The sequence below is a fragment of the Chlamydotis macqueenii genome, chromosome Z (assembly GCF_036417535.1).
Source record: "Chlamydotis macqueenii isolate bChlMac1 chromosome Z, bChlMac1.mat, whole genome shotgun sequence".
NCBI lineage: Eukaryota > Metazoa > Chordata > Aves > Otidiformes > Otididae > Chlamydotis > Chlamydotis macqueenii.
Window position 1 is genome coordinate 17,610,398 of NC_141593.1, and position 144,179 is coordinate 17,754,576.

A 144,179-nucleotide genomic window follows, 5' to 3' on the forward strand; every position below is an offset into this window, starting at 1 on the left:
ATTATTTATGGACAATTTAGCAAATTAGGCTAACGATTCAGATGAATTCGCTCACAGTGGTTGGTGCAGCGGGAGGGCCGAGACCGGGCTTTCCCCGCTGGAGCGGGGAGCCCACGCCAGCAGCCGGTTAAGCAGGATGGTTCCTCGCAAGGGGCTCCACTCACCTAAGAGCGCTCACAGGGGGAAGCAGAAATACCTGAACACCCAGGTTTGGCAGGATTAGCACCCATGATGATGATAGTCTTTGCTAATAGAGTGTTGACAACTTTCCATTCGCCACTTTGCTTGCATTCGCAGGTATTTCCTCATACACACCTTTGAGATTTGGCTTGTGTTGATGGAAGAGTAGGAAAAGATTAATCCCTTAAAGTGTTTCAAAATAATAAAACATATGTCCATAAAACTGAAACAGGAATATGTAATTTCTATTTAAACTGTGCATTGCCTTTAGATGGGGAGTGCTCTAAATGTCTAAAGCACGTGTGTCCAGTGCCACGTCCCAGTGCCTGGGCAGCAGCAGGGATGCTTGCCGGCTCCCGACAGCGTGGCTGGCTGAGGCGAGAGTGGCTGACTGCTGGATGCAAACCCTTTGTTCCCCATGCATTTCACTACATTACAATGGTAAGCATGTAATCTACTTAGAGATTTCAGTGATCTCATACAGAATTTTAAATGGGCTGGGCTGTAGAAAGACTATGATCAAATGAAGTGTTTACTTTAGCCCGTCTGATGGATTGTATGTTCCTGTGAGGTAATCCAGTTTGAGTGAAATCCAGCTGGCTCAAATCTCTGTTCCACTAATGAATTCAGTTAATATGTAAAATGAGTAAGGTGAGAGAGAGTAATGCTGAAAAAAAAAAAGAAAAAGAGGTTCAACACCAGTGGTAACAGAATTAGCTAAACATTGACTCAGTGACAGGTTTTATTATGTTTGTAGAACTCATTAAATAAAGCATTTGTTTTCATGACTTCCTTTTACAAAATAGCCTAAGTGGTTAATAAATATTTTTCCCAAGGACTTGGGCTTTGGCAGGAAAAGACATTGTCTTGTCACTGGTCACAGTCTCCTCCCCATAGTCTGGGAAATGGATTAAAATGAGGCAGTTTGTAGCATTCATTCCCCAGAGAGCAGCCGGGCTGGCGGTACTGAGAGTGCACGGAAGGAAGCCCATGTGCCAGTCGCGGCTTTGCTCTGCACACTCATGTTTGCCCACCTGTCCTAGCAAGGCACGAAGGAGCATTACACTGTGTTCCATACCATCATGCTGCTGTTTCACCCAGAATAATTTGGTATTTCCTACATCAGTCTGCTAAACAAATATAAGAACCTGTTCGCATTGTTATGTGTCCTGAAGAAAGAACGATGCTGAGAACAAATTAATTTTTAAAAATATAAGGTCTAGAGTTTCGATTTGCCAACCCCTCCCTTTTCAAACCTAGGTTCACTGCCTCAGACAATTCCACAATACGGCATACTGAACTGGGAGCTGCCAGAAACTGCTGAACTGAAATCGCTGAGGATAACAGTGTGTCTGAACTGCCATCTCCTTCCAGCATTTAGGTGTTTGCTTCAGGATTCATTTTTAATGCTGCTACCTCTAAAGAAAGCAGATATCTTCTGAGGTAAGGCATCTAATGCAGAGCTGATTTTTCAGTTGGGGAGACTTGCGCCTAAGCAGTGTATGGGCTGAAAACCAGTTTGCACTTCTGACAAGGAATCCAGTGGGAAATAAGAAAAAGTGCTTCAATATTCTTTTCCTTGAGGTTATTTAATATTTTCCCCTTTGAAAAGAAGCAATACAGAGGAGCAGATTAAATATATACGAATGTGTATACACATGTTGTACTGAATGAGAAACAGCGACAATGTGATCAGCTATTGACAGCTGATGTTTATCTACAACCAAGTTGCCACAGTCCTTGTTCAGTCGGTTCTCCTACCGACTTCCACAATGCAAATCCTACGGCTCCTCCCCTTCTAGTACTGCAAGCACCGTGGTCAGAAGTGAAGGATAAGGGGACACGCCAGGTTCCTGATGCTGTTATGCAGGTGTCCAGCTGGGCCCGCTGACAGTTCTCAAGGCCTTCAGCAGGAGACCTGACTGAATCAGGCTGGCCAGAAGCAGAGACAGGCAGCCACCTGGGACTGGCACATCCTTACACACAGCTTGTGGGATCCAAAAGAAAGTGGAGGCTTCCAGGAAAAAGGAGCTTTATCATCCAGTAAAAGTTACAGGATCTGGTCAATGTGTAAGTGAGAAAGGGTGTACTCTGCTACTAATTGGCTTTTGAGAGGTTTACTTACCAAATTTAATTCTTAATTATGTGAGTCAGTTGTCAAATTATGGGTTTTTGTTATTATTTCAGTCAGCAGAAATGATAGAAACATCTAAGCTTAGTCTGACTGCCAAGAAAGATTGTCTTAGGTTACAGATTACAAAATGATGCAGCAGAACTACATGGGTTAACACATGATTTCATTAGCCTGAATCTCATATATGCTTTCAGGGTAATAATTGCCAAGACAGCATTTGCTGAAGGTAAGACAACCCAAGCCACATAGTTTCTTTTGTATAGACTCCATACTCATTGTCATTCCAGAAAAATCCACAAGCAAACAAAACCTTATTCTATTTCACAAAAATATTTGACTTGAAATAAGAAGAGCTGGGCACGAGTTATGCCTTGCAAAGCACCTTTTTCAACTAATCCCAAATATTCTCAGATTTAGAAAACACATTATTAAAAAATCTCAATATTCAATAAAATATGGGGTTTACTAAAAAAGAACATGGTAAAAAAAAGAACGTTTCTGTAGTCTGATTATTTTAATTAAGGAAGAATCTCTAACAATTTCCTTCCTATTAATCTGTGCAAAACAAATGTTTTATTTTTTTAAGCATTTTGTGTGTTATTAAAAATTTTCTTTTTTGCTTTAAATGATAGAAAGCACCTTTCAACACCAAAGCAGTAAGTAAGTCAAAATCTTATTGTAAATCAAGTTATTGCAAGAGGAGAAGAAGATCCCTATAGAGAGGGGTCTAGCAACACAGGTCAGAGGTCTGATCCAGTTAATATCTTTAATAGTTCTTGGACAACTTATTTTGCACTTGTAAATGAAGGTCTGCTGCTTTCTGCAGCACGAATTCGCCGAGGATTGAGATTACTGATTCCTGCTCGTTAGACTACCTAATCCTGCTGTTACTGGTCTGGCTCCTCTCTGAATCTGCCTTCCCTTCATCACATCTCCTGGCTCTGTCCTGCTGCTCTGTGCAGAACAAACTATACAGCTGCAACAGCATCACCGGCTCAACACCCCAGCTTCAGCCTGCCAAACCCACCTGGCAGTGGAGGAAAAACAGCTGTGATTAAAATCAAGTCATCATTCTCCTCATCCTGCCTCACTTTCCTCTTCAAATTGTCTCTGCACCAAAGCTGACAAAATGTTGACTGGCATTAGGCCGCTGGCATGCAGAGTCCTGACGGTTTATTGTGCAGTTTCATATATGATTCTACACGTCTGCGAGACAAAAATGAAGATATAGCCATGATATATGCTAAAATTGTGCTGTCTCTACCCCTTCCCTGAGGTTGAAGGGGTATTTTTGCTTTGGGCACTGGCATATGTTGAAATGTGTCACCACGTCTCCACTGCCTTAGTTACCCACAAGAATGGGCTCAGACTTGAACAGGCCATAATCACATCTATTGCCTACTATGCCTTGTACCTCTTCCAACTGTGGGAGCTATTCAGTTTGTATAATTTGAGAGGAGGAAATATATCTTCAGCCCTTTATTATGGGTTTGTTCAATGCCGTGTATGAGGCTGGAGCATCTCGGCACTGCTGCAGTATGAGCAAAGAGGGATTAATTAAAAGGCTCAGAACATGCTCATGAACAAAACAGCAGCATGGGCCTGGAAACACTGTCAATAAGCAAAACACAAACAACCAAACAAAATCTTTTCCTGCTGTGAGGCATCTATTGTGTTTTATTTACATCTCTCAAATATACCAGGGTCTTGTATTTGCCATACAGGACACGTCCCCTTGACAGCCAATCTGAGAACGCTGTGCTTTCTATTTGATGACCGTGGGAGCGAGAGTAGTAGAGGTTTCTGTCCACTCACTCTTCTTTATGGTTTTTATTTGAAGGAGAGATGGATGGAGATCAAAATACAACTGAGGGGATTGTCCCAAGCTCTGGGAGAGAGAGCAGAGAGCCAAGGTAAGAAAGACTGTAACAGCACAGCCACCACGCATACTGTGAGAGTCTACGTATCACCACTTTTTTTTCTGCTTTCTGAATTCCCTTGTTGTACTGTAAGTTCCACACTCAGAATTTTTGGTAAGGGGATATAGGATGTCCTAACTGTAGAAAATAAATACATAAGATTAATGTGAATGCAACCCAAAATACAGATCATAATGTTACAACAATACAGATAAAATAGGTTTGAAGTTCAAATTTTACAGCCCTCAAGGCTAGTTTTTTGTACTAGGAGAACAGAAATAGGAACCTGTGAAGACTCTGATCTGGAAAGAGTCCTCAAAACAATTTCTTGTAATGGAACATAAGGTTGCTAGTAATAGGATGAGATGCCAAAAAGAGTGATGAGCAGGGACCTAAGAAGCCTGAAATGAACAAACCTCTGCTACATAGTAACTAAATCCATGAGGTATCTTTGCCAAGATGTAGTCTATTGTAAAATTCTACTGCTTTGTCCAGAAATAAGTTTTTAATGCCTTAAGAGTGAGAATCACGCTACTTACGGACAGGGTTATTAATTATACAGCATAATAATCCTTAGTGTTATGGAAAACATTTATGTGTATCTGGTAAGGCTTTCATTTATTGCAATACTTTATAAAACTTTTCAAGATACAAGTAACAGCTACTTCAACATGAATATAAGAAGAAGTTCTTTATAGAGCTTCACAGATTTGAAAAACTTCAGAAGAAAGCTCGGAGTTTGAAGAAGTTAACATAAAGAAAAGAAAAAATATCAGAAGTAGTGTATGTCAGTAACTGTAAGAATTCTGTCATTTAACAAAATAACATTACAAAAAAAAATTAAAAATTGATCTGAAATATGATAAAACTAATAGCAAAGTCATATCACTAGTTCATTATTATGAAAATGACTAGCATCCTCAGTAGTTTCACGTTCAGCCAGGCCATACCAGCATGCTGGGTCATGTCCCTTTAGTAACAGGCTCGCTACACTCTTCACCAGCTACTTACACAGAGAAATCCTCAGCTTCACCAAACAAACCCCTCCCATCTTCTCTAATGTTTCTGCAGAAGCCAAGTCTTTCATATCTAAAGATAGGCATTCTGTTTGTAAAAGCACTGTTTATTTTGTGTCCTAGTTCTGGGTAAGGTTCGACATATCACATCCAATATACGATCATTTTTATTATAGAAAGAAGTATTAACTCCTTGTTTATCTCCTCAACCATATGTATTAAACTTTCACAAATAACAGATTGTTTAGTTAAAAATTTGTCTTCATGTGTGTGACTAACTTGGCTGAAAGCATAAATATAATATTCTTACTAAAAATACTGAAAGGTTTAGCTAATTGTAGAGTTGGCTTGAAATCCAGAACTCAAAAATTAGTCATAGGTTTATGAAAATACTCCACCACCCTTGGGGGAAACACAGAAAAAGCACATGATCATCATTAAAAACATTTTTTATCCCTGCCCTTTTCCTACACAAGACTACATTGTTTTAAGTGTCTGGACTAGTCTTCCTAGTTCCTACACCTTTTATTTTTTTCCTGAATATCATTCATTATTTTCCTTGTGACCATTGCTCTGGGTCTGACAGCTCCTGTTCTTGTTCCTGTGCACATTATACCCACAGCAGTTCTTTGGTTTATGATGTTCAGTTACGACCTTACAGGCAGCCTCAAGTCAGCTTCAGTTCCCAAGCTGCTAACTTTTAAAAATATGTGCTCACATGTTAAGTCCTTCAAAACTTTCTGGATATTTGACTAGTGAAAATTCAGAGAAGAGTAGTAGCAGTACCTCAATCTGCTTCCAGCTACAAGGGCTGCCCCTTGCAAAAGTTGCCCCTTCATGTATGAGTGCAACTTTTTGCTGCTGGCCACAGAACCAGAGCCAAAGCTGGGGTGAGGAAGCTGGGTAGAGCTGTTTGCACTGCCTAGCACATCAGGGAAGACGTGGCTTTTCTTCGTTCCCCCTTAAAGTACCTTGTATTTACAACAATGACTTCCTCCATGTTACAAGGTTGAAAATGGTGGCTGTGGTGAGTCATTCTGTCACGAGGAGAGAAAGGGGTTAAAAAATCTGCAGAACTTACAGCTAACACTGATTTAAAAAAAATAATATGCATACAGTATTTGTATGTACCTAATTTTCATAAGCACAAACAAATTGGGTGTTTCTCCACTTAAGCATCTACCAGGTTTATGCATAAGAAAGCAGTACCTCCATATGGATCAAATAGGTTAAAACAATTGTAGACTTACTTTCTTGAGAATGTTACATGTAACAAGTAATAATAAGTACCCCTTTTTACATCCTTCCCTATTCAGAGCATTGCAGAGCAGCTGAGACTAGCAGGCCCTTCTGGCAATTGTCTAGCCCAACCCCTTGCTCAAAGCAGGGTCATGTAGAGCAGGCTGTCCAGGGCTGTGTCCAGCCAGGCTTTAAATATCTCCAGACTTGGAGACTCCACAACCTCTCTGGGCAACCTGTTACTGTGTTTGACCACTTTCAGGTTAAAAGAGCTATTTTCCTATGGAGTTTCTTGTGTTTCAGTTCACGCCTATTGCCTCTTGTCCTTTCACTGGATGCCTCTGAGAAGAACCTGGCTCCAATTTCTTAGTCCTCCATCAGATTTTTATATACATTGATGAAATCTCTCTTGAGTCTTCTCTTCTCCAGGCTGAATAGCCCCAGATCTACCAGCCTTTCATGGTAGATACCCTAATGCCTTCATGATGTTTATGGCCCTTCACTGGACACACTCCAGTAGGTGCATGCCATTCTTGTGCTTAGGAGCCCCAAGCTGAATGCTGCACTTCAGATGTTACCTCTTACCACATTCTGGCCTACAACTTTTTGTATACAATTCCAGGGCTCATGAAGAGGTCAGTCTGAATGGAAGGATACAGATTTTTGTTACTAAACTGATTTTAAGTATCAGAGCTGCAGAAACAAACCAGATAAGCCCTAGGGCATCATTAGAAAACAAGTCAAGGGCTATGCCTATCTGCCAAATACAAGAGGGCCAGGAGTGAGTCTGAGCACAGGCGACACTATTGTCTATGCAGATTAGCTGCTGGCTCACATGCTGGCTTTGCTCAGGGCTCCTCCAGCCAGCTCCCTCCAAAGCAGTGCTTGGACATGAGTAGGGAGATGGCTGACTCCAAGCACCACTCCCAAAAGACAAGTCAAATAAAATGGTACTTGAGAGACACCAAACGATTGTGTTAGCTCTTCAGCAGGAGATTCTCTGGTTCAAGTACCATTGGCAGCACAATTCATAGTGCTGCTGGGATATTTATTCATATCCAGTCTTTGCCAGTTTCAACTTGGAAGCGGAAGGGAAACTCAAAATCAGACAAAATGATGCTGCAAAATCTGATATAGGCTGTCAAACATACCTGACAGGGAAGGAGAAAAGAAGCTTGTTCTTCTGAGTTTAGCCTAGACGTGATTAGCATGACTCACTCATGCTATTTTCTTACCACCTACTCAAGGAGATTACATTTTAATTAATTACTGATTACTAATTCATGTTTTATAACTGATCGTATTTGTTCTCAAAGGAAATCAGAAATGGCCAGACTCATCATTCTTCATTTTTATATGCCTGTGCATTTACCCAGATGTTCAGGGTAAAATTATTTTGACACAAACCACTAGGTATTTTTAGAAAAATGTGTCTTAAGAGTGTAAGACAGGCATGACATATAGTTTTAAGAAGGTCCTTCACCCAGCACTTCATTTTCAAGAGGTTTAACACTGAGAGGCTAGAATCAAAATAATGCTGCTGTAACTCCAGCCACAAGAGACAATATTTACAAATTCCATTTTCTAAATATGTTTTCAGATAGTAGCTCAGTTCTGGTTATCGCATCACAAACTTCAGAGAAAACTATTGCTTTCTACCATTTAGAAGGGTTAGAAAAAATATTAACAGCATCAAGACTCTGCAAAAGCAGCAGTTGTGAACTAAATTAAACAAGAAGTATTCTGGTGAACATGAATTTTGATGGGGAAGGTAAGAGCGAAAGGAAGAGAAAAAATGTTTTCCTGATCCCTGAGGGAAGGAGGTGACATTTTCGTAACACACATTCACAGCACTGCCATTTCTTTTAAGCCGACTGCGATACAAGTCAGCAATTGAAGGCTCAAATTTCAAATACAACCAGTGTCAGCAAGCTTGTCATTCAAATAAGCAGTGATTGTGAATCCTCAGAGAGTCAGAATACAGATACTATACAGACATACTTTTTGGTGGCATTTCAAAGAAAGTTCGGGGTCTCACTGTGGTGTAAATGCATCTTCCCTGTAGTGAAAACAGGAGGAGTAGTGCTGCAGATTCACAACATGATCTCAAAATAACAAGTATGTTCTAAGTAGACATCTTTGTTAATAAACACCATTTCTACATCTATAGAAGCAACTATTTACCACCTCAGCAGCCAGTTGATTGAGTCAATCTTTCTTTCTGTATTTTACCTCCCTTTCACAGGAGACAGCAGGCCACCATGCAAGCTTGAAGTATTCCTTTTTTTTTTTTTCCCTTGTTTGCATTCCTGAACACAACTGCAAGCTCCTGCTTTAAATAAATTCAATCCAAGAGCAATCACTAAGGACATGTTGTTATCTTTCTGTGGAGCAGCAGTCAAAACAATTCACACATCAAATGACCCTCTGAGAACCAAGCTGCTTTAATCATCTCCAGTCAAAAAGCCATGAAGTGGAGGAGGCTTGGGCATCCTTTCAGCGAAGTGAAAGGTCACTCTTTGAGACTGTGCCTGTTGCACTACTTGGGCATCAAGGACTAAAACTGTGCATGGGTCAGGATATTAAAAGTTCAGTTTGCATTCAGGAGGCAAACGCCCTGAATTGTTTGCATTCGTAAGCAGTAGTATTTTAGAAATGGCCTAAAACCCAAGAAAACTATCAGGCCAGGATATGAAGATGGGCACTGCATGGTGCTCTAAATGAACAGTCAGCTGGCTCTGGGGCTGAGCAAAGGTTCACTTTTGCAGTGAGACTTTGTACTAAATGTACCCAGCCAGTAAAAAGGCTCTTATTATTTTACTTGAGACAGGACATAGACAGCCCCCACCAGCACACTTGCGAAACTTAAGAAAAGAAGTGAAGCCTCTGAAAAGCAGCAAATGCCAAGGAAATTGAGAACTTAAGGCTAATTTCTATGAACCCCCAAGGAAGAACAAGATTTAGGAAACAGCAATAGGAAATTAAAAATAAAAATGAAGGGGTACAGTGAAGATGAAGAAAGTTTGCAAGAAAGAGAGCTCAAATCCTGCCTTTCCTGAAGGCCAGAGGACTTAGGTCATTGGCTTCAGCTGAGCCAAGGAGTTCACTGAAGGAACACTGGAGCTGTGAGGAGTCCAGGCAACGTTACTTGGTGGAGGAAAAGATTTGAGGTAAAACTGAAAGGCTTAGTGTGTTAAAAGCCCCAGGGAGAGTAAAAGCATTTTGAGCCAGAGCAAAATTTAGCTGTGCTGAGGTTTTTAACACTAGGAATACAGAAAACTATTACTGGCTTCATCTCTATAATCTGCTGTCCTGCTGACATACTAGAGGGAGCTGAGGAAGATCACTGCAGACTTTTGTTTTCCTGGGAGCTACATGCAACCAGTGTATGCTAACGTATTTCTACCTAGAATAATGCCTGGGAAAGGCTGTGATTTGAGAATATTTCTGAAGAGGAGGTTAGCATTGCATCAGTGAGAAACAGCTTGGGAAATACCATAACTCTGTGAAACTGAGCCATTCCTGATGCCTCAGTGGTGGCTGGCTATGCACTGCTTTGGCCTGTTTGGACAAGTGGTTATGCAGAAGTGAACTGGGGATTAGGATACGGGGAAGGCTGATGTATGTCATCATGAGAATCACCACTGGCACTGCTGAAGGGCCTGAGCATCACGAACAGGAGTGGCTCGTGCATTTGATTCCTGCACGATGAAGAGCACTGGCACAGTTTTGAACAGCCACCAATCTGCAGAGGAAAGAGAGAAATTTCAGAATAATTTTATACCAAGTTATAAATGTGTTTCATAGATTTATAAACAACAACAACAAAAAGAAACAAAATCATTGTAAAGCCTGGGTCACTTGGCAGCTTGAAAAGTTTCTCATGTGAGCATTTTAGACCTTTTCTTTCAGCATGAAACATGATTTCTGCCGCATCCTTGCCCATTTGTTTTCTAAGCTAATTTCCCTAGAAAAGTGTAGAGGATTTAGCTCTATCCTGCAAATCAATCATCACGGATTTTTAAAATAGTTTGAAAATATTTTTTCCTTTTCTTTTCTTTTGTCGCTCTATTAGAGAGGAGGAAATGCAAATGTAACAATCTGCTTGGTCTATGTGGAGTGACTAGGATAACATCAGAAGAAAAACTTCATCATTCATCATATTTCTACACTCCTAAAAGAACTTAAAACAAGCAAAAAGGTCAATAACTTACAACAAGATGCTAGTAACAAATGTAAGCTTCAGCTGAGCAATAGGAAGATCTGACCAGAAAAAGATGGATGTCTAAAGCATTACATTGATGTAAGAAGAACAAAGAAAAAAAAAACACAACAAAAATAATCATAATAACAACAACAGAAAAAACTCCCTATGATAACATAAATGCTTTACCAGATATGCATTATATTTTTTATTAGATTCAGATACCATTTGTTGTACAGATGATCTCAGTTTCTGCTTCAGAGATTTTATGGCATAGTGTAAGTATGTACTAAATCTTGTGTTAATTATCAGATATAGATGATACTCATTCTTATTCTTTTTGCTATTCTCATGTCAGAAATTCACAACAGATTATTTTCCACTCTACTTTATTGATCACAGTATCTCTGATGCATTATGAAAAACTAATTCATTTTGTGAAGTTACTGTGGTTTGGCTAAGAGAGAGAAAGTGTTTTTTATGGCATCTCTCCATTTTAATGGAGAGACATTTTTCTCTCCATTTAACAAGATTCACTGGAATTTGCACTGAAGGAAAAATGTGCCAAGCTGGAAGGTAGATGGTTGGCATGGTGCTTTATACGTCCGTTGATGCAGGAAAGTTGTTCCTTTTGTGAAGAATGAAGTTCAAATAACTGAAAAAATAAAGGCAAAAAGTATTCTTTGAGGAAATCTCTCTCTTTAACTTTAAAAAGTCTACTACATACCTTTCCATGTTTGACATGACTAAAACCAGCGTTTTGCTTTTTATCTGCCTGCACTCTACCTTTTTTTCCCAGAGTCTCCTCTGGGCAGACTTTGCCAGAGCAGCCAGTATAGCAGTACCCACAAGCGGTACCTTGCTAGGCAGCAGTGGCACAGCCCGAGAGCTGCCGCCGGGCTGGGAGTCAGGACAGATTTAACTGGGACAGGGTTCGGAAGGAGGCTTTGGGGAGAAAGGGAGCTGAGCAGTGCAGCTTTACTTCTGGGGTGCGACAGGTTGCAAAATGGGAATCTGGAGTATGTGGGGACTAAGGGTCTGGGTCAAGCAAAAGAGTTAATCAAACAATCTGAATTACGCACACTGGACCAAATCTGGGGTAGGGAGAGGCATACTGTCCAATGCTCTTCTGTCTCTCTTTACCGTATTCTTTCTGGTTCTTGGAAGTGTACCAGCCTCAAAAAAAGAGAATGTCTTGTTTCTCTCCGGCTTGCGAGTGCTACTAGTTAAAATAAAGCCATTGTAAGATTCGGAGTTTTATAGCAAGTTATTGCAAACCCCATGCCTAAATGCCTAAATATAATTACAGTAATGCCACCAATGTAGAGACAGTTTGGCTCCAACAGCACTCAAAACTGCCTATTAAAATTAGACAGGCTTTTAAAACCAGGATGTGTTGCCAAAACCAAGTATCCTCACCGCCATCACCCTTTTTCCCACTCGTGGTGACCTTGCCATGTCCATCCTTTTTTTTTTTCTGCTCTTGTTCTAACAACTTCCAGCAACTTGCTGGCTTTCCAATAGTTGTACAGTTGTACAACAAAACAGTTGTACAGAGTCTCTCCTAGGTGTTAAGGAGGGCTGCTTCTTCTGTAGGCATCTCTGAGGCTTAGCTCTGGCCTTCCCCCTCACCTGACCATGCTCAGGTCTCAGCATAGGCACCGTGTCCTCCCCGTGGTTTTATCATGAAATGGAGCCAAAACAGGGCAAATGCAGCAGCCTGCTGGCCTGCTGCTCAGCCGCACCCTTTTTCTGAGAGCTACCACACATTACACACACAATAAGCTGCAAACACACAAAAGCCGTTACGATATTTAATTTGTGTTAACGGTGTTTACCCTGAAGTGTGGTCTATTTCCAGTATACCAAAGACCCAAGGAAGTTATATGGCTGAAACTAAGCAACCACTACAGCAACTTAAAATAAGCCAAAAAAATACCAGAGACACCCACTTACAGCTCAGAGAATATTTCTTCAAAAAATGGCCATGACATATCTGATTTCTTGGTCATAATCCTCAAAGAAGGATGCTCATACAAGCATCCCAGGAACTAAAACCCTTACTGAAAACTAAGGACTTAAGAGAAACATGAGACCCGCTAGGACCTTCCTGATGTTCCTTCCCCACTGTACACGGGTTAACAGCTCTTCCTCCCTGTGTGTCCTAGGATGCAACTACACATTGATCTACTCATCAAATGTAATAAAATGTAAGTAAAAGCCTCCATTTAGCCTAGATTTATACATAGTTCAAAAGCCTTTCCTTGTCCCTCTCGGCTGTTTAAGACCATGGTTCTGAGAGCAGCAGAGCCGATCTAACAGGTTGATGATGTAAGGGAAGAGCTCGTGTAACCCTCCCTGCTCCTAGTCTGGGGTTCTGGCACTCCTCAGACTCTTCCATAAGCAGATTAAACCAAGCTGAGGGTTTGGGGTTTGTTTTTTTTTAATTGTTGAATTGCCGGGAGCTGGCACAGGGTAGCAGGAGAGGCAGCAGGGCTTTTTGGGCCAGTGAGCTGTTGTTGGCTACAATTAGCCTCCCAGTGAGATGAAGGACATTGTCTCTCCACTTAGACTTCAGAGGAGAGGTGAGCGTGATCAACATGCTGTGTAAGACACTGTCAAGGTACCCAGAAGATGCTCCTCAAACATGTCCTTAACAAGCAAAAATTTTGTGGTATGCAAGAGGTCAAATTATGTGAGTTCATGGTCTCTTCTAGCCCTTTAATGGTCCCTTCTGGCCTTTTAAAAATGTAAGAAAACAGGATAAATAAGTAAATAACTTGAAAACATCCCATAGCTAAGATTCTGGATTTTGGTTTGGACTTAAATCTTATTTTAAAGTGTCTCTTCTCTCCCTGCCAGGTCTTTTAGACCTGGAAGCACCAAAAAATTGATCCAGAAGTATGGGCTTCTAGAAAAATAAGCCTTTACCTACCGACTTAGATGATGTGTTTCACTCAGAAGTTGCTGTTCTAGCACTTTTTTTCCCCCCTCCATCTTAAACAGCTATTGGAAACCTTTTGAGTTTAGACATTGCATCAACAGTGGGTAAATAGAACAGCTCTTGGTCCTGGCATGGGACCAGGATGAGGTCAGATTTGCTACAATAACAAAAACTGACAGAATTCAGAAAATGATTTAACAGTGGCAACTGTATAACTGCTGACATTGGCTGACTGCGTGCAAAGGCAGCTGTACCGTAAGAGTCAGGGCATTTATTTTCTTGCTCTTTGGCATTCTCTTTCTTCAACTCTTTACATGCCACAATTTCTATGGGAGATTATTTCAGAACAAACACTCTAGACTGGAACTAACCACGTGACTGAAGTTGGTTCATTCAGGACTTAACTGAAAAATACTTTCTACTGTAAGAGATTATGTGAAATCAGACTTTAAATTGTCTTCTATCCAGATACACACTGTAAAAATAATTATTCAGTGTTAAGTTCTCGCCTTCATTTCTCTCTGGATGGTACTGCTTTAGCAGTAGATCAGGTCCAGATCTAAATACGCAAATTGATGGTTTCAGTAAAAACTCCCACTGTGCCTAGAAAAGGAGCCACCTGCACCCCCCTGCCTCTGCTGGCCCAGCAGGCAAGCACAGTGCTGACATTGCACTTCACACTTCCTAGCAGCCTTGTGATCTCAGTTATTTTTTTTTCTTTTTCTGTTTATGCTTTTAATTATTTGGATGCTTCAATCCCTCCCAGCCCTCAATTTCTGCAGAAGCCAAGATGAACGTGCTGTCAGTAGGTATGTACAGCCCTCCAGATGTTTTCAATCGATGTCCTAGGACAGATCTGAGCCTTGAAGCTGAGAGCAGGCAGAACAGCGTGAGTCACTGTGAAAGGACAGGAGCACGAGGGCAGTTTGAAATAGTTTCTTTCTCCCAAGAGTGGTTCTTTTCTGAGGCCAGTCACTGCTTCAACCTGAAAAAGGCTGCAGGCAGTTGTCTTTTGATTTGGGCTCTGTGCCTTCATACTCAGTATTTATTCGCTGCTCCTCTCTGCCCTCGACTCTACATTTTGCTACGCTTTTCCTGGATTCCTCTTCCTCCATTCTTTATTTCCTTACAGGCCTATGCTGTGGCAATGAGAGTGCTTATATGCCTGGAGATGTGTTCCAGCTGCATCCCCAGCCTGTATCTGGGTGAGATGCAGTGTGCTCCCCACCTTCCCCCAGAAGGAACCTACACAGTGCTCTCTCAGGTGAACTGACATGGACTCCAGCAAGGACAAGGTGTGTGGACATAAGGTCCGTGCTGGCCGAAATATTTGCTGATTGCCGAAGGAAACAGCTTCCACATGAATCATCGTGACTCCTAGTTCTGAAGTAGTTTTCCACAGAGGCAATGGTTTGTAGTCTGGCTGTGCTCGGGTTAAACGTTATATTTACTTGTTTAATTAATTGGACATAATTGAAAAAAATTCAACTGTAAACAAAGTTGAGAAACAGCACCTTAAAGTTTGTTACTGTATTTATGGAGGTCAGTCACGCATAATAATAGCTAAGTTTGCTTGGTACATAATTTCCTTATTCTGGATTACATCAGCTCTTGCCCGCATACAATTAACAAACCTGACACACGACAGGTAATGTTCTGCCAAATGCTGAACCCACCCAGACTCAGCTATGTGTGCTATACCCAGGCCACTCCCAACTTTTGTTTACATGGCTTTCCATGATGGTTAGCTTCAAAACATTCAAACTGCAGTGCGATCAGCATGAGTGCTTCCTGTGAGGTAAAACCAGCCTAGTCTGCAATACCCCTGGCTCAAACCCAGAAGGCGGGGGGGGCGTGTAATTGCACTGTAAACCATGACATACAGGCTAGCTTTCAGCAAAGCTACAGCAAGGTCTTTGGAGAAGCAGGTGCTGTTAGTCCACAGGTAGCTCCTTGCCACTGGAGGCAGACTCCGTCTGGTAACCAGATGAAACTTAGGCAGAGCTAAGACTGGAGGCGGAGAGAGGAGATAGTGCCTGGAGTTTTAAATCATGATTACAAGGAGGCACCAAAAACAGCGCCGTGCTCTCTCCACAGGGCTGGTGAGGTGCAACATCTGCCTGGGTGCCTTGCTGTCTTTTGGCCAAGTGTGCAGAGGCTGGACAGGCTCCTTTTCTGTCTGCCTGCCCCGCTGCCTGGAGCATGGTCCTGACAGGACAGGGCAGACAGCAGGGCCTTGGACTTTCCTGAAAACCAAGAATGCGAACAGGGGGGAAATGGGAGACATCTTTTCCCATGTGCCATCTGTTTCTCAGCATCAAGCACCCCTGCAATTGTCTGTAGGTCGAGCAACTGGTTCATGACTCTTGATGATGCTTTGCAGAGTAGCAGTGCTCTGTTCATCCTTCCCAGGGTTTGACCTTAATGTCTGACACCCTAACGACTTCTTGCTGCTCCCTCCCCACAGGAAGGTGAAGGCACATAAGCCTGGGTATGGTAGAGCCTGGGGATCTCTAGGGGAGACTGTGGTCTGTGATACAGACCATGTGGGACTTCAGTACAGGGAATGAAAGGATGGGGTATAGGGTGTGCCCTGATGTGGGACAAATGTGCTATGGAGGATCTGGGGACCCTCCTACCAGCAAGGACAGAGGAGGCACAAGGAAAGAGGAGGGCTGTACCCAGGAGAGGGGAGCAAGAGGGACTATAGGCCCATGAGGGTGGCAGCATATGTACCCAGCTCTGCTTTATAAGGGGGTGCAGAGGTGTGAGTGCCCATGCAGGGCATATGTAAGTGAGGTGTATTTAGAGATGCTAGGGCTCGAAGTTTACCTGGACATGTCTCAGAAATGGAAGGACTGACTGGGGCTCGCACAACCCCACTGTGAGAGCATAGCCTGGGATAGAATCATAGAATCATAGAATGGTTAGGGTTGGAAGGGACCTTCAAAGGTCATCTACTCCAACCCCCCTGCAAGGAGCAGGGACATCCCTGACTAGGTCAGGTTGCTCAGAGCCTCATCCAGCCTGGCCTTGAACGCTTCCAGAGATGGGGCCTCCACCACCTTTCTGGGCAACCTGTTCCAGTGTTCTATAACTCGCATCGTAAAAAATTTTTTCCTAATTTCTAATCCAAATATACCCCCCTCTATTTTAAAACCATTACCTCTCGTCCTATCGCAACAGGCCCTACTGAACAGCCTTTCCACATCTTTCTTGTAGGCCCCCTTGAGGTACTGGAAGACCGTTATCAGGTCTCCCCAGAGCCTCCTCTTCTCCAGGCTGAACAGCCCCAACTCTCTCAGCCTGTCCTCATAAGAGAGGTGCTCCAGCCCTTTTATCATCTTCGTGGCCCTCCTCTGGACCTTGTCCAACTGGTCCATGTCCTTCTTGTGCTGGGGGCTCCAGAACTGGACACAGTACTCCAGGTGGGGTCTCACCAGGGCAGAGTAGAGGGGGAGAATCACCTCCCTCGACCTGCTGGCCACGCTTCTCTTGATGCAGCCCAGGATGTGGTTGGCCTTATGGGCCGCAAGGGCGCATTGCCTGCTCATGTTAAGCTTCTCATCCACCAGCACTCCCAAGTCCTTCTCCTCAGGGCTGCTCTCAATCCATTCCCCGCCCAGCCTACATTTGTGTCTGGGATTGCCATGACCCAGGTGCAGGACCTTGCACTTGGCCTGGTTGAACTTCATGAGGTTGGCACGGGCCCACCTCTCCAGCCTGTCAAGGTCCCTCTGGATGGCATCCCTCCCTTCCAGCGTGTCGACGGCACCACACAACTTGGTGTCGTCGGCAAACTTGCTGAGGGTGCACTCTATCCCACTGTCCATGTCGCCGACAAAGATGTTGAACAGGGCCGGGCCCAGCACGGACCCCTGAGGGACGCCACTCATGACCGGTCTCCACATGGACATTGAGCCGTTGACCACCACTCTCTGAGTGCGGCCATCCAGCCAACTCCTTATCCACCGAGTGGTCCGTCCATCAAACCCATGTCTCTCTAGTTTAGAGAGAAGGATGTCGTGCGGGACAGTGTCAAAAGCTTTGCACAAGTCCAGGTAGATGATGTCAGTTGCTCGTCCCTTGTCCACCGATGCCGTCACCCCGTCATAGAAGGCCACCAAATTGGTCAGGCACGATCTGCCCTTGGTGAAGCCATGTTGGCTGTCACCAACCACCTCCTTGCTCTCCATGTGCCTTAGCATGGTTTCCAGGAGAATCTGCTCCATGACCTTGCCAGGCACAGAGGTGAGGCTGACCGGCCTGTAGTTACCTGGGTCTTCCTTATTCCCCTTTTTAAAAATTGGGGTTATGTTCCCTCTCTTCCAGTCATCGGGGACCTCACCAGACCGCCACGACTTCTCAAATATGATAGCCAGTGGCTTGGCAACTTCATCCACAAGTTCCCTCAGGACCCGCCGTTGGATCTCATCAGGACCCATGGACTTGTGCACCTTCAGGTTCCTTAGATGATCCCGAACCTGCTCTTCCAGTACAATGGGCGGTTCTTCATTCTCGCAGTCCCTGCTTGCACCTTCTACAGCTTGGGCGGTGGGACAGGAACTCTTGTCGGTGAAGACTGAGGCAAAAAAGTCATTGAGAACCTCAGCCTTCTCCATGTCCTGGGTAACCAGGACACCAGTTCCCTTCTGGAGGGGGCCTACATTTACCCTGGACTTTCTTTTGTCCCCTACGTACCTATAGAAGCTCTTCCTGTTACATTTTATATCCCTGGCCAGATTCAGTTCTGCCAGGGCTTTGGCCTTCCTTACCTTATCCCTGGCCACTCGCGCAGCCTCTTTGTAGTCCTCCCAGGCTACCTGTCCCCACTTCCACCCTCTATAGGCTTCCTTTTTCACTTTTCAGTTGGATATCACACCAGGACTTCTTGTGTTATGGGAGAGCCCGGCAAGGTGGAGAGATTCCCCACTGGCACTTTTCCAAGCAGGACCCTTTAGAGCTGGCTGGGGCCCAGGTCCCCAGTGCCTGTTTTTCCTCCTGCAGCTGTGTGGCCATTCAAACGTTGGCCAAGCTTGGGGACATCTGCCTCCAGTGGGGAATCTCTCCAGCTTGCCATGCTCTCCCGTAACTTTATGAGGGGCTGCAGAGATGGGACTGCTTAACTTCTAGTATACAGGAGATCCTCTTCCTGTCCAACAGGCAGTGCCAAAGCAGCAGCAAAATGCTCTGCCTCTCCCTAATTAAATCTCAAATGCCGATGTGAGACTTCTCCCCATGCTAGGCTAAGGCAGTGGTTCAGTTGCTCTCTGCTTATTCAGCCAGATATTCAAGCATGTGGTTAACTTTTGGGCACATGATTCAGTCCCTGGGACTCTGGTGGGACTAAATCATGTGCTGAGCTTTTAATTTGTGCTGAAGCACTTTTTTTTGAACAGGAAGGGGATCTCCTGTATACTGGAAGTTAAGCACTGGGGAGCTTGGCTGACTCAGGGCTACCTCCAGAGTTAGTTCAGTGAAATCAGTACCTCCAGAGTAACTAAAAGCAGAGAGAAGGGGGAAAGGAACCAAGTCCACTCTTTTTATGGGTGTTTTCCTTTTAACTGATTCTGTTAATGCCAGCAAAAGTTGGGATACTTAAAAAAAAAAAAAAAAAAAAAGCCACACTTCCTTCAGCATAATTTATGGTATAACAGAAACCAGGATAGGAGACCACCATTAAGCAACTTCCTGTCTTAAAAGACACTGCATAAAAATGCAAACTATGATATTGACCTTGGTTTTCTTCTCCTGTCACTTCAAAATGGTTATAAATGCTGAGGTGCTGCTCCATGATGCCAGGGAAAGGAGCATTAGGACTGATCTTTGCAATCATCTGGTTCAAGCAATTCATGTTGTTGATCACATGAGCATCCAAACATTTATGTTTTATTTATAAATAAGCCAACGCTTTTCCAACTCACTTCCTGGTAAAAAGGCAGCATTCAAGCCACAGAAATCATTTGTGTCATGTGTGGTGCTCATTATTCTGGGAAACTTTGACTGATGCCTATTGTATGCTGAATGCTTTGTTTCAAGCTTGCAGAGGTTGTTCTGGGATGTTTCCCCACAATGTTACTGCGGCTGTGTTTGACAAGCACTTAAAACCCAGAGCATGTATTTGTAGCAAAAATAAGAATATGTGGCTGTATGTCAAGTGCTATTGAAAATTGTAGCCTGCCCTAGTGCTGGGGGGAGGGAAATTCTGCAATTATCAGCAGGAAACTTCTGGAAGCCTGAAATAATAAAAAGAATAATAGAAATCTAAGTATGATTTAGGAATGTAAATACTTTTCCATTCCAGTATTGGATACATGCAAATAGTTTCATTCCAGAGGTTTTTTACAAGTTCCAGAAATATGACTGTATGTATTTCAGAGTTGCTGGCAAGCAGTAGTCAAATACTGCTTGCTCTGGTGTGATGCAAAATTCTGCCTGTTTACATAAATTGCAAGGTTTTTATTGTGAAAGCCAAGCCAGTCAGCTTGAGAAAATCCCAGTTACCAGCCCATGTGACCGTAATTTTATGCCCCGTAAGAACAACGGAAAGACAATGGTGTTTTCTAGAGGCTGAGTTTTATACAGTCCCAGTTTGTGCATCACCCACAGCAGCACAGCTCGTGAAAATTTGTGATCTGCATTCTAACATTCACTCAGCAATCAGCTTGGAAATCATTGAGCCCTGGGTTGTTGGATACCTGGAGTACCAGGGGCACTTAGTGAACAATCCAGACCGAATGGAATTGTTATGTTTGTGAGCAGCAGGCCTCAAGGACATCACTGAAGCTGCCTGTAAGAAAGTACTGAAGCCACCTGTGAGAAAATAATGAGGCCGCCTGTGAGAAAGTAATGAAGCTTCCTGTGAGAAAGTAAACGAAGCAACCTTGACAAGAAGGAAAACAGCTGGCATATGTGACTGGGGGCTGAACGTGAAGCAGGGTGCAGGTGGAGAGAGCCGTGCGCGTGAACATAGAGACTTAACGAATCATATTTTAGCTAGGAGCGCTTGCATGATATAGTTAACCAATTAGTAGAGAGCTTGCGCATGATACGGAATTAGAAGGGCTATATTAACCGGGATGTATCAACAATAAATTGGCATTTGCTTGATCATATTGGTCGTCAGCAGTGTCCGTTACTTCCGCGTCAACACTGGGTATGTCCTTTTACTCTGTCCTCAGACTATATGCTTACTGTGATGCACTCTAAGCAAAAATTTCAGTATCTCTTCACCTCTTTTGTGAGTGTCTGTGAATCTCACTGTATAATTTGCTGGCATATCCTCTTATCAGGTTCAGAAGTAAACAGCAGATGACTCTCTGTGGTATGTACTGTACCTGCTGCCTTTTATTGACTTATTTTAACAGCAGGAATTGCATCATTTGTAAAAACAAGTCACTTTCCCTCCACTACCCCTGAGAATTCCCATTAGAAGTTCAATGATTCAGAAACCACCACCGTCACTTTCATAATTTCTACAAATGCATTAACACTGAATTTTGTAGTGTGTTGTACTGGGAAGTTATAGGCCTATTTCTAGACTGGCAATAGAAACATTCAGTTGTCATAAAACAGCAGTGTGATGCTGACATTAATTTCCAATAGCCTAAGTTGTGCCTTTCTTGAGATGAAATGGAAAGATGCTTGCAACTCCAACCCCAGAAACTTCAGCTGTGAGGGATGCAGCATTAGACTATCCTGATTCTGACCTCAATTACTTGAATAAAATAATGGCTGGGTTAAATAATTTTGTATCATCTGGTTCCTGGAGATTTCACATAATGGAAAAACTGTCAGCAGACTAATTTCTGCAAATACTTTTTTTTTCCCTAATCAAGTGGCCTTATATACAGTAAGCTACAGAGCTAACATGCAATGAAGAGTGCTCTTTGCCTACTAGGTACATTCAAGACTGTCAATGACTGGATTCAGACTCCACCATCCCTGCCTCTCATGCCTGTTGCACATACTAGACCTAGAGGTAGACAGGATCTTTTAGGGAAAAACAGCAGGAAGAATAGTCGAATAATGCAAACTTTATCAAATCCTATCAGGTACGATAAGGATCCGTGGAAGGTGACACAATCTGCTTCATTAAGGTTATTCAGTTAAGGACATTTTCATGTAAACTTGATAATATATAAAGCAGGGAGTGATAAACAAAGACAGAGATACAAACCTGATAGTTGAGGCACAATGGAGATAATGTCAAAGACCAAAAGTCTCCAGTCACTAACTGAATGGCCATTGAGAAACTCTGGGCACAGCTTTGGAGAGGACCAACCTGGAGTTTGTAATGGATAGGAAGAGGAAGACAGGAGGAACATGAGGATTTGGGATATTTGAGACAGTTCTGTGGGACTGTGGGAAAATAATAGAAGATTGGCGAGGAGGATTGCAAGCACGCTCAAGTGACTTGCAGCTAGGGTGTCGAAAAACACATATATCATACCAGTTGTTGTTTGGCCTTGTGTGTTGGACAAGTGCAACATCTGTGTTTAGGTAACATAGGCCTGTGACTGACTTAAAGGCACCCTATTGAACATGTTTGAGAGTCCTGCCCTGCTGTGGGAAAGATCAGAGTGGTAAATTATGCCGGTGCTAATCCCTGAAACACAGGCGAAAACAGCACTTTTGGTGATCCTCTAGCATGGACCAAGATCCATGGTACCTATGTCTCTGCTTGTGTGCCTCTGCCTGGGTGCTGCTTTGGGGACCCCATGGTTGGTGAGGTAATGAAAATAAATTTACTCTTTGCACTTCATCCATGGTTTTGTGGTTGTTCCTGTGTCCTCCTTGTGCCAGCTTTCACAGGGATTATGCAAAATTTATTAAGGAAAGTTTAGGGGAAGGGAATGGGGGAAGAAGTCAGTGGGGACTGGACAGAAAAGGGTACTAAGGGGCTTGTCACGTGTAAAATGGTAGTGTGCATGCACTTGTGAACACAGACAGTGTCGTGTGTCTGTGTCTATGTGTAGTTGAATTTTCACTGCGGATACCTGGCCCTGTGCTGGAGACCACAGCTGGGGTGTCACTGTTAGGTGTAAGGCCTGACTGAGGTCCTTATCCTCTCTGTTTGGGGACCGAAATGGAATGCCCAGTCACACCAGCTTTGGCAAACCATCCACCTCAACATCTTGCCAACATGTCCAAGCTCCTCAAGCCAGATTTCATTCTGTCTTGCCCTGCTTCATCGTTATGGCCTTTGCTTTTCCAGTGAGGTTCACGCACTGATCGTACCATTCTGCAGCGCAACAAGCAAATGCTCACATTTCTTCTTCTCTTGGTGGCATGGCTACATGAAGCAAAAAGCACTGAGTGTTTTATAAGAGATTTCTTTGGGATGTAAATTCCACCACTGCAGAAATTAATATAAGACATTGCTACAATGTCTTATGCGTTCCAGAAAACCATTCTGCAAGGACAGAGTATTGGGTAACAAGCCGCAGTAAACTTACATGAAAGGTGTTCACTTCCCGCCTGGATGAACTTTACAGTTGCTGTGTATTTTGGAGCATTATTGAAACATAAAGAGAGACTGATGGAATGTAATTTGATTTATTGTATTTAGTTGCATATTTTTTGCCTGCAGAACAGGGTTGTCTGTTACTTCATAAAAAACATCTTTTGCTCTGCAAGATCTATGCTTACACTTTGTACCATCACATATTGACCATCTTTCTACTAAAACTTTGATTTTTACACTGACACAGTGATAATGAAGTAATGAGTTGGTTTAACTGTTACAGCTATTACCAGCATGAAATCAATGGTGCAGAAGCAGTAGTTACTAACATAATGCATAGCCTGTGCTTGCATCGTATCTTTCCATTTAACGGCATCCAGGAATATGGCTTCAAGTTTGGATGCACTTCGGTTATGGAATTAGTATTTTTATTCTGTCTGAAGAACTACAGGCCTGGCCCTCCAAGAAAATGCTGAAGATCTCAGAGGAAAAGCTTTAAGATTACAATGGAGAGAAGGACTCATTTCTAAAGGATTTTGTACAGAGGAAGGAAATAAACATTACCTGTCCTCTTCAAAATTCTGTATATGCTTAGTGCTAACTGTAAAAATGTTTTACTGCAGTTTGAAGATTAATATAATTTCCAGTGAAGTCAGTCAATAAGCACCAGAGTGTCAAATCCAAAGAAGTGAAAGTAAATATTATTTCTTCCTGTTCAGGTCAGAGTATTTTTCTTTTAAGATAAGCTGCTTAGGGCCTTCATTTTTATTTATTAAATTCCCCAAGGAAAACCCTTCCAAGCGTGCTTTCAACTATGTAATTCAGAGGGGAACGTCATGCATAGCTTAGAGTTGAGGCACATTTCCCTTGCTGGTTTCCTGCAAGCCTCAGTTCCTTCAGGAATCATTCATGTTACAGCATATTCTATCCCTGGTTCATTAATCACAGACATAATAAGGAAGTATATTCTGTCTGAGTGTGTCTATATTTATCTGAATGTGAATCTATCTGAAATATCTATCTGAAATGTGAATATTTTATCACAAATTCCACACACTCATTGAAGTGTTAGCTACCTAGCAAGGTGCTCAAGTATACACTCAGTGGAAAAATTTTGCTGAACTGCAGTTAACAGCTCAAGTAAGGCCAGAACATCCTTCCCTGAAAAGGTTGTGGTGCCAGTGAGTTTGGGTGTCAGATCTGGCCGCCTCGAAACAACTGCCTGTCATCACTTCCAGATTTTCTGGCTTTTAAACAAAATTCTCAGAGCGCTACCAGTGCACTGCAGCATGTCGTGGTTGGAAGGAGTCCAGCAGCAATTTTGCTTTAAGCATAACAAAGGCAGGAAGCAGGGAACATAGGCACTATATATTTCTGAACCTACCAAAACATGCTTCCATAGATGTGCTGGTGAACGGTAGGGGAGTGTTGCCAAAAACATTGGTAAGTGACCAGGAGCTAAACCTCTTCCTTTTAAAATATAAATCATTACCATGAATTGACCAGTTACTTTTGTAGGTGTGTTTCAAGGCTGGATTTGTGTTTTACATCCCATGGCTGAATTAGTCCCTCTTTGCATTTCTGGTATGTAAATGGAATCTGTTTCACTGCTTTTGCTGATTAGATAACAAAAGAGACTGTAATGAAAATTATAAAGCTAAAGGTTATTTGTAAGAGGTGGTTGAAATCTTTCCAATGAATATTTCAACAGGATTTCATCTAAAATCCACTTTCATAAAATATTCACAAGCAATGTAATTCTTCAAAAGAATCTATCTTGTAAATATCCTAGGGAAAAAAAGATCATTACAGATTAGAAAAAAAGTCTATTCTCTTCTTTTTTTTCCTCTTTCCAACTCAATTACCTTTCTATTCCTGCTAGAAAAAGTGTTTAAAATGTGCAACAACATAACTGTTTATTATTAAAGATAAAAAAGCACACAAAACAGTCTTTGAATTGCAGTTGACAAAAAAGATTGAAAACTGTTCTGCCGCATAGTTTGCCTTCTTTTCTCACTTCTTTGTCTCTTATAAGAAAGAAATTGTTTAAAATCAAAGTTAGTTTTTCTCCTCAAAACAGTAACACTAAGATAGTGTAAAAATAATTAATTTTCTCATCAAGCATTGCGATATTCACAGGGTTTTGAAGAAAAATTCTATCTTCCTGTTTAACAAGACATTCACACACAGAAGAAGACATCCCTGGTATTGTCCACCTCTGCTGTTCACTGCAACTCACAAGCTCCCTACAGTATAGAGATGGCTTTACATGTGGGCAACCTGTACTTTTCAAAGAAGACACGGATCCAGTAACCACAAGGTTTTACCCACGCCTCTGCCTAGATCCTTATCTCAATCTGTTGCCTCATATTGCGAAAAAAAATAGAAGTCACATTTAGGTCTATATAAGCCAAAATGTGCTAGCTAAACCTAATGCAGGTGCAAGGAAATTTCTGAAAGTGTATACTCTTGATTACTCCTACGAGTTTTCTCAATCTGGAGAGATGTTTTACGCAAGATGTTGCGGTTTGTACTTTAAGGATGGATTGCACTAAGTTCAGTTGCCGTTGAAATCGTGGCACTCATTGGCAACTGTGCTTTCTTATGCCAGTGCCCTCAAGAAAAACTGAAAAAAGAGACCACTTTTTACTGTTTGAAAAGCATCTGTCAGGTAGGTCTGTGCCCTGCTCATTAGATATAGATGACTGCAATAATTTATTGAAGATCCTCAATTTCCAGAATTATAGAAAATGTTATACACGTAACTTGGCAACTAAATAAGGGGCAATTTAGAGGTTAGTGAAACAACAGGTTTTTTGCTTATACTGCTTTGAAGGATACTTAACAGAAAATATTCTGCAAAATATAAGTTTATTGTCACTATTAGATCACAGATCCGTGATCCTCCCTGTCACCACTCAATGCTGAAATAAATGGTGTCACTGTGAAATCATGGTGCAGGGTTGGTGTGAAACAGGCTACTTTTGGCCAAATGAAATGTGTGATCCTACATTAGTGCATAGCTGAGATGTTTGGGAACTTTCCATAGTAAAATCACTTTTGTGTGTGACTAATGGTTTCTCTAATCATTTCACCAAGTTGTTCTCTATGTTGCTGATAAATTACATGATAGAAATTGCAAAAAGAATCATTATGTTTTGTGTGATCAACAACCACCAACTTCTCTTTCTAGGACCATGTTTCCTGCTTGTCAAAATCACTACAGGAAACTTCTCTGCAGAGGCTGAAAGAACCTCAAACTATAAATGTTTGAAATGCTATCAACAAAGCTTTGCCACAGCAGGGACATCTGTCTTCTGTCAAGGCTGTGACAGTTTGCGGGAGGAGTCCAGCAGTGCCACGCTGGTAGCACCCATCCTGCGGGCTGCTGCTGGGCACTGACCTGCTGTGGCGGAGGTGCTGGGGCAGCGCCTGGTCACTGCTGTGTGTCACCCAGGACGAGGAACTCCTCTTTTAACATGCTTGCGTTACTTGGCCCAGATTTTAAGGAGAAACAAGTCTTTCTTCAAATGGAAGATGTATGCATTTAGAAAGACCAGAAGTATTTGGATGTCTTTGAATTTAACTGAACCATGAAGCTGAACTGTCTAATAAGAAAAAGTTTTGTCATTCAAACCACTTGTCCAAAAATATATCTCAAAGCATCAACAGTACAGGTCAGAATAATTAGCTGAAGTCTTTTTCACAGAAGGTTGCATTAAGGCATTTCATTTCTCTTTTGCCATATAATTCCACAGATACTGAATGAGTTGGGTATACTGCAATGACATAGTGGACACATACTCATATATTACCCCACCACTGGCTTTTCAAGTGTTTGAACCCTAGTTTCTGTATTAGAGATTTACCAAAGTTTAGCCTGTGCTGGACTATTACAGAATTTGACAGCAGAAAACATTGAGTACTGCAGGTTGGAAGGGACCTCTGGAGCTCATTTAGTCCATTCCTCAACTCAGTGCAGGGTCAGCTTTGAAGTTAAGGCATATGTCTTGGGGGTTTTATCATTGGGTTTTAGTAGTCTCCAAGGAGAGAAATTCCATGGGCTTTTTGGGAACATGTACCAGTGCTTAATCACTCTCATCTTGGGGCTTTTCTTCTTTAAATCCAATTGCAATTCGCATATGTGCCTTTTGTCTCTTGTCCTCTGGCTGTGCACTTCTGAGAAGGGCCTTGCTCTGCCTTTTGTATAACTTCCCTTTTTGTAGGATTATAATGATGCTTTGTTTTCTTCAGGATGAGTGTTGAAAAAAATTCTCTTCAATACATACATTTTAGTATACTAATATTCCTGAAATATTTAAGAATACACTTTCATGCATTTCATAAGTAATGTCATTTTTAAATTCTGTGAGAAGTTTCTTCTATAGTTTATAGTTTTCTTGAGTCTTCTTCTGAACACAAATACTTTCTGGGGGCTGTTTTTAATTCCATTTCCCTTTCCCTTGCCATCTGCATTTACCTGAAAAGGATAGGATGAATTGAAATATTTTTGTAGTACTGAAGATTGCTCTGTTCTATTTACAGCTTTTAAAACTCTTGCTTTTTAATTTTAACTAGCTGTAGAGAGTTTTTCTTCTTTGTCGTCCTGGCTCTTTTTTTTTTTTTTTTTTTTTTTTTTTTTGCTGAGGAATGTGGTTTTTTTTTCAAGGCCTCTTGTACATTTGGTACTTGAAGTAGGGAAAAAATGACATGGCTTAAGCACTAAGCAGAGACTGCTCTCCACAGCCTCTCTGTACCTTTGTGATCAGTTAAGAAGGCAGCATTACTGAAGAACGACAAATCTGTCCTGGGCTGCTAGAATAAAAGTTATATGAAAAAAAGCTGTATGTTAGTATAAGTTATTCCTGAAGACAAAGTTTGAGTTCCAAACTCCTAAACAAACTTTCTGCCTATTATTCTGTCTGTTTCGGTGAAGTTCTATGCCTTAGACTGCACCTATAAAATGAAAATTTTCACACTTCCATACCACACACAGCTATAGCATGGAAGAATTCATTATCTTTCTGGAAACCTCAGATATTGCAATAATGTTGGAAAAGAAAAACAAGAGAAAGGAAAATATTACCTTTCTATGCCAGAAACAGCAGGAGCAATCCTACTTCATTCTAAGGCAGCTGAATTTCCGAATTTCCGAATTTTCTGTTTCACACTTGCATTTTGATGGCCACCGGATTATGTGCTAAAACTAGGAAACAGCCAGTGATGCCTGTATGCTGCCTTCACTTAGTCAAAGATTGATTTTCATCTGTGAATATTGTTGAACAAGACTTGTCTGAGCTTTCTGAGCTGTACACAAATGTAGATCCCGTGTCAGTCTTTAAATTTGTGGCTAATCCTGATCTTTGAGAACTGAAAACCTAAGTTAATGTTTCAACCGTTATAAACACACAACACGCAGCAGGGGGGAAGCCAAATTATTTCTAATGCTCAGGATTGATAATAGAATAGTTGAAACAGATTTAAAGTGCTGTGGTTGAGAACTCCTAAGGTATTAAGATAAATTGATACATTATGTGCATTATTGAAAAGATTATTTCACATCTCAAATGTAAATGCATTTTTTGAAGATCTGTTCATTAATGCTCCTGAAACTTTCTCTGCTAATGACTCATCAGGATACACAGTCAGGGAAGAGGGATGCTGTGGCTGGAAAGGTGAAGGCAAGTTACAGACAGAGATGCAGGCAATGAGGAGAGCAAATCCATCAGCTGGTGATAGAGTGCGCTTTATGTAGGATATGCAGAGTGTGCAGGAAAGGATGTGATGCCTCTTATCCACCAGAGCATCTTAGAAATGCACTGGGCAATATGGGCAACCAGCCAAATAGTGGAGTGTTTTTCTTCCTTGTTAGGATGATCTTTTGTGTAAGTAAATCCATAATCACAGGCCGATCAGTCTCACCTCTGTGCCTGGCAAGGTCATGGAGCAGATTCTCCTGGAAACCATACTAAGGGCATATGGAAAATAAGGAGGTGATTGGTGACAGCCAACACGCCCTCACTAAGGACAAATTGTGCCTGACTGGTTTGGTGGCCTTCTGGGATGGGGTTACAGCATCAGTGGACAAGGGACAAGCCACTGACATCGTCTACCTGGACTTGTGCAAAGCATTTGACACTGTCCTTGTCTCTAAACTGGAGACACATGGATTTGATGGATGGACCACTCAGTGGATAAGGAATTGGCTGGATGGCCGCACTCAAAGATTTGTGGTCAATGGCTCAGTGTTCAAGTGGAGATCGGTGATGAGTGACGTTCCTCAGGGGTTGGTATTGGGACTGACTCTGTTTAACATCTTTGTCGGCGACATGGACAGTGGGATAAAGTGCACCAATGACAAATTCACTGACAACACCGAGCTGTGTGGTGCAATCAACACACTGGAGGGAAGGGATGCCATCCAGAGGGACCTTGACAGGCTGGAGAGGTGGGCACATGGATGAAGTTCAGCAAGGCCAAGTGCAAGGTCCTGCACATGGGTTAGGGCAATCCCAGACACAAATGTAGGCTGGGCAGAGAATGAGTCAAGAGCAGCCTGAGAAGAAGGACTTGGGAGTGCTGGTGGACGAGCAGCTCAACATGAGACACCAATGTGCGCTTGCAGCCCAGAAAGCCAACTGTATCCTGGGCTGCATCAAGAGAAGCGTGGCCAGCAGGTGGAGGGAAGTGATTCTGCCCCTCTGCTCTGCCCTGGTGAGACCCCACCTGGAGGACTGCGTCCAGTTCTGGAGCCTCCAACGTAAGAAGGATATGGATCTGTTGGAGCAAGTCCAGAGGAATGCCACGAAGATGATCAGAGGGCTGCAGCACCTCTGTTGTGAAGACAGGCTGAGAGAGTAGAAGTTGTCCAGCCTGGAGAGGAGAAGGCTCTGGGGCAGATCTTATAGTGGCCTTCCAGTACCTCAAGGGGGCTTATAGAAAGATGGAGAGAAACTCTTTAGCGGGGCCTGTTGTGATAGGACAAGGGGTAATGTTTTTAAAATAGAAGGAAGTAGATTCAGACTGGACGTAAGGAACAAATTTTTTACGATGAGAGTGGTGAAACACTGGAAGAGGTCTCACAGAGAGGTGGTAGATGCCCTATCCCTGGAAACATTCCAGGCCAGGTTGAACAGGGCTCTGAGCAAAGGGGTTGGACTGGATGACCCCTGGATGACCCCTCCCTGCTCCTTGCAAAGGGGTTGGACTGGATGATCTTTAAGGGTCCATTCCAACCCAAAATATTCTGTGATTCTATGATAATTCTTATGACACGTGCAGTTTTAGACTGCTGCTAGGCAAGACTCAACTCTGACTGCTGAGCTGCAGCTCAATTTTGTATGCCTTTTCCTAGCTGTGCAAGCTGAATTATCTGCCTGGGAGATCAGGTGAGTGCCAGAATTAGAACAAGGGAAGGGACAGAAGCAGCCACTCTAGCTATGCCAGAGATGGAGGAGAGGAGCGGACTTTCCCCTTTGACAGGGATGAGATATTAGATCTGCTCGCACCGTTTCATAAAACCACACCCTCTATCCTCTGCTCCTCAGCAAACCACCTATGTCTGTGCTTCAGTGCTTAACCAAAACTCGTGACACCTTGAGCATGAGGGGAAAGATCTGGTGTCTGTGGTTACTATTTTCAAAATGGCACATTTCTAAAAGAACTAGCCTCTTTGTCACAAAGTGCTGACAATATTTTGTCACTTTTTAAAAAGACTTTGCTCCCATATGGGAGCTCTGACTGAGAACATATGTTGGAGTCGAGCGGCTGGATTTAGTCGGCCTGCTGATAGGAATGCTGTGACATTTAAAAGGGTTGGATCTAGGTTGTTACTCAAGAGAAAGAATGTGTGAATTTTAGGCGTTGTGATACCAGTAGTTAGCTTAGCTCTGTGCTCACCACTGGCCATATGTTATCTGCTCCCCAGTGTCATCAACAATCCCACGGACATTGCAGGAAAATGAACATTGTTTTTTTTACACCAGATGTTCCTGATCCTAAACTTCAGCTAACCCTTCTGCTGGACACCCCAGGAATGAGAACCTGCCTCAGAATTAGATGTAGCCTATCAGCCCTTTTTTGGTACTAAACCTCCAGGCTTCCCGGACATTGCAGCCAAGTATAGAAAGCCTTAGTATCCAGAAACATAATCCTCGTTCCCAAACTTATGCTAGCTATGAATGGTCCTCATCTATCAGATGGCAAAACTCTGAAAACAGAGCTGTCACTCTGTGGCAGAAGCAGCCATACACTTGTTAATACGTTATTTTCCTAGTTATAACCAATAAACAAGTCAAAGAGTGTTTAAAGTTAAACATTTTCCATTTGTTTTTTTTATTGAATCCTGAAGCTGGCAGCAAAATATTTTAAGTACATATTTAGTTAAAAAAGAAAAACAAACAACAAAAAAAAAGTAACAAAGGACAACGTATTCAAGTAAAGTATTTTTTGTATGCAATCTTTGCTGTCCCTCCCTGAGCAATAGCTTATCTCTTGTGATTCCCCAGCTTTTCACAGGGTGAACAGAGTGCATGAAGGCAGTATTAGCTGAATGACCAGGAGCTGTATGGTAGCTCTCCATGTGTCTTCACTGGCGTAATACATTCAGAAGATCTAAACACTAGATCTAAGCAGTAATCTTTAGAAATCTACACTGCATTTAATTCATCCCTTATTTCATTCTATGGGCTTCAGTGGAGTTACAGCAAAGAGGAACCTGGTCCATCATCTTCTAAAAGAGATTATATCATCTACCTTTGTAATAGCTTTAAAGAAGTTTCCGTTCCTTACAGGTAGTGTTATAACATGACTCCGGTTCTGTAATTTATCAGAATACACTGCAAGCGTCATTCAAAGCATGTTATTTATGTTCTTTAATTTACCAAAGTTAATGGGTAGTGATTGATGCCAGGAGTGTGAATGCATGCTGGAGAGCTGTGGGAGCTCTTGCTGATCTGGAAGCCTCTCCTTTGTGTGTTTTCTTGGTGACTCACTTGCAGGCAGGGCTCATGTATAGGTGTTGGACCTAATGATACCAGCAGGCAGTGGAGTGGAGCATCTGATTTAGTTGCCTTTGAAGGAAATCTGATAAACACATAAACTACTTGAAGAACGAAACTAGCACATGGTAAACAGACAAAAAAATATCTTCAAATCAAAATGCTAATGCAGATACCGCCTGGAAGACATGCAAAGCTGCAGAAGTTTTATGAGCAGATACTTTCCTTGGAAATTACTACAGTTACATTTCTAAAAGGAATACTGTGCAGCTTTCAAAACTCCAGTAGGAGAGTGCTATGCTTTAGATAAAGACTTGCAGAAGCTTGAACATAAGAGGTCTTGGAGCACTACAACTTCAGCCCTGCCCTCCTTGGTCACAGAAATCGGTGCTGTGGCATTCTTGTGAACATAAAGCATGGAATAACCAACCCATTAATGTGCAAGGCTTAGGTCAGATTTAATTAAAACTTGCTTATCAAGCACCAGCCTATTGTGCCACTGTGTAAGCAGTGGCTCAGGTGGTGCAGAAGGAGATAAAGAGAGGTTCTCTGGGACAGCTCTAACTGTTGTTGTGTATATTTTGGGCAACGGTGGACTAACGGCTGTTACTAAGATAATTCCTTACAAACACATATGAAAAAATATAACCCTCGTCTTACAAGAAGAAACAAGTCATCATTTCTTATGGAAGCTTTGCAGACACACCTATTCATAGCTGCTGCATGCATCCCAGACATGTAAGATGTCATAAAATTTAAAGTTACCCCAGCACTTTGCAGACACTTTTGGAAGATGACAAGAAATCAATGCATTCAGATGTAAATGCAAACTAACTGTACGGAGTGGTTGCTGGATGCTGCCAGCTGGTAAACTGCCAAGTTTGACATATCTCATACCTGGGAGACACCTACCTCAAACGCAGTCCTACAGACGGCTCTGTTAATTGTGTGAAACAATTAAATACCCAACTGCTTCACAAGATGGGAGTTTTCAAAGAGCATTAGATTATATCCATTCCTCTCTCTAGGATTATCTTTGTTATTATATTGTAAATGTATTCTGGCTATGATTAGCATGAACGTCTCTTGATGTGGCCCCTTGTTATGAACAAGATGTTTCTCTGTGCATCATCTAAAGCACAGAATATAGGTCAAGTGTTTGAGAAGCACATTCATTACTTCACACTGGGAATTGCCACAATAAAATATTAAATACAGTCAGACCAAAATAATAGCTACTTTAAGGGCTCCATTGTGTCATCAATCAAATGCAGATGGCCCAATTAATACTGTGCAAACTCAGTATTTTGCCTGGAGAATTTCTAGCAGCTAGGGTCACAACAGAAAATTTCTCCCAGGAAATAAAGGATAATCAGGCTAAAAAGGCTCAAAATCTCCCAAGGAAAAATTATAAATGTCAATTTAAAATATAGTATCACAGTAATCTCTAAAAGACTCTTTTACTAAAAAATATTTGGGACTCCAAAAGAACTTGGCAAAGGCAGATCAGTTTGTATGATGTGCAAAATAAAAATGAAGTCCAACACATTCATACAACTAAATCAGAATTGGTATATATTTTCCAGAGTCTAATAAAAACATAAAATGTGGCCTCCATTATCATCTCTTCCTTGGTTGTTACCAAGTTCTGTACGTGCTATGTAATAAGCTTAACTAAAAGCATGGCATGAAAAGCAATATTCTTCCTCCAGGCTGGCCGAACAATATAGGATCATCTTGTCCAACTTCGGTGCCTACAATGAATATATCTTCAGGTGAGCAAATAACCCTGGCCTCCCTTCTAGCACTAGTGAAAAGAAACACATTTTAGATGCAATTAATCTCGCCACCTTAGGAAATAGATAAATTGAATCCTAAACTTGCCTCTTTCTGTTCTGTAATCTGCTGCTACAGTGACAGATAGAGTCACTAGCTCAAACCATGCATAAGGTGAGATAATTTCCATGAACTATGAATATAGTGTTGTCACCAGATTTTCAAAAGGATTATGTCAAGCCTTGAAAAATCAGGTCTTATAATACAAAGCATTAAGTTCCTAGTAATGGATTTGCCTTCTCTTCCTTTTACCTAGAAAATCTTCCTTAGACCTCTTGACCTGATTTCAGCAGGTACTTGTCAGCTGTGCTAGCTCTGAGATGTAGGAATGGTAGCCACTGAATGATATGAGGAACTCTCAAATCCATCTTCCTTTGGGAACAAGAAGAACACACTGAAACCATCCACCTGGACTTTCTGTTATGGCTAATGGTACCAGGACCCTCAATATTATTCTTGAGAAAACTGCATTTTCCATATCTTTTATAAAAAAGAGACAAGTTGCCAATTTATTTTGCACCTCTCTTTTTTTAAAGGCCATTAAATCAGATACTTCGCTTTGTGTTGGAATAGTGTATTAATTCACAGAAGTACAGAATCACAGAATGGTTTAGGTTGGAAGGGACCTTAAAGATCACCTAGTTCCAACCCCCTTGCCCTGGGCAGGGATATCTTCCACTGGACCAGGTCACTCAAAGCCCCATCCAACCTGGCCTTGAACACTTCCAAGGATGGGGCATCCACAACTTCTCTGGGCAACCTCTTTCAGTGACTCACCACCCTCACAGCAAAGAATTTCTTCCTACTGTCTAAACTAAATCTATCCTCTTTCAGTTTAAAACTGTTACCCCGCATCCTGTCAATTGCCTGGTATCAGTATATATCAATAATCTCTCCCTGAAGCAAAAATTAGAAGCAATCTACCTTCCTGAGTACAGCATTATAAATATGAACCAGATCTGGTAATATCAAGTGAAAGCCTTAGCATATGCTCCAGTAACTAGAGGGAGAAACTTGTCCCAGCGTGCTCCCAGGCCACTTGACCTACTCACCAGCGAGTCCTGCTTGGTACTCACTAGTGATCCCACACTCACTTGCATATGTTCATGTGCCCCAGTTTCTGGCCCCATGGACACTCACGCCCAGTGTTAAGCTGTCTGACTCCAGTCGCTGGCACTCAGACATACGTGCATAGAGTAAAGCGAAATGATGCCATGCAGTATTGATGGTGTCAAAAGCAATCATAAATAGCAAAATTTTACATAGACTACTCAAAACTAGACACTAAAATGTCTATACACTATTAGTGAAAAAACTGCAAGTGAGGAAGAGGTAACTGAAATCACCCTTTCTATGCATTTTATTCCCAGGCAGATGGAGTTTTAGATGCATAATAAGGTGAATTACTTAAAATGAATAATTATTTCACTACGTCTAATCACAGCCTACTGAATTTAACACATCTTATGATTATCTTTACAACTGGGCAATACCATACACTACTCTACCAAATGAATTAGCTCCTCCAGCCTGCCACAAGAGATGCAAGAACTGGGGCTATGCTATCAGTTAACGGCGGCACCACGGAGCTGGCTGGCTGCCCGTTCCCCGCCTTCGCTATAAATCCACATTCCTCTTCTGCTGCTCAGCATAACAATAAAGCCAATCTATTTACAAACTGTAACAACCTCTTTTGAGATTTGCATGCACAGAGGTGATAAAATTACTTCAGAGAAAAGGGTAAGATTGGCTCAGAAATCCCCTGCTTGCCTTATTTTTTTCAGCAGAGCCAATTTCTTTAGTGTGTGTAGAGGAAATAGAAATCTTATCCCCTATGAAAACACCTCAACAAAACAGCCTGTTTGTTGTGCCTACATCTCACCCTGCAGCACTCGAAAGGAAAAACATATGGATGTGCAGACCTCAGTATCCCAAACGGACAAGCAAAGAGCCTCTCAAAATGTGATGGCCTTGCCCTTCACTTCCCTCTTCTGCAGCAAACATTCCCATAATAACAGGACAAAACTGTTGTAAGATGTGCTCAGCTGCAAGACCAAGTGGCCTTCCTGGCAACAACAATGAAAGCACCCAGCAATGCGTACTGCAGAAACTAAACCCAAGACAGTTACAGCTGTAAGGTCATGCTGATGCCTATGTATTGGGCTGGGCTGTGTCTTTCCTTTGGGGATCCACCATTTAGATTCCACAGTCCAGCAGAAGAAATTCTAATAAAACACTTTAGTCTCTTTTTCATTCACTTTTATAAACTACTTCCTTAAAGGATTTTAAGGTTTATATGCTCATCTTGGCTACATGCCACAGTGGGTGGATTCCCGGCTAAACTCTTCAGGGCTATATTGATTCCAGCTATTCCAAATAACCATAATATTGCTCTTGAATTTTCATCTGTTGTCACAGACTTGCTCTTTCTTTGTCAAGGCTTATACTCCCCTAATACCACGGTCAATATCCTCTTAGTGCTTTGTTCTTCTAATACGAATAATCCTCTTCCATTGTCACTTCTAATACTTTTTTCTGGCATTAGTAATATGCAAATACTGAGCTGAAGATTGTTATACTCTATTTTTGCTGGCTGTTTCTCTGAGAAATGTATTCTATTTATGGCACGTGTTGACACAGCTGGTTTCAATTTTCCTTCTCATGCATAGCAATTTGGGGAAGCCTGCCATACTGCTGTATGTAAAAGCAATCATGCCAGGCTTTTGTTTCAGAGAGGACCCCAGCCTATGGGTCCTTTCTGCTGCCTGGGGAGATGATCCTTATGTTCACTTGCCAGATTGTCTTCAGCTTCCTCAGCAGATGTGTAGACCCATCACTGGGGTCATGGCCAAGAGTAATACTGAGAGGAAGACAATGCTTCTCCAGCCTAAGGCCTTGTTCTCCACCCACTATTCTGGAATAAGAGTGTCCACACATGGAGTTAATCAGGGGTAAGTCCCTATGCAGACAAGCCCTCATACTAAATACACCACTCTGAAGGATGCTGAGGCCTCTAACCACGTCCTGGGTACTAGACGCCTAGATTCCCTTAGCGCTGTGCCTTTATGCTGCAGTCTAAGCCTTAGCCTTCAATCACAGCAAAGATCAAAGTGCATGTGCCTGGAGCTCTGCTATTAACTTAAAAACCTTTAATGACGATTATTAATGTGATAACTGTCATACTTCACCTGCATATTTAAAAAGGCTTTGAAAATAACTAATCCGTCTTCACAATGCTACTGTGAAGAAGGTTATCAAATGTTTCACATTGCAAATGTTTCACACCTATTGGTTTAATCTCTGTATGTGTAAGAACCATGCTTCATTTTTCTTTTTCTAGCTGAGCTGACAAAACACTCAGGGTTTTGTGAGTTGCTTTTTTTTTTTTTTTTTTTTTTTGTGGGAAGGCATGGGGAGTGATTGGGAAAATGAATCAATGTGATGACCCTCTGAATTCCTGTGGGACTCCATGTTGAAAGCATACTTTTTTCTACTTTCACATTTTTGGACAAAATTAGAGGCAAAGTTCCAAGCTCAATTCCCAGTTACTGCTGTGTAGAACTGGAATAGCTCCACCAAAACCATGGGTATTACACTAGATTTATGCTGCTCTGAGATCAGAATTTGGACAGCAGGCTTTGTGGTCAGTGCTTGACTATAAAGCTTTTCGACTTGAGGGTTTTGTAATCATCTCTCTCAGAATTCTTTTCAGATGAACTTCAGAAGTCACTTCAGACAATGCTGCATTTTTCTCTTAAAAATCTGTATTTTTGTTAATGAGCAAATGTAAATGTGACCTTACAAGTACAAAGTAGAATAAAATTAGGGAAAAGAAACAGCAAGTCCCAGTTACTTTCACTTGCCCTTTTGCCGATACCCATATCTGGATCTGCTTGGCAAATGCTAGAAATGGAATTAACCCCCAAAATTTTAATGAACTGCTCAAATTAAGTTCTGTTCAAATATGGCTGAAGTGACTTCTTATGCTTGCTTGGCAGGGAGAAGCACTGGATAAGCATTGGGTGGGACCCAAAATTTGAGGGCCCTTGAGTTACATCATCCCTCAGGGCTTGGTCATGCCCCACAGGCTTCTTCTGCCTAGTCCTCCTCCTCCTTCCAGATGCAGGGTCGCCTCTTGTGGTGTCCTTAACCTGGCTGTGCAGGTGATAGCCCTGCCATGGACATCTTTCCAGCACTAACATGGTCTCGGTGTCCAGCTCAGTCAGAGGCATTCCTCCCACAGCAGGTGAAGAGCTGACTCAGCACTCATAGTGGCAATTTATACTTCATTTAATTTACTGCCTGTTAACACCAACTTCTAAGTATTGATTTGCGTTCTGAGAAACAAAATGGAGACCGTAAACAAAGACTCGAGAAAATGTCTCTCCTCACCCTTTGCTAGTTTCAGCTTTCATTATGTTTGGCTAGGGTTGCAATCAAAAAGGCTCAATTTCTTCAGTGAGGCTAAGGGTGACACAAAACATGAGTATAAGCAGGGATATAGTGGCTTGTCCTGGACTGGCCAGAGGCCTGTCACCTGCTTAAAGTGACCAGAATTGGGAACACCATGTACATCATCATTAACTCCATTTATGGCCCTGGTACTAACTGTAGGAAAAGCAACAATTACTGTTTTGTCAGGGGTAATAAAACATCTAGCCATTCCAGTGTGCATTAATCATCCATCCACTAGCCATAGGAATGTGGAAGCAATGTCTGTTTGTCTGCTCTTAAGAATTTGTCCTAGTAAGAGTTGTAATCAGCAGCATCCTGCTCCTCTCCTGGGTGCTGGGAGAGGCAATACTGTACTGCCTGAAAAAAGCGTCCCGAAGACCACAGCCCCGCTGCTGATGCTCCATGCACAGAGTCATCGCCAGGTGCTCCCTGGTTGTAGTGTTTGCAGCAGGAGGAGCACTGTACAACTGACACACTGGAAAGAAGTGGATGTGTTGTTATTATTTCACTTTTTGTGATGTTCAGATAGGACAGGATAACTATGAGTTCCATTTATTTTAAAAACCTCACAAATAGGAAGTTGCCTGTAGCTTAATTTCTGCTGCTGCGAGAAAGTCTGCATTTGGTTCTTCTAAATTTTTGAGACTTCAACAGCAGTCCAGAGTTTATTTATAAATTTCTCTCACTCTTGCCCTCTCTCTCACACATATGCACTCCACCCAGATCCTATGAGGCTATCTTTAGACTTCAGTTTAAACTTCAGTTTGTATAGTTACTGGAAATCACCAGCTACTTCCATTTTAATGTCACTGTAAACTGAACTTTAGTTTATCATAGTCTATTAAAAATCTGCAGATGTCAGTGCAGTCTGAGTCTTGTGAATTTTCATAAAATCTTGAGCTATTTAACACCTAAGCTTTTTCTGTAAGTTTCACTGCTGCCGTAGTCAGTCTCCTTTAGTATCCCGCTATGCAATAACACATTGACAATGGATATGAGAGAAGCTGAATAAATCATGGGAAAGATTGGAGAACATTGCTAAAATGTGATAGCTCTATTGGGCACACACCACCAGGTCTGCACTGACTCCGGTATTTAGGAATGAAGGAGTGCAGGGAGAGGAGCAGGGGTGTAATGCCTGTTGTGAAATATCCTGTCTCCATTCAGCAATCACTTCTACTGTTGGGTAACAAACATGTTATCAAAAGCTCAGAGCAAAGCAGACAGGGAGCTTTGCAACTAGTCACAGCTTGAGTAAACTTTTGCATGTTCATATGATTTAGGTTCATTTGGATTAGTCTTTTATTCTTCATGTTTTCTAGCATGGATACTATATTTGAGCCCCGACATAGGTCCTTCTCTCCACACCTTCAAGTATTAACATATAAAAGGTGTATTTTCAGGGTGACAAATGACTAAGTTGTTACGTTTTAGGTGGCTGTGTAGAAAATTTACCTTTTAAAGACCACAGATCATCTTGTCATGTGGTGCAAGCTAAGCCTCACTGGTGTCTTACCTAAGGTGTTGATGTTGTCTAAGATTCTGGCTCCATCCAGCTTTCATCTCCCCATAGAAATAGCTAGTTTCTGCATGCATTTTAATTTGAGGTGTTGCCATTGTGGCCCCATAGCTTTAATTACTTTTCTGTGAGCTCTATTTCCTTCAGCATTTATTTTTTTTTTCCCACTGGGAAATCTACATTAATATCCAAAACCTGTCCCCCATCTCATTCTTGGGAACAAAGGCTGATGTCATTACAGTTTCCAGCCACATGTCAAGCTGTCAGTCAACCTTTTCGCATCTCTTTCCCACACCTTATTTTTTCCCTCGATGAGAGTGATCTGTTCTGCAGGCAGTGGGGTAAATCCTTTGCCTACACCTAGCATGGCTCATGCACTTCTTTCACAGGGGTGTGCTGTCAGGGCAGCTCCACAGAGAAGACCATGGTCCCAACAAGTATGAAGCAGTCTGTGCCTTCAGGCAAGGTGCATATGAAGCATCCTACCTTGGCTAGTTTATGCTTATTGCTGATAGCAGACCTGCAGGAAACTGGCTGGATGGTAAAGCTTGAATAAAAAAAAAAAAAAAAAAAGAAAGAAAATTGCTAAGTTCATCAGTCACTTCAGTTTTGCTTGCAAGGGGGAAGAAGCACTTCAAACCCTCATTAAGACACAGTTTAAGTGTTTGCGCTTGTAAAGAAGCAGATCTGTGTGCTGCAAGGCATGCCCACTCAATTGAGCCAGCTCAATGCCACAAACTTCTTTTCACAAGTTCTTGGATTTCCTTCATGCTTTCTTACTCCTCTCAGGGGAAGTACACCTGCCTCTTAAATGTCAGCATTTAGAGACAATAATGATAAATGCTATAGAAAAGACGAAGGCATACAGAGTATATATGGTGGGAAAAAAACCCAGTCTCTTGCCACCTACAGTGATTAAAAGTTTTGTAGCAGTTTTTCAAATCATAGATGTTCACTCTCCTTTCCTGGCCAAATTTCAAGTTAGACAGCATGCTGTCAGCTCTACTTTATGTAAAGCTTTCTATAGGCTGGAAATTTTTCCCTTCACTTCCTCTTTTCCCAAGCTGAGCACTTCCAGTACTTGCTCAGTCCTATCCCAGAGGAACGATGGTAACTACTCACATAGAGGTATAACTTGCCCCTGAGTTATTAATCCTGCCAATGGTAATAGGACTTCAACACAAAACGTATTTTCTGACATATTAGCCCCTTATGTACCTTCACAATTCATGTTCATCTCTTACAAATCTTTCTGCCCCAGTGGTTATTAGAACATTTTATTGCGTTTGTCCTCACCATATCCCAGATTCAAAGGCAGGGTAGCATAGTCACAAATAAAGGAAATGGTGATGTTGGACAGGTCAGTACAGGGTTCACAAAGCCGCTTGCCAGGGCTGGGCTGGAAATGCCCCTGGTGAGGCAGAGTAAGATGGCCTGGGAGAAAATAAGAACATTCTCTCTCACGCTCCTGGGGTCTGATGTTCCTGCTTCCCTCTCCCATATGGTTTCCTCAGTATGTAGACATTTGGATGTGAAGTTTATAGCACTGAGTGCCTATCCTACTCCTTAATTACCCCAAGACGCAAGACAGCAGCTTAACCTTCTAGCACTTCATAAATGGGGCTCATATTCCCAGGAATGTCCCAAGGTCTCATCAGCAAGGCCCGAAGCTTGTAGACTTTGTGACTGTTTGAATACTCATTGAGGAGGGGATTGCGAAGTGGTTTTGTTGCTCACATAATGTTGCAGTCTGAGAGATGCTGACCTTGTCAAAAGCTAATTATAGTTCTCTGAGGTAAGCAAAGGAAATAGTTAAAAGAAAAAAATGATGGTATGTAGATGCTACTGGTGGAACAGTATTCATTTCCCTCTATTGTGATAACATGAATACAAAAAAAAATTGCCATTGGACAGACATCAGCTTCCACAACTATCTCCAGTTTTCGTGTTTGTGTACTTTTGCTTACAGACTCAGAAATTCCTCAACACTGATGTTTTTCCATTGCTTTTTCTGCATTTGCCATTTTTCACGCCGTTTTTCTGCTGGCATTATTCTTCCTGTTTTCTCTCTGTTATCTTCTCACAGCTTCGTATTATTTCCTCCTTGTTCACTACATGCTTATTTTAGCTGCTTTTTCCTTCATCTTACTTACTTTTTCTATCAATTTCCTATGTACTCCTATGTCTTCCTTACTTTCCTCCAACAGTCAGTTATCTACTCAGAAACCTCTAATATTTGGACATTGTGATGTGAATGTGATTCATCAAAACCATCTATAAACCAGAACAATTTCAGCCTCATAAACTGCCCTCATCTGATTAGGACAACAACAACATTCACTACTACTTTCTACTATATTTTTCCCCTAAAATAGAAAATCGGTTCCCTGACTGGCACCCAGTCAGGGAAAACCTCCACATCAGCACATGGGTAGAAGTCAGGCATAAGGAAGGAAAAGCCACTGGGAGGTGCGGCAGTGCCTCTCCAACTAGCTCTGAGCCTGCAGGGGTGACTTATGCCAGCCTAAGCTAACAATGAAACCAAGTCTCTGCTCCAGGTGACCTCTTTGTACCTTGTCATCCTCAGTAGATACGTGAGGAAACTGAGCTCAGGCCCAGAATTCTAGTTTCTCAACTACAAGTTATGAGTACTCAATACACTATTTCCACTTTCGTCCAAGCTCAAGTCAAGGCTTTCTCCTGCCTGGAGACAGAGAAATTAGCTTCTCCTCCCCTAGTAACAAACCACGTAAAACTCACAGCAACTTTTCTTTAGGCAGGCTAACAGCAGAATGCATGTGTTACTCAATCCATGGTTTACGCTTTTCTTTCTCATCTACACCTGTGCATTATCTTCTGCCTATTTTCTGTATTTGCCTGTTTCCTGACTCTAAATATCAAAAGTGTAGAGGGATCAGAATGAAATAAATAGAAGAATGTAGAGTGCAAATAAAGCGAATCAGAACGTTAGTAACTACTCTAGCAAGCTCTCGCATTCTGTACGGTTACTGCAGGTTAAATCACACTCACATGAAAAAGGCCCACCTGAATTTAAGATAAACTGATCTTTTTCCTGTAGTTTGATTTCACATTGCAGTATTTCAGTGTTTTATCTCTGCTGTTTCATCCCCCGTTTATTGGGACTGCAAAAAAGAGCAACCTCTGCTAAGTCCCACAGATTTTACAAAAGACTCTATACAGGATCACTGTTTGCCTTTGAAATAGGGTGTGCAAAACTTTTTAAAAGTGTATGGCTAATAATATTTCTCCTGGATACCGTGGTACTGTAACAGAGAAAACACATGTTGTTCATTTTGCACAGCAAGCAACAGTGTACTTTTTATCTCAGGTATGTCCGACGGGATTCAGCACTTAGCAGCAGTCTGTGGAGCTTCCTGTAGAATCCAATGGAATTTTGTAGAAGGGATATAAAATTTTGTCAAGATTGTCAAAATAGCCTAGTCACAAGGATATTACTGTCTATAAAAATTGATGAGAAACTGCAGGTGTCCCCTCCATTTTGCTTTTTAATCTCTTGCAGCTCTGCACCTTGCAACCACACGGAAGTAGAAGAAACAGAGGAAAACAACGGGGAAGTATAAAATATATTCATATCAGCCAAAATTGTAACATTCTCCATCTATGGCAGATATTTATAATACAAATTTAGCAAGCTTTTTTTTTTTTTAATTGTTGCTACTGAAAATCCAGGGTCTGATCCAATCCTGTTCTGCCATCAGCTGGATTCCCGGGGAGTTCAGTAGGGTTCAGAGTCCTTACTAAGGACAGATACACAAACAATGGCCAGCCACAAGCGATTAAGAATTCAACTGGTAGATCTGCTGAGGGTACCTACAAGACACAACCCATCCCAAAGTGTCAGTATCCTGAAGCGTGAAAGTGTTATATTATTACATCCACAGCCTAGTGTCTAAGATATCTTTGCAGCTGCTGTATGCTGTACAGTAGTCTGTGTATAAATAATAATAAAATAATAAATATAAAAAATAAATAAATAAATAGAAACCAATAATACCTAAACTGCAGCTGCATCTCAGTAGCTCATATGACACCCAAAGGAGCTTTAGACCACCCAAGATGCCAGCAAGATTGTTTGCTCCTTTCAGAAAGGAAAGCAAACCAGAATTATTCTCAAATATCCTCAGCATTCAGCAATCAACAATCCAAAGCAAGATAAGCCTGAAAAGATGGATCTTCCTTAATCCACTGCTTTACAAATTCATATTGCTAGAGAGACAGAAGAGTTCTTTATCTTAGAAAAAAGGACACATGCTTTTCAACCAGTGATCTGTGGAGCGTACACATGTGTGTGAATGTATGTGTGCTTCTCAAGGGTACTGAAATGATGACTGAGATAGCAAACTCGTATGTGTTATATATCTCTTTACATATATATAACATTTCAAAGAGGTCTGTAGTCATTCAGAAAAGAGAATGTAAAGGTCTGTGCATTGAAACAGACTGGCTGACTTCCCATTAGGGGAAGGGTCATGAGCTGTACAGGATTTCAGGTTCCATCCAGCATTCACGGCTTTTCAGTGATGCAGCACTGCTGGTCTGTAATTGGGCTTGCAACTGGAAAACTTCTGTTCCTGATGGTTTAATTCTATCGCAGGAAAATTCTGAGTGTGAGAAAGTGCCATTGAGTGAAAGTGGATGTCTTTTTGCTTTCCTGTGTTTTATGGCTTGAACCCAAATCCCCATTGGGAATTAAGTTATCCTGCTACAACCACTCTGAGAGCCATCGCCTTTTGACTCAGCTCAACAGTGAACAGGTACAAAGAGCAGTGTGTGAAATGATTGCACCAGATTAAGACTCTACTATGTTGTTAAAAATATTCAAAACACCTCCTTGCTAAGGACAATTCTTTATTTCTTCTTTGGTATGTGTGAAACTTGGAACTCCAGAGGTGGCCTGTCACAAGCACTGCGTCTAATGGAGAAGGCATGGCTGGGTTGTATTGTTTTAATGAATGAGTTTAAAGGCAGAGTTCAAGTGTTTAATTTTCTGGTCTTTACATGTTTAAGTTGAACCTTCTGTAGTATTTTAATTGACATGGCATGTTGTCATATCATGCAGGTAGATTGAAAAAGCATTGGCATGTTTTCAGACACAACACTGTGAAATAACCCCTTCTCAGATGTTATCCAGTGCTTTTTTCAAACTCATTCATTCCCTTTGCTCAAAGCTTTGATCTGAAGAAGCATCTATACAATTGGATGAATCTTTAGAGAATGTGTTTGATATGTACGCCAAGACTCTTCTTTACAGAAACCTTGCTTCAGAGATCGTGGCAGTGATATGAACATGTGTGAAGCATTTTAAATGTTGATGTGATATTTAGCCAATGTTTAAGTGGCTCGCAATAAGCTCAGCATAACCAAGAGAAGCATATTTTTCAAAGGAAAATAAAACAGCCTGTATAGAGTATTCAATGTGTCCACTTTCAGCTGGTACCTGCATGCAACACGGGTGTTTTCTAATATATAGCATTTCATTTCTTAAAAACAAAAGCCATCCAAAACCACAGCGCTCTGATTTATTTATTTTTTTTTAAATGGGAAAAGGGAGTTTTTACCTTTTCCTACCATTCTGGAAAAACACTGGGCTCTTAAATGAACTATCAGCTTCCAAAGACTTTTTGAGTCACCAGCTAGAGGGCAGGGTGACTTTCGTCAAGGAATTATCTTTTCCACTTCAGACCTTCTGCAGGCCTACTTTGCAGTGGCTAGTTATAAATGCAAGAGTATTCCTGTCCTATCTCACTACTGTCTGATACATTTTTTGAGTTGTGTGGGTTTTGTTTCAACCTGAGTAGTTCTGATGTTCGACATAACACTGTTATAAATTTGCTTCACTTTACTTTTTATTTGTAAGGGTTACTGTTTTCATGCCGTTATTGGTGTCATTGCAACAGAATGATGCATACATGGCAAGCAATATTAACCAAAACAACTATGCAGAAAGTTTGGATAATGTTATTACCTAAGCAAATTCAAATAGTAAAAGTTTCTGTGGCGGGAAGCTGGAACTAAACAAATCATAGAATCATAGAATCATGAAATAGTTTGGGTTGGAAGGGACCTTTGAAGATCATCTAGTCCAGTCGCCCTGCAAGGAGCAGGCACATCTTCAGCTGTGCTTGATAAATGAGGAACCTTTTTTTTTTAGCATTCCAGACAGTAAACGTCTGTAGGAAATTGTCAGGAATGGTGATATAATAAAATGAAATTATGTGCCCTGTCAGTACCCTGACTCAGTTTCCTCACAGTAAGACAGGAATACACATTGTCTACTTTCACATCCTACAGGATCTACTAGATCTTCCTAGTTTCTGGTTGTGATGGCACACAGGCAGCCTCTGCCCTTCTGGCAAGATACAGCCATAAGGGTCATCCAGTGTTGATTTCTTCATAGGACAGGGCCACAATATTTGCAAAGCATTCAGAGCCATCCTGACCCTACAAAATTTCTCATGTGAGTGAGAGCCACAGAAACAGAGGTACAAGATGACAAGTGGCCATACCAGAGGAGAAGGATATCCTAGAAGGGTTCTCAAGCAGAAGCCACAGGTAAGGACCACAGCTGCTGAGGGGCCTGGCTTGCAGCCTAGAACAGACCCAGGTTGTGCTGCACTGCACAGGGTGTGCTGGACCAAGCAGTGCTGGCCTCACCACATCCCCAGCCTCACAGCATCCCCAGGCTCACTTCCTCGCATTGCTGAGGACAGGAGCACAGCCTCATAGCCAGGCATTCAACAGAGCCTTGGGTGGGAATCCCACCTGAACTGCTTGAAAGCTGCTTAGGAGACAGCTGTAGGCCTTCCTTGTTCCAGCAGAACAGTTCCTATATTAGCTGCTCAATACCAGAAATAGAAATAAATTTTTATCTTAGACATTAAAAGTAGCCGATGCTGGGTTCATTGCGTCATAAATAGAGGAAAATCCAGGAAGATACACAGGCTTATGTGCAATGTGAACCAGGTTTCCTTTCAGATTATATCTTCTCTGCATGGTCTGGGCTTTTAAGGTCATCTCCATCTGGGACACTGGATAATTCAATTGGAAGATTCACTTAGACTCAAGACCTCATTTGTCTTTTGAAGGTAGAACAATAAATCACAGCATTGTGAGCCACAGTACAAGACAGTTGGTCTACCCTCCACCTTGCTCGTTGATCAGACTGACAAGAGCACATCTGTCTCCAAGATCTGGTGTTAGTCTGTCTTTGGCAGTCTGGCTCCAGGACTGTGAGCAAGAGCCAAGCAACTGAAGCAGAAATAACACCAAGTAGGATAGAAGTAATTTCCATGCCATTGGAAATGCATGTGCAGAGAGCAACCATGAGTAGCCTGAAAGTGTGTTTGTGAATTAATATTTCAGTTACTGTGCTTAGTCTGAGTTTATTGCTGGCAGTGGTCCTGTGTTGAACAGTGGTGTCATTGAAGCTGGGCTTAGTATTCAAGCTCAGCTGAAAAATGTCAGCAATGCATGTTTTCTGCCAATTTTAATACAAGCTTAGCAGTTGAGCGTGGCATTCTCTACACATGCCACATTTTGGGGGTTGGAGGGATTGTTTAGCAGAGCAAGTCAGGCAAGTGGGATTAGCCAGCAAGGCGTTTCTATCAGCAAACACATTTTCTCTTACAGGGGCTCCCCAAGGGATAACCTACTTGAATGTACGGGTTTGTGAATTGCTGTGTCTCCATTTTCTTGCCATGGCCAGGACTACCTGCTTTGAGGGTGGCACAGAACTCAAAATGCATTTAGACAGATATAGTGCTATCCAATAATAAGACCCTGAATGGGCCCAGATGACTGAAAATTTAGAAGAACTATATAGTCTGGGACAGGAAACAGGCAAATCAGAAGCGATGTTATAGGCATTGATAAGCTGATGAATACCATGAAGAGATTTGGGATTAGACTGCTTTCTTTTCTAATGTCTGAACAAAGTACTTTTAAGTTATTAAGTCTCACACCATAAGAACTTATGTATGCAAAAAAAAATTGCATATGTGTAAGAAGTAACTAAACAAAATCATAGCAGAAAAAGCCACCATGGGCATTGAATAAAAAACCACTCTTGTGATTCTGGAAATCTGCAGATTGATGGATATTAGGAGCATACAAACTAACATTATGTATGTATCCTCTCTTGATTTACATTTTTGGTAAGTGTCCAATATTGGCCACTGGTGGACACAGGATAATGGAGTAGATGGACTTTTGTACCAGTACAGTGCTTGTTACACATGTACCTTCTCAAACTGCTGCTGGAGCAGCTCATAGCATATAGGTATATATATCATATGTGCACCCAGTGTGAACAGGATATCTTAATAAATTGGAATGGAATTCCAACATGGAATAAATTGCAGTATTTTTTATGCTGTGAGTGGGAACTACACACTCAAATGTCTTAAAACTGTCACCCAAGTGAGAATTCTTTGAAACATGCTATGTCTCTGCCATGTATGACACGTTTTTCTATAAATGAGCCTGCCTACTCAGAAGGAAATAGGTCTAGACTAAGAAAGGCTTTGTGAGTATTACAAATAGTGTGACTTCAGGGGAATACTAACATTCAAATGGCACACTCTGCTTTGTCAATTTCTGTAATGCTTGAAAATCGATATGTCACTTTGTCTTGATAAAGGCTAAGTGCAGATAATGGGCTAAGTGGATTATTGGGCTATAATGAAAATGGTCCCAGGAGAGCACAGATGCACAAAGACGCATGCAAGACTTGGGACTGCCCAGCAACAACTGAAAACACTTTTACTTTTGACATGCAGATCATGGTCTGACTTTTTAACATAGTGATCCAGTATATGGTTTACAGTGGAGTTTTGGAGGGATAATCACTATTGGTTGGTTGTTTTCTTGAATATCAAAGAAGATACATAACTTCTCCCAGTATCATTCGATGTATTATTTTAGCCTTCCTGGATTAGCACCTCATCTTTACAGGTGACAGGTATGACACAGTAAGCACTCTTTTGCTCATTTAAAGTAATTCAGACATTGTATCCTGCAGATGAAATGACAGAAGTAATTTAAAAGCATTTTCTGATGCTATTTCCTGGTTCACTGTTTTTAATTTATGATCTGTGGACTAGTTCTATGAGATTCACAAGCAGCAACAGAAAAGCAAGCCAACTGTCAGCAGGCTTAGATTCCCTCTAAATGAGCTGCATTGCTCATGAGCTGCACTGGAAAAGACCGGGCAGATCTGCAAATCAAAAAATCAAATAGGATCCATTTCTGCCATGTCATAGATGGCAGATAGAACTCTTTAAACACTTCTGAAGTGTTTATTTAGTGTCTAATAGTGTTTAGTCTAATTTAGTCTAATAGTGTTTATCTATTCTAAAGATAGAACTCTTTAAACACTTCATTTTCTCCAAAAGCAGCCCCTGTGTTATAAAAGGGGCCAAGGAAATTATTTGCCAATTAATTCAATACTGCTGTAACTTTAGAGAAGCAGGAAAGGGTGCGCTGTGCTTTTGTTAAACATTTCTCAATATAAGCAACTGCATACGGAAATTGATGCCTTCCTTATGTTTTAGCTGTTAATGCATAAAACAGCACAAATGTTCATGACCTAACGTCTGGATGAGGAACTTTCATGCTCTCTCACTTCTTTCTTTCAGTTTGGAACTCATGGGGGTTTTTTTGTTCGTACTATCTCAAAACAACATAACAAAGAGAAGGAAGAAAAATAAATTTAGGCAGCCAATGTAATCTAAAAGATCTTTTTTTTTCACACCTTTTCACATACCAAAAGGATGCAGGGTCAAATTCTAAGCCTTGTTAAATGTGAAGGCAGGCTGAATAAAAATTTTACTTTTTCAAAAACAATGGATTATTTATATGCAGAGAAATTTCCACATTGGTGAGATGAATTACTCAAAGTGAATAATTCATCCAGCTCCATTAAATAATTTTAAATCATGGAAACCTCTATGCCAGGCTACCCTGATATCTCTTCTAAGATCCTGATCACTCTAAAATTATGTGATCATCTGTAATACTAGCTCTAAATACTTAAAACACACTTTTAAAGTTCTGTCCCTACTTAAGGACAGAAGGCCAGTATGGAATCAGGAACTGCATGTGTATAAATCAGGCTCTTTCCACTGAGGTGAAATAATCTGAATTCCCCAGGAAGAACTGTCTTAGGTTCTTCATTTTTAAATGTCGGTCCTCATTTGTGTCACCAGAACTGCTAGATCATAGGGCGGACGTACTTGGTCATTCACTTCAGTTTTGTGCAGCTAAAAGATCAACCTTTCCTTGATCACCCTATCTATTCTCTTCTACCTGAGCAAAATAACCCTTGGAAAATTTAATACTTGGTCTGGCAGGTTAAGGGGCACCTTGCTGAGCAGCTGAATTTAGTGCAGACAGCCTCAGCAGCACTTATGGTGTGTGGCAACCGGTGGGATCAGGCCTTTCTTTTTTTTTGTCAGGAGACCAGCTAACCCCAAGAATAATGACGTTTCATTTAAAAATATATCACAGCTAAGCCATTAGATTAGTAAACAATTCCTGTTTGCTGGCAAATGAGTCTTTTCAAACTTACTCAGCATTTTCTGTCAGATGCTGAATGCCTGTGGTCATAATCTCAAATTCCTGTTTATTTTCAGTGAGTCAGCTGTTTTTTCTTTGGGTTTTTTTTTTTTTTTTTTTTCATAAAATCAAGTAGTTTCACAGGACTCTGTTTCCCCAGACATTGTACTTCTCATAAGCAATGGAGCATAAGTCACTTCTTGTCTTCCTCAGTGCTGAGATCATGAAAACCACTCTAATCTCTTGTTTCTCCCCCGTTTCCTTCACATTGAATGTCCTTTAGACCACACTCGACTATTAATGGCTTACTTCTCATCATAAAAAGCCATTCCCTTCTTGTGTTGCAGAAGAATTCAGTGTGAAGGAAATCATGAAGCCGAACAGTATGTGGGAACACATGTATTTTTGAAAGGTTGGCTAGCACAACTCACTGAAGTAAGCTCAATATGACTGTGAAGCCTCTGGGATTGTATCTTCTTCTATCATCCTCTATCAGTTTAAGCTTTTTGTCTCTAAATTTTGTTGGTCTGAACAGTCTTTTCTCTTTTTTGACAATGAACAGAGTCCTGGCTTGATTTTATGTGGGGAAATCTCCCTGGGGACTTCGCAGACCCGCAGAAGATGGAGCTATTGTTTGCTAGGACAGGAAAATACCAGACCCATGGAATACACAGCTGCGAGCCACAGGGCACTGCTCGTCCTGTGTTGTAATCTCCTGCAGTGGAGTCTTCCAGTGCACAGGGGAAAAATCTCACTTTTCAAAGAGACTTAAGAATTTGGAGCTTATGTACTTACTTAAACATAGGTTCCAAGGACTCAAACAGTGCCAAAAAAGTTAGGTGAAGTGGTCCTGCCTCATGCTGTACCAGCTGTGTACTGAGGGTTAGCATTGCACTGAAGTATGAGGAATAAGAGGCATGCCAGGTAGACCAGTGCTAATGAATTAAATAGTGCTGTGGGATGTGCCTAGGCAGAGGCACCGAGGCTGTTAGATCATTAGAATCGTTCTCAGCAAGGTTTTGATCGAAGACAACAAATAAACTTCCAAAATGGTAATTTCCAGTTGTGGCTATCATGTTTGGGAAGGCAAGTGGGATTAATAGGCTTTAGGGTCTCCTAAAAGAATTGGCCTCTGTGCCAGAAAAATATCTCTGTTATGCTCAATTTACTAGCAGAGCTGTAATCTCCAAGTTGGGCTTTTCTGCAATTGTGATATTCAGATTTTATGATTATAATCACTCTATCTACAAATGATACCATGGCCCCTAAATCTGCTCCAGAGGATGCACAGCACACCAGGTTAGAACACATCACTGTAATGCCCTGCTGTCTGCCAGTTTCCTGACTTAACATTGGGTTAAATCCAACTTTTCCATCTTCCTTCTGAGGCTGACGCAAATGATGTGAGACCTTTCTCCACCAGCACCTTCCAGTGGAACATCAGAACAGATAACTGCACAGGCAGGACTTGGGAGCCCCAGCACATAGCTTTCTGGAGTGCTAATACAGGAAAATGGAACTTGAGTTTGGAAAAAAAATAGAGGCACTGACAAGTTCTTTTGCTTTTGGAATGAAATTTAAAACTCATTTTTCCTGGATGGGAACAAAGAACAAATACAGTCAACAGCAGCTCAATCCGAATAAGCCAATAGGAGTTTCATTGTTGATATTTTTATGAGCAGACTGTGTGTATGAAATGAATACTCTTACAAAAATTGGCTGGATGGTTGCGTGTTTTTCAAATTTTGCTCTTCAGATACAATTGTAGCAAACATTCTTTTAACAACCTGTTTTATGTCAGAACACAGTAAATGGGCGCAAGTTTCAGAAAAAGTTAATAGCATGTAAGTAGTTATCTTTAGTTATTGCATCATTCACCTAAATCAATGAGGATCCTGTAGAAATAAATAACTTTTAAAAAATAAAAGGCACTTTGAGAGTGCCTTGTTATTTAAGCACTTGGGCAATGATCTTTTCCTGATGTTTTCCACTCTCGGTTTTTCTTCCCTGTGTTTCCATTCCATTCTTTAACCCTACATCAGACCACGGAAAAGTAAAATTGAAAAGGAGAAGTGCCCATGGAACAAAAGGGAAAACAAAACCACCGTGGGTGTGGAGGATGGAGGGAATCTGGAGCCGTGGATTCAGCTGTAATTTAGTGCAGTTTGTAGCCTCTTCTTTCCAGACTGCCCAGCAAGAGGCCACATTGCCCCACTCATGTTTCAATGAAAGAGAAACCCATGACTGTTGCAACCAGGAAATGTTGACATAACGGAGTCACTAAGAAAACATGAATGTTAGTCATTCTCCTTGTTAGACATATTGCAGGCAAGGTCGCACAAGCTTTACTCACATTAATGCCACTGCTTTTTTGTCTTGACGGTGTCTATGACAGTCAGGTAAAATGCCTTTTTTTTTTGTTAGCGTGCAAAATGAAAGAGCATTTTCCACAAATACATTGAAAAAAACCATGTTGAGCCTGTAGCATGGTTGTACCCTGTGAACAGAGAATGGATTCATTTCAAGGAAGGGGGCATTGCAGAGAACTGCCAGAAGGACAGATTTGGACACGTGTGGGTATCTTCCTCCTGCAGTTGCTATTGTTATTATGCTTCTAATGCCCATGAAGAGACATGAATCCTGTATTCAAGAATTCTCTCTTAATATTGAAAACTCTGGACAATGAACCATCTATGAGACTACATCAAAATTTCACCACACTTTGAAAATGTCATTACTGGAAGTAGGAGTAGCAGAATACACGGAAGATCGAACCAGCTAATTTCAACTAAAGAGAGTTACTATTGTAGGCGAGGGCTCTGTAGCACCAACCAAGGAGGAGAAAGGCTAAGCCAACTGTACCATTTAAGCAGGATGAACAAGGCAAGGAGAAGGATGGAAAAAGGCACGAGCAGGTGTGAGGCCTCATACGGTTGCGCTGGTACGGGTGAGTTCTTCACCCTGCGGTGGGAAAGGAGAGGGTGGGTGCTGCTCCTGCCCACGGGACCATCTGCCTGCTGCACCATGGGGAGGTTTCCACGAGGTGCAATGAGAACGTGATTTGCAAAGGCTGTGCAGCTGAGCCTGTGCACCGCCTCTGCACTCCAGCCTGCTACATCCCTTGCAGGGACCTTTGCTCTCAGACCAGTTTTCATTCTCACTCTTACCTTCCCCTATTAGCATCAATTAACTTGCCATGATTTCTCACTTTCCCAAGAATGGAATATGGCTGAATTCCATTGCTTTATTCAAAATAAAGAATTCTAAAATCCTTTTAAAAACATATACAAATCCGTGTGTCAGTTCAGTGAAATTATTGCCCAGAGTTAAGAAATTTGGGGCAAACAGAAGATAAGGTGTAGGTGTTTCTTCAGCCACTGGTTTTTGACACCTTCATTTCTAGGCCCTGAAGGTGTGTGCAAATGGTCCTCCCCACTAAAGCACTTCACCTACAGACATTGACTAAATCAGTGCCAGTTAGGATTAAAAGCCAGAATTTCTAAAGACTTGATCTTCATATTTAGCTACCTCTGCTTTTCAGAGCAAGTGATCACAGAGGAGCCATAGACCTACACATTTTGCAAATGAGGTAAAAATTGTTAAAACATTTGGGTTTATATTGTACTGATATGTGAGGAGTGTATGGACAAAATTTGAGTTGCTTCCCTTAATGTTCCTGCACACTGCTAAACTTGGATCCTTGAATCCTTTGCTCTCTTAATTGATACTAGAGTATAAAAAAAAATTCCTTTTAGTTTAAAAAGTCATTAGTACATCAACTTCAAGTGAAGTAAGCATGAGTGAAACAGAAGCTTATATTTTCCTGTGAAAGCAAGTGACCATCAGTAATGTCTGCGTAATGAAAGGGGTGGGTTTCACGATGGAGAGATGTCAGGCAGAACTAACCACAAGTATGTGTCATTCATTATTCACCATGAAGATGAGAGAGGAAAGCTTGTCTGCCTTTCAAATTTGAGAGCTAAAGGTCACATTCAAAATGTGTTCAAGTTATTAGGAAAATTAAGGTTCTTACATCTGCTGTCATCCCCTAAATACAGAAATACTCTGAATATGAACATCAAAATATACCGCTCTTGCCATTACCAACATAATTCGAGTATTTCAGGCTGTTGAAAAACACTCCATTTGAAGTCACTTATCTTTTTAATTGAACTGCAAACAGGTTTCTGTTGGGATGATATTATCTTCTAATGACTCCAAAAAGCATCGAAAGCATGAAACTACAGAATTACTGAATCTAATTTAAATTCCATTCAGAGAAAATGTAGAAAACTCACTCAAAATATTTTTTTTGTTGTTGATTTGTGATTTAAAAGGTAAAAGGATTTTCTCAAACCTGTTTTTATTTATTTTGCTGGCATAACATGCTTATTAAGATACTGCATATTTTTATCCTGGGAAAGGCTCACCTTTTTCACTCCTTCGGCTGCAACCTAACAGTGTCCTTGCCCTGTTATTTCCCCTGTTGCACTAATTTGCATTGTTTTCACCCTAACAGTTTAATTATCACAATTCAAAATAGCGCTTGAAGGATAAGTGAGATTTTCAAAGGATTCAGCTTGGTTTTATTTGTATTTTGCCTCATTTAATTTGACAATTTCTTTATTTACAGTAAGTGCATTTATTTCCAGACTAAGAATCTCAGGACAGGCATACGGCACCCATCATGTGAAGCTCAATATTAGAAATACAGCAATACTGGAAAATTTGACATTAGGGAGTCTCACAACACTTTTCGTCTGAGGGGAAAAAAAAACCCCAACAAAACAAAACAAAACAGAAACCCTCCACAGTTTAATGGTCTAAAAAATTAAATTAAGTCCATTCATTATGGAAAGGTTACTTAGACTGCATATCCCCCAGAGATTCTGGCCTCTTTACCAATTACTCTGGTAATTTCCAGTGATATGAACACCTGTTCTCCGGACACACAGTTCAGACTACCATCCTCATTTCATGGAGGACACGAAACAGCAGCCAGATGGCTGATTGTTATAAGCCTTTTAGGAATTTGAACCTAAAGTGAGAAACAAAGTGTGTTTTTCTCAATTTTCCAAGAGAATGAGCTATATATGTTATGTGAAAATGCAGGACCAAGCAGCTATAACCTTTTCCTCCAGTGCTGTGGACATTTTCTTGCCTTACTCTTTAAGGTAAGATAAGAAGTTAATTCAGGAACAAATGCCAGTGTCATCTCCTTCTGAAAAGGAATATTAATTTCTTCTGTTTAGAAATGGGGAAACACCTAAAGCACCTCCGCACCGGGCAGTAGGAGACCTGCTGTGCCCTCGGAGCACGGCACTGTGAGGACCCCTCCTTGCAGGGCTTTGCACAGGCAACTGGCTGCAGCCAGATTGTTACTTGATGCTTCCAATAAAAATATTAGTTAACAAAAGCCTAAAGAAGTACAAGGCAACCCTTTCTGCTCTCCTCTTTCCTTCCAACCCTTTAATCCCAAACCAAAGCCTCACTAGACTTTGAGAAAACCATCTGTGATGAAACAGACTGAGTGCACTGGGGCCAACATTTAAAATCTAAGGTGTCTTCGGTTAGATTCCGAAGTCCCTATCAGAACGCTTATATAAAGTCTAATTCAAAAAGGTAAAGAGCATACTATAGCTCTTTTGCTATTATAGTAGAACTTTAGGCACCATCCTGCCTGTCAGAGCAAGGTGTGAGATAGGCAAGAGCCTGACTATCACCCCACAACCTCAGAAGTCCATGTATTCAGTCAGGCAGTACCTGTCTCCCCTGGAGCCAGGGACTGAAGATTGTTGGGATGAAGGCAAGTAGAGGCCAGGAAGGAGAAATGCCATGCACTGTGCCCAGGAGCATGTTCTTGGGCATCAAGATAGGCCAGCATGATGAGGTGGGTAGGATCCCTTTGCTCCTTTTTTACCTTATTCCTTCACCAGGGCACTTCTGATTGACAAGGCTCGACTCAATCCTTGAGTTCACAAATTTTCGGACTCTAAGTCTGTTTAAGCCTATTATTGTCTTTGGGTTACAATATATATTTAAGAAAGACTTTCAGGCCTAATTTGAAGACTTCCAAGTAAACAAAAGCACAATGATGTTCCCAAGTATGTTTTTGCAATAGTTAAGCTGTGCACTGAGAAATGTTTCCTGTTATTTCTAAATTTCTTCACAGTCAGCATCTGTCGTAGCTCAGCCCCGATCAGGACCAGACTACGCAGTCTCTCTCTTGCTCCCCCCCCCACACTCCGAGAGAATAGGAGGAGATGATATAAGAAAAACGGCTCAAGGTTTGAGATAAGGACGGGGAGAAATCCTTAAAGTTGCTGTCACGGGCAAAACAGACTCGACTTGGGGAAAAGTATTCATTTATTTCTAAAACTAGCAGAAGAATGAGACAGGGAACAAGATAACCTCCCCCCACCCTTCCCTCTTCCCGGGCTTAACATTATCTCTACTACCTCCCCTTCCAAGCGGCACAGGAAGGAAGAGGGAATGGGGGTCGCGGTCAGTTCATCACACATTGTTTTACGCCGCTGTATCATCGTCAGGGGAAAAACTCCTCGCATTTCTCCTCTGCTCCAGCGTGGGGTCCCTCCCACGGGCCGCAGTCCTTTGTGAAACTGCTCCGGCGTGGGTCATCTCTTCCACGGGGTGCAGTCCCTCAGGAACAGCTGTCCCAGTGGGCCCTCCATGGGCCACAGCCTCCTTCAGGCCTCCACCTGCCCCAGCCTGAGGTCCTCCACTGGCTGCAGGTGGATCTCTGCCCCTCTGGGGACCTCCATGGGCTGCAGAGGGACAACCTGCTCCACCATGGTCTTCACCACGGGCTGCAGGGGAATCCTGGCCAGGAGCCGCGTTACTCCTCCCCCTCCTTCTTCACTGACCTTGGCGTCTGCAGCCGTTCCTCACAACAGGCTGGCAGATGCCTCTCAGGATCCATTTTACGTCTTATTCACTTCAACTTCTCCTCTCCACTTCTTGCAGCCAGGCCAGGCCGAGTTGGGCCCAGTTGGCTGCCCGGTGGGAGGCCAGAGGGTGAGGCCTGCAAGCCCCACAAGGCTCACGCCTCCCCGTCTCTGCCCCCGGCTCAGCTGCTTCACATCTTCTCTCTTTCTTTTTCTGTTTTCCCCTCCTTAAATATGTTATCGCAGGGGCGTTATCACGGGACATTCTGCTACCAATTGGCTCGGCCTTGGCCAGCAGCGGGTCCACCCTAGGCCCGGCCGAGTCCGCTGAACAAAGGGGAGCAACTTCTAGCAGTTTCCTACAGGAGCTACCACCTTAGGCCGCCCCTCACTAGCAAAACCAAAACAGCACCAAAGTTCACTCTGCCTTTTTTTTGTTACCAGTGTTACCTGTTAACCTTCCATAGTCCATCGTCAAGCCAGATCATCGTCATTCTTTTGTAAAGCAAAATAATTGCACCTTATTAGTCTTCTCATAAGAGGGAGAGGTTTCATTTCCTCAAATATTGCCCCTCACCAAATCCCTTTATTTTAGGTTCCTTTCCTACTTCAACTACTTTTGCAAACATGGACATCAGGACATCAGCACTGAAAAGTCTGCTCCATTTTGCTCCCATCAATGCAGTAACGAGATAATACTTCTTCCTTAAGCCACTAGAGCTAAGGATTATCATCTTTGATCTCAAGCACTGGGCTGCAGATCAGGCTGAACTGGTTTTCTACTGTCACCAGTAGTCATCTGCAGTTCGTGTTCAGTGTCACTGCTTTCTAGGAGGAGGCAAGCTCCACTCTGACTCACAGTCTTTTCGCTCAGATATAGCTGTGTGTGAACATGGTTGGTTTTTCAGAAGCCGAGTCTCCCATTACAACTGAAGTACAGCAAAGAAAAAAGGAGGTGAAAAAAAAAATCTAATAACTAAGAGTACCACAAGGAAGAGGAGAGGGAGGAGAAACTGTAGCAGAGTAGTAACAGTATTTATCTTTGACAATCACAGCACATGTTTTAAAACATAATTCCTCATTCTTCGGTTATCTACAAAACGTTTTACCAGATTACTTCCATTTAGCTGTTTTACACATTTCAGTCTTTCGAAATGTGCAACACTGAAAACGTCTTTGAACTCTGAATTGTTCTTCTTCCTTTCATGTCTGGCTTTCTGAGGGAACAACCCCTGTGCAGCAATCTGCCAGTTTGCCAACTCCAGTTTCAGCACAACAGCCAACTTCACCAACTTTGAAAGAGACACAAAGTTCTCAAAGATGCTGACTTCTTACAAGTTCATCAGAAATTGGCAGCCAGAAAGAGGAAAGCAGACCAATTTAGTATCTCATGGTGAGTGAAAGACAGATCCAACTCAGCATCTTCTCTGTTTGAAGAGGCAGCAGCCATCTGGCCTGTCTCTAGGCACATTTTGGCTTGTTTGTCAGGACACATGTAGCTCTGAATCAGCCACAGGACACACTGAAGATTTTCTGTGTAAGATACATAGGAAAGAGCCAAAGGTGAACCTGAAGAAGGGCACGACTAGGGCCTATAAAACACACATCCAAGGGAAGCTAGACTTCATTCATCTTACTGTTCCTCATCTTCCAGTGATTCATTTTAAAGAAATGATCACCTTGTTAATGAGGAGAAGGAAAGGAGAACCATCAATAACTTTTGGGGTCAGTGCCACATCATCAGTGGTTTTAGTTAGGTATTTTACAATAATAAGCGGTATCAGCACACTCGAGACACTGGGAAACTCCGTGAGATCCTACAAAACTCACTGAAGAGATGACAGTATTATACTAATACGCCTTTGTGCGATCTTGTCCCAATGGATCGTTGTCATCTCACATCATCCTTATCATATATAAAAAATCCCTCTGCAGACTGCATGAAATATTTGAGCTGATTATATTTTATACCAGCTTCCTATTAAACATTGTTCTCATTTATACTCGATGAGGAGCCTTTCTTTGTGCTTAGCAGTATTGTCCCTAACCGATTTGTAGCTCAGACACATGCAGCTGGTTTTTGTCACTTTCAGATGAATATAGAACCAGGTTTTGAAATGCTTTAACCTGAGAAACCTGATGGCAAATCACAAGGGATTTTGAAGTTGAAGCCTGCACCCTCACATGGTTATTCCTAGACCCTTAAAAGCAGCATTTAATAAAAGTTAGTTCTGCAGCAAGTTCGGGCAGCATTCTGGAAGGCTGTGTCCTGCATTTTTAAAAATAAGCCAAAATAACTTCTTGTAAAGCGGTTCCAAAACACCATGGGTTATAAGAAAGAGTGTGATTTTGTGTTGCACACATCTGAGAAAGAGACTCTGCCATGGTACATTCACATCTGCTGCCAGTTGGGCTGTTTTATGGATGTTAGAATAACAGTAGAAGCTGCTGCAGCAACAGAGAAACAACTTGTCAAGACAGAGCAGGCATAGATGAATACAACTCATTAAAACTTGAAAACAAAGTAAGAATTGTTGCAAAAGTGATGGGAAACCGTGTCTGTCGCGTAAGTGCTGTGTGACAGTAAAATGTCAGAAAATTTGCTTTGCCTGAGACTGCAGAGAAAGACATTTCTGTGGGACTGTTTAGCTGAGAACTGAAAACAAACAAACAAACAAAAGTTGTAAAACAATAGGAAAAAATCCCTTGCCATTAAATTTAAGGGCACTTCTCTGGAGAAGAAAATTTATGCAATGCATTTGTCCTAGAGGATTTGAGTGCTTAGACAACACCACACTGGGAGTCAGCGGCTTTATATAGAAAAAAAAAATTAAAAATAAAAATTGCAAGCTAGTGAGTTAGACACAAAACTCATCCACATGGTACAAAGGAGCATTAGATATCTCAGAAAGGCTTTCCTAGTAGCTAGTGAAATGTGCCTGGAGCTGGCTGAGTCAACCAGAAGGAAGGAACAAGGTCTGGATCAGGAAAGGGAGGTTGGTTCCCAGCCGCAGGCTGCAGGACAGGGCCGGTCTCCATTCAGCGCAGTCTCACAGCACTGCTCAGTCAGTGACTCAGGTAACAGTTAAACCAGATCAGCTGTTTTCACCAGAAAGCCCAGAAGCTCCTCCTGTAGGGAAGCATATTTTTCCCTTGCTCTTTGAACACAATAGAGGAAAAGGCAGAGCACTCACCTGACTCCCCATAGCATTGACCCTAGTTCTCTGGAGAGCACCCTAAATGATGGTTTGGTCTCTGTCTCCTTGTTCATCCAGTATTTTTGCAAAGAGCACCTACGGCTCACAGCTTTGGGCTCTCTCCTGGGAGTCAAGGGGGACACCTTTCTCAGTCAGAGAGGAATAAGGTTTAAACTTGAATTTCCCCAATATTATTTAAATGTCCCAATCACCATCTCTACCTGCCACATAGAATCATAGAATGGTTTGGTTTGGAAGGGACCTTTAAAGGCCATCTAGTCCAACCCCTCTCAAGAAGCAGGGACATCTCCAACCAGAACAGGTTGCTCAGAGCCCCATCCAGCCTGGCTTTGAGTGTTTCCAGGGCTGGGGCATCCACCACCTCTCTGCACAACCTCTTCCAGTGTTCCACCACCCCCATTGTAAAAAAAGTGTTTCCTAATGTCTAATCTGAATCTAGCTCCCTCTATTTTAAAACCATTACCCCTCACCCTATCTAGCAAATTGGCACAGAGAAGTCACTTTCAACCAGCCAGGCTAAAGATCCACTGTGTAACCATCTGCATTTCCAACACTTTTGTTATTTTCAAAGGATGTAGGAGTCCTTGGTGTCTGCCCCAAAAGCAAGAGAGGCTGTGTGGTTTCCTGTGCCTGAGGAATCTTCAAATGCAGATTGCAGAGACTTTGAGTCAGGCATCTTGTTCTCTCCAAACCACATGGTTCTGTGGAAGCTATTAGTCACTTGTGTCATCCATTCTAGCATGGGACAAAAAGTTGACCTCAGTGGAGTACTTTGTAAATATAAACATCTCCTAACAGGAAAACAACTTCCGTTCCTCTATGGAAACTGTAAACAAGAAAATAAAATACGGTCTTGAGATACTTGCTAGATCCACCTTTGGTATTTCTCAAGTTGGATGATTTCCCCATACAGCATCCAAAACACATTTCCAGCTACAGCTGCCCTTCACTTGCTAGACAAAGGCAGTTGTAGTCTCAGTGGATTTCACACTGGCCGCACAACCAACCAGTGTAAACTTTTTTTGCTATCTTTCATTTATGGTAGCAATAGCTAAGAAACAAACAGATCCATGTCTCACGTTATCAGAAAAGAGTGTGAAGAAGGTAAGGCAAAATAAATTTTGCTATTTATTTTAAACTATTCTATGGAGTTGCCCATATATAGCAGTGTTGGTTTGTTCTTTCCCAAAGCAATAAAAGTTGAAGAAGTTGCCAACAGCAGCCACGCTATTTCTTGAAACACACTTATCAGCTCCAAGAGCCCTGGAGTTACAAAGACTTTCAAACATTTGAAGTAATAGAAACTTTCTGTTCCAAAACCTAGATACTGGAACACCTTCTTATCCAACTTCCCCATAGCTAAAGAAACATGTATCGGTGACCAGAGACCATTAAACCATGAAACAGTTACATGTCAGAGACAAATAAATCTCCTAGGTGGTCAGGCTTGTTTGAAGAAAATGACAACATCCACAACTGATGATGACATAAACCATCACTGAGGTAATGGGCAAAGCTGGGTTCAGGTATGTACATTGATCCTGTATAGATTGTAGCTCTAACAATGGGGAGGTGATGCACTGTTTACAACTAAACTACTGCAATCGCTCCCAGCAGAGGCTCTGATTTATGTATGTGCTTATTCTTGTTCTGAATTCCTGTTTTTTAAAAAATAATTCATAGGGTTGTTTTTTTTTAAAAAAGGAAGTTAAAGCTCTAAAGCAGAACATGTGTATGTCTAGGTTTCTTAGCAAAGTACTGTCCCCTGCTCACAGCTGCCAGCCTGAGAATTTCCCAGTAGGGTGGATGTTGGCAATCAGTGAAACCAAAGCAGAACTCTGCTACCTGACAGCCCCTGAGAGCAACTCCTTCTTCTGCAGCTGTGCTCGTCATGATGCAGAAGAGAGGATTTCTCCCTGATGGCTGAAGCAGTGCAGAGAGGCCAGGTAGGGTGAAGGCTCTCGCTCATTGTCTGTGAAACAGCCTGGTGTGACATGAAATAGGCTGCCAAATGACCAAGGTCTGCCAGGCACAGTGCGTGCTGCAGCCGAGCTGGGTGCTGGGGGAACAAGCAGCTGCTTCCTCAGCTGTGGCATCACTGAATGGGGATCATTCATCAATCATCACATCATGCTCACTACTTCAGAAACTGGGGAACCAGTGAAGTGGAAATGGATAAAATGTCTTTAAGTGTAACTTGTGGGTTCAGATCAGAGTAGGCCACAATACAGATCAGTGATGACCAACTGCTTCCATTCTGTTGGCTCAAAAGTACTGGGCTCCTGGGGTTACATCCTGTAGTGAGAACCAAGGACTGACAAAGAAACATCTCTGAATCCCAGAAATCAGCACAACAGGGCAGACTAAATGAACCTAATTCTACAGCCAGAAGCACAATAAGTTAGGGAAGGAAAGTAGGCAGCTTGTCTCACTAATGGTTATACTGCAGCGTATAGGACCTGGGATGGACAACACAGACTGACTAAGAGATGCTATGAAGTATACAGTTGTTTGTTCTTCTAGCTGATTTTGTCCCACTTCTGCTTACTTCTACACTTGGTCTAATCTCAGTCCTAGAGCTGCTCTTCAACAGTATTTTGTGCAGCCATGTATAAATGAGATCACTCCTCAAGCTACTTTCATTTCTTTCAAGGACTAAGCTCTGGTTCATCCTTACCTATATTAGTTAGTTCAGTGATCAAAATCAAGACCTCTGTTGCCTTCCTTATAAATACCTTTCAGTGTCTGCAGATAACTAGATTAATCATTAATTGCGATTACAATCAAAACCTCAGGCAAGTTCATCCTGTTCCTTTCTGCCCTTTGACCAAGACACCAGGAACATTGCAGCTCTATTTTTAAGGCAATATTCATGGCAACAGGCTTTAACATCTGAATTACACCCTAGGCAACTCGGCTCAGCCAGACTGGGCAATGGTTATTTAAGGAAGGATTTCAGTGATCTAATCAGATAAATTCCCACAACTGGACTTCTAGATAGGCAGCCACCTTTGTAAGTTAACATTCAAGATGTTCATGGAGATTTATTTCTACTAGATCTGCCAGCTGCAGAGGGAAGGAGAAGAAAAACCAAACTGAGCTTCTAAGTCCTGCCACCCCCTCAAGCACAACTCTCCCTTCTAATGGGAGCAAAACTCATCACCTCGATTCCTGCCTTTCCCTTTCTCCAGCAGTGAGGTGAGCTCCCCAAGCAGTGTAGTGGACCATAGCCCACTTCCCAGACACACAGCCCAGCATGTCACATCTACCTTTCTAACAAACCCAGGGGTCTGCTTCTCTTTTTTTCAGAAACTCCACCTAACCCCAGAGAACTTGTCTCTGTCCCACCCTCCTACCTTTCCCTGCCTCTCTAAACAACCTCTTCCTCAGCACCCCCCGCTAGAAAAGCAGCTTCCCTGGTGTCTTCACACAGCTCAAACCAACTCCTAGGTGCCTCTCCCTTACAGACTCTACTTCATTTGTATGTATTTGAATATTTACTTGTATATGAAATACGAACTTTTGATTCCTCCAATTACTTTTTATTCTCTTGGGAATTTCCTCATCAATGTGCTTTCATGCACCAGCTGGAGCAAATCGCTGTGATCAGTTACACACTACAAACTGCACATTTTTATTTTGATCTATTGCCTGTGTTCTTGCAGGAAGTTCTGACGCTCGATACCATCCCATACCAGTGCTCAATCTGCTCAGTCTTCATTTTTCCCCAACAAATTTATGAGACTTGACGCCCCTCTCACTGTGATGCCATACAAAGGTTTTGCAGCTAAAACCTCAGCCTGCAAGCAACTGCACGTCTAAGTTGTGGTTACCAGCACATATAAAGCATTACCACAAAAATAACCAAGCAGCAAGACTGGAAATGAGGAAATGTTCATGTAAAGCAAGCATTTCACCATACAGTCTCCCTACAAACAGATGTGAAACTATGGATTTCACCAGTTGCAATGAAAGAACATTTTGTTCTGGGACTGCATTTGGGATATGCAAGATCTGGCAGGAATCGTTTAGCTTGAAACAAGTGAAGATAAAATAGAGTTTCCACTGAATATGCCAGAACAATTATTTTCAGCCCATATAAAAATCAATCATAGAATGGTTAGAGTTGGAAGGAACCTTCAAAGGTCATCTAGTTCAACCACCCTGCAAGGAGCAAGGACATCTCCAACCAGATTAGGTTGCTCAGAGCCTCATCCAGCCTGGCCTTGAACGTTTCCAGGGATGGGGCATCCACCACCTCTCTGGCAACCTGTTCCAGTATCCCACCACCCTCATTGTAAAAATTTTTTTCCTAATATCCAATCTAAATCTACCTCCCTCTATTTTAAAACCATTACCCCTCGTCCTGTCACAACAGGCCCTACTGAACAGCCTCTCCCCATCTTTCTTGTAGGCCCCCTTGAGGTACTGGAAGACCGCTATCAGGTCTCCCTGGAGCCTCCTCTTCTCCAGGCTCACATATTCACAGAATGTACTTCAACATAACATCACAACAACTGACTTGAACAAAATGGTGCAAGCAGGACGGAGGCCTGTAGCTCATGCTAGTATTTTAATAAAAGGAAAATAACTTAAAATTTATGATCATTTCTGTCCTATTTTATTTTCTTCCCCAAACCAACACTTTCTAAGTTGCAGGAGGGCTGGGGGTCAAAGACACGACCCCGAGACTGAGCACCACTACTGCTGACACAGATTTCTGCGCTCAGGATGCCGAGTCATGATGCAGGGGAAGCTGCTCCTCTGGGCCACCAGAATTTCTGACATCTCAAGTAAAAAGTTCCTTATCTCAAGTTACAGGAACAACTACAAACCAGCTAAGTTCTGATTAAGAAAAAATAAAAATCAGGTTGAGCAATAAATTTGGTGTGAGGCTGAATTGAGTATTTTCAACTGAGAATAAAAGATAATCTGACAAATTTAAGAGATTTAAAAAATGAAAGATTTTTCAATGACAGTACAGCACTAATGTATTAACATTTAAGAATTTGATATTTTAAGATAGTCTAAGCATGTGCAGTTAAATAACAGAAAAACAGAAATAAACCCAGTGCAGTCCTGTTTGAGCAAGTTCAAATCAATGCATTTATTTTGATGTTACATTCATGCAAGTGCCGAACATGGCCAGGTAGATGCATGATGAGATGTCTCTCCTTTTCCAGCCCCATGCATTATGTTAGAGGCACAATGCTGGGCACAGCACAACAGCAATCCCAGCACATCTGCAATTTAAAAAATAAACATCAGAAAACTTGGAAGAACACTGTTACTGGCAATGTTGTGTTTCTGCACCAACCGCAGTAGTTTACAGGTCTTTAAAGAAAGCACAAAAACTTGTGTGGATTATATACAAAACAGTTTATTTATTTTATATATGTTTTCAAGGCACTTTTATGTTGCAGATTAGAACTCCATTTGGTAAGAAAGGGAGTACTTCACAAACCCCATCTTCACTAAATGACACACAATAATCTTTACTAAAGAATTTAAATAATTAGCCCAAGTAAAGATGAAAAATCAAAGGGGCTTTATTTAGGTTGTGTTAAAGCATCTAAGAATCTCTCTCTCCCTTCATAATGTTTGCAATCCAATGACTCCCCTTTGGATGTGTCATTTCTCCAGGTTAGATTATCATAATGCTACAAACACAACTCACACTAGCACATGCAAGTAGATGTTTATATTTATTACTGCTCCTGACATTTGACCACTTGCACAAATAGGAGTGGAAGGAACAAAAGGTTAAGTGAAAAGGTCAAGTGAAACAACCAAAAAATTCAAAACAGATTCTGACCATAAAATATGTATGTTCCTGGAAACACAAAAAGAATCCAGAAGTACAAAATCTTTTACTTGGGGATTTTCTAGATTGATTGTTATTTAGGAAACTCAATATGAGATTCATCCCAGTGAGTTTTTACCAGCTCAAAGCTGGCCTTCTAGCTAAGTCAGCTCACCCAGAATTGACTCCTCTCACCTATATTAAATATCTATGTAAAAACATGATGAACTGTCCTCTGCCAGAGACTATTCTGTATTGTCCACAGGGAAAGCTTACATTAACGCACTCAGATTTGGGTTTTTTTTCTGGCTATTAAAGCAAAATCCATATGTAGTTATGAGTTACAATATTACCCCTGCATTTTTTATGAAACTCAGTAATCTCTGATACACCATACTTACAGCCATATAAATTTCTCACCAAAATATTCCATAATATGGCAGGGATTTTGACATGGTTGTCTTACAGTAGCAATGAGGGAGAAACTGAATGCTGGCACACTTCAACTAGTAAATGAGGCATTTAGGCTGTTTTTATTTAAAAAAAAAAAAGAAACATCAAAACAAAACAAAAAAAAAACCCCACTCAGTGCTTTAAAAATTGAGCCCAATGCTCAAAAGACAATTCCATAATGCCTGGTCTACTTGAAATGTACATCTGCTGTCAGCCAAAGGCATTTTGAAAACTGAGGACAAGAGTTCAGCCCATTGCACTGAAGCAAAAAAAAAACCAGGAAAAATTCTACCACCTTTTCTGTATTTTTCATGTATGATTTGTTGCTCAGAGCATGTAAATGTTGAAACTCAAGAATGTCCATTCAATTGTGTTTTAATTGCACTGCTGGTTTTTTTGACTCAGTCACTATTACGTTGTGGTCTCATTTTTACCATCACCAGCACCCCTATGCTCCATCTCCACTGCACATCGAGCACTGCAACTTTGGGCACATATGTCTTTACAACCATACATTTAGCAAAGTCTCATTAAGTACAGATTTCACTTCCCTGTTTCTGTCCAGTTGGTCACAGGTGCAGTGTGGATTTTGTCAACAGACTCCAGCAGCTTTCACCATTGCAATATTTTTGTACCAAATTGGAGGCGTATCTCTTGGCCTCCTGATAGGTACTGGAGTGTGATGTCTCTTTTGCTGTTGACAGGAAGATCTTGGTGGTAGTGAAATGCAAGACAGGCTTCTTTTAAGTGTCAGGAAAGTGCTGGATTATAATTCTTTACTGTTCTTCAGAGTGAGGCCTTGGAGGAGGTGTAAAGGGATCAGGTTGCTGCTGATCATCCCTCTGAAGGCATCAGAGCAGGCTGTAGCAAATGCTATGCTGACAGCTGGGACCTTGAGGAAGCTGCTGTCTCTTTGGTGCAGCACAAAAGGTCTCAGGAAATGGTAAGAGACATACAGCTGCACCTCCATAAAGGATGCTGGGGGTCCCTGCGGCAGCTGGCAGCACCACCTCTCTGGCTCAGAGTTTCTAAAAACAGTCCCAAATATTTTATTTGAAAAAGCAGAAAAGGTCTACAATGCAGACCTGCAGCAGTCCACCCGGGACACCTGAACATCCCAGCCTTTTACACTCACTGCACTGCTTGAATTCAAACCTGCTCACGCTGGCATCAGGGAAAAGGTAGTGAGAGAGGAATAAAAACTGTGTTCAAATACATTTTAGTTCAAATACAACACATAGGTGTTCAAATACATTTTAGTTAGAGCATATAAAGGGTTCATATTTTAAGCTCTAGTGCTCCACTAACTTGACCCGCTGAAGATGTGGCTTGCATATTTTCCACTGACATGGACTACTCTCCTTGAAGTGGGCTCTGAAAAATGCACTGCTTCAAAATGCGCCACATTCACGGCTGACCATGGCAGAGGTGGTAAAGATGAGCAAGACTGCCCCCACTGCTCCTGTGTTTAGTTCCCAGAACACAGCAGTAGGTGGAGACTTAGTCTGGCTCTCCTCATGGATGAAAATTTCCCATAATTGAAATACAAAAATTAGAGAACACTGCTAATCCTCAACAACAACAACAACAAAACCCAAAACAAAGTAGTGTGAAATGAATAGCACCAAGGGTGTTAAGGCCCAGGTATACATTCTATAAAAGCGAAAACTGCAGCACCTAGATTCAAACAAAAATGTCATTCCTGTGCTAACTGAGTGCAGTGCTGAGATTGCATCCTGACACTGAGCACAGCATTTTTACAGAGAAGCTAACTGGAAGCACAAAAATACAAAAATAGATGAGAAGTTCAGTGGTTAGTAAGAGACTGGTTATGATCACAGCACCATTCCCTTGAAGTCAGTTAATCCCCTGAAGACAAAGAGAATTTGGCTGTTGTCGTCAGTCGAAGAAAGACTGGACATTAACAGGAGACTGCACATCACTATTAAGCTTGGATTTCCAAAAATACTAAAATATTCTCTTTGCAGAGAAATTAATTGCACATTTTACCACCAGAGCAAAATTAGAGTAGGTAGTCATACAGTCATATGTCATATAGTGTGTAAGGCACTTGTGTTCAGTGTTCTGGGAGATTAAGGGTAAATTATGAAACTTCAGAAGGGGCTATGTACTTCCTTGCACGATTGTTTCTGTCAGTAGCTCCACAACACACGACAGTATACAGCAGAGGACTTGATTCCACTGTCATCTGCTTGAATATGCAGATACCAAAGAGAGTTGTGCTTGCTTCACTGAAGGCAGAATTCAGCCCTTTGTCAGAAGCAGGAAATTTTGATATGCACTTCCAGACACACGCTAAGCCTAAAGATAATACAGTGGACAAGCTGACTGGCAGATACAGAGTTTTTGCTATGTGGATTAGAGGTCATGGATGCATTTTACCAGTCTGCAAACTAGACTTCGGTATCAAATGAGGAAAAATAAAAACAAAAGAACAAAAAACATCTCGCAGTAAGAGTATTTTACCAGAATCCTTATATACTATCACTGCTGTATTACTGTTGCCAAGTTGAATTCTAGATTTCCAGTTCAGCAACCCAGCTGAACACCTGTCAAAATAATCAGAGCTTTGTTTCTTTAGTACTGGCCTCTGAACAGCCTTCAGGACAAAATGACATTACTGAGATTAGCACCTTGGCAATTATTTAGAGAAACAGTTGAAAGTTCTTCAAATAGAAGTGGTGGTTCAGGAAAGAAGACAAGACCTTTACAGTAAACTTGGTTCTTCAAAAAAAGTAATTACATTAAAAATATATAATCCATGACAGAACATTCTGTTTTACCCTTGTCATGGGAAATTTAAAAAAAAAATCTATGGGGCCAAATTCTGCACTGAATTAAGTGGGAGTTTTTTGAAGTACCACCTGGAAATCCTATTTTATGGCCACTGTAATCAGTAAGATTTTTATTACTATTATTTCATGGATTTGGATTTCATCTAACAAACAGTGCATCATTTGTACTATAATAAATACATGTATTAAAGAACCACTTATGTGTCAACAACGTATACTCTCTTTTCATACTACATCAATTAGCATGACCAAAACTGGCCATAACTACACCCAGTATTGATTGCGCTTCAAAGTTGGGTTTGTTTTTCGACAATACTGGATCATTTCAGGATCAAGGTTTAACCAGCTGTTTTGCAGAGACCGTTCTACAGTTGGAGAAACCACTGCAGGAAGCAGCTCTTCACGTCTTACTGCCACATATGTTGAGGCTGTACTTCTCTCAGCCGCCTTCAGGAGAGGAGTTACTGTAACACTGGGTACAGTCAAGCTCCGTTCCAGACATCCATCCGGACTACTGAGGACTGCATCTGTTTGACATTTGACAAGTGGTTTCATCTTCTCTTTCTTCTGACACATGAGCAAAATGCACACAGAAATAACAGCAACAATGAGTAGCACAGACACCAGGACCAGGGGGATAATGATGTACCAAGGGTTGCTGCTTTCACCTGCCTGCTCTCTGGGACTGCTGGCATTAACCTGGGTTGTGGTCTTAGTCCCCGCAGATCCACTTGTTCCCGCTGCCAGACTTAGCGATAGCCCTTCCTCATGTAGATTTCTCCAGCGATTCTGCCCTGGCCACATGGTTGGTCCAGTCCTCTGTGGTGCTACTGTAGGCTCTTCATTCTGAGAGGAGGCTAGTACCTCATCCTTTGAGGTAGTGTGAATCTTTAAAGTGGTAGTGCTGGTTATGGAAGGCACTTCGGTTGTAAAATTTGGCACAAGTGAAGAACTGTATGGCACGATGGAATACTGAAAACAGCCAACAGCAGGCTGCACAGAATCTGCCCTGAGTATAAACGTGAATGAGTCATTTAACAGATCAATACCTGTCATATTCGTATCTATGTCCAGAAGCACAACACCACTATCAATGTCAGCCTGGGTGAATGTCTGAACATCTTCGAACGCTGCATCATTCACGAACCTTTTCTTTACAATCCTTCCGTGAGATGGAGGCACTATCACTTCAAATCTAGGATTACTGTTTGTCAAATTAGCTAGCTCAGAAGCATCCAGGTCACTGCTTCTGAATTTATAAGCTGCTTGATTTGAAATCTGCATGTCAGGTACAACTTGTACTAAAGGCTTCACTGTGATGTTCAGCACTTGTCCTGTTAGATTGCCCTCTGCAGTGAAGAGCATAAACTCTAGTACTTCTTTGGATGCAGTGAGATTTGTTAGGTGGTAAGACAGCCTTCCCGAGTACAAATCTGCCTGCTGAAATCTAGTAACTTGCTCATTTCCCATCCTCAGGTGCCCGTATTTGAGCGGCTGAGTTATTTCATATGTTATATTAGTGCTTTTTCCATTTGTGACAGCTGAAAGCTGCACATTAGTAATAACAACAGATGTCTGGCCCTGTGGAAGTGCAACATTGGTAAGGTTGACCAAGACAAGAGCAATTGGTATGACTTCAAGACTGAATAGTTTGTATAAAGGGCGATGTTTACCATCAGTCACACTGAAATAAAACACCCCAGAAGATGAACTTCCATCCTGTACAAACCAAACTTTACCACTGTCAACATCAGCTTGTGTGAAATCCTTTATAGAGACACTGAGATTGCTTTTCATTGCTAAATAACCATTATTGGGGTTGCTAACAATGGTGTATTTGAGCTCAGCTGGGACGTTATCTAGGTCTTCAACTTTCAGATTCTCTGGCCCCAGCACTGACATATCTCCCTGTAGGACTTTCAAGTGCAGCCTTTTAGTCTTCAGTTCTGGAGCTTGGTCATTCACTGGAACAACAGTGATATTAAACATCTCCTCTAAAACTTCACTATGGGGCTTTGTTGCAGACTTGCTCTTTAGGTTTAACCAAACAGCAAAAGTGAAATTGTCATTAAGCGATTCAGAATTATCATGTAAATACAGAATTCCAAATTTGTTCAGTATGTATTGGGAGAAGTTGGGCTTTTCTTTGGTAATGTTTCTTTCTCCAATAACAATCACGCCATGGTGGGGTAAAGATACAACTTGATACCAGACTTCATACATGGATCGCTGTTCCTCAGGTAGCTTAATCAATAGATTTGAAGCATCTAGATTTGTTTTGTTGATTAATATTCTACCTCCTTCCTGGACTATGGCACCTAGTAGGAAGGAAAAGAGAATCTTACAAATGGATTATTTTATACTTGCGATGTTTCAGAAATCAGATATCAAACACTGATGATGCTCAGAAAAGTCCCTCCATGGTACCCTTGATTTCTGTATGTCATGGCTAAAAAATATTAGCAGTATTTTAAAAATATAGTCACACATAAGAGACAAGATTTTCTATTGATGCATATATTAACATTAAAGAAGTAGCAGTATCTCAAAGCTTCTGACAGTGTTTCCACCTACCATTACATAAAATGGAAACAATCAAACACACGTAGTAAATCTAATTTTTAAAGATGCAGTGATGTCATTTTCCAAGCTACTATCTACACTACACTCGGTGACAAAAGTATTCTGGTTATTTGTCACTGAAAATAAAATAGCCTTTGTTTTTCACATTTGTTCATTGGAACCCTGACAGACCGTAACAACTTGGAGCCCAAACAGTATAGCATCTTTACCTGTATTTGCCAGAAGACGACTGTTCTGATCATGCTTGGTAATTTCATATGAAATGACAATATGGAACACTTGGAGGTCCAGAGCTGACGGTGGTGAGAAGACAGTAAATGTAAAGAAATCTTCTGCACTCCAGCCAGTTGACTTGGCATGTAAGTGCTCATACATGATCACACCTTCATCCACCTGTTTAGGGCAAAGAAAAGCCATAGGTATAAGAGGAGAATAATTTTAAACATACAAGTGTAAAGAGAGAAAAAAAAATATCTTAAGAACATTGTTCAAGAGAGGCTTTTGTATCTTAGTCTGTGCACAGTGTATACGTTATTTACATTGAGATTATCTTGCATTTCACTTTCTCTGAAGATGGACAAGCATACTTGAAGGTAGGTGAAATATTAATGGGCATGAATGCTTAACAAAGGCCTTATATGAGGAACAGAGATACAAAACATTGAGAAACTTATCTCAAACTAGCAATGGTAATGGTGAACAGAAGCTCAGCTGGACTGTATCTTTAGTGAACCGAAGTATCATATGTCTAGGGTTTTTTCTTTATAAGGATATCAGTGAGGCTGGACTTGTCCTGAAAAAGCACATGAAAGATTGAAGGCTTGAAAAGGACTTTGATGAGGTGTTTCATGGTGAATAGCAAAAGACACTTCATAAGGGACTACAAAAACTAAAAGAAAGTGCAGTGACCATTGAAATATACTCTCGTTTATAACCAAAACGTTGATGGGAAGATTTAGTGGAAAATTTCTACACCACAGCAAGAAGAGTATTCTCAAGAGACAGGAAGGAGCTTGGCTTGCCCTACACTTGCTTTTACTGACCCTGCAGATCATACTCAAGAGAATCCTATCAGTTCCACCATGAGGATTTAAGCTTCAAAGCAGAATATTGCAGTAAATCCTCAGAGAAACACATCTTTATACAAGAAAGAATCATTTATTTCTTTAGGCCTCAAAGCAAAAGGCACTATTTTCAGACTAGGATTCTCATCAGCTGGAACTACACTTGAACTTTAAGATCAATACCATAACACATCAAAACTGCAATACCTAATAAGCACAACACTAGAACGCTTACTAAATCTCATCCAGTAGATTCAGCATCTGGTCTGCTTGATAATTCATTCACTGATCTGGAGAAAAGACAGCTACACCTATTAAATCCTTGACAACTTCCTAGGCAACTATTGACCTGGCTTGCATGTGTTAGTTTATAATTACCAAAGAGATCCCTGCCTGAGACATTGCTGGTTCCAAGTTTACTGTTAGTAACATACTCTACATAGCTTGCAAAGACCCTGAAGGAACTCATTAGCACACACTCCCATCACATATGCTTGAAAGGTGTGAAAAAAGGAAACAAAAAAAACTCCTGCTGCTATTACAGATGAAGTACTTTAGCACTACAGAATCTGAGCTGTGACTACAGAGTGTGCTAATCCCAAAACTATGGCTGTCACTGAGATCCCTAGGGAAAATAGGGCTTTCGGGGTCACTTTTCTCAGCAGCTTCAAAACCATCCCATCTTATTGTTTAAAAAATTCAGACTGATGTAATAAAATGCTATATGCACATCTGCAGGTTTATGCTTTCCCTATACTGATTTAATTCTTAATGACTATTATAGGACAAAATAAACAAAACTGATAATGAAAGAATATATTCATTCCAGATAACTTTCCAAAGCATGCTTCTAGGACTTCAAGTTGGAGAAAGTAAATTTTTGTAAGAAAAACAGGCATAATATGCACCCTTTAAACTCAACGGTGTTTAGTACCAATCTTACTAAGGTTATCTTTTTTTAATTGCAAGCCCATGCTAATATCTGGGCTAAGAAGATAATGGAACTGGGAAGGATTCCTGTGTTTACCTCTGTAATGACTTTAAAGATAATGAAGAAATTGTGGCTTGCTGCAAGATGAAAATACTTCTAAGACACCACAGAAAGTACTGGCAGAAAAAAAATGAAAAACCAAAACAAACTGCATGTTGAAAATCTCTGTGTTATTCAAGTGTGTTTCACACGCAACTAATTTTCTTACATTGGCTGAACAACTGTCCGTGAAAAAATTTCTTGGAATGCGAGAGTAATTTCAATTCTTTTTTTTTTCTTTTTTTTTTTCCTTTGGCAACAAAGCAATAAACCACAGGGTACAGGAAAGAGTTCAGCATCATAGGAAAAGTGCTAACTCCTTTCATAAGGTTCCTGCACAGTACTTTTCAGAAGTGAAGTTTCAAGTTCCATAATACAGAATTAAGTCAATGAAAATCCAAAGAACTAAACTAACACAAAATATTTTAATTTCAAATCAGATTTACAAGCTTTATACAATTCATCTCCCTCATAATGTAAGACAAAACTCATAATATAATGGGATTAGAACATAGTTTTAAAAGAAACATTCTGTGTTCATCTTTATAAATAAAGTTCAAGTGGAGATTCATTCTAACACATCCTTGGTCAGGTTGTTTCAAAGTTTGACGATAACGAATAAAAATGTCAGCTTTTCCCCAGATTCTGTTGGTCAAGTTCCAATTTCTGGCCAATAGATTTTCTCATTCCTTCATACATTAAATCAAACAGTCATTTAAAAAATCTGTAAGTGTAGATTAAGTACAAGTTATCTCTTAATTTATCCTTCACCAAAGTCAGGAGATTGAGTTCCTTTTATCTCCCCTGCTTACATTTTTGGATAATAACTTAATGCACACACAGAGTACACAGTTATATTCAGATTCTGCACACAGATATAAGTCATTCCTTTTCAGTTGCAAGGGAATCTTTTCCACCAGGTTACATGAGCTGCCACATTTTAGTCATCCAAGTATGAGACCCTGTATCACAGTTAAGATTCTTTAAACACTTAATTTCACAGCCAATCAAGTCAATAAAAGTTCTGCTGGGGACACTCATGAGGACTGTGTACAGCTGAAATGAATCTGATACTTGGACTTTACATAGAGCAAAAAGCTACTCCTTCTGCCAAAAACTAAAGGCTTCCAACCTCGGACTGCTGGTTAATGGCATCAGAACAGCTCTTCTTGAAAAATACTGTTACAAGCGAAACAGTGGAGATTGCCAAGACCCTGCTAAGTATCCAAGCAGAGGGGAACAAAGGCTCCTCTTGCGTTCATTACTAGATGCCAGATATTCAATGACACAGCAAATCTGAGTGATTGCACTGATGGGTCGCCTGGTTACTTAACAGATATAAAGGATCAGATAAAGAACAAGCAACTGAGATGCCCTTTGAAGTAAAAATCTACCACTGAACTAGTCATTACAAAGTAAATGCTTACCATAGACTGCGTAAAACTGAGGATTTCCTGAGTGGTATTATCAGAATTGACTGTGATCAGCCTTCCAAGTTTTGGGGAAGTTACAATCATAAAAGTTATAGTTCTGTTTCCTGCATTGGTCACATCATTGGTTACAGCTCTCAGATCATGTCGTGAAATAGGTTTCCTGGAACCTAAAAAATTTAAATTATAAGTAACATATATTTGCAATAGCAATCTTCTCCAAAGCGTAAGTTTTATATGCACAACTCATCCTCTCATGTAGGTATTCTACTTAATGTTTTAGCAACATTTTGTAAGATCAGCAGGTTACCCTTTTTCTAGTTATACTCTAGTTACAACTATTCCACAGCTTTTTTAATCAAAAAGCCCACCAAGTAGGATGTACCTTTGCTTTACAGCAATGAAAAAAAGTGCGGTTCTCTTCAGCACATGTAATCACTAAATACTAGTTTCTGCAAAAACAACCCAAAATAAAGAGTGGAGCATGTGTAAGAAGCCCTGTTCTTATATTACATATCTAGAACTGAATTCAAACTTCAGCTGAAGTCACTACTGTTATATGTTTTCGATAATCCCAGTTGCTCACAGAAGGCCAGGTGGTTTGGTAGGATGAAGCCTTAACACAGCAAAGTTTCTCATGATGAACACACAAACCAAAATCGATTATTACTAGCAGCTTGCATGACACTTTATCGAGATGAAAGATTATTTTCATTAAATGAAATTTAAAAATAAATACTGGATTAAACCAATTAGGAAGAGCATCTTGCAGCAGAAATAATGGCCTGAACTGAAATAATGTATTAAGACAGACAGAGACTGAGGGGTAACAAAATCCTTTTAATACATAGCACCACGCTGAACAGTGCCTTCTGGCTTAAATATTAAAAAGATTATAGAGACCCTTCTGGCATTTAGTCAAACCAAGACAATTTTTGACATATCTGTGACAAAAATAAACCTAGTAATTTCCTAAAAGAAAAAAAAAATATTTGGCTTCCTTTCGATGCACTGTTTCATGGTACACACTCAGCAAACTAAATCTCATGTCTAATGATACTTTTAGAGGAGCAATAGGTTCCCATAATCCTATTCCCCCTGCACCAACTTCTGCCTCCATTTTTACATTTTCTTTTTTTTTCTTGAGCAATAAGCAATAAGCTTTTACAGGCATCAACACATAATTTCAGATACTAGCAGTATGTATCCTTGAAGTCTGAATTATCAATCCTTCTTCAACAGAGCATAATATCTATATTGGAACAACACAAAACAACATGTTCCTGCTATAATATTCAGAAGAAAAAATATGGTATGCAAACTGAAGAATGTCAATGTTTTGTGAGCCATTAGTAACATCAAGATTCTGCCTCCTTACATGTAGCTGTGCCCTGGTTCAAACCATGCCTACTTTGAAATAGAGTTGTTATGACGAAACAAGATCTGTAGCTCTGCCTGTTCTCGTTTTACCTTATCATGCCTCTCTGTCTCCATACTGCTTTGAAAAGCAGAGCAGTTCCTCCAGTCTAGAAAAATTCTCCCACACTATATCTAATTCAAGAAGTCTCCCTCCTCTTCCTCTCTCTTCTCTTCCCTTTTTTGCGTGACAGGCAGAGGGAAGCACGACCTTGTGCTATGCATACAGCAGATGTGGTCAGGAATGTACAACTCAGAGCAACAGCTAATTAGACCATGCATATCTGCAAACACAGTTATTTCTCAATAACCTCCTACTTATGCAAATCAGGCCTCTTTGCGTTAACAGAGTAAGACAGAGTAATTCTCAAACATGGTCACACTCTAGTGACAGAAGTTACCACTCCAATTTTTCATAACCATACCAGGTTATCCCACCACCACCATCACAGCACAGGGACATGGGGACAGAGGATGCATGCCACAAAGCCCCCATTTGTTCCTAATAGACCTGATCTCACTCACAGCAGAGACCGAAATATGGTCTAGGGTCACAGATAATAAAGTCTCCCATGCTTTCCTGTAAAACAGGATCCTCCCCTAAACATAATCTTCTCCTTCACCCACTTCTGTCCTGAGACTCGAGAACCTTTCCCAGCACCCGCAGTAGTTCTGCTCCGGAATGACACCACAACAGGGCGAGGAACATTATTTGCCAGCAAACAGCCTGGGTGAAGGAACAGGAAGTGAGAACAGTCTGCTTCTTCCCTGAAAGCAGAGGGATCGCAAAATCAACCCTATCCAAACACAGGGGAAAGGAACAGAGATAGGGGAGGAAGACACACAAACAAGGATGGATGATGCAGAGCACAGAATCATAGAATCATAGAATGGTTTGGGTTGGAAGGGACCTTTAAAGGTCAGCTAGTCCAACCCCCCTGCAAGAAGCAGGGACATCTCCAAACAGATCAGGTTGCTCAGAGCACCATCCAACCTGGCCTTGAACTCTTCCAGGAATGGGGAATCCACCACCTCTCTGGGAAACCTGTTCCAGTGTTCCACCACTCTCATCGTAAAAAAATTTTTCCCAACGTCTGGTCTGAATCTACCTCCCTCTATTTTAAAACCATTACCTCTTGTCCTATCACAACAGGTCCTGCTAAAGAGTTCCTCCTCATCTTTCTTATAAGGCCCCTTTAGGTACTGGAAGGCCACCATAAGATCTCCCTAGATCCTTCTTTTCTCTAGGCTGAACAGCCCCAACTCTCTCAGCTTGTCCTCACAGGAGAGGTGCTCCAGCCCTCTTATCATCTTCATGGCCCTCCTCTGGACCCTCTCCAACTGGTCCATGTCCTTCTTATGCTGGGGGCTCCAGAACTGGATGCAGTACTCCAGGTGGGGTCTCACCAGGGCAGAGTAGAGGGGGAGAATCACTTCCCTCAACCTGCTGGCCATGCTCCTCTTGAAGCAGCACAGGATGTGGTTGGCCTTCTGGGCTGCAAGGGCGCATTGCCGGCTCATGTTGACCTTCTCGTCCACCAGCACTCCCAAGTCCCTCCCCTCAGGGCTGGTCTCGATCCATTCTCTGCCCAGCCTGTATTTGTGCCTGGGATTGCCACGACCCAGGTCCAGGACCTTGCACTTGGCCTGGTTGAACTTCATGAGTTCATGAACTTCATGAGAGGTGGGGCCCACCTCTCCAGCCTGTCAAGGCCCCTCTGGATGGCATCCCTCCCTTCCAGCGTGTCGACAGTACCACACAGCTTGGTGTCATCGGCAAGGGTGCACTCTATCCCACTGTCCATGTCACTGACAAAGAGGCTGAACAGGGCCAATACCGACCCCTGACGAATGCCACTTGTCACTGGCCTCTACCTGGCCATTGAGCTGTTGACCACCACTCTTTCAGTATGGCCATCCAGCCAGCTCCTTACCCACCAAGTAGTCTGCCCGTCACATCCATGTCTCTCCAGTTTAGAGAGAAGTATGCCATGTGGGATAGTGCAAAATGCTTACCCCATCATAGAAGGCCACCAAACTGGTCAGGCACGATCTGCCCTTAGTGAAACCATGTTGGCTGTCACCAATCACCTCCTCATTTTCCATGTGCCTTAGCATGGTTTCCAGGAGAATCTGCTCCATGACCTTGCCAGGTACAGAGGTGAGGCTGACAGGCCTGTAGCTCCCTGGATCTTAGTTGCTTCCCTTTTTAAAAATGGGCGTTATGTTACCCCTCTTCCAGTCAGTGGGGACCTCACCAGACTACCACAACTTCTCAAATACGATGGACAGTGGCTTGGCAACTTCACCTGCCAGTTCCCTCAGGACCAAAGGGTGCATCTTATCAGGTCCCATGAACCTGTGCACCTTTAGGTTCCTTAGATGGTATCATACTTGCTTCTCTCCTACGGTGGACAGCTCTTCATTCTCTCAGTCCCTGCTTTTGCCTTCTGTGACTTGGGCAATGTGGCTAGAGCCCTCACTGGCAAAGACTGAGGCAAAAAAGTCATTGAGTACCTCAGCATTCTCCATGTCCCGGGTAACCAGATCTCCTGTATCCTTATGGAGAGGGCCCACATTCTCTCTGGTCTTCTTTTTGCCCTGACATACCTAAAGAAGCTTTTCTTGTTGCCCTTGATGTCCCTGGACGCATTTAACTGTCAGGGCTTTAGCCTTCCTTACCTGATCCCTGGCTGCTCGGACAATCTCTCTGTCATCTTCCCAGGCTACCTGTCCTTGCTTCCACCCTCTGTAGGCTTCCCCAGAACAGGGTCAAGCTAATCCGTACAAGTAGAATGCAACAGCACAAGGCCGTTATCAATACCTAATAATTTTGGTATCCATTTTTACTGCCTATATTTAAGATTTGGAAAGTGCTTTGGCATGAGCAATCTGCCTACCACTGCTAAACAGTTATGAATCATCTCATCTACTGACTGCTTAGACAGCTCTGCTTCTGAACACCTACAAGTCAGGCTGCATCCTTCTCAAAGACCAACTCAGCTCATTCCTTCTTTGAGCAACTGCTTCCCTGAAGAGAGCAAATCCTCACACTGTAGATATCTAACATACAAAAAAACCTCTGGTATCTAGCAGTCAGTTTACTGAGCACACTGAATAAAACAAGCTTCTGTTGAACAAATTTTGTAAACAAACCTGGTATATCCAACACAAAAGAAGATAGCAGTACATGCTCTTATAAAATTGCAGAACAATATGCCTGAGAGAATAGTTTATATCCAGTCACAAAGACATTATAAATTCTTCCCGATATATGCAATTTTCACCTCCCTAGAGAGAAAGGTCTTCAAGTTGTCCCAACTTTTCCTGCAGTGCTATAAAATATAACAGGACCCTGCCTACTGTTTTTATGTGTATAAACTACTTGGCATCATCACTGTTGTAACAGTCATTTCATGATGAGCAAGTATAGCCGAAATCCATACAGCTCCAGAATGTCCTTAAAAAGTATCATAAAGAGAACAGGTGGAAAAGCTATTAATGGTATTTAACACCAAAAAGGAATTTTGCTAACCCAAAGTAAGCAAGAATTTGGAAAAAACTGTAGGATTCGATGAATTATAGCTTGCAGTGCTGAAAGAAATATTGTATTTTCCAAACTAAAGAACTGACAGATAGTTTAGAGACTTTGCCTATCACACATACTTTCCTTACAACTATCTTTGGCTTAAGATAGAATTCCTATAAATCCGTGTGCCTGAGGAAACCTTACACACCAAAACCACAGATTAATAAGCTTTGTAAGTGGATTTATATGAATCCCATTTATATCGACTGAATTAGAAGATCATACTGCTACAATCTCGGTTTTTGTTGCCTATGTTTAAGTGGCTTTTGTTGCAAGTCTTTGTTTATGCAGCTTATATTCAAGAAGTTTAAGAAAATAAAGTGCTCCTCTTAGGTATCACATTAATAAATCAAGATACAGACTAATACCTGTAGAGCTTTACCAATTCTCAATCTCTCTCTGGTTGTACGGATCATGTTCAGAGCAAAAATAAGGTAGCACAAACAAAAGTGTGATGCAAGACCTTGCTAGGAGAAGACTAATATTCACTTTCTCCTTCAATGCTGCAATTAATGTTAGATTACTAACTCAATGAGGGATTACTCTTGTCAGTGCAAAGCAGTAAATGGCTTTGGTGATGGCTCATAACACATCAACTCCTGCAGGAGTAGGATTTCATTAAAAAAATACTCAGCTGCTGATTCAACTAGTTCTAAATGCACAAATACAAATCAAAGTTTTCAGTCCCTCTGATTCATCAGTGAGTCTGTACTGCTGTCTGTAACTCAGCTCAAACAATAGGGCAGCAAAGTAGCAATCTAGTGAGCTTATGTGTGCGATTCAGAACCCCATGGACACAAGCTTCACTCTGCTGTTACCCGGCAAAATCACAACCAGCTAAGACACCTCTAAATATATGAACACAGAGCTTTTAAACAAATCTGAATGGAGAATTGTTGAGAGCTTAGGTAGAGTTACAGGTTATAAGCACAGTGTAATTGTCACACTATGCTTATATATTTCACTTCCAGTTTCCACGACTCCAAGCACATGTGCATGTAAAAAAGTTAAAGACTATAAAATAAAGCAATATATTGTTTGAGAAAACATAACTGTTCTTCTTTTAAAAATCAGACAGATGGATGTTCCCACATACATTTTTTTAGCCGATTAGCTATCTGACAAATAACTATATATTATGCAATTTTTTCAAGTAGAAGAAATAACTATAATCTTTAAAAACAGACCTGGAAAGACTCTGAGTCCTTTGTTCACTTCAAGGTTAATGATTAGTGTTTGAGCTGTGATGCTAAAAGTCCGTCGAGGTGCAAAGTTCAAACCATCTGTTACCTGAAAGTTGAAGCCTCCAGACATTGCTCCTGTAAAAAACAAAAATGTATTACTCTATTTGTCATCCAAAACATACAAACATACACTGAACAACTTTTGCTCTTGACTACAGTAAAATACATCCAAAGGCATTCTGAAGCAATTTTTGATCAGTACCTTTTATCTTAATTAGAATTAAATAAATTAATAATGCAGAAAACATCTTCCCAATGAAGAACTACGGGCTGTTGCTTACACTGAAGTCCAGACATCCCTTACATGTAAATTAGCAGAGTGCCCCTTCCTTTTTTTCTTCACTGACCCCAGCAGAGCTGCAACAAAGTTAAACTTGGGGAGACAATGACTCCCAAATTTCCTCCTCCTTTTATATTTCAGGAGGGACGAACGCACTCAAGCTGTCACATTTTGGCAAAGAAGGTGTCTGGGGAGAAAAGCAACCAGAACATTCTTTCATTTTGATTTACATTTAAAGGACTGAATCAACTCTCAGGTTGTTTCCTTCGCCTCTTCGCTCCACTTCAGCTTTGCTGAAGAGCATATGTTGTCACAGCTTAAAGTATTTCAGGGGTTATGTGTACTCATAATAAATGCACTTTTTTTTTTTCTTTAATCTTAGGATCTGTATGTACTTTGGCACAAGTGATAGCAAAATACCTCCAGGAGTCTGAGTGGATTCCTGTAAAAACACATCTCTTGGAACTGACTTACCGAGGTGTACAGAGCTTCCTAAATCTTTCTTTAAGTAGAGGCTCCACAGATCGTTTAATTAGGTTGAAAGAGAAAATGAAAAATTGAGACACTAACTGTTGCAAACAGCTACCATTGCTCTTCTACTTATTTTACCCAAATTAGCCATGAGATCTTGCTACATAAATATATATCCTGACAGGATGTCATGTACTTTCACCTAAAGATCAGCACTCCTTGTTAACTATAAATTAACATATCAGAAGAATCAAACGTGGGTTCTGAGATTATAGTTAACAACTACCGTAGGCAACGCTCTTATATCTAGCCAGGCACCTAAGCAGCTATGGAAGATCAGGTCATATTGTTTTTATTTTAGAAGCTTCTATTCTCTGATGTTTTCTCTTTATAAAAATGCACAAGTAGTTGCACATTTGAAAAAGCATTGAGGAGTCTACTATTTGCCTCCGGTTGTGAAAAAAGGGCCTACTTAGCCTCACTTGCTTTTTTGGCTAATACAGGTCAACTGCCCGATTGACACAGACTTTTTGTCACTGGCAGAGTCAGGAACAGAACTAAATCCTGACATGCTTTTTGCGTAGAGCATGTATTATTTTATTGCAATTAATTTTTAAAGGCATATCTGATCAGAGGTGATAAAAAGATACAAAAAAGAGGATTGTAAAAACTGTACTGAAAAGACACAGAGACTTCAGAACCAACAAGAGTTCAATTCAGTACTGCCCTAAGAAAAACACCAGCAGTGTTTAAGTGCAGACCTCACACTGCCGAAGTGGGATGGGAACACCCTGGAGTGAAGCAAGGGTGGAAAAGGGAAGGAATTCTCACTGAAAAGGAGTACAGAAAACGAAAGGTATGTTCTAGTTTTGCGTTTATGCTGGTGACAGGACAATCAGGGATTACACACAAAACAAACAGAAAATTTAATGGGAAAACATGAGAACAAAGAGGGAGATTTGCAACTCACAGCACAGAACAAGCAGCATAATGTAACTCACAAGACTGAGCAAGGATGAAGGGAAAATTTTGTGAAGTCTAATGTTAGAGGCATAATAGCAAAGTACAGTAGTAATTTCTCTGGCAGTACAAAAGACTCTGAGGATGGAGAGTCACTGTCATGTACAGATGTAAAAGATCTGTGGTGCCATGAGGAGCAGCCAGGGAATGGAAGAGCTGCCTCAGCCAAGAAGATGCTGCTCTTCCTCTTGGAAAGGGTTGGAGTGAGTAGGAAGAGTAGATGTCAGGCTGTGGAGAACATGAAGTGGAGGTACCTCCCAGGAGGAGCTAAAGAAGGTAGCACACACTAGAAGACTAAAGACAAGGGACAGAGCAGCTGAAGAGAAAAGGGGTAAAAAGCCAAATGACAGCAACCAGATATGGAAAAGCCCCAGGAAAAGGCTGGGAGCAAGAAGATGAGAATAACAAGTACATGTCTAGCAACGGTCCAAGATGAAGGAGGAAAGAAAATCATAGACTGAGAAAGAAGAAGCAGCAAAATGTCCAAAGTACTTTCTGAAACATTGGAGGCCATGGGGCTGAAGATGGCAGAGCCAGAGCAGCTGCAAAAGCTGACACACGACCTGGGCAATTTTACATTTCAAATTTACTGTACAACCCACACTCCCACTCACTGGAAAATAAAATTGTTTGTTCCTTTTACTTTTACTAATCACTTCCCAAGGCTACATTTGCCTTTTCTGGAACACAGAATGGATTCATTTCCTCACACTGAGACCACCACTATCCTACCATCATAGCTGTTTTTACATGTCAAAGTCTTCTTCGGAACAATTTAAACATCTTGGTTCACTTTTGCCATGCCCTTGACCTTTCATTTCCTGACCAAATTATTTGAGCAAGATATCTACAGCTCACAAGCAGCTGCTTGTAAAGCAATTTCAGCAACACATACGCACTCTGCAAGACGCTGCACTGGAAATCAGAGCACCTTAACCTGCATCAAGCCTCATGAAGACACAACACAGATCTGGAGTGACACTGCACCCAAGAGAGGGCTGAAAATAATTCCAGCCTATCTCAGGGTTGGCAAGAGAGTGCTCTACCTTGTCCATCTCCTTCCCCTAAACTGGTTTCTTCCTCCTTTAGCATCTCCTTTCTTCTTTCAGCTGAAGTAACCTAACAATAGAGCTGAGGCAGGAGAAAAGCAGCTATCACCCTCTAAAAGTGCCAACTCTTCCACTGGCTGGAACCCCACTGGGATCTTCATTCCTGTGGCTTCCCAGCACTGCCACTCAAGGATGAATGGAGTTGCCTTGACTTATTTTTTTATTGCCCACATATTGTCTCTATAGCAGCAGGAGAAATAACCCAATCTCTAGCTCTGGCCACTGGCAGAAAAGAGTCAATGGTTAAAACCTAATTCCTTCACAGCCTGAAGGAGAGGCTGACATCACTCAGATGACCCATAACTTGATAGCCCAGAGCTGCTCAGGAACACAACTATGCTGTGGCAGCTACTTGAGAGATTGTTGGTCCATGACTAACTCTGCACTGTAGCAAGACAGAAAGGCTTCAGGAGATTCTTAGTTATAATGGTCAAAAAAACCGCATTTTATATATTCCCCTACCGCAAACCTGCATTCAGAAAGAAGGCTGCTACCAACTGAACCACTAATAGACTAACGTTTCTTGGTGAGCACATATTTAAGTAGTCATCAAACCCTTTCCTGTTTAGTTTGTGAGATCATGTATCACATAACTGGCGCTCTGAGACTTTTGTTACATTACAAGGCGCTCTTCAAAGGATTACAAACACAAATATACTGAACAGGAGCAGTATTTTGGTAACAGAGGTGGTGTTTTTGAAACCACATACCATTGTGTACAAATACCAGCTGCCCTTCAATTATATGAGCCTGAGTAAAACTAAGGATGCTCTTGTTTGGAGAAGACTTCAGAGCCAAGTGCCCATTGCTAGGTGGAGTAACAGAATATATCAGTTCTGATGGTGAGGAATCCTTGTCTTCTGCACAGAGGTCATCAATAGTTATTTCTGTGACTGAACCCACCCAGACCTAGAAAAGCAAAATTAAAAAAAAATAGTAATAATAAAGAAAATGTATACAAAATAAAATCAAAGTAAAAGAAACCTTCAAAGAAAAAGAAAGAATAAAGATTTGTGCTGTGCAACACTAGCAGCTATGACAGGTTTCCTTACTGTCCATTCAAATCTCTGATCATGGACTGGAATAGTTAACATTGGCAAAAGGTTTTCAAAAAACAGGACTATGAAATAATACAAAACACACCCTACATAACTTTGAGCTTTAGATAGCTGCAGCACGAGTACTCTATTTGTCAGGCACTATCCAAACTCTTGCAAACGTAACAACACTATATTTTGATAACTGAGCCAAGGAGCTCCTTTCCAACACATACAGATGAATATTAGTGTCATGTACTTCACAGCGGCAAGGCATTCAATATGCTTTACTTTCACTAGCAGAAAAGAAAAAACAGCCTGGGGATAGAATAATCTTGAATACAAAAGGAACACTTCTTGTAGCTGCATTATTTCCTTCTAACAACTGCACTTAAAGCCTTTTTTAGTGCACAAAAAAACCGCACAGAAGTACTCAGTCTAGTGGGAGACTAAGGAATCAACACCTCCAACAGCTGCTGAGCACTTTGCAAGGTCATGCTTCCAGACAAAATAGCTAACTAGTATTTGAAAAGATGGCATAAAACCCATTACTTAACTCTAGTAAATCTAAATCCTTTTTTTTTTTTTTTGCTTATGATATGCAGAAACTGCAAGCTCCTTCTTTCAAGCAGAAAAGACTGCTATCTGAGTTTCATCTATATCTCACTGGATAATTTCTTGTTTGGAAACAATAAATAACAGCCCATTTTACTCTTAATCTTTGCTGTATTTATTTGGAGTTACAGAATAATATATGGTTATCTCGATATAAATTAATATTACTAAATATTCAACACATCAATACCAATTCTTTCCATGCAGAGTTTACATATTGTACAATCTTAAGAGTCTGAGCCTTTAAAAACCTCAGCTTGAGCTTCAAAATACATACTGCATCATCCCTTCCTGTTGTCCTAGGGTCTTAGCATGCTTAACAAATATCTGGTAATAACATCACACCAAATGGTTGAAGAGGAAACTTGACAAAGGGCATGTTACCTCTGCCAAAACAAAATAAAACAAAAAAATCAGCAGTCACAGATTTTTTTCCCCTAAGTATTAATTTTACTTTTTTTTTGTAAATGGAAGAAAACATTTTAAAGCCACTAGGATTTTTGTCATGACATTTCAGTAGAGGAAAGATTTCAGACTACATGGTGTCACAAAATAAGAGCCATGGAAAAAGAGATACTAAGATGAAATTGTATGTGTTATCTAATTAGGAAAATAGTTTCAAAAAGAAGTTGTGTTACATTTTATAATAGAAAATATCTTGCAACCAGGAAATAGCTATTTTCTCCCTTGAAATACGTATTTCTCTGTAATATTATTACTACTATCAAAGTTCAATAAAAGACACCACTTGTGAAAATACAGGACAATAACTAACAGCTCAGGCTGACTTACTGAGCAGCACCAAATAAGCACATCAGTGTCACCGGTTTTGAACTGAGATCCTTTAACTCACCTCAGTAGCACCTCATTCAGATTATTCTACAAGTCACATACAGAATATGCAAAAACACAAGAAAGGACTATGCAAACAGATTATTACAAATGACTCGCTAAATGTCCAAAAGTTTCAGAATTTATTCTCTTACTAAAGGAAAAAAAAATTTCTTTTTTTCTGTAAAGACAGTCTTTATTTTTATTGTTCCAGCACATTAACACACTATGCTTTTTAAAGTATTGTACATGCTGAGGTGCTCCACGACCTGCAACACAATCCTTGAGGATCCAAGAACTGAAAAGGGCTGTAGGGAAGCGGACACTTAGAATACTGCAAATACTGTACCAGGGGTTTATTTTCCACATCTGGGATCAAGTCCTCCTTGAAGAGCACTATGAAAACTGCATCTGAACTTCCATGATGTCGCATTACACTAATTTTACATGTGGCTAACATGTTCCACAGGCATGGTCCAAAAAAAAGGTTCTTGACCCTGCCCACTGGAAAATAACCCATTCTGCTCTACTTACAGCATTCAGCTTATCAGTATCTCCTTGTGTGCTACATATACTACCAGACACTCACTCATGACTATTTGCATACTGTGATAAGCAACTGATTTAAAGAAAAAAAAAAAAAATCAGTGTTGCAATTTGTTTTTTTAAAAAAACTAATTCTAGGAAAATATGGCCCTCTTGTGGCAACAGAAGGATACAGTCATTTCACAGCATCACTACCCATAAGTATATTTAAGCATATACAGAAATGCTGCAAACAATGCCAGGATAGTGATTTTCTTAAAAATATCCTATTTCCCATTCCCATTTTCCCCACAGATAAAAAAAAATCACAGACCCTGGGGAATTTTTAGGAAATTACACCTAAAATGCTGTATAGTTTCTAAATAAACACATCCCTCATGCACTGACCCTTCTAACAGAAGAGCTTTAAATCAAATGCAAGGATTACTAGCATACATTACAGAAGCTCTAAGGACAATAGAATTTTCTGTATCTTATACATTATCTTAATGTAAATACTTCAGCATTTCATAAATTCAGAGCCAAAAAAAAAAAAACCCCAACCCAAACTGTTTAGTTGTTTGCCCTCCTGAAACTCCTCCCAGCTTGATAGTGTTCATAACCTTGATGACAACAGACAAGGTTGTTTGAAGAAAGGATATTACAGATGCCTCAGAAGTAAGGGAGCGAGAGTTGAAGGATTCATTCAGCATGTGTGCACATGCTCAACAGTTTCTTGCATTTAGACAGAAGCCCCGTGACAAAGGCCAAAATTAACTTTCCTATGTTCACACCAACATCACTGGCCATGTAATGCAGCTCTTCACAGAAGCTATTTCTCAGCAGCAGATGCTAAAAGCTAACTTTTTAAAAAATTGTTTAATAGTTCTTTCTAACTCTTTATCTTGAGATCTGCAAAATTTCTGAGGTGCTAAACTTCAGTCAACTCAAATGCTCCTCCTGGACCTCAGTTTTCACAGTACTGGTCCCTCATGTTATACTTTTGTACTTTTTGTACATTTCCAACCTTTCAAAAGACATAAAAAGGCTACAATCTTTTTTAAAGCCATACAAAGTTTATTACTCAATGTTCACCACTAGCAATGTCCTTGAGGAGACACAATGCTTTGCTAGAACATCAGGCCAGCAAGTATCACCACTCTGCGCAGGAATGCCCAGCTCATCTTAATATTTAGCAGGACTAAGAAAAATCCATTTTCTCTCATCTACTTGGTATATGAAAGTTTGCTTCGAAGAAGGATCATCTCAGCGTATTCCTCCCAGTATATAACTCAACTGCCAGTTTTGTTTTAGTCTGCACATGAATACGCATGAGTCTGCACACATATGTGTGAATATTAGTATGCACCCATGACAAAAATCAAGGTTATTTCTCAGCAGTAACTGATGCATGACCAGCAAAATCACAGGCACAAAGGCAGCATCTTGATTCTGGGATAGCAAACTGCCTCCCCAGCAGAGAGGACCAAATTTGGCTACATTAAGCTGTGTTATTATTGTTCTTGGGAAGCCTAGACTTACACATATTTTTAGAAAAATCCATATGCTGCACTGCAGTGCACTGCATGGCCTCAGTTCTCTTAAGAGACTGCAGTTCAATGCCAGTAATGCACCAGAAGGGAGACACAGGAAAATTTCTGACAGGACATATATCCCTCTCATCTGTGACCAGATAAACATTACTGCTGTGCTGACGTCTGTAGGGTACCACTGCAATTACTTTAACCAAGGAAGGTTTTAGTCTATACTACTCAAATGCTTGTGAAGTAATGCCCTTCAGTCAGCAGTCTCTGCACACGGCAGCGTGTCTTATGTTGTGGGCATCTGCAGATTACCATGGATTATGTGATGTTGCTGCAAAGCTGCACAATACTAGCACTATCCCTGCTTGAAAGTTATGTCTTTTCTCGTGAGACAAGGCTAAACACACCACACAAGGTTATAATCATCTTCACAGTAATTCATTCTCTCTCTGCCACACACAACTAAATATGTAAATATAAAGGCATGTTTTAGGTGCCACTAATTTGTAAACTGCAACATACAGCACTGGAGATGATGTTGTCTTAAAATACCCTGCTTAGCTTCTTTCAAACTTATTGTTAAATATCTTCTCTGTCTTGATGACCCTTAGCTGGTTTACTGTGACCACAGCTTCATTAGCTGCCCTATATCCATTTCATTCTGCTTTTTAGAGTCACCTAACTTGTTTTCACTCATCAGATCTCAGACTGAAAGCCTTTACACACAGAGCTTTTTGGTTTACATGTGCACAGTGTCCATAATAAATTGTTTCTGGTTACTGAGTGCTATTTTTAACACAAACAAATAACAATCCCATAAACAAACAAATAAATAAATCTGAAAAAGCACTGAAACTGAAGCTACAGTACTGACTTTTCTCGAAGATCAAAAGATTAAAAAGCCATCTATGGTTATTAAGAGCAAAAGGTAGCAGCAGTCAACAATTTTGAAATTTTCTTCAGGAATTTGGGGGGATGGAGTCAGGAAAAAGTTAGCATGTCCTTTTTTATCACAGAATCTCCAAGGTTGGAAAAGACCTTCAAGATCATCAAGTCCAACCATCTATCTAACAGCACCATGTCCACTTTTATCTCACAGTATCACATAGTAATAGCTACTAGTGTGTCTGCACTAATACTTTGACGACCTGTAACAGCCTAGATTTTCACAGATTGCATTGTGCTATTCTTATCGGGAACTTTTAAAGAAGGGAACATTCCTGTTTTGTTTCAGAAATACTCAATACATAGTAAATTCCCTAATGAAGTGCCAGTGACAATGCTACTCTCTTCTCTTGTACTGTCCCACTGGGGATCCAGAGACAAGCAGGCAGCAGAATGCACCTCAGCAGGTCTGACCCTTCAGTACACTTAATGGCAGGAGGCACAGGGTCTGAAGGCTGTGCTAAGACAACAGTGAGATGTTTACACCCTCATCATCACTACTCTTGGTACTTTTCTAAGCTACCTTGTTCATTAATAGCCCTCAAGATACCCTAGCAAACAACACTAATACACAACAATGACCCAGGTGCAAGCCATCCCACCCCACAAGCTCTACGTCAGTCCAAGAGACTTCATGTATCTTTAAGATTAAAAGAAAACTCAGTCAGCCTTCTAAATAAACTTTACAACAGCAGAAAATGTTCTTCAGGATGACTAGAATCTCCCTAAGTACACATTACACATGTACTGCCGCCCTTAATTAACATTAATTTATTTAAATCCCAGGACCACCATTTATTATATTGGCTATCCCACCAGATACAAACCTAATGCTCTGTAAATGAACATGCATTAAATGTTATCAAGTTAGAAATCATTTTAACATTTCAAGATGTGACAAACATACCCGAAGAATTCTGTTCACTTTTATAACAGGAGCTTCATCATTTACTGCAGTAACTGTTACAAATATAGTTTGGGGCAAGCTTTGCTTCCACAATTCCGTGTTATTTACTATCACAGTAAAATTGTCCACAAGTTCCTCACTGTCATCATGAACATAGTAGATTAATTCTTGTTCCACCTGAAAAATAGAACAACCCGAAAAATTAAAGAGGCTGAAAGAAAATGAATGCCACATTAAAAACCCAAAAATATCCAAGTTTAGGCACGCCCCTCTGTATTTATTGCCTCAAATTTTTACGAGGTCTAAGACTTTATTTATTCTCATATCTGCTCTGTACCTCTATCTTTGTTCTGTCCACAATAGCAAGCTTTACAGCTCATCTGTCTATTCCTCCAGACAGAATATTTTAACTTGCCAATCTTGGCATTCCCCGTCCCTTGAAGGGAAAACGGAAAATACAATCCCACTATACTTACCACAATGTTCCTGGAATCTATAAACTGAACAGAGTATTAGTAGATGGTGACTTATGATACAGTTTTGCTTCTTAGAGGTAGAAGACTGAAAATTAGCTTATTATGCATATACTGGCTTTCTGTGAGCAAAGACATTACTCAATTTTTTTTTTTCCCCACTTTCCTCCTTGTTCAGTCTACACACTATTTCCTCTGGTCTTTTCAAAATGTACCCACAGTCAATCTGTCTTAGGTTTCCAGAGTATCAACAACTCTGCCTGAGTATGAGTAGCCCAGCAGTCTACTGTGATTATAGCTCACTAGTTTGCGTGACCAGTGGCTCTCAAGGAAGTGATGTGGTTCACCACAACAATGAGGCATCCTCCCTCCCCACCCTAACGACTAGCCAGCAACTGCAGAAAGATCTTCGCTACAAGACCAGGATAAAGCTCAAACTCATGCATCTTACCACCTCCCACCAAATCATCCCACTGCAGGCAAAAACTATCTTTTAGCAATACAAATAATTAACCATGACTACAGCAAAACAGATCTAAATGCATTACCTGTTTTCTGGTAAATGTGGTTAACTTCATTCCAGGCACACAAGAGTTTTCCACATATCCATGTTTTGGCTGCTCAATTAAAATAAATTCACAGTTGAGACCAGCAAAGTGTCTACTAGAAATTTTTAGATAGTCTTCCACCAGCGCTTTCGAGCCCCCTTCAACTACTGTGAAATTCTGTACTTCCAGGGGAATCATTCTGGGGATGATGTCTACATAGATGTCTATTCCACTCACTGTTTGGACACCATTGGTCACATCCAGAGAAAAATGGTCATCTAGTTGGTCAGAAACTGTCTGTACATACTGAACTTTGCCCTCGTCAACATCTTGCTGTGTGAAGCTCAAAACTGGCCTTTGGTCAGCACCAAGATAACTTTCTTCTGAGGAAAACTTCCGAATGTGTCCATGTACTGGAAGCTGTCTTACTGTGAACACAATCTCAGATGGAGAACTGTTTTCATGAACGACCTTAAATTTAAAAACATACCCCACAATTATTTAAACAGAAATGGGAGAAATTCTTAAGTTCTCTTCTGAATTTTTCATTTTCAACTTCTGGATTGTCTGCCTAATTAACTGGCATTCCTTGCTCAGGTTACATGATACATCCGCAAACTCCTAATACAATACAGTAGTACTTCAAGTAGATTTGTTAAATAATGTGGCATGAGAGTGCTTTGTAGCCCCACATTTGTAAATTTTGAAAAGGAACTTGCTGTGGAATTAACTAATAGCCTAGGCAGTGCAGACCCCTGCCTGAAATAAGGATTTCAGCAAGAGCTCCCTCAGGGTGAAAGGCTAGACACAAATAACTGGGAGGAAAACATTAAGCAAAAAGAAATGACCTCGGGTTTGTAGCTTGATGTTTTTAAAATTTTGGATGCAATCCTCAGACAGTGTTAATTGGGCTAGCTCCAAATTGAATTAAACAAAACCTTTTCTTCCTTGACATTTCCCATCAGCTCCACTAAGAATGACAGATGAACATTAAGTACAAACAATTGTCATAACTAAAACAATACACAAGTGCAGCATCTCCAAATCCTCCCCTTCTCAAGAACCAATATTTAATGGAGTCAAAGACTAAGGGCCATTTGCTTGCTAGAAATGGAAGCTTGCTAGTGTTAGTCTCCCAAGAATTCAGCATCCAGAATGCAGTCATGTTAGTGAAAACGAAAAGGAGTTAAAGAGAAGACAGAGAGACTAAAAACATTGCAATGGCTGAAAAAGAAGAAAATTTGCTACAAGATCGGAAAAATGGACAACAGTTAACTTACTTGCAGTTTTCCTTTACTGATTTTGACTGGTTTTCCTTCTTCAACTAACAGATTGTTTTTATTCACAATCCTTGGTGGCCACTGATGACTTTCCAAATATATGCGAATATGCACTTCAGCATCCAGATGGACATCTCTAGCACGGACCGTAAAGTTAAATGTGTCAAAAAGGCTGTTGCTGTTATCATGCCTGTAGGCCACATAGCCCTTTATCAGATCAAGTTGAGTAAAGGAATCCATCAATAGACTATTTACATAAATCCTTCCATATTTTGGGAAAGAGAATATCTCATATATGATCTCATCATCATTCCTGATGTCTTGGTTTGTAATAGCACTTAGGTTAGCTGTTGTAACAGTTTCCTCTTCTCCTTTTTGAACCAACAAGCCTGTATTATTTGCCAGCCTAACATAAGGATCAGAGGCATTAACTTCTAGAAGCAAAGAGGTATAGTGCTTGCCATCTGTCACAAAGAGTACAAAACGCCCAAAATCTGCACCATGGTGTATAAACAGTACTTGCTTTTGCTCCAGGTCTGCTTGTTTGAATTGGTAGAGTCTGTGCAAAGTATCATTTGTTAGCACCAAGTCTCCATTGGAAATGCCACGTCTAGTATATAGCAACTCTCCATCATAAAAATCAGAATCAGGATCATGATAGCAAAGATCTGCCAAAGTTAATAATCGCTGCCCATTTCTCACTACGTTAAATATCTTATCAATCACACGTACTGGTTTCTCATCATTCTTCAGCTGGACAGAAATGTTGAATCTAATTTCTACTGACAAAGGTTCTACTTCTGAATGAAAGTTTGCCCACTTTCCTGACTCTTCACTGGAAGCTCTGACAAGAAATTCATCGAATGCTGTCTCAGAATCATCATGCACGTACATAAGGCGCTTATCAGTTATATCTTTGCTAGTGAAAGTGGTGAGATTGTCATTACTCCTGAATGAGCCTGAAAAATTAATGAGTTTTAATTTCCCATGCTTAGGAAACTGTATAACTTTATATTGGAAAGTTTTATTATCTGGTGTTTGCACAAACAATTTTGTGCTTGTTATTAACTCTCCTTCACCTTCAGTAACAGTTAGGCCATTGTTAGTCACAATAATGTTTCTGAAATCTGATTTGACATAGACTTCAAAGTCGTATAAATTTGATTCCAGATACTTTGTAGAAATGAGGAATCTAAATGAATCACGCTTGTCTTCATGGTATCTGCTGATTAATTCATATGCCACTTTTTGATCAGTAATATCTTTCTGGCTAAAGACTGAATCTTTTTTCAAAGGCTGGTCATTAAGCAGTATTTGTCCACTCTTTGGTAGGGACAGCAATTTAAAATGAAGCTGATCTTCAGGTATTTCTAGACCCACAATCACAGCAAAAAGATTATCTGAATTCAAATACTTTTTTTTTGATTTTTCAATTTCTAGAGGAGTGTGTTTCAATAAACCATACCTTAGCCATTTCACTTTGATGGGAAATACGTGCTCTTCACTGATTCTGTTTCCTATGCTGACTTTGAATTTAAATTGGTCAGTAACATTTTCTAGCTGAATTTCTTTAAAAGTGCTACAGTATCTCACACGGCTGCGCTGAACAGAGCGCTGAGAAAAAGAGTTGACTCGCTTCCATTCCCCCCTTGAATGCTGCCTTTGGACTTCCCCAAACCGGGGTGTCTCTGTAATCTCATACCGTATCTCCAGCTCCTGCAGGTTGGCATTTGTTTCAACTGCCAGATGCCTAGGTGTGATCAGAGCTGTAACACCTTGGAGCAGTGTTATGCCTGAGTTGTTGACAACTCTGTAATCCAAAGGAACTGCCATGACCCGTAACACAACAGTGTTGCTCACTTTCTCACCATCACTCGCCCTCAGAACAATCCTTGAGTTCTTGACTCCCGTGTGGACAAAGAAAACAGTGCCTTTTCTTAAGTCCTCGTTAGAAAAAGTAGTGATAGCTTGTCCAGGATGCTTCGAATTTTCTAAAAATCCTGCATCTGCATTCAGATTTCCAAGTACTGAAAGACTGAGATCCATAGGATCCGTATCCTTATCTAGAACTTTTATCAGATCACTAGTCAAACGCTTCTTTGAGTGCTCTAAGAGAAGTAGCAAGTTTCCCTCAGGAAGTGTGATCTCAGGCGCATCATTTACTGGAGTGACAGTAATGCTAAACACATGCTGCTCATTTCCTTGCAAATATGGAGGCACAATCTTCTCACTGCTAGTAGTAACAGAGAAATTAAAATAATCATAAGTGTCCTCAGAGCCATCATGGACATAAAGAATCTTCTCTTGCCACACATCCTGCATAGTAAATATATTTACCTCCTGTGCTGGTTCAACATCTAGTTTCAAGTCTCCATGAGAGGGTGGTTCCTTTATTTCAAAAATAATTTGTGATTGATGAATCCCTAATTTCCGAAAGTCCAAGTTGACTTTAATATGTTTAGATTCAAGTGAAGCTTGTCCACCCTCTAACACAATTAAGTTACTCAAAACTAAAAGGTGGCTTTTGTCTTCCTCGCCCAGTGAGACAGAGCTTTCAGGAGAAACAGCAAACGTTGGGGCTGCTTTCACAGTAGGGTTCTTTACAGCCATGTCTAAAGAAAGATTTGCATTAAAAGCACTTGCTGTTTCACATCCAGCTGAAATGTCCTTAGTTACCAGAACATTTGTCAGTGATTTCTTTTTGGAATTGGCTTTCAGATCTTTTAAGCAACCTTTGAAGGACCCTCCCCTAGCATATTTCCCAGACACTGAAGTTAGCTCTAACTTAATCACTTCTGATCGTGTGCTGTCATCTACACCACCTACAAAGAGAGACCCCTTCAGAAGTGGCAGCTTGCTGTGAGGAGGCAATGATTTTTTCACAGTTTCTTCATCCAATGTCAGCTGCAAATATTCTGCAGTAAATGTCAGTTTGATGTAGTGCCAATTACTATCATTGACGGACCTACGAGAGAAAAGCTGGGTTCTACTTTTACGTTTTCCAGCATAGGCTTTAATTAATCCATCTTCCATTTCCATTGCAATGAAATCTCCTGCTTGCCCAGGATGGTAAAGCAGCAAGCCCCGCGGAGCTGAGGTTTGCAATGTATACTCCAAGGTTCCCTCATCATCAACATTCCATGATGGAAAAGAAACATAGGATCTGGAACTGAAGAAACTAATGGGCTCATCTTCACCTGCAAAGAATTCATCACTGCATCCCACCGAAACTTCATGGACGTTTTTAAAGCCAGGAGAAGGTCTCAGAGGCATCAGAATGTCTAGCTGATTGAACGACACATCATCGATACATCCTCGGAAACTGGGCAGTGCTCCAACAAGGTAGTGAACCTCAAGTTTACTAGTACCACCTACGTAGAATCCATGATCAATATTTAATTCATAGAGATTTCCAGGCATTTTTGCACTACTTCTGTCATGTTTATCAATTACCAATGTGACATTATCATGTTCATGATGTAGTTCAACCAGGTGCCAAGCTAAATCATTCAGCTGAGATCTTTGCTGAGACTGCAGAAATCGTTCCCCCACGCCAAAGTTAATTCTCAGCTGCAAGAGACAGAATTTTAACTATCAAAATCCAAAGCGGTATTTTTCACAATCATATATTAATATATCATTAATAGATTAGTTGTTCATATTAAGTATGTAACTTACAAAATATAATTGAACAAATAAAATCCCACTAAAATTTTGTGTAGGTTCACTTGCTATCATAGGTATGACTTGAATAATTGCAGAAGAGGTAATGGACTCCTCTGCAGTTCTGCTAGGACCAAAAACTCCCAAGAACCCAAGTGACAACGATCTTTCAAGAACTTACCTTGCAGAAAAACTATTATTCAGATACAAACATTGTCTATGATGCTAACAACATCAAATCTCAAATTTTGCCCTCTGAACCTCATACTTCGAGCATAATTATCTTGATTTTAAGATCTAGAGACTCAAAGGTTTACAGAGATAACTTTAATAACTATCATTGTAAGAAATAAATACCATATTTTGAAATTATAAATTATATTATGTCATTTTTCTGTTTTTTTAAACATAAACTTTGAGAATTGTTAGAGACAACAGCTTAAGGGAAAATCACTAAACAATACAGGCTATACATATCTTTTAGCTACAGTTATAAACCATACCTGTACATTTCCTGAGCGTAGCTCTATTAAACAATAATCCTTCTTCCCAGCTGCAAGAAAAAGCAGTCCATGTGGCTTGCTTGTTCGAAACCGCAACTGTAAGGATGTCTGAGAGGATACTTCTGCCATGTTCAACTCCACAAAGCTATCACCATAAAATGATACTGAAAGAAAAAAAAAGGAAAATAAGCAGGAGATCTCATCACACACACAAAATAACCCCTCTTTTTCTTATCTAAAGCTAAATATATATGTATATATAATTTACATTAATTCTCCATATAATTATGTCTGAATGAAAATAGATCTCAGATATCAAATTCATCAGTCCAAGAAACTGGTTGAGCGACCAACAGCCATAACAGTACGGATAAGGATTGAATATAGCCCAGTATTCTAGCTCCAACAGTGATGACCGGAATTATAAGAACATATTTAATACTTTCCTTCAAATACTCTTCTAATTATTTTTTTTTGCTTCAGGTGTTTTTCTGAGCCAGTCACAGTCAGTCTATTTTGTAACTGCCAAAGGATTTCTCTCTGACATACTCCTCTAGTTTTTCTTTGGAAAAATCTTACAACATGCTTTTACACCTCCATCAAAGACATCCCTCTCATCCCTAATGAGAAGACCTACAAGTCTCCTGACATCTGCGTGATTCTTTCATACCTTCTCGTCCATCTGTTTTCCAGGCACAAGTGTCCTCTTGTTTCACGTATACAGCTGTCCAATATCCCTGATGCCCTGCTGCCCAGCCACTCAGTTCTGTACAGGCCTCCTGCAATCCTTCACTCTCTTCTCCCTTCTTTACTGCCTTGGAGAATATTAACACCAGCAAACTTTCTCATATGACTACTCACTGTCTTTACCACCCCTGTTATTACTACACTGAACAGCACAGATCCCAAGACCAAATCCTCAAAAACTCTGCTGGTAACTTCCCTGCTACACAAAAAAAAAAAAAGAAAAAAAAAATCATTTAACCCTGCTCCTATCTTTTAATCCATTACTTAATATACAAAGATCTGCATTCCTGTCTGATGGCTGCTCAAAAGCCTTTGATGTCAATTAAATCTTACCAAAAGTCTTTTGGGAATCTAAATCTTAGACACCTTTCCCATACCCATCAAGAAACCCTCAAGAGGTTTGTACAGCAGAACTTATCTTTAAAGAAACCCTGCTGACGCTTCCCAAGTTGATCCTACTTACTTCTGTGACTTTTATCCTTTGTTACAGTATCTCTAACTCTGAATGGTATGGATGTCAGGTTTACAGTCCTCTGGTCATTCTTGTTTTAAACACTGGCACAAAATTTCTCACCTTCCAGGCTTCAGGTACCCAGAGAGTTTAAAGCATGAGATCAGATATTACCCTTAGCAAGTAAGCAATTTCATCCCTGAGATTTTTTTAGGTCAACTCCTCTTGGTCCCTGCCTAAAAAAAGGAATTCCAGTTTGGGAATCTTCCCAACTAGCAGTAAATACCATCTAATTTAGCTTCTCTGCAGTATCCATGTGCTTTCTGGGTGCTTCTTTTATACTTATAACTTAATCAACTGGCTGCAGGGTTTTTGTTCTTAATGTATTTAAGAAGGATTTAGTAAAAGCCTTGATTCCTTCAGCTAGTTGATCCTTGACTTTTTTTTTTCCCCAGGCCTGTCTATTTTCACATTATATTTCTCAGGGCTTATGATGCTTTCAGCTGTGTTTGGACATAACTCTTTAAGGACGTCACCAGTTAAATATTTATTTTGCTGCTTTTAGCTTTTCTGAGAAAACTTTCTCATTTTAACACAGTTATTTTTTTAAAGTAAGCATAACTGCAGAGGACTTTTGAGGTTTAACTGTTCCTGTCTCTACATTAGCTGTCCCTCTGCTAAATCTCAGACACTCTGATGACCCTTAAAAAGTATGGCTTTAACTCAGACTCTAAACTGGATTCTGCACATTACACAGTATTAAATCAAAGATCTCCTTAACCAGCTGTTTCATGAAACAATCACTAATAGTATCTAAAAATTTACTCTTGTATACACAAAAATTCTAGGTGCCTTTCACAAGAATAAGATTTCCGCAAATCCCACAGCCAAAAGCTATGTAATAGTGTGTTATACTAAGTACGCAGAAAAACACAGGAAAGATTTTAGATTACTGAAGTACACATATTTCTTGCAAAGGAAGAGTAACCACTGTGCATAGAAAAACTGGTTCCAAGTTGAAGAAAAAGGAATTCTTCACCACCAGTTTACTTCCAGCAAAAAATAAGCTTTCATCGAATAGCTCTAATATACCTTACAGGTATTCCATAAAATCTATACAGTAAGACAACCAATGCCATTTGTTGTATACAACAACGGGGAGACCTGATAGCGGTCTTCCAGTACCTCAAGGGGGCCTACAGGAAAGACAGGGAGAGACTGTTCAGTAGAGCCTGTTGTGACAGGACAAGAGGGAGGCAGATTTAGATTAGATGTTAGGAAAAAAATTTTTACACTTGAGGGTTGTAGAACACTGGCACAGGTTGCCCAGAGAGGTGGTGGATGCCCCATCCCTGGAAACGTTCAAGGCCAGGTTGGACAGGGCCCTGAGCAACCTGATCTGGTTGGAGATGTCCCTGCTCCTTGCAGGGGGGTTGGACTAGATGGCCTTTGAAGGTCCCTTCCAACCTTAACCATTCTATGGTTGTACGATTCTGTGATACAGAAATGTTATTACCGTGGAGTGGTAATACAGATCAACCTCCCTTTTAAAGCAAGTATTGGTGTAATAGAACTACAGACAGACCCCCAATATAAGTGCTGATTAAATTTTACTAATAAGCCAGGAAACAGGTTAAATGTTTATGATTTTTATATTATAGTAAATTCCTATTATGGCAATGGCTAGGACTGTCACTGTTCTATCTACTGTACAGATGGACTACAGGAGATTATCCCTACCCCCAGTAACATGGGTAAGGGAGAGGAGTTCCCTGACTATCTCAGCAAATGAGGCACTGACATACCGTCTTCCTGAAGACCACAGGAAGCATAACTTAGCTGTCTGAAATAATCTGTCTTAATCAAAAGGTTACTCCATTTCCTTCAGCCATTGTAGAAACATCAGAATATCTATATAATGTTGTGGGTACAAGAAGGTTCCACTTTGAGAAGACAGACCCTTCTCCTCACCGTGCTGAGACTCTACGAAGCAGTTATATTTGTTTCACTACATTACATCCTAGTGATCCTACAGAACTGGCAAGTAAGAGATTTCATTATAATTTTATCAGTGAAGTTCCTCAGAAATTATTCCTCAAAAGCTTTCACAGATGTTAATGCCGTGAAAGTTTCTCTATGACCACTGTAACACAGCCCCCAAATTTCACTGGTGAATTTCTGAATCAAAATTAATGACTGCTGATGGAACTTGAGAATAACTTTTAAAGTCATCAAATTCTCATTAGACTCAAGTATGTGGGAAAAAACATGGGATTTTGGCTGAAGTAATTGAGCAGAAAGATTAAATTATTGATGGATTACTGAGTGCAATTTAGAATAACTAGAAATGAATTTGCACAGTCAATGTTTTGCGGTGTGCCACTGGGAAACAGTTTGGTGCTTATACTAAATTTCCTGGAAAAGAAAAAAGAAATACACATTAAAGCTTTTGCCTTCCATAAAACACTTCAGAGTCAGAATCCATCACTGAAGGTGGGGCAGGAAACTCAACATCAGCCTAGGCACTGATCCAGCAGTAAATGAGATCTTGGGCCAAGACCACCTTCAGTGCCTTGACATGATTTCTGCTTCAGTACCCACCAAACTGAGCAGTATGTTATTATAGTACAGGAATCAAGTTCCTCTAGAGCAGACACTTTTGGAATGATTGCTGGCTGAAACAATCTTATGAGTGACCTCAAAATGAACCTAGTGACACAACTTTTGAAAAGGGGACATTTTGTCCTGGACCATCTGATGTCAAATCATACTACTATGGAAAGTAAGTGAAGTTCAACCATCAATACCAGCCTTGAAGCTCCCTTGCTACTGGAACAGGTGAATTCAGCATATAATATACGTAGTGATTCCTTTGGATTGACTAGGCAATCTATTCTGTAATCACTCTGTGCCTCAAAGGGAAAACATGGGTAGAAGCAGCTAAGGATAATAACCAGATCTGCATCAGATGTAACATCCCTTCATGGACAAAGCTACACCAAGGCTCAAAAAAATAGAGGCATAATCACTTGGGATGCCAATTTGAAGACCTGTTTAACCTGAGTTACTGGCTAATTTGTGATCTCTACCTCTCTTCTTTCTCCCTTAGAGACAACCCTCAACTCTGACTAGAAATACCACATTGGGGCTATAAACCTCTCCTGATTTTTCCATCATAACAGCTAACATTTATATGGGAAGTGTAAATTTTGATAATTTTCTTTCAAGTAAATTTACGGAAAATTCCTGACCAGCTCTGTCCACATCTTTCTTAGAAGTAACCACGAGAAACCACAACAGGCACAGCAAAAGCCTTCATAATCACAGAGCCAAAGGTTCTTCACTCGTCATCTAGTGGTGGCATTAGGCTGGCATTTACCCTTTTGTTCAGCTTTCACTCTCTACGGTTAAAAACATCACCAAATTCTACAAACAGCTACATCTATTTCTCTTAGTTTCTGTACTCAAAGCTTAAAGCAATAAAAGCCTTGTCTATTCTCCATTGCCAAAACTAACAACCCCAGAAATGTATCTACAAGAAACAAAACTCAGACTCACTACAGTTATCACAAGCTATCCACATCCATACAACAACAAAATCAAGACTAAACAGCTAACTGAAAGAATGGATTTATTTCTTTTTTCTCTTTTTTCTGTCAGTATTTCTCATTTCAGACTAGATTATGTGTCTTCTCAGCAATCCACAGGGATCACAAGGAAGAACAGTGATCTTGGAATAACAATTCCACACTCACTTCTTAATTGGAAGTAATTTAATGCAGACTTCACATCTGCTCAACTCCTTTTGGTCTCCACTGTGGATAGGAAACAGCCAAAGCTCCACATATCTCAACCCTTTCCTTCTTTGGATCCCTTTTACACCTTCCTTCCAAAGAAAGTAATATGGAAAGGCTTTCCCTACTGTGCCTGAACCAGTAACCCAGAAAGACTTTTACACTCATGTAATCCACAAAGGTTTTTGCATTTTCGCCAGACGAAAAAGAGAAGAGGGATATTTTATCAGATCACTTCCCTGCCCCTAATATCTACCCTTTCACATGAAAAAAAAAACAAACCATAATTTGATCTTCAAGCAGAAGGAAAAAAAATGCCACACTTGTGGCAGTAAGAGAGTATTTGGACAATGTTTTTGTCTTCAAAATGTTCAGGAGGTACCAGTGCCAGGACCTTTTAAAGGTAATGCTTTAGCCAGAAGCCTATCATGTAAGGAAAATCAATGCTGATAACACTTAATTGTCAGACATCTTTAATCCTTCTGATGTAGACAAAAACATTTGTCTACTTTTCATACCTAATATATTGATCTTCTGTTTTCAACACTACAATAAATGTCATAATGAGGCCACAGAATTACTGCCGCTCAGACAAAATGTTCCCATGTAACCTGCTAATTTTCTGTGAAAGCAGCTATATATGACTTGCTTTATGGGGGCCAGAGCCTGCACTCTATTATACTACCTAGTCATAAAAATAAAATCATAACAGTAAAGGATTGAGTCTAACATCGCCCATGTATTTTCAGTAGGATCCTCTCCAAACTCCAGAACTCAAGAAGCCATCCCAGCAGGTGTTAGCTTCTTTGCTGTCTGCTGCAAGGTCAAAAGTCACTTCTGTGTCACAGTAACTCCTCAGCTGAGAGCACAGTCCTTGCACTGGCCTCACTAATAATCTGTATCAGGGAGCTCTACAGACTGGCTGCATAAAAAGGAAGTAAAAGAAAGAGGGAAAAAATTGCATTCACTCATTTCAAATCTGCCATCTTACCATCTACTGTTGTCATGTGGTGCACTGGTATCTAGGAGCCCCAAATACAGAGAGAAGGTCCTTATCTTCTACATGTTCGATGCACATCCTTCCCAAGATACTCCAACTGTACAATGTCCCTTCAAGAAAATAATGTTACTTATCTTTCTATGTGAAAAACACAAAGTCAAAATAAAGGCTAATTCATCTGTCCTAACAGCACACTCAGACAAAGTGCAACAAGCACATAGAACCTCAGTTGTGATGGTGAGGTACTGGCTTCATCACCTCTACTGTATCTAGAGACAACACCTGTTTTAGTTACTATAATGAACAAGCTTCCCATTGTCCAGCTGAGACTTGCACCTTGAAGATTTGTCCCCTGCAGCTCGTTCACAAAAGCATAAGAGGAACAGAAATCAACCAGCACAGGTAGCTCAGATAAATCCTAATCTTCCAGATGATAGTGGTTTTCCACCTGTCTGTTGACAAATTTCCATATGTTTTTGACTCTCTATTATTTTGAATGTTCAAGTAGAAGCTCTGGCTAAGAAGGCAGCCTGTTTCTCCCCATGCTCCTTTTGTAGAGCAGATCTTTTCAGACCAATATTAGACTACTAAGCACATTCTGTGAGAACTCACTTCAGAGCTGCAGAGAAACAAAAGTGGTATAACTTCGTCCACTCTCTCTGCCTTTCTCTGTCCATTCTCAAAACAGAGCAGTTGTTCTTCATACTAACACATTTCTTTTGTATTACCAAGTCTTTCTGGGTGTTCCAGGGAGAGGTGGAGGGGCTGTGCAACCTACAGATGAAGGCAGGTTTCCACATAGCAAAAATACTTCAAGGCTATATAAAAGTACAGCTTGAAGCCTCATGAAGCACCCTCATGCACTAGATGCTAGGCAAACAATGAAAGATGCCTTGAGTCCCAGATAGCTCCTGCTGGAACTATGATAAAATATGCAGGTCCCAGCTTTGCTCCCCGAAACCACAGGAAAAACAGCAGACAACCTCCAACATAAATATAATAGGAAGACTGTCCCTTGGGATAGGATTTGAGTGATGGAAGCAAGTGTTCAGAGACTACTAATACCAAATATAAATAAGTTGTTGTGATATTAATAACTTTTTAAAGTCTTGTTTATTCTGATTGTACAGCACAAGTGCAGACAGTGTGAAAGAGTACCAAATTCCAGCTACCCAATGTAACAAGCTTTTAACATTGACAGAAAAAAAGGCAGAATGGGGGATTAAAGAATACACTTGCAATCAGCGTGCGGACTCACATTCTGCACTATAAACATGCTTAGAGCTGTCTCACAGAACCAAACCATTTCTCTAGTTCCTTCCAGCTAACAGAGCTTTGCACTCAGGTCCAAGACTTCACCTGTTGCACCACCAGAAGAGCTGTCAGTCCTTTCCAATGTGAATTCTCTAGTGTGCTCTACAAATACTGACTCTGTTCCTACAAAAGTTTGTAGCTTTAGCATGTTTCAGTTTTATTGCTGCGGAACTTTGCTGGAACCATTTATCAGAACAACTGAGACATGCTGCAAGTATTTGTTCTGAAATGTTGTGATTTGTACATTTCTTTCCCTATCTAGTTGTATTTCCTTCTTTCACCTTGAATCTGCCAGTAATAGATCTGAAACCATTACAACTATAGGAAAATCTTACCTTCAGAGTAGATAAAAATCACAGAATCACAGAAGCTGGAAAAGACCTTTAAGAACATAAAGTCCAACCACTAATCTAGCACTGCCAAGTCAACCACTAAACCATGTCCCTAAGCGCCACATCTACACATTTTTCAAGTACCCTTTGGGATGTTAACTCAGCCACCTCCCTGGGCAGACTGTTCCAATGCTTGACAACCGTTTTGGGAAAGAAATTTTTCCTAATACTCAATCTAAACCTCCTCTGGCACAACTTGAGGCCATTTCCTCTCATCCTATCACTTTTTACTTGGGAAAAGAGACCAACACCCACCTCACTACAACCTCCTTTCAGGTAGCTGTAGAGAGTGATAAGGTCTCATCTCAGCCTCCTTTTCTCTAGACTAAATAATCCCAGACCCCTCAGATGCTCCTCATAAGACTTGTGCTCCAGACCCTTCACCAGCTTCATTGCTCTTCTCTGGACACGCTCCAGTACCTCAATGTCTTTCTTGTAGTGAGGGGCCCAAAACTGAACACAGTATTCAAGGTGCAGCCTCACCAGTGCCGAGTACAGGAGCACAATCACTCCCCTACTCCCAGCTAGCGACGCTGTTCCTGATACAAGCCAGGATGCCATTGGCCTTCCTGGCCACCTGGGCACACTGCTGACTCATATTCAGCCTGCTGTCGACCAACGCCCCCAGGTTCTTTTCCACCAGGCGGCTTTCCAGTCACTCTTCCCCAAGCCTGTAGCGTTGTGTGGGGTTGTTCTGACCCAAGGGCAGGACCCAGCACTTGGCCTTGTTGAATCTCATACATTTGGCCTCGGCCCATAGATTCAGCCTGTCCAGATCCCACTGCAGAGCCTTCCTACCCTCAAGGAGATCAACATTCCCACACAACTTGGTGTTATCTGCAGACTGACTGAGGGTGCACTCAATCCCCTCATCCAGATCATTGATAAAGATACTAAACAGGAGCTAGCCCCAGCACTGAGCCCTGGGGAACACTGCTTGTGACCAGCCGCCAGCTGGACTTAACTGCACTCACCCCAACTCCCTGGGCCCGGCCACCCATGAGCAGTCAGTTTCTCCAGGAAAATGCTGTGGGAAATGGTGTCAAAGTCTTTACTAAAGTCTAGGCAGACAACATCCACAGCCTTTCCCTCATCCAGTAAGCAAGTCACTTTGTCATAGAAGGAGATCACATTAGTCAAGCAGGGCTTACCATAAACCCATGCTGACTGGGCCTGGAGAAATAGATACTGGGTTCTAGCACTCACATAGAATTACTTAAGGAATAATTAATTTAATCTAAAGCTTCTGAAATAAACTTTTCCAAGCGGTATGAAAAAGATGCTGTGAAGATACGATAAGAAGAATAATTCACTATATGAAGGTGTCCTAACTGAAAAATAGTTATTTCAGGCAAAATATCTTACATGGCTAACAATTTATTCAAATTTTGGAAAGGTCTGCTTATACTCTATAGTACATCAGTTATAAAAATCACTATTTATTAAAATATAATAGAAATAGTAAAAGAAGTTGCCATAGGTTTCATGGAGTTGTCAGGAGCTGCATGTTCTAGAAATAAAGATGATCAGTTCTGGTGATTCAAAGCTCAAGTAAACTAGAAGTTAGAAAAATAAAATTTAACAGCAATTACTTTCTTAAAGTAATTTTCATATATGCTTTTTTTTTTGCTTCTGAACAGTAGTGAAGAATCAGACAGGTAGCTGATTTTTCTCAAGTTTCTGACTGAAATCTGACCTTATGTTAGAAAACCTTACCGTTTGTGTGACTGCCCATTAAAACTAGATTGAATGGGCTTTAAATTACTAACTGGAACTTCATGAGCATGACGAAATGAAGATTGCTCTTACACAGGTGTAACCTGATGCTGATGACAGTCCTATCTTTTACAATGAATCTCAAAGCCTCTCTCTTTTTCTGGGGGAGGAAAAAGTGAATTGCCTTTCAGTCTGACTCAGCAGCAACTACTAATATTCACCTGGGGGGAAACACCTTCAGAAAATACACCCTAATAAATAAAAATGCACTCATGGCTTCTTCTTTTTCTCTGTTACAGCTAGATGGAACCACTTTTTGAATGTTCCTTTTTTAACTCAGTACTTGCTGCATCACAGATATGATCAAATGCAACTGGTGAGATTGAAAAGCACCACCAGTGCCACAGGATACCGTAGGTAACATGGTTTGCTTACGAATGTTACACTCTCCACAACACAGTGCTGGTACTTCACAGAACAGGACTTTGATTAATGAAGCTTTGCTACAAGGACAAAGAGCAGAAATAATGCAGCAGAATGACAGAAAGAAAACAGAACCAAACCAGGATACTTCATAATGAAAAAATATTACTTCCAGCTTTATCCTTTATCTAAGCTGGCAGCAGATGACATCAACAGCACATAAGAGGCACACAAAAAATGGAAGGCTAATGTAACCATCAGTCAAAAGTGAATTATCAAGGTTGATTCACACTTTTCTCAGTGTAGCATTTACAGTGAGATTTTGTAGGTAAATCAAACACTATGAGAGTCTGTAAGCCTCTTAACACCTAATTTCAGTTCACTGCCTCTAAGAAGCTTTAGAGCTTTTTATTCCTTCAAGCCTTTGACTGGTTTTCCAGTCTTTGTGGCCAGGCACAGATCAGCTTGAAGGCAGCTCAGCTGGAGCATCCTGCACTGCTGCACCTAACTCAGCACAAGCAGCAGGCTGCATTGCTCATGTCTCTGCCTTGCAGTTTGGAAATGTACCCTGGCTCTGGCTTTGCCTTGCATTGGTTGCAACACCGTGGACAGAGGACGTTTACCACAAGAGCAAGGCACAAAGTGGTTTGTCAGTTTCACGTTTTCAAAGCAGTATTGCTTGGCCTAACATTACTGCCAGCAAAATCAATGACAAAAACCTTCATCATGACATTTAAGACAACACTACTATTACTAGACAAATTTCAGTGTCAATCATATCTCCCTGACATCCATGACAGCTCTGAGACATATCTATGACAACATACATATAAAAAAATCCTCCCCTCTACCCTGCATGCAGGCTTTTTGTTCATAAACCGGTGAGACCACCACTTAGAGCTCCACATCTTGAAATTCTCTTGCGGAAAGACAAGAGAGAGCTGTATTTCATTTGTAATATCTGAAATTGATCCTATACGAAAAACTACCAATTCAGCCTTCATTAACCTCTGAAGAACTGAAAACTATTTTTTAAAGTTACAATTCAGCATTAGAAGTTCGTTTCTAACTAGTTGTCTCATCTAGTGAAAACAGCCCCCATATAATCACAGAAACTGATGAGATACTCAAGGTATCTAAAGAAAGCAATTCTAGCAATTGGTTCGTGTTACATGGAACTGCAGAGTATGAAGAAACACACTTCTGCAACTGCCTGCTGGTCCATTATTTTAAAAGGTATTTAACTAATGAACTTGATTACCAGTCTTTGATGGTCTAATTGTACTTTACTTGAAGAGGTATTACAAGAAGAAAAAGGCATTTCCAGCTCAAGTTTTTGGCTGATTCAATGGTTTTGGTGACTTGCCCAAGACCTGCACCTGAACATGCATCACCATCCATGAGAGCTGCAAGCCCTTGGCATGTCTGAAAACTCTGACATAAGACAGCTGAATCTAGATGCTAAAAAGAAAGATGCCTGCAGTTGCCAGCTGACACTTAAATGTTGGGACTGCTAATTCATATGCATGCCAAAGCAGGGGAAGGAATTACACCGAATACTCTTGCACATGCCTTAGAGCTTTCCTCGTGATGTATTACAACTATGACTGTAAAAAAAAAAAAAAGGAGCGGTTCATCCACGCGGTGGGGATTTTGTTTTAATTAGGTAGTCTAGCTATGTCAAGTCCCACTATCTCCGCTGTAGGAGGGGAAACGGGCACTGGCCCAAACATCAGCTGGCGGGCTCGGCCTTCACTTTAAAGGCAGCAGACAGCTACACCTCCACGCCTGCCGTCCCGGCCAGCAGTGCGGCCGCTTCCCGCAGAGCCCGCCGAGAGCGGCCACGCACCAGCACCCCCCGCAGCCCGCCTGCCGCCCAGCTCCGCCCCGCAGCCCGGCGGCTCCCGCCCCACGCCGAGGGGCTGCGGCTGCTGTCGGGCCTCACCCGCCGCGGGCCGGGCCCACGGCGCTCCCCGCCGCCCTCCGCCGAGCCAGGGCAGCGGGGCACCCTCCGGGCGGGCCGTTTCCTTTGGCGGGGCCGCCGACAAAAAAAAGCCCGCTTCAGCGCTCAGGCGAGCCCCACCGGGGGCCGTCAGCGGCAGCCCCGGCCCGGCCAGCGGCGCCTGTCCTCACCGCGCCGGGGGCTGCCGGTCAGTCAGCGCCGGGCCGCCCCTTCCCCCGTCCGGCTCGCAGGTGCCTTCCGGCCGCCCGGCCCGCAGGCCAGCGGCGTCTCCCGCCATGGCGGCGGCCAGCGGGCAGCCCTACCTGCGACAGCCGGCCGGCTGGCCGCCAGCAGCAGCGCCAGCAGCAGAGCGGCGGGCACGCCGGGCCCCCGCCCGCCCGCCATAGCCGCTGCCGCGGCGGGGCCGGAGCCGCGGCCCGACCGGGCACCAGCAGCACCCCCGGCGGCGGGGCCGGGGCGGAGCGTGGCCCTGGCGAGCAGCGGGAGCCTGTCACCGTCTTGCGGCTACCGCGGGGGCCAGCGGCCCGGCGCTCCCCGCCCGCTGCCCCAGGACGGCCCCCTCTCTCCCTCCCCCCTTCCCTTCTCACAGCGTCCCGCCCCCCTCTCCAGCAACACCGAGCTGGAACACGGGACGGGGCAGCGCATCCGCCCGCCGCCCGGGGCCGCCCCTCGCGGGGAGCAGCAGGCACCCAGATCTCCCCGCGGCGTGTAGGGCGGCGGGCCCAGGCGTCGTGGTTCGGTTAGCCAGGCGTGACCAGGGCGCTCAGAGTTTTGTCTCTCACAGATCTTAACAACCTCCGAGGACGGACACTCCAGAGCGTCCCTGGGCCACCTCCCCCCAGGGACAGGCTCAAAGCTCTCTCCTGAGGGCTGTGGTTTTGTCTTTGCGCCGGACAGGAACTGCCCGGGTGTCGTTTGTAGCTTTTGTCAGTCGTTCACCCACTGTAGGCCCTGTGGGGTGTCCTGCCCGTCAGCAGGAGGCTGCTTCCAGGTGCCCCCAAAGCCTTCCCGTCTCCCGGCTGGAGCAGCCCCGTTCTCCATAGTATCTGCTTACTGTGCATAAAAAAAAGTACATCATACTTCTTTATGGAAGAAACAGGTAGACAAAGCATTAGGAGCAGAAACTGAGGTGATTATGACCAGTACAGGACCGAAACCAGACAAAAGTTCTGCATTTCACACTTCATCGTTGGTGCCCTGTGCTTGAAAGCACAAGGTTTCAGTTTAGAAAATGTTTTCAAGAGCACACTTGAACCATTCTTGTATAAGCCACTTACCATACTTAATTCAAATATGCAGACATGCCTTCAGTTACATACATCACCCGTGCCAGGAACGGCCTTGCAGTCATAAAATTTTCTCTGATGTTATCAGCTGGCAGGGTGCATTGCAATGTGTCTCAACAGGTCGGTTATTTTTTTAACTTGTTACTCCCTTACACATATGACTGGAATTTGTGACCTGAAATCTGACACTAAGCAAGCAGAGCAAGTAACCAAGATAATATTCCAAAACTGCAGAAAGAAGAAAAATGGTGATGGCAGGAATCTCTTTTCTGGGTCAGCCGTCTGAGGTTTCTTTGAGGTTTCTTCCTTTGAGGTTTGCAGTCATCATTTAGTCTACATTTTCCTTATCAATATTTGGCAGGGTTTGCTGTCTTTACAGTTTTAGAATAATGTGCATGGCGGGAGGGGGGATCTGTGCCCAGAAGGAAATCATGGAGAGGGATCTTCACCCAGATATCACTTAACAGCTTTATTAAAGATCTCAAAGGCAGAGCCTAATAAACTTCGTTCTCTTCAGACTGGCACTCAAAGAAGACTTGTGAAAACCTGGAGAAGGGATTATAAAAAAAAAAAAAGCATGAGTCTAAGATGTGAACAAGAAGGGCAAAAGAGCAAAGAAAAAGGATTTAAAGTGGAATAATGATCAATAATATGACTGAGGCTGGAGAAACAGACCTCCAGGTGCACAACAATGAAACTCTGTGCTGCAACGGGGAAGCTTGGGGAAAAATTTTGCCTTTGCACGACTCATGTGTTGCGTAAGTCTGACTTAGTATATCCCCACCTATAAGTATTTGGCTTCCCTAACCCTGTGCAGAGAAGTTTGCCGTGATAGTACTTTAATATACCTCAAAACAGACATCACTTGCACTGTGACTTTGGGAAGTAATAACCAAAACAACTTTAGGAAAAAAATAGTGCAGCAAGATGCTTGGGTGAGAGGCAGGTGGTCGACCTCATTGCTGAATACTTCTGTGCAAATGTGAAAAATCATTCAGCTAGTTGAGAGATTCCTTCCTATTAATGATGGAGATCTGCTTGTTTGCATCTGATAGCCTATCAGTCTATTAGTTAAAGCAGAATGCATAATGCTACTGACCACTATAATACACTACACATCAGTTTCTCTCTATTGGATTTGGTTGGAGAAAGGTTCCACTGAGAGGAAAGGAGTTTAATCTTGTACCAGAAACCACTTCAGAGATCAGTTTCTGTTCAATTTTCAGCCAACAATACTCTCTGTAAATTGCTGCGGGAGCCAAGACTTCCCTAGGGTTTCCATAGGCTTTGAACCAATTTTTTTTTTTTAAAAAAAAAAAACAAACTCCCCACATGTTTTGAAAAAACTTCTATCAGATTTCTTTGGTTTTGGCTAAATTATGCTGAAATTACTGTTGTGGATAAGTAACAAACACTCAGAAGACATGCCTGGATAGTTCTGATGGGAAAGACTGAACCCTGGCTGCAAGAAGTCAGGAGAGGTCTTGTGCTAATAATGTAAAGATCTCCAGCTATATAGAAGAAATCAGTAGTCTTTAGGTAAAGCAGTAGTAACCCAACATTTATGACATTAAAATGACATTTTAATTTAACATCTTAATTTTAATTTAACAGTGTATCAGATGACAAATATTCAACTTGGATTTCCTCAGTGAAGGGGCACTCCTCAGGACCAAACCTTCTTAACATCTCAGATGATACAAATAGGAAGTTACGGATGTATGCTCTGTACTCTTCATCGAAAGCAGACGCAAACCTGCAGTGGTCCATACGGATCCCAGAGAGCCTGACTGTAGTGACGCTAGAGGGAGTCCTGGTGCTGCAAAAAAATATTTTTCCTGTAGCGATTTCTTAAGTAAATAGTGCCTTATAAGTGAAAATGTTGGTGAAATAGAGCTTCTGGAGAAAGTGAAGGAGGCATTCAATTCAGAGGGGATCAAACAGTATTCAAGTTGTAAATTCCAGGTTTTCCAACGATTCATTAAGCAAACTAAGTGAATTTTTTAAAACGGCATTGTTAGTAAAGTCTTCATTTTTTTTTTAAGTAAAGATTATATTTAAAGTCAATATTCAAAATGGAGTAAAAGAATCTCTTACTTTATTCTTCTGGTAATTTAAATTACAAGGGCCCTTTTCTACAAAATCTGTGCTTATTGAAGACTTAAAAGGTAGACCATGTGGTCCTGAGTTTTCAAGTGAGACAACTGAATTTTTACTGAAGTCAATGGCAGCTGTCAATGCTCAGCACCTCGAAGTTCAGGATACACATTTGCAATAAAAATAGGTTTCTCAAAAGTGCACAGATGCATCCCACAGGTTACTGTGGGATCCTGGTCCATGCGTGTTCCTAAACCACTTTAACAATTTTGAAAATTGTAGGTATCTGAAAGACAAATTCACATGCTCCCAGGACTGGCAGACATCAGGAGTTCAGAATGACAGGTTATCCACTGTGCCTCTAGGACTGGTAATGCAGCGTGTGCTGTGGGAGATCATAACAAGCAAGCCTACAGCAAGGCAAGGCTGGCTGCTCTGAACGAAGGAGGAAGATGGCATTGGCATTCACTAGAGATCCAAATGCTTCCTTCTTCCCCTAAGGGGCCTACACCTCAAACCAAGACCTCTTAGCCTGCTTCAGGTATTCGCCATACAAACCCTGTCCCTTCCAAGATATCACAGAATGAGTGCTCAGCTCTTACTCCTCTCCTGATGTTGCGTGTGTTCTATCAGAGAGCTCTGAGATTGCATTCAGGAACAGGTCACCCAGGAAACAAAAACCTTCCTTTTTTTTTCAGCCAGAGTGGCACAGCCTCAGCGACTCAGCACAGCAGGCTGCAGCTGCTAGTAGGAGGAAGAAGTTTGATGTTGGAGGACCCAGAGAAGAAATTGGTGGGATGACACTGGTGAGTAGTGGTGACCTTTAGCTGCATGGCACTAGCATGCCTTTGAGAAGAAGCTGCTAAGTGATAGTCCTTATTGGGTTGCTCAGGTGGCCAGCCCAATGGAGATCCCCAGTACAGTAATGTTACGAGGGCAAGAGGAATATTACAGTCATGATAGCTCCTGGAGCTACCCATAGGGTGAAGACTTAGGCATGCTCCTCCTCCTCTTTTTTTCCTGTAAGGCCCATTATGTCAGTCTGTAGCTGTGCACACATCTACAGGCTGTGCAGTGGAGGACATGCTGTCCTCACCTGCTGTCCTCATGTTCATGCCTGAATTATCATGGCTGATCAAATACACTAACAAAGGCTGCCCTTTCTGCTAAAGCAATACAGTTTTAGAAAAGACATGCCATGAGGAATCATGAGTATATATTATGATGCTGCCATGGTATGGACTCTGCCTTATTCCCTATAGGATATATACTAGCAAGCACAGCATGCTCTCTATGTGGTCTCTCCTAGTCACAGATCAACCTCTTATCATTTCTTAACAACACAGTTCTTTAATTTACAGAGTATAATAATGAGTATATTAGTTTGCATAGTGTTCTTGAAATCAAACTATGACCATTAAAACAAATGTGGGAAGTGCACTGAAGAATGCAGTAGCCTTAGCATGTATTATTTTTGCTGGTTTGTTCAGTTTCAGTACATGGAGATATGTTTCTCCATCCCAGGTATTTACTGATATACATATATGCAAGAGTCTGAACTGTCACGCAGGCCTTGAAAGAAATAACCATTTGCCCCAAGTTCAATGTTAAGTGTTGCAGCTTAGTGTCCTCTCTTCTGCAAATCCGTATGCAAGTCTCAGGAAATTTCTTTCAAGTGAACCTATTTAAAACTTCCAACTCCAGAAGCTTCCTCACAGATAATTGGTCAGAACTGGGAATCTTGAACCAGGTCTTCACTCCTATCTGCCAAAGCAAAGCAACTGTCAGTCAGTCAAAAGTCAAGCAAAGGAAAAACAGAAACAAAACTACAGCAAAACTATGCAAGTTATCTTAGCACAGGGAGGAGACTAGAATTCAGCTTTTGTACAGGTCAAAGGAGGCAGAGCAACTCAAAGGGATGGTGCTAAAGAAAATGCTTTCATGCCTCTAGCTTCACAACACTGAAAGAGAAAAGCAGTTCCCTGGAGAGGGCTTCACTTCCAGGGCAGTGGCATGTGGTCTCCCTCAAGACATTTGCAGAATTTAAGTTCTTAAGTTTTAGTGAAAAACATCATCTCATTCCATGACATGGCTGCTTTAGAGACTGTCTAGGGATCAGACACTGCAGCAGCACGTTTACAAGCAATGTATCTCAGAATGCTGAATAAAAGTAGTGAAATAGAAAAAAAAACTTTGTACAGTTTTGAGTTTTGTTTTTCTGATACACCTTGCTTCACTGATTTGTGCATTACTAATCTTTCTTGGCTTCAGAGGGCTTTGTGTGCCATTCCTGCTAATCAGTAACTTCATAATTGCTGTTTGTAACTCAGTCCCCTTTCGTTAGACCCTTTCTTTCTGGGAGAATAATTTCTATTCGTCTAAAAGTGATGTGTTTTTCTCATATGCCTGTGTGAACTGTTCAGATTCTTCCAATAATGGTAATACATCTTTTTTCACCAAGTGAATCCTGGATTAGTGAGAACAGTCTTCAGTATCATTGTTGTTATTCTGGTTGAGCATCTCATCCTTTTGCAAGTGCTGCCTTTAACATCACTAGAAGTGAGTGATGTTTTTACATCCCTCTTGCTCTCATATTCACATGGCTGTCATTCCTATATTAAAAGGTGCATTTGCTAATGTGTTTTGTACAGCTTTGCTTTTGAGATTACTTATCAAGTTGCAGCTGTAGTAAGTTCACACCATTGCTATGCAGAAAGCTGCTTCTTCTTGAAAATCAATACCCTTTGCTAATAGTTACTTTTAAATCTGGATTGGATTCCTGTCTTGCATTGATCTTACACACGTGCTGTTGCGCTTGCAAAATTATCTCTGGCTCCTGCTAGCCATTTTCACAGCCTTCATTATTTTGGCTGTTTTGCTATTATTAAAGCACTTGCATCAGAAGTAATGGAAGCCTGTCTTTTCTCTGTTGGCCATGGGTCCAGAATAATGTTGGCTGCGGGTGCATAATAATGTAGCATGGAAGGGACCACCTGAATTATTAGATTCCCCCTCCCGGCTACTGCAGACATTACCTCATATAATAATCACTGTTATTCATTTATTGAACTCTATCTTAAAAACATTCAGATGGGTTAGTCTCATCCCTGTCCTGTAGCTGATTCTCCTTCAGAAAACTGCCACTGAACATGATTATTCTAATGGTTCGGAAACTTCTGATTTTCAACTGAAGTTCTTTATGGGCAGCTGATATCTCACTTGTGCCAGCACTGCTTTTTAATCTAAACAGTTACCAAATCCTTGGTGCTGAGCTTTTTCCTCAATGTATTTGCAGATGGCACTCTTTTTTCACTCAGCCCTGGCTGAACAAGCCTAGATCGTCTATCTCCTATCGTCTATTCCTCTCACAAATTAGGTTCTCAATACCCTCACTGTTCTTTTCAGCCTTCTGTTGCTCCCTTTCTGGTTTGAAACCATCTTTCAGAAACACAGATGATCAGAATAATATGCAGCCAACCAGACCTGGTCACAGAAAGGCCTTATCTCACACCTTCCCCTTTTTCCTTCAGAAGGTCTACCTCTGCCTTGGTCTATGGACCAGATTGTCAAATCTAAGGGAGACTCATTTACCTCAAACCTGGCAAAGGAAAGGACAACTGCAACAGCTGGCACATGAGATGGCCATCATTGTGCTGTGCCCCACAGGCCCCAACTTTCTGTCTTCGTGTTGTCTGATAGTGACCTCTCACGATGGCTCAGACCAAGAGGAACTGGTGGACTAGTGCCTACGCTTCCCTATGCCAGATGTATGGAGCATAGCTAGGATTGGTGTGGGCCTTGTGCCACAGCAGGATTTACCACACCTCTCACAGCAACCTGCAGCCTGTTCAGCATACAGTGTATTATATTCTCTGTTGTGGCTCTTTATTCCTTAGAATTTGGACATTATTGATTTCACGCACCTTTTAGAACCTGTGTTGTTTTTGTTTTTCCATTTCTAAACAAGTTGCCTCATTGCAACTTTTTCTTGAGGATTCTCTGCCAGTCCTCCTCTGTCTCTTCATCATTATAATTTGTTTGCCTGGGGTAAAAGAATTTCTGCACTTCTCACTGCGTAGGTAGTCTAGAAACAAGCACAGCCCAATGGGATAGGAAGTCAGAAAGAGTGAAATGGTAGACAAAAATGAGGTGTGATGAGCTGGACTGCAAATGAGCATTATGTAGAACTGCCTCTAGGTTTTGAATACTTTGGAGATATGTTTCTATAATAGTTGATATTGTTAATATTTTATATATCATGTAGGTTTCACCACTGAGTTTGGAAGAATGAGACTTGAAGACTGGGCTGTTGGCTTGACACTCAGGTGCTTGGGAGCATTGCTTCAAGTGAGAGGACCTGGGAAAGTACAGGAGGGATTTTGAATGAAGGGGAGATACAAAGAATATAAAAGAGAACATCAAAACTCATGTCCTTGATGAAACAGATGCTACAAACTCAGTGATGTATTGCCTTGAATGGAAAGGCAAATAATAGTACTAATCTAATGGCCTACTAACACCAGCAAAAGCATTTGCATTGAGCTTGACAGAGCTGGAATTTAATCCAAGAAGTCCATCTAGTACACAAAGAAACATGGAGACATGGCAGGTCTCGAAGTGACATGGTCACTGGTAAAAGGTTATTCCTAACGGCTACAGTTTTTGCAGGCTATAACTTTTTTGGGGGACAAATACTTATACAGCTTCAGTTTTTGTCACTCTGTGGCTAGCTTGTCATACAGCCAGATTTCCCGCTGTTTCCTAAGCCAGGACATTTCCTTACACAAAGAAGAGCAAGATTGTTTTAATTTTTAATCCATTATTTTCCTTAAGAAGGAGGATGTCAGTTTGAAAAGCTACCTCTCAACACTTCAGGCATGTTTGACTCATCCTCTCTGGCAGATCCCTCAGTACCCTAATAAACCCGGTGTGAACACTTTGTTCTGGTGTGTGGTATTTCAACCCTGAGATTACATTTTGGAAGCAGCGTGGTTATTGTATCCCACTCCACTGCCCAGACCAGCTGAACTGGAGCCAGTTCACTCTGCACTGTTACTACCAAGGAATGTTTCAGCGGTTTGGGTGGCCCCATGGGAGCTGGGAGAGAGAAAGATGTACTCTGAAATCAACATGAGCTACAGACTTCCTTATCTATAAATGGTGTCAATGATACCTACTCCATTTTGTGGAGTGTATTCATTACTCCAGGTAGCATGCCTGTAGACTACTTAGCATAGAGCAGTCCCACATCCCACTGCATGCTTGCCCAGCCACCCATTCAGATATGGCCTCCAATATCAGTAACACTGTCGCTCCGTGTTTTTTTTCCAGCTGTCTAATCACATACTGTTCCTGTGTATCTTGTTCATACTGATCACTGATAAAACCTTGTTTCCTTGCTGTTATTTAGCTAGGAGAACTCAGTGCAAAAGCCACAGATGGCAACAAGAGATATCAAGCTTCTCTCTTGACAGCTCCTGTTCATGAAGGATTGCTTGTAACACAAGAAGTATGAGCTCAGGCCCTGACCAGTCACAAGTGATGGTAAAGCTCATCTGCAATGTCTTTCAGTGCAAAATTTCTGTCAGATACTATAAGAGCTAGTTTCTCCTTCCAACTTTTACTGGTCGTCTCAGATCTACGTAGTGCTGTTGTTTTTCAGCTGGTGGTTCAGGGTTCTGCTGGGATGGGAATTGCTTTTTTCTTCAGTAGTTTAAGAATGACAGCTCTCATCTGAGTAGGCTTTCTCTATACTTCTTCACTGTCCCCAGCCTGGCAGTAGCACTATCAGCACTAGTAAAACTTGTGCCTTTGTCTGAGACCGGGTCTCTAAACTGGCAGTGACACTCTAAGCACTAGGTGTGGTCCTCCCAGCCAGGAAAGTCTATTGATACGGTGGTTGAAAACAGCAGCTGGGCCTGGAGACCCATCTTCACTGAACCATTGCATTAGAACAAGCGGACCTGAGTTAGCACTGAGAGCAGAAATAGGGCCAAGTGTGTGGAGTGCCAGTATTATTTCCCAAGCTGTATCCAGGCTGCCCCAGGCTGCTTTAAAGATATGTCCACTCCCCAGGGCAGTTTCAAAGTAGAAAATCTTCATAGCAGCATCACTGGAGCTAAAAGCAAGCAGACATGAGATGCTTCAAAGCAGAGGGAGCCTATATGCTGTTGTTCAGTCCAGTTTCTATCAGGAATCAGGAAGACCTATAAAGGATTATGGGGAGTGGATAAAGAATAGAAAGAAAGAAATGTTGACAGACAAGGAAAAGAAAAAAAAAAAAAAGAAAAGTATAATGGAAGAAAAAAGCAGAAGGGAGTTTCTTCCTTGCTTGTACCTGCCTTGTCATCTGCCCGGCCTGCCTTGCAGGCCTTAGCTAGCTATCTGTACATGTGTGGCTGGGGCATAGATACCAGAAAGAAGAGTAAGTATCCTAATGAATTAGGGAAGAGGTTTCACTGATCGTTTATTTTTACAGTCTGTCAGCATTTTCCCTAAAGGCAGAGTAATCCAGAGAGTTTATAATTCCTTCAGAGGCAGACCTCCTAGCTTCCAGTTGCAGCCCTGTTCCCCTTCAAAAGAGGGTAGAGAATCTGCCCTCTTTTTTATGCTCACAATGAAGTGTGATTTTCCGAGGCTCTAGATTTGTGTTCTTTGCACAGAAGAACAATACTTTTTATTGTTACATACTCTGGCCACGCTGCTTCTGCAAACACTTTAGCTTTTAAGCACAGCATGTCTGGTTTATTTTGGCTTCCTCACTCTTTTTATCCAGCATAGAGGAGGAAAATAGACATGCATCTCCATTGTGCTCTGCTCAGCTTTGTGTTCACAGCACACTGATCTGTGCCATTTTCTGCAGACACTCTTGCATCTCCTGGCAGGGTTGATCTTATACTGCCAGTGAGAACCCTTTGAGGTAAACATTGACCAAAATACCCTAAAACTAGAAAAAGCTTCGCTTTCCCAGTATTGTCCCAATTTTCTCATTAACAGTGGCAGAGGTCAGCCAAATCTAATATGATTCCTGTGACAAGATCTTGGTCCTAACTACTTGCGTGGGTGTTTCCTGAGAGGCAGCTTGCCCACAGAGAGCCCAACTCCCTCCTCACTCCTACTGGTGGGGCACCACCGAATCCAGCCGAACTCCAGTGTTTGAAACCTGCTGACAATGAAAGCAGCACCAGACCCACCCAATGATGTGCATTTTACAGGTCTCTGTAATTTTTTCCAGTGCACTCCTAACTCCACTTCAGAGCTCTAAAACTGATGCTCATAGAATAGAATGCTTGATAGATCAAGTGAGATTTTTTTTTTTTTTAGTTCTTAAAAAGTGTAGAGTTTTGAAAGAAAGCAATTGGTTGCCTTCCTTTGTGAGAATGCAGTTTTTAATGTGGAAAAAACAGAATTAGTCGTTTGATAGCTGGCAGTTGAATAGTGTTGTGTTGCAGATAGTAATTTCTCCCTGAAATATAGTGTGCAGGCTTTTTTGGTTTTTTGTTTCAGTAAGCCACAGCTTTCAGCCATGTGATCCAGTGAAAATAATTAGAGGTAGGAAAGGGGCTCCCTATGGAAACTAGTGGTCCAAGTCTCTTTGACTACACAAGCACCTGCTGCTTTGACTATCAGAATCCATCTATTGTAAAAATGTCCTTAACATTTGGGTTTGCTCACGGAGGTAGTTTTATTCCTCCACCTGACAGTCAAACAGGGATTTTGCCAGTATGGGCAGCCTGTATGCATTCTGCAACTGTTCAGGATTCTCTGAAGGCAGCATGACTTCATAGACTCATGGAGAGCATTACTTTCCCTCATACATGATCTTCTTTACAGGCTATTCCCCTCTCTGTGTGGCAGTCCTCAAGAGGGATATAATAACAGAGGGAGAAATTCACTTGTTCTGTTATTCTCCTCCTTTGATGCTATTGCTGTATGGGGTGTGCATGGCTGAGCTTTCCATCATCCAACAGAAAGATTTCCTTTGTGCTTCCAGTACTTTTTCCTAAAAGTGCTGAGCATCCAGCATCTCCTTCTGGTTCCAAGACAAACTGCAGTGTGACCAGTTGTTTTCAAAAGCCAGGCAGCCTGTTCACCTGCTGAGAAAATGGAGTTAGGAGTTGTACACATCCTATCCAATGGCCTTAACATCTTGTCTCTGTCTTGAAACTTGCTACTCCCCAGTTACTGCTGTTTTGGATTATCAGATTAAGCAATAATTATTGACTGATTAACATCTCGCTCGTTATGTTAGTTTTCACTGGAAATACTTACAGTGAAAGGTCATCATTTGCCAAATAAACCACAAAGCCACCAGTTATTTCTACTGGTGAAATCAGAGAATAACTGTAGAGTCTTACATATGCTGGCTAGTGAGGATAGGCACCTGCCAGCACTCATGTGACAGACACCACAGCAAGATCAGGCTAAGAAAACTTTTGAAGTGTGAAAGGAGATGCTTTGGAAACCATTGAGGCTTATTAATAAATGTCTGTTAATTAGTCACTGGAATATGAACACTACAGCGATTTGCTTTTCCAATGGAGAATTTAGGAGAGCTTATATCAGACTAAGTGGACCCCAAGTCCAGCTGAGATAGAAATTGTCTCAGTTCTGCTTCAGTGAGTGCAGCAATGCTGATTTACGCCATCTGAGCACCTGAGTTGGTACTGCTGCGTGTTACCATGCTGAAAAAGGTATATCCAGTGAGCTAACTGAATAACATAGCATGCTGGGGTTTAATTCCTGGGTTTTTTCTAGTAGTGCTATATCATATTATAGAGCCTTCCCGTAGAAAAAAAAAAGCTCCTCGCTTGCTCTTTGTCTCATTAGTTTTATAAGCAACAGCAAGAATATGAGAAAGATACAGAAATATAGATACAATTTTTAATGAGCAACTTTTGCAAACTTGCACTTGTTGAGATGGGGACGCAGCGGGATGGTAAGTTTATTTGTCTGCAAACATTTTAGTAAATTCCAGGAAATATTACCTACTGTTCTTGTCAAAAGATCAAAATCTTAGAGTATTATATACCATTTGTTTTCCAGTGTGAATGTGATTAATCTGTAATTTTTCTGATTACTCATTCTCTCTTCTCATCTTGGCTTCTCCAGATGTAAATTGGAAAATATATGCAGCCCCCGTCTAAGTTGCAGGGCTGTTTTGGTACCTAGGTAAAGTTCACTAGGTGTTTTAAGTAATTCTTAGGAAACATGCAAGGCAGTAACATTGTTCTTGCAACAATGGAAAATAATGCTTAAATTAAATTTATCTGTTATTTTTCTTTGTTAACAATTTTCTGAAAACACTGAGAACAGTCAAAGAAGCAGTCAGCTCAAAAGTATTTGTTTCTTAGTTGTATGTAGAACGGTGTGAATGATTTGATTTTTCAATTAGGGGGCTAAACTAAAAGAAATTGGGGGAAATATTTTGGGTCTACCTTGGAAAAAATGTGGTAAAAGAAGGTGGTGAAATTAAATATTTTATTAGATCCATAAACTAAACAATTATTTCATTTTCAGCAGTGCTGGGAAGCAAACACAGTGAAACAGAGTTTGCTTGCTTATAGGCATGAGGATGATGAAGCATTTCTCCTAAATAACAAGCAGATGAGTTTGCCCGCTTTATCACAACAGCACTGATTTCTTTCTTGTCAGGGGCAACAGGGAGAAGAGGCATCTTTAAAATTCTCCTAATTTCATTTAGCTGAACTTCATGTTAAGCACATCTTTTAGTTTTGTTTTTTAATTATAACTAATAATCAACTGAAAAAAATACTTTTAAGAACTCATAAGCCAAAATTAACAGGTCTATCACTGACACCACCTGCGCATCCCATCCAGCCCTGGCAAGTGCTTTCCTTCTTCTCTTTCTCCTCTTATCCAGCCATGTCTTCCAATAGGCCCAGACACTGGGATCTGAAAGTATACAGGAAGGCAACTGAGGCGAGAGGAGATAAGAGTATTTTAGGTATAGAGAGGACAGACATGTTTTCTCTTGTTTCTTATATACTTTCTAAGCATCCTGCCTGCCTTAGAGGGAAAAGACATCTTATCTGCCAGACAGATTTAACATCTTTTAAACTGACACCCTTTTCCTAATCCGGTATTTGGAAAATTGGAATGCCAGTTGACAGTCCTGAAGTGTTGTTTCAAAAGAACATTTGAAATTGTTGAATTTTCTAAAACTAAATAACTTTTCTCCTTTTTTTTCACTCTGAAACTGTTTACAGAATCAACCTGAACTGTACCAGTAGCTCCATCCAGTTCCAGTGGTGCCTTTTTTTAACAGATCAAATATCTGCAACCTGCTCTAGTAATATGTCAAATCCTAAATGTCATCTGCAACCTGCCAGCCACTGGCTTACATCTTGATAAATGGTATTTTTCATTCCATGTGAACTGGATTTTGTTCTTGTTTATACCCAGTGGTATAGAACAACTCCTATTGTCCATTGTTCCCTTATGTACTTTCAGAAAACCTGTTTGTTTCTGGCAGACTTCTCTTTGAGGAATGTGATGCGGAGCACAGATAAAAGCATAAGCATCTGTTAAGATGATTGGCATTATCCTGATAAAAGTGTAGGAATCATCTACTTGGGATGTCAGGCAGGCATGGCCAAACAAAATTAACAGTGGCTTCAATTTGCAGTGGGTATGATAAAGCATATGCTTTAAGTCAAGGAGACTGTTCAAAGCTTGCTACTTATTTCCTATGCTTGTTATGAATGACAGTTGAACACATGCTGATTCATTTAGGAGGAGCTCACACTTACATAGGTGCTAAGTTCCAAAATACTTTTCAGGATAATAGTAGGGCTAAAGGCAAAAAAAAAAAAAATAGAGTTTTTCAAATATTAGTTTATCCTTGGGAGCTTTAGGGAATGTTTGCAATCCTAGAAGCTGGTACTTGACAGACTTCAAGTGTTGATGCTTTATTTTGGTCGTGAGTGATGGGAGGAAAGTCTCCTCAGTCATCGGTGCTATTTCAGGCAACACTGAGAAAATTCTTGATGTTTTCTTGTTCAAGCTTTGACCTGACCTGACCTTGCTTAACTTTAAAATCTGACAAGCATAGTCTGGAATTATTTTTCTATAGCTAAGGGTTGAAAGCATATTTAAATGCTTTAGGCCTTCTACTATCAATGTTAGTCCCCTGTTCAAAGATATATTTTTCTATTCGGCTTTTACATAGCTGATTTTGCCTTGAGATGCCTGAAAAATATTTCTGTAGGGAAAAAAAAATGCTGAAAACTGACATCCTAAGTGTTTGTCATATTTCTCACTAAAATATATTTTTAATAAGGAACTAAGAAACTTCACTGGTGTCTGTTGAAATTCACCACTGTGTTTCTGCAATGATTTTTTTTTCATTATTCCTGATTTACTGGCTAGATTCAAAAACATAACCTTCCTGAAAGAGACCAGCTGTTACTATACCTTCCATTCTCTCCTCCCTCAGTGTTTTATTTTCAGTTTTGTAATGCAAAATGCATTTAGATGCTTTCAGCAAATACAAGTGTCAAATTGCCCAAACATCAGCAAGAGAAAATAGCTGTGGAGAGTCTTCTGCAAGACCTCAGTCCCCAGCACTTTCATAAAATGATCAAAATGAGATGACTGGCATGTAAACCAGGAAAAGACTCTCTCCCATCACTGATGTTTCTCCATGGGCTGCACAGAGATATCAGGTTGATACTTTGATAGATTGCAATCTGTTTTCAGCAGCTGACCCAGACATAACATCATCATTTCCTGATTATATTGATATGTGTTTCTATTATTTGCTTATTTTGCGCCTTGGGAAACAATTCCTTTTTGTTGTTAAACTGTAAACAGCATTGCAAGACCTCATATTAAATCATAATTATTTACCATGCTGTTCACGCACCTTTGTCCCTGGGGAATGTGGTGACGTGAATTTACAGGAAGATCGGGGTATTTCTCACCAACAGTTTCCTGTTATTGATATGCTTTTGTTTAGTTGTGATCTTTTTTTTATCCTTTCAGGTTCTCAGGGGAAAAATAAACAGGCACATGACATTAATCACAGTCTTCGGATGTTGTATTGGAGGCCTCACAAATACTTTCGATGTGGAATTGTGAACAAGGTTTGCATCTTTTGAAAACACCAGTGACAGGTTATTGTTTATTAGTACTTAATCTCCTATTCTGTTAAATTTTTCCAATAATTCTTAAAGATTGTTTTGTGATCATGTTCCTTTTAAGAAGCCAGAAGGGTTCAAAAGTTTGTGAAGACAACCTTGAACACTTTGCGTCTGTATGTGTAGATTGGCATAACTGGGCTAAGTTTCCATTTGAGACAAAACACAGATCACATAGAGATACAGAGGTAATTAAAAAATTCACAGTCCTTTCAGCAAATACTAGCAAGCATAGCCAAAAATGTTTTCTTCAACACAGGTTGCCAACTTCTTTTTTAATAAGCAAATGAAGCCCATATTCTTTCTGCAAAAAGATAGCACATGAATTTTATTCACTAGTGTGTCAAAAGCCACCAACATAACTACCAGGGTAGTTATGTAACACATCTAACAAGTAGATCTTAAATCTTTTTCACTGGCTTTGGCTATCCTACTTTTCTTTCTGTCTCTCTGGACATGTGGTTTTACTCCTAATCAGTGACCTTTGCGTAATATCTTGGTTTTGCAATAAGGAGCTACAGCAGAGTAATCAAGAAATTTAAAGTCAAACCAAATTTTGGGAGATTTAGATTTTTTTCTTCCAAGTCATTGTAGAAATATTGTGGTAAAAGGCAAAATGGCAGCATGTCCCAGAATACCCACACCAGGAAGACCACAGAGGGATAGATTGTTGGCTAAAACAAACCGCTTAAAGTAAGCTCACAAGTAATGTAAAAGCTATTCAGGTTCATTATAAAATTCTCGGGGTTTCATATTTTTGTTTCATGTATTGTTAAGTACCATCTTTCTGAGAAACTGTGTTTTAAGAGTTATAGCAAAATCTGAGAGTCAAAACTAAGTATCCACATCCTATTAGTGGCTACAGATTTATTGTATTTGGTATGTAGGGTTCTGCTTTGAGTGTGTGACACACTGGTGTTCCTTCATTAATGCTGCTAGCATTAAGGACTACTAAGAACAGGCCAGTACAAGTTGTATCTGATGTAATATGAAGAAAAATCCATGTTTTATGACATCATACAGAGGTTTTTAATTACCTTCTTTTCTCCTTTTGGAGTGTTTAACTTCTGGATAACCTGTAGATTTTATCTGAATTCTTAAAATACTCTATTGTTCTCTTTCTAGCAGGCTATATAATCCAAAAGACTCTGTGAATGTTTCTTTATGGCCATGCACACTTGTGCTGCCACTGGATTGCTATGAATTTCTCCTCATCTGTGAGCTCAGCCAAGTGAGATCTGGCGGCTTTTCAGATCAGGAAATTCTAAGAAATCTCAGGTTATTGGCTTGTTCTAGTTGTGACATTTCATCCTCTGAACCTCCAGCCTTGAAAGCAATTTGTTGGTTCCATCACTGAGTCACGTGTTTTCCCTCCCAACAGCATCAATTTAAGATTTCACAACCTGAACAAAACGGCTTTTTCTTTCTGGAAATCCCACTGGAAGAAAAAGAAGTGAAAAAAACACAGATATTTTATTAAGCAGGCCATAACAAAGCTTCCTAGTTTATTTTGTTCTCTAAGTACATTCATCCCTCAAACCATAAAAGCGTGCATTCTCCCAAATCAAGTTCTTTCCATGCCAAGTGGAGCTCAAGACTAACAGTCCCCAGCACACCAGCAAGCTCACCCCCAACTCTGTGATATCACCCTTGAAGAGCTTGGGTGCTGGATTCTCTCCCAGCACAAACCTTTAGATTAGGGTCTCCTGTTACTTTTTCTGCAACATGCTGCCTTTTTAGCAGCACCTGTTGTGATGTTAGCTTTGAAATGTGTACCCATGCACTGTGCCCTGTCTATGCTTGAGCAATTGTGAGGACTGAACAAAACTGTGTCAGACCCAACTGACCTGGTGAAGGCGGACTCAGTTAAAATGTTTCAGAAATTAATTAAATGCCTAATTCCCTTGTCATATCCGCAGTTATTCACTCTCTGAACGCACAGAGTTTTAACACAGTTCTTCCTTCCTCGGTAAGGATTTAAGATAGGGATCTTGATCTTCTATTTAAGTACCAGACAGGATGGAAGGAAGTCAGAATTACATTTCATCCAAGACATTTCAGGCTCTTCATTCCTCCTGGTTTGGCGTTTGGGATCAGTCCTCAGCAGAGAGGAAGAAAAAGGGTCCTTCATTTCTCTAAGTCCTTCAGGATTTTGTTGGTGCTATTTGTAGTTCTCGCTCTCTGCTAAGGATCGCAGGAGCCATTTCCACCAAGATGGTGAGACCAGCTTGTACTTTATTATATACTTCTGAATCCTTGGTTAGTGATTCTGATACTTCTAATGTATCTTTGGAGAATTTTTATTACTATTCTTTCATGCCACAGTGAAAAGTTATTTCTATTGTTGTTAAGTGCCTTTGGAAAGCAGAGATGTCAATCATGATCATCACAGAATCACGGCACCAAATCAGGATGCCTTTCCCACTGTATGGATGCTTGTGGCCACTTCAGTTGATTTTATGTTTGACTGACTGATTGCTTTCATATTTGTCACACTTAGAAGGACAAATGTTCAAGATAACAGATGAAGGATAGGTGTTCAGAGGTCAGTGTTAGATGGAAATGCTTGTTCACAAACCCTGTTCTGTTTTCAGAAATACCCAAGTACTGGAAAACTAAACTTCTGTAAAAGCTCACAAGTTTCTCCTGTTTCCACAGTTCAATATCTTGTTGAAAAACATTAATTTAACCCAGGGTGTGCAGTTATCTATGAAATCAGCAGACATTTTACAGATTCCTCTTGTACCTTAATGACAACCCTATAATGTTTGTATTACTGGTCAAATAACACTAAAATGGCCTTGATTTTCTTGCCAATGCATTTTAGCTTTGCATGATATCTAGTGCAGTTGCACTAGATGACCGTTGTAGGTCCCTTCCAACTGAAATAATCTATTCTATTCTATTCTATTCTATTCTATTCTATTCTATTCTATTCTATTCTATTCTATTCCATTCCATTCCATTCCATTCCATTCCATTCCATTCCAACTTCCATTCACCAACTGTGGAGTAATGTACTTCCTTGATGAGTCTGGGCACTGTGTTATCCTCATGCTATTGGTTCACTGTTTCCAATATCTATTTAGCTATAAATGCTATTTTAACACAGAGGCCAGAAGAATACTGTGGTATTTACCTCAGTTGAAAGTGTGGGGTAGTATTCACCTAACCTAACTCGGACAACTGCAGTGCAGACACCTACTGCTGATCTATTCTCCCTATTTCCCCTATATAATCTATAGAAAAAAAAAATTACGAAGTAATTTATTTGGGTGAATTCCTGCAGAGGACCCCAGAAGCAGGTCAGATGAGTGTGTACAGTTGTTGCAACTGACCTGGTTTAGGAGCATAGAGGTCTAGCAGGAAAGCAAATGACACTGCAGCTACAGCTGTACGAACACTTCAGACACAGAATTATGGAAGTGGTGGTTGGACGGGACACTTGGAGGTCTCGAGTCCAACCTGCCCCTCCAAGCAAGGCTCACCATCACTGGATCAGGTCAGCCATAGCTTTGTGTAGCCCCCTGTGGCCCTGGGACTAACACATACTAACTGCCCACACTTTTAAGTGTTCTTAGTCTAGTCTCTTGATCTCCACAGTGTACCTCCATTTAGTGTGGTACGCCCCACTCAGAACCCTAGCACTGCATGTGCATCCCCTTCTCGCCTTGGCAGTTTTTAATTATTGCTGTGGTTTTCGACATGGTTCATCACGTAAGTGTGATTTAGCTGTGAACTCAAGCACACCGAGGTACCCAGCACGCATTAGGCAGTGCAAATGGAGTGCTCTCTCTGCAGATATTCACTGGGTTGTGAAATTAGTGCTCTGAGGGCTCAGCCACAGTGTCAAGGAACAGCAGATATATTCTGCCTTTGAGATGCAGGGTGCAAACAGCAGGTCAGCCTTAGGTAGACCTGTGCCCTATCTTGGATTCCTAAGTAAGATCTCAGTTTTGCAATTAAAAAGTGTATTGTCATCTGAGAGGTCCATTACACAGGTCAGATTTGAGATATGCTAATGCCCATGAGTGAAATGTGCAGCTGTCCTCTACTGTTTTGTTTGCAAACAGAGAACAATATCCCTTAGAATGTAAATCTGACTGATTTGAAGGTAAATGTAGGCTGAAGTTGGACTTGAAAGTCAAGTGGACCTGAAACCCAGAGTTACTGTCTTGCTAGGGTAAGAAAGCCTGGTGCATTGAGACACTGCTCAAATCCAACACAGAAAGAGAGAAAGTGAATATAAGATCACTCTGCCCTGTTTAAGAATTCCAGTGGCAGGATTGCAGGTGTCAAAAAAAGTCTCCATTAAACCTGAATGTCTTGAATGTTCAAATTTGGCGTTTCCAAATAACTTTAGTTTTAGCTGAGAAAGGGTGACACAGGTCTATTTGAGTTCAGGTCCTGAAGACATTTCATTTCAGCTGTGGTGATGTCCTCTGCTGCTGACTTATTTAGCTAATGAGAGCTGAGTCACAGCAATCAGGAGACTGCCACAGAAATGGGAGCGTTTGAGTGCAGACACCCTCTCCATTTATTCCAGAAGTGTTTACAGTGTCCCATGCCTGTGAGATGCAGAGCACTCTCATCTCATGCAAGAAAATTTCTGAGTACTTTTAAAATTGCACACTTCAGTAGAGCTTACAATATTAGTTACATGCTTAAATTTAAACACAGCAGTCAGAAAGCTAATCACACCGGAGAACTGCGCTCCCAGCCATTGAGGTCTACCACAGAGAGTACATTTTTAAAATATAAAAATCCACTATCTTTTCCCTTGCAAAATATTTATTCTTGCTTTTCCTCAGCTTTGTTTTTCTCTGATGTTTTTCAGATATTGGTGCCAATGACATTTTACAATTATTTTGACTCAGAGTACAATATATTAAACTCTTCCCCGCCACAAAAAAAAACCCCAAACAAATTAAAAGAGAAACAGAAAATCCTTTATCTGTTTGGTTGAGTTTTTTTTTCCCCTCAGAAATAAAGGGTTACGCATTGTTATGATAACCATAAATCACTTGTGACTGTTACCAGCAACATTCTGGGAAAATGAAGAACAATATAGGTGCCACTAAATAGTTCTTAGTTAAAGAAAATGTAATATGTTATTATAGCGATAGACACTGCTTTTATTTATAGAACTTCATTTTAAAGGACAAAACACCTATTTGCATTTATAGTGAATTATGGCAGGGTACAAAGACGTATGTTTTTCATTATCTTTCTCTGGATTTCATATAAACTTCAGCATGCCATAACTGAAAAATATGTTCAGCAGAATCCAGACCTGCAATGTTCCCAGAGCACTTTGCTGCTGCTTTTAAGAAAAAAAATAACTGAGTTATTCAGAATACAAGAGTTATTTAGAATGTCCAGGCTGTATCACTTGTAGGTTCTTTATTTGATCCCCCCTGCTTTCTTCCATTGCATTTTCAACTCCCCAGATTTCATCCAGTAAAAATCCTATTTAAATAAGATATTTAAATCAGCATGAGCTAAGCAACATATTTTTCAGTCAAGTCAATTTACAATAGGAAAGTTTACATAGGTAGAGAGGTTATTTCATTCTTAATGACAAGAAGGGAGCAGAGCACTTGGCTGTTTCCCTTGGAAATGGGGTTCTTTGGTGTTAAGATTTGAGTGAATTGCCACCCTACAGTGGGCTAGTACATCATGGTATCGTTGGCTGTGAGCCTGAAGAAAATTGCCAACAAAAGTCATTCCAGTTATTCTGGAAAGAGTCTCCTGTCAGAGGAGCTTATTACACTCTGAACTGGGTCGAGCGATGCCAGCAAAAGTACTCCCTGGCTCAGGTGAAGAGATGTTGCCAGTGTTGCTGACACAGAAATCCTTTTACATGTAGATGGCAAACACTGTGGGTGCAGCATATGCTGCTGGTGCTGCACGGCTGCAGAGATGATGGGTGAGCCCTGGGGGATGTGCAGGGCCTGGCTGGTCCCCCAGTGCCTGTTTTGTCTAAAGAGATGGTTTCAAGATTGGCAACGAGAGGAACAGGCTTCAGAAGGACCCACTTGTCAGCTCCCTGCAGGGCTGCTTCCATGAGTCCTCAGTCCCTTAACCCATGCACGCAAGAGTGTTACTGCTTGTGTTCATGCCACACTGCAGAGGTGGCATCTCCACCCCAGGAAGGGCCACCGTTGCAGGTTCACATTGTCAGGTCTGTAAGACAACCTCCACACAGCCCACGTAGCTCTGCCCAAACCATTTTCAGGAGGGCTGTGAATGAGGTGCAAGAGGGGAGGCTGGACCAGGTTTGGGAAGCATCTGGTGCTCAGCAAGCAGCATGCCTGGGAGGAGGGAGGTGCAGCCAGGGAGAGGACCAAAGCACTAGCAGAGCAGGTACACCTTGGGGACTGAAAGGAAAGAAGGGAATCAAGGTGGAGGGAAGTAATGAGACAGACAGGACCTGGCCAGGGCACAACCTGGAAGGCAAAGATGAGCCACTTCTCCCCAGTAAGTGCTGCTGGGTGTAGCTTTATGGTTTCTTTTTGATTTATATGCTTTCTTGTTTTCATTTCTCCCCAGAAGCTCAAGTGTGAGCGTGAATTCAGTGGCGATAGCACTTCTCCCAAATCCATAAATACTGTACAGGATTTGGGATTTACACGTCCAATTTGCAAGACACAAAGGAAGCTCTTTTCCCAAAGTGATGCCTCATTTTAACAAACCAAGTGGTAAATTAAAATCTCAAGCATAAGGAGATTTGCTGTTCAGTTGGTAATGAGTGTAGTGAGTTTAAATGGCGTGTCTGGCTTTTTTGAAATGTACTTTTTAGTAATGGACAATTTCTCAAATATAACTTTTGACTGAATTATTTATTTCAAACAAGAGGACAGGATCCTGTGGCTGATGAAAGTGCTAAGTGCACGGATCAGGAAGAAAAATATTTACCTTTCATGAAGGCATGATGGCAAGGAAAAGATTCTGGAGACATTTGGGGGAGGGGGAGCACAGTTCAGCCCACTGCTGTCAGCATGGCACCAGTGCCAGCACTGAGGGTCCAGAAGCTGAGGAAGGATCTCAGGTATGTGCAAACGAACTTAAACTGTGGTCCAAAAGAACTCCTATCCCTCCAGCCAGCAAGTCAGCTTTGTCGGGGGCCCAGCTGAAGTGTCTCTATACCAATGCACGCAGCATGGGGAATAAACAGGAAGGGCTGAAGATGCGTGCACACAAGCAGGGCTACGACCTTGTTGGCATCACGGACACGTGGTGGGACGACTCGTACGACTGGAGCGTCAACATGGAGGGGTATACGTTTTTTAGAAAGGACAGGAAGGGGAGACAAGGAGGGTCTGTTGCTCTCTACGTCAGCAACCAGCTGGAGTGGGTGCAGCTCCACCTGGGGGTGGAGCAGGAACTGACAGAGAGCTTATGGGTCAAGATTAGAGGATGGGGACGCACAGGGGATGTTACGGTGGGAGTCTGTTCCAGGCCGCCTGGCCAGGAGGACAGAGCAGACAAGGCGCTCTATAGCCAGATAGGAGCAGCCTCACAGTCACAGGCCCTGGTCCTCATGGGGGACTTCAATCACCATGACATCTGTTGGAGAGACAACACGGCAGGGCACAGGCAGTCCAGGAGGTTCCTGGAATGCATGGACGACAACTTCCTCCTGCAGGCGATAGAGGAGCCGACAAGGAAAGGTGCCATGCTCGACCTTGTGCTCACCAACAGGGAGGGGCTGGTGGTGAATGTGAAACTGAAGGACAGCCTTGGCTACAGTGACCACGACACAGTGGAGTTCAAGATCGACAGGGCAGCGAGGAAACTACACGGCAAGCTCTCTGCCCTAGACTTCAGGAAGGCCTCTTTAGACTTTGGCCTCTTTAGGGACCTGATGGGCAAAGTGCCATGGGAGGTGGCCCTGAACGGAAGAGGGGCCCAGGAAAGTTGGTCCACATTCAAGGAGCACCTCCTCCAAGCTCAGCAGAGGTGCATCCTGATGAAGAGCAAGTCAGGCAAAAAGTCCAGGAGGCCTGCGTGGATGAGCAAGGAGCTCCTGGACCAACTGAAAGGGAAGAGGAAAGCATATAGAGGGTGGAAGCGGACACAGGTAGCCTGGGAGGACTACAAAGAGGCTGTGCAAGTGACCAGGGATCGGGTGAGGAAGGCTAAAGCCCTGACGGAATTGCATCTGGCCAGGGATATAAAAAGCCACAAGAAAAGCTTCTATAGGTATGTAGGGGACAAAAGAAAGTCCAAGGAGAATGTAGGCCCCCTCCAGAAGGAAACCGGTGTCCTGGTTACCCGGGACATGGAGAAGGCTGAGGTACTCAATGACTTTTTTGCCTCAGTCTTCACAGATAAGGGCTCTTGTCTCACCACCCAAGCTGTGGAAGACACAAGCAGGGACTGCGAGGATGAAGAACCGCCCACTGTACTCGAAGAGCAGGTTCGGGATCATCTGAGGAACTTGAAGGTGCACAGATCCATGGGACCTGATGAGATCCGTCCACGGGTCCTGAGGGAACTGGCGGATGAAGTTGCCAAGCCACTGGCCATTGTATTTGAGAAGTCATGGCGGTCTGGTGAGGTCTCCAATGACTGGAAGAGAGGGAACATAACCCCAATTTTTAAAAAGGGGAACAAGGAGGACCTGGGCAACTACAGGCCGGTCAGCCTCACCTCTGTGCCTGGCAAGGTCACAGAGCAGATTCTCCTGGAAACCATGCTAAGGCACATGCAGAGCAAGGAGGTGGTTGGTGACAGCCAACATGGCTTCACCAAGGGCAGATCATGCTTGACCAATTTGGTGGCCTTCTATAACAGGGTGACAGTATTGGTGGACAAGGGACGAGCAATGGATATCATCTACCTGGACTTGTGCAAAGCTTTTGACACTGTCCCACACGACATCCTTCTCTCCAAACTAGAGAGACATGGATGATGGATGGACCACTTGGTGGATAAGCAGTTGACTGGACGGCCACACTCAGAGAGTGGTGATCAACGGCTCAATGTCCAAGTGGAGACCGGTCACAAGTGGCATCCCTCAGGGGTCCATGTTGGGCCCGGCCCTGTTCAACATCTTTGTCAGCAACATGGACAGTGGCATAGAGTGCACCCTCACCAAGTTTGCTGACGACACCAAGCTGTGTGGTGCCATCAACACGCTGGAAGGGAGGGATGCCATCCAGAGGGACCTTGACAGGCTAGAGAGGTGGGCCTGTGCCAACCTCATGAAGTTCAACCAGGCCAAGTGCAAGGTCCTGCACCTGGGTTGTGGCAATCCCAGGCACAAATACAGGCTGGGCAGGGAATGGATTGAGAGCAGCCCTGAGGAGAAGGACTTGGGAGTGCTGGTGGACGAGAAGCTCAACATGAGCTGGCAATGTGCTCTTGTGGCCCAGAAGGCCAACCGCATCCTGTGCTGCATCAAGAGGAGCGTGGCCAGCAGGTTGAGGGAGGTGATTCTCCTCCTCTACTCTGCCCTGGTGAGACCCCACCTGGAGTACTGTGTCCAGCTCCAGAACCCCCAACATAAGAAGGACATGGACCAGTTGGAGAAGGTCCAGAGGAGGGCCACAAAGATTGTAAGAGGGCTGGAGCACCTTTCCTATGAGGACAGGCTGAGAGAGTTGGGGCTGTTCAGCCTGCAGAAGAGGAGGCTCTGGGGAGACCTGATAGCGGTCTTCCAGTACCTCAAGGGGGCCTACAAGAAAGATGGGGAGAGGCTGTTCAGTAGGGCCTGTTGCGAGAGGATTAGGGAAAATTGTTTTAAAATAGAGGGAGGTAGATTTAGATTGGATACTAGGAAAAAATTTTTTACAATGCGAGTTGTAGAATACTGGAACAGGTTGCCCAGAGTGGTGGTAGATGCCCCATCCCTGGAAACGTTCAAGGCCAGGCTGGATGAGACTCTGAGCAACCTGATCTAGTCGGGGATGTCCCTGCTCTTTGCAGGAGGGTTGGACTAGATGACCTTTGAAGGTCCCTTCCAACCTGAACCATTCTATGATTCTATGATTCTATGATTTTCAGCTGCTGCTTGGAAACTTGGCACCGAGGCCAAGGGACTCGTTCTTGCAGTCTTTGAACCTCTCATACAAACCCTCCCTTGCCCTTTGCTAAGCAGTAAGACTACGGAAGCACTGCAGAAACAGATTCATTCATCCTCAAGGAGAAAAACCCTAAGGCATAGGCTTAAGTGTTAAAAAGTGACAAATGGTTTTCAACATCTCAAGGATTAGCAGGAGACCGGAGTCTGTTTCCAGCTCTCCTCCATCTGGTGGGTAAACCCAGCTACATTACATCAGTAACAAAGTGAGACTTTGGGTCTCACTTTCTTCCTCTTTAAAAAGGAAGGAAAATGTGCTTTAAAGATAAAGATGCAGTGACTGTGCAAGAGGTAAATATGGCTATTATTTTTTTTACAAGTCATTGCACTATGGTGTTAAAAGCTGCACTGCTTCAAACACTGGCTCAATTTTCATCCATTTTTTTCTCTTTTCTTTATTGCATGTTCCAGATCATGGAAGGAAACTTACCCTTACCAGGAATAACTGAACAAAAATAGTCTAAAGAAGTAAACATTTTAAATTTAATTAAAGAAAATAATTTGAACCTGTGGTGTGGGACAGGGAATAGATAATCAGTTTTAGAATGAGATGTCGTTCTGTCTCACAGAATTGGAGGAGAATGAGACATTGTTGGTCTGCTGAAATAACTTTCACTGCACCCTGGAAAAACATCTGTGGTGATAAAAATATATAAAAGAACTTTTTATAACAAGAATTAGAAGAAGTGCAGACAGGAAGAAACAAATTAACATAGTAGAGAGACTGAATTTACTTTAGTCCAGCAAAAGGCAAGAAGAGAGCACCAAATAGGAGCGCAAAGAGCTACTCCAATACAGGCAGCAGTAATATAGAACATGTTGTCCATGCATAAGGATAAACTGCTAGTCTGGTTCTCCTTGTGTGTAACGCATGCTATAGAGTCATACACGGAATATCAGGGATATTGAACCACAATTATGGGTTGCAGGTGTGATACATCACTTTACCTGTTAATTATAGCCAACAACTCAAGTGTACATATTTGCATATGTGCATGCTTGGCTGCTGGGGTTTGTATGCATGTGCTTTTCTCAGAGCAGCATGGGTTTGCACAGACCCACACGGGACTGGGACTTCTGTGTACTTCACTCTCTTTAAGCTCACAGGAAGACATGGTCTTTGTCCTAAAGCATTTTAATGTCTACCTAGAAACAATGGCGTGAAACAAAAGGAGGGAAGCAGAGAGGGAAAGGGACAATGAGGTCTCGCAGTTACGTGAGTCAACTCCATGTACAATAGAATTGACCTGAATCATCTGAAAGGGTCCTCGGGTAAATAGCTTTGCTGCCTTGGTATGTGTCCGGGCAGCTGGTGCTTTTACATGGCTTTGATGATCTGTCTATTCAGTTTTTGTTCTGATGTGGAGGATGTTGTTTGCATTGTGGGAGAAGCAGGCCTGGTTTTGAGGAGGGAAGCAGGACATCCAGGTTTCCATGCCACTGCAATGAGTTTGGGAAATAAAATAAAAACTAGAACATACATTGTTTTTTTACAGTATGTCTGAGGAATACAATAGGAACTGATATTGCTGCTATTATCTGTCCTTCTGGACTTTTCTGCTTTTACAGTCCCAGCAGGTTCAGAGATATAAGTGGGTAGGGGCTGTGGAGAGGATGATTTAGTTTATGTACCCTGAGAAATCAATAAAATTTAACTGCAGATGACAGTCAGTCAGCATAATTCATGTGCACCCTCTGTCTGACATACAAACATACTTACATGAAAAAATGCTGGTTCCCAAAAAGTCTGTGTGAAAAAAAGTGTTTTCATATGAGTCTTTCTGGAGAAGCGGTTGTGAAGATGCACAAGCCTGCTAGAAGCAAACATCTGTCCAGAGCTGGAGGAAACATTCATAACTGTTGTGCAAACTTTCTGAGCTGTGATAAATCAAACTGCAGCAGTAGCCATCTCATGCTCAGAGCTTCTTCATTAAAATGATAAGGCTCTAGGAGATACAGCAAGTGCACACCCTGCACCGTAATAAGTCTCCCCCATACCAAATCATAGCAACCAGAAGCCAGACTAACAGACATCCTTCTTCTTACTAAGCTACTCAAATGTGTTGAAAGCACTTCGTGGAAGAGGATGATCCAATATGTAGGTCACTAACCTGCTACCTGCAACAGCTGGCTGGAGCCCTTACTTTGGCCCAGAGCACCAGTGGGGTCCTGGTGGGACACTTGCCCTCCTCTTTCCTCAGTTTGCCACCTGCAAACATTAGGCAACTTTCTGTCTGGGAGCGCAGCAATGGGGAACACACTAATGACTGCAAGATGCTTGCGAAATGGTGGAGGAAGCACCATGACGTGGTGAAAGGTTTTTGGAATACACAGGGCTTCCCATTGTTATTTTCAGAAGAAAAATACTCCTACCTGCTCAGCGTGGATTCAGCTGAGTTCCTACATAAATTGCATCTCTGCTTTTTGGAGCACAAGAGCTACAGGTAGCTCATTTTCTACTTCTCCGTGTGTGAGCACTGCCAGTTGAATTCTAAATGCTTCTGTCTCCTTTCTTATTAAGGGTGCTATTTATAGCCCCTCTGGCTGCTTTCCACCTGAAGGTCAGATTGTTTACATGGAGTGAGGATATATTGTGTTTTTCTAAATAGGGAGCACATTTTTTGATTCATAACCATACCCCCCCACCCCCCCACCCCCCCTTTCCCCTGCACAACATAGTGGACAGATCTTACTTCTCACTCACAACAGAGACCTGGCTGCAAATCCAGGTTCCAGAAAGCAGAGATGGCTGAAAATTTGAGAAAGTACCGAAAGAAACATGCATGCAGGAAAGTAAAGAACATCCAAGTCATAAACACAAATAAATACAGATAAATCCAGAGGCATTTATGTCCATTGAATGTTTAACCCAGGTTTATGTTTGTATTTTTTGCAGCAACCCCTCTTCTGCTAGTAAACAGCTTATGAAGTCCTGCACAATTTCATACTCCTCAGGCAGTGTTACTGTTCCCGTTTTCTATTTTCCAGTCACAGAAATTTTCCTATTTCCTTTACTGGAAGCAGGATTGGGTCAAAAGTTTTGGGGATCTACAAACTCAAGCAGAAGAGGAAAATGACAGATGCTGTGTAAAGTGAAATGTCAGTTTATGTGGATAGATTGTCTATCATATCTTATTTTTTCCCAATAAAATTCCTCCTGTAATATAGAAGTACTTTATGTCTTGGTGGAACAAAAGAGTCCTCGAATATGATATGATGTGGTTCTCCCATTTCTCTGTTGTTTTCTAGTTCTTCATCATCTCCATAACTTAATAGAACATGGGGGAAATACATCACAAAGAAAAGAACTACTCTCTCTATTCCACCATTTAAAGACATAAATAAAGAAAATGAGCCATTTTAGGACTTCGATAATGAAGAAGTTTGCAGGATAGAAGCACATGGAACAGGTAGAAACTCTTCCATGTGGAACCAGGTGGTTCACATCAGCAGCCAAGAGAGCTATTTTTGGCATTTTATTTTGATCCTAGAAAATCAAGTGTCCTGAGAAAGAATTCTTACCCAGTGTACGGTAAGAGAGGCCAGTGTGTGGCCGGTGAGCTCATTATAGGCTTAGACTTAATTGGAGAAGTAAGGTTTTTAGCCTCTCCTCTCCCATTAATTCCAGCAGTACAGTCTGCCCCTGAAATGCAGCCTTTCAACAGCCCTTAAGTCTAGTCTTGTCTTTCCGCTACTGAGACTACTGCAAAGTTCAAAGCCTAAGGAAAATAATTGAAACTTAAAAAAAAAAAACAAACAGATTTGAAACAAGTATCTGGAAGGGTCTTTTGAGTACCCACCACCCTGCGAAGGCATCCAGAGAGCTGAATGGGAATTACTGCCCAGACATATGCAAAGGAGAAAGAAGCAGATGCAAAGCCCACAGCTGGATTTGCTGATGTGCTGTCGGTAGCTGGGAAACTCACAGGGCTCACATCAGAGAACCAACACCATGGGGCCAGGGATTAAGGTCGGATGGTGCTTCTTCAAGAGTCACTTGAGATGACAGAAAATGAGTGTCAAGGAAGTCATCCTATCTTGGACTGAATGATGCAAGAAGCTGCAGATGGGGCATCAGTTCATTAAGTTATTAGACCGGGGTCCACCCAACCTCTCCATTCACAGCTGAGTCTTACAGGGCTATTCAGCAACCGCACACAGGCATCTCTGCCACCTGCACTGGTAGGTGCTTGCCAGGACAGTCCCCTTATTTGTTGGCTGTGATAGACCTGGCCACTGGAAAGAGCTGACAGTTCCTGGGAAGGTCCTGAGAAAAAGACTGGCGGTTTGGATGGCTGTTAGGGAGCTAAGGGTCATTACAAAGAGGATATTGGGCTAGAAGGATCTTCAGTCTGCCCTAATATGACCATTCTTACTCCCTCCTTATGTTACACTCTTCACTGAGGTGAGCAGCAGCACTGGAAGGCAGCTCTACCTTACCGAGTGTTAGGTAAATGGTAGGTCCATCAGGACCTGGCAAAGATCTGGACCCAGGTATAGCGTATGCTGCCTTGGTAATTATTTGATTTTGTTCCCAGGGCTTTTGTGCATAGTTTTCATCAAACATCACTTTATCAGTGTTAAGCCAGTGTGGTGGTGGAAAGGCGCCGTGGTTGGCAGTGCTGGGTATGCCTGCCCTCATGCTGGCCCGAGGGAGCCAGCCGTTGTTGTTTGTCATGGCTGCAGACAAACTTCAGCAGCTTGAGGGGGCTTCTTAAAGTAGGGAGATGAGAGGATTATGGGAGGAAAACAGACACTTTCACTGTTCACCCTCCTTTGTGATGTGCTCTGGTTTTGTACTTACTGTTGGGCAGTATCAATATTGCCAGCCCCAACCTTTCAGCCTCAGCTGGGAGCCGAGTCCCAAAAAATCACGGCATTAGTTTCAAAATCTTAAAGGGTTGCATTTGGTTTTGGTTTTTTAACACCTTTTGAACTGGGCATGTGGCTGCTGATCTTTGAGTCCCTCGGTGCACACGTGCAATGAAGTGCATTCCCCTGCAGTGAGGTTTATTGTGGGGAAACCAGACTTTTCCCCAAAAACTTTCTATTTTTTTAGACATCAGCTGAGGTTCCTAACTAACGCTATGCAGAAAGGTCCTAGGCTGGTAGCAAAGCATGCAGTAATGTGAGATTTGTGGTACAGTTTTAGGAGGCAATACTATTTCCTGTTCTATAGATCAGCTATATGGCTGCACAAGATTACTAATATGTCAATATATAAACAAGGGGGGGGAACTTCTTTATAATACAGTGTTTCACAGAGGACCATTTCGTTCCTTTTTTAGTTAAATGTCATCTGGAACTTTACTGTGGGACTCAATACCGGCCATTTCCCAGGTGCAAAGACCAGGACGTACTGAAGAACAGACCAGGGCTCTCCTCATATGCTGCTCTTTTCTTATGCTTATAAAGCCTGAGCATCTTCAAAGCTGAAAACCAGCAATGTAAATTTCCTAAATGCCCTTAGAAAACCAAGAACTCAGCTACTGCCAACAGAAACATGAGTTCCTGAAACTGGACGGCATTGCCTGGGTTTCCTTTGAAGAAAAAAAAAAAAAAAGAGAAGAAATAAAAATAAGCCAAATGCCTGAAATATGTAAGATGGAACTATACAGGAGTTAAAGGGAAGCTGCATAGGAAGCAAAGCAAAGCCCAAAATAAAAAGCGGGAATGGAAAACTAAAAATAACAAACAGGAAAGTGTGACACAGCTGCAAGGGCTCTGGTGCATTCTCCCCCAGCATTGTACCTTTTTTTTTCAGGAACATACTAATATTGTGTTTGGATTTCAATGGCATTCCAATCCATTATTTGTTCTTCAAAAATAGATGTTTCTCTTGTGAGGAAGAAAGATATTTTCAAGTAATGTTCATATGATTTCTGTTGTCTCAATTTATCAAATAACACTTTTATAGGCTCAGCATTTGCAGAGCAGAAAGACTGCATCAGTTATGTCCTTTTAAGAAAAATTAATCTGTGACCCGTTAGAATGGTGAATATCAGTTCATGTATAATCAGCTGTTGCCCTTAATTTCAGTTGGATATTTATTTGATAGCTTTGACAAGTAGGAAGGGAGCTAGCATATGAATCTGAGTAGCAGTTACTTTGGAAGCACAGGGGATGGGAGGGAATCAGGGAGGATCAGGAGCATCATGTACTAATAAAGTTAAGGAAATCTCTGTCTTTTTCTTCATCCAAACATAGGTTTGTTTGTTTACGTAGAGCATTTTGCCTGTCCTGAAAATCCTACAGGAAGGCAGTGCAGGAGATATGGGGCTGCGGCCGGATTCCAGCCGGCGCCTGCAGAAAAGCCAGGCTCTTCAGGCATGGCTGCGACACAACCACCCCAGCCACGACCAAGGCAGCCCGCACATGCACAGGGGTCACTAGTAGCTGCTGCGTAGGGAGATGGGAAGGAATTCTTCGGCATTCTGAGGTCTCGCTGTATTAACACGTATGTAATTGTTATACTCACCCATTCTGCAAAGATTAAGCCACATGGCTGTGTTGTGCCTGGTCTGTGGCCACCCAGAAGACAGATGGAGAATTGACTACACTAGACTAGTGCTGATGCCTATTTTGAGAGAGCAAGAAAGCCAGAACACACCAGTTTGTCAGCCCAAGTTCCCTCGGACAGTCACAAACCCTTGTGGAAACCACATTAAGACCTGCCAGACTGGAGGCTCTGGTGCCTGTCAAGTTATCAGTCCAACTTGTAAAATTCCTATTTTCAGCAGACACAACAAAAACAGGAAATATTTACCAACTTTGCAGGTGTCAGGAAATACTTTCAAAGCACTGCTGTGATCTGACAGTTCATTTAAATAGATAGCAAGCATGTACAGAGGTGATAATAAATGTATTTTCATTTTAAATATATACTTTGGTGTGTTTGCTCTCATATGTATGTCCCAGCAAATCAGAGTGGCAAATTTATATTGTTGATCACACTATTGTGATTAGGCAGCGACACATCTCATAATACTTATCATAACGTATTTATATAATGAAATCACACATTAAAGTATGTTAAAGTTGTTTTGGACAGTTGAAGTTGATAATGCTGTGTTTCATGATTAGTTGGTCTACACTGGAAATATATTTGTTATATATTGTTTGAATCATGGATTAAATACATCTGAATATTTTCCAGACTTTTCTAGTCTGTGTATTTCAGACATCACTCTAAAACACATCATAATATATTTTTTGAGCTATAGTGGTGTCTGCTACATCTTACAATACAGGCTGTAATTGAAATGGTAATATTGCGTTACAGCATACTTCTTATCAGTGTCATTGCACAGTAAATATAAAATATGAGGCAGTGCATATATTACTGCCTTACTGTTTAGTAGTTGAGAAAATAAAATCTACCTACTAGAAACATATTCATACTGGACGTAATGTATGACCCTACTAAAAACAAATCTAGAAACTAGATAACACGAGTACATTTTGTGATGAACCACCTCATGACTTTTACCCCAGGAGAGAAGAGCATCTGTAGCTAACTTCAGGCTTCTGTGGGAAGGAAAGGTCAGCTGAAAAGAGGATGCCTGGACCACAGAGTTGGGTGAAGAAAGGAAAAAACGTCTAGAAGAAAATCCACGTGTGCAAAATAGGGAAAATGAGCTGAAGTGTGCAGTGGGAAGCCAGGAGAGATGTGAAAGGAAAGGTAGAAAGATGAAAAGGTGGAAAATAAAGAAAAGGCTGGTGAAGAGCCCTTGGTGCCATGAACTTCACTTTGTGTTCTTTGGGAGGCAGTCCTGAAGGGCAAAGGAAGGCTGGACATTCTTCAAGAAGGAAATCTGAAAAGCATAGGAGCAGGCTGTCTCCATGTGCCAAAAGACAAGCTGGTGGGGAAGAAGACCAGCCTGACTGAACAGAGAGTTTTGGCTGGAACTCAGGAAAAAAAAAAAAAAGAAAGTTTATGATCTTTGGAAGAAAGAGCAGGCAACTCAGGAGGACTACAGCGATGTCACGAGGTTATGCAGGGACAAAATTGTAAGGGCCAAGACTCAGCTAGAACTTAACCTGGCTACTGCTGTAAAAGACAATTAAAAATGTTTTTATGAATACCTTAGCCACAAAAGGACAACTAAGGAGAATCCCCATCCTTTATTGGATGCGGGGGGAAACGCAGTGACAAAGGATAAAGAAAAGGCTGAGGTAATGCCTCCTTTGTCTCAGTCTTTAACAGTAAGACCAGTTGGTCTCTGGGTACCCAGCCCCCTGAGCTGGAACACAGGGATGGGGAGCAGAATGAAGCCCCCATAATCCAAGGGGAAATAGTTAGCAACCTGCTACACCACTTAGACACACACAAGTCTATGGGGTGGGATGGGATCCACCCAAGGGTGCTAAGGAAGCTGGCGGAAGTGCTCACCAAGCCACTTTCCATCATTTATCAGCATTCTTGAAGGTCCCAGCTGACTGGAGGTTCACGAATGTGACGCCCATCTACGAGAAGGGCTGGAAGGAGGATCCAGAGAACTATGGGCCTGCCAGTCTGACCTTAGATCCGAGAAATGTTATAGAGCAGATCACATTGAGTGCCATCACACAGCATGTACAGGACAACCAGGCAATCAGGCCCACTCAGCGCTGGTTTATGAAAGGCAGGTTCTGTTTGACTAGTCTGATCTCCTTCTATGACAAAGTGACACTGGCTGTGGATGTTGTCTACCTAGACTTCAGTAAAGCCCTTGACACCATTTCCCACAGCATTCTCCTGGAGAAACTGACTGCTTATGGCTTGGACGGGCATACTCTTCACCGAGTGAAATACTGGCTACATGGCCAGGCCAAAAGAGTTGTGGTGAATGGAGTTAAGTCCAGTTGGCAGCCTGTCACAAGTGGTGTTCCCCAGGGCTCAGTATTGGGGCCAGTTCTGTTTAATATCTTTATCAATGATCTGGATGAGGGGATGCACC

The 144,179-nt window shown here is 41.5% G+C and overlaps 1 protein-coding gene across 1 annotated transcript; it reads right to left on the minus strand.

Annotated features, from left to right (window-relative positions):
• Positions 1-68,842: 68,842 nt before the first annotated feature.
• LOC104481597 (chondroitin sulfate proteoglycan 4-like) lies at positions 68,843-110,008 on the minus strand. The gene is made up of 10 exons (XM_086771241.1): positions 109,912-110,008; positions 97,810-97,973; positions 93,644-97,213; positions 92,364-92,834; positions 91,343-91,519; positions 85,649-85,847; positions 82,002-82,133; positions 75,807-75,979; positions 72,495-72,678; positions 68,843-72,020 (listed from the first exon to the last, which is right to left on the minus strand). The coding sequence occupies exons 1-10, from the start codon at positions 109,991-109,993 to the stop codon at positions 69,967-69,969; spliced, it is 7,206 nt and encodes a 2,401-aa protein (XP_086627367.1). The 5' UTR covers positions 109,994-110,008; the 3' UTR covers positions 68,843-69,966.
• Between the last annotated feature and the right edge of the window lie 34,171 nt (positions 110,009-144,179).

Excerpts from the sequence above, each read along its gene's own strand:
- LOC104481597 (XM_086771241.1), bottom strand. The coding sequence starts at position 109,993 with ATGGCGGGCGGGCGGGGGCCCGGCGTGCCCGCCGCTCTGCTGCTGGCG. Across the intron at positions 91,520-92,363 it reads CCACATTTACCAGAAAACAG|GTGGAACAAGAATTAATCTA; the intron begins GTAATGCATTTA and ends TCTATTTTTCAG. Across the intron at positions 72,679-75,806 it reads TCAGTTTTACGCAGTCTATG|GTGGATGAAGGTGTGATCAT; the intron begins GTAAGCATTTAC and ends TGCCCTAAACAG.